This window comes from Coenobita brevimanus, chromosome 44, assembly GCF_032717465.1.
Source record: "Coenobita brevimanus isolate Jiangsu-jjx chromosome 44, ASM3271746v2, whole genome shotgun sequence".
NCBI lineage: Eukaryota > Metazoa > Arthropoda > Malacostraca > Decapoda > Coenobitidae > Coenobita > Coenobita brevimanus.
In genome coordinates this window covers 37,570,927-37,715,105 of record NC_136997.1, presented here as the reverse complement: position 1 = coordinate 37,715,105, position 144,179 = coordinate 37,570,927, and positions in this window count along the sequence as shown.

Genomic DNA, 144,179 nt, shown 5'->3' with positions numbered 1-144,179 from the left:
CATAACTCCAGTTCTCCTTCGCACTTCATCATTTCTCACTCGATCCATACACATCACTCCATACATACTCCTCACACACCTCATCTCCATTACATTCAAACTTTTTCTCTCTGCTGCACCCATATTCCATGTTGTAGCTCCATATAAAGCTGTCGGTACCACAATATCCTCATACAGCCTTCTCTTTACATCCATTCTAAGTGAGCAACATCTAAACACTTTTGTCACTCCTTCCAGCACCTTTCCTATTTCATTCATTCTAAACTTCACTTCTGCATCTATTCTTCCATCCACAGCAACATGTGACCCTAGTTACTTAAAACACTCTACCTCCTCAAGCAACTCATCATTCAAAACAATAATCATCCTTCTACCATCTACCAACCTCGTACACTTCATCACTTTACTCTTATTATCATTTACTCTCAATTTCTTCCTTTCACACACCCTTCCACACTCCTTTGCCAACTGTCTCAGTCTCTCCTCTGAATCAGCCACAAATGCTGTATCATCTGCAAACAGCAGCTGATTCAGATTCCACTCACTACCATCAGCATTAACCAGATTCAAACCTCCATGTAACACTCTTGCATTCACCTCCCTTACACCACCATCCATATAAACCAAGGTGACATCACACATCCCTGCCGCAGCCCCACTCTCAATGAAAACCAGTCACTCACAGATTTCCCATTCCTACACAAGCTCTACTGTGTACATAAAAACTTTTCACTACTTTTAGGAACCTACCATCAAGTCCATACAATCTTAACCATTTGTTAGTCCGGTGGGGTGTTTTAGTACCCCCATTCTTTTTTTTTAAAGCTCATATTTCCTAGCCTAGAATTCGAATATTTCTCTCCATTCCAGTACTTTCCTGATTCAGTGAGGGGAGGAAGCATATGGATTGGATTAGTCCTGCCTCTGCTGTAGTGAGAGAGAAGGGCACTTCCCCCCACCCTCCTGGGGTGTCCTGTCACCCTATCAAACTAACCATTTACATCATAATGTGATATAGATTGTTTTTTATTTTATTTTCCATATTTATCATTATACTGATTTTAAAAATCATAAAATGTATTTTCCTGTGCGTGTTTACCTAACAAATGAGATATGAGTCCATTTGTTATGTTTTTTTACTGATATTCTTATGCAGTGTAGTCTAGCCTCCGACTTCTTGGGTCCAGCAACGGTGCGAGTGGAGGGGGTACACGAGCCTTGGATTCTTTGTTCACGACCGGGTCAGAGTAAACAGACAAGGAGGGAGAATTCCAAACACTGACTGAGCATAGGCACACATACTGTATATTAAAAATAAGATGGGTTACAATATATCACATGCTACAGTCCGTGACCAAACCTATGAATACATAATAAGCTGGGTTACAATATATCACAAGCTACAATCCGTGACCAAACCTATAAATACAAAATAAGCTGGGTTACAATATATCACTCGCTACAGTCCGTGACCAAACCTATGAATACAGAATATTAGCTGACACGGAACAATATGCCTTACACTAAAAGTCTCCACCTAGTTCATACAGAGTACTGACCAATAGAAGTAGTGTATCTTCACTTACAAGGAGTAATCTCACTTTACAATACACATAGATTCATACAGTAGTTCAGGTATATCTTGTCCCTGTATACATATAACATTCCTAATGCAATCTACTCCATTATACACAGTGTGTGACAGGGGTGGAAGCACATTCTCATTCCACAGCCATTCACGTGACATATATGGAACCTTACACTAGCCATGACACATTCGCGTGACATAGACAAGGTCTAGGCTATGTTATGTTTCACTTGCATGACATGACATGAGAGAATATATCACTTATAATCTACTTGCGCAACAGGGACGAAGGACGCTGTTATTACATAGCAGTCTCACTCGGGTCAATCACAGAGAGTAAACACACAGTGTATACAGAATAAGACTGGGAAAAAGGGAGGGTTATATGGCAACACAGTAGCAGCAGTACAACACTTATACTTAGAGGTAGTTCATCGTGTATTTCAAGGAGGGGGAGTCACACTAGGGAAAGCAACCGGGGTCTCGTGCCCGCACTGGCTACCAACGTTAGTTTTCCCTTGGGGTTACATGTTCACTGATCCAAGGAAAGGCAGGGAGGTTTGCAGCACTAGGGGCAGTAGGGAGGGTCTGCTTTTAAACATCAGTGCCACCAACAATGCCACCAGGGAACGGAACCACAACCTTAGAGCTTTCTACTTACGGACACAGGCGGAAAGGGGCACCAGGGCACGTTGCAAGGCCTACTATACAGGAAGTTGTAGATGACGGCCAGGTGTAGGGGATGGGCCGTCAGGAGTGTGCTCCCATGGTAGGTTGCTGTCTGGATTGCCATGGGCCCTAGGGAGCTGATGGGTGATGTAGTGGCGGTCATCTCTTTGTAGGGGCCCTGGGTGACGTGAGGCCCTCGGGGCTGGGGCCGAACAGGGCCAGGAGGCGTGCAGCACAGTGCCTGCCCTTTGTGGTAGTAGGGGTCCTGGGGGTGGACCTAGGCAAGCCCGGGCCAAGAGTCGGCTGTGGGTAGGGAGGTGCCTTTCCAGGGCTGCAGTCCCATCCAGGAGGGGTGGCTGTCAGGGGTTAACTGCAGCTGCTTTCGTCAGGAGGGGCCCAGAGGTTGGGGAGAGTGGTCGAGGTGGCTCGCCTTCTCTGGGGACTGCGGTCTCACCTGGGGGAAGAGGCCGTCAGGGGTGATCTGCAGCCACTCACACTGGGGGAGTCTGCCAACGCCTGCCGGGGGCGAGGGTGGAGTCACAGTGACAGGACACTTGGCCTTGGCTTCGTCTCGCCCCAGCTGATCTCTGGTGGGGTACCTGCAGGGGAGCAGTTCCCACTCTCCGGAGGAGAGGGGCGTCTGTCTTCGCCACAGGAGGGTCAGACTGAGCAATGGGCGTCACCCTCAGTAGGAACCCCGAGGGTCACGGAGGAGAAGCAACCAGCAGCCTGCTCCCCAGCTTGGTGGGCCTGATGGTCCCTGCTGGAACTCCGGACCGGGGCGCAAGAGGGAGACCCGGCGAGAACTCCTTTGGCCAGACAGACCCAGCTGGCACTGCCTAGGTTCCTACTTGGGACAGAGGCGAGAGGAAGTCTGGAGGACACTTCCTCAGGCGCCGCTGAGCCTGAGGACGATGGGAGAGGGAGGCCCGGCAGGCACTCCTGGCATATGCGACAGGTCCAGCAGACTCTGACCCTCTGCTATTGGGGCTGGGGCACCTGTCCCAGGGACGACAGGAGTGGGAGGCTTGGTGGGCTTTCCAGGCTAATGCCACAGGTTCAGTGGACTCTGTCCCTCTGCTGCCATGGCTGGGGCAACTCTCCCGGGGATGCTGGAGGGGAGGCTCAGCAGGCTCTCCTGGCTAATGCCACAGGTCTAGCGGACTATGGCCTCCGGTCATCGGGGCTGGGGCAGCTTGGGAGACAACCGGCTGTCTGTCCCACTTAGGTAGCTCCAGTGGAGTCTACCTCTAGATCTGCCTCCCTCCCAGGGAGAACCAGCGAAGGTCATCTGTGAGACTTGCCGACATGCTGGCTCCAGAAGGTGGGTGGCAAAGGGTGGAGAACCGGTGGTCACCCCACCCACAGTAGGTTTGGTGGACTCTACTGTGCCGCTGCTCCTCTGGGGTATAGCAAGACTGGAGGCTCCAGTGGAGTCCTTTCCTCTTGTCAAGGCCGATCCGGTGGATACAGCATCCGAGGGCTTTTTTTTTTTTTTATGTGTCCGACTCTGGGCAATGGCTTCAGGGCCTATATCTCGGGGGCAGTAGCCTATCCCAAGGCCCAGCAGTCCTCCTACACCTCCACATGTCACCACTTCGGCGCTAACACCCACCGTCCATATTGAATACATGCTAGGGCTGTCTCATACAGGACTGGTGTATTGGTATTAGCGGGGGTACTTTTATGACATGTCGGCGGGTCATCTGGTAGATCAGAAAAGTCTGCTTTTATGAAATTCAAATCCTTAAGCTGTTCCCTGCCCCAGCCGGGATTCGAACCTGGGTCCATCAGGACTGCAGGCCGCCTCTCTACCGATTCAGCCACCGCCTTGATGATTGCAAGTCCCACCCCGAATCTAGTGAGTGCTTCCTCCTCCAGAGTGTAGTGCGCTCAGACTGAGTACTGCCCAATGGTCTGGCTGCAAGGAAGAGGGGTGTTGGTTCGCAGGGGAGATATGTCGCTCCTGCATGGAAGGCTCGGCAGGTGAAAGAGCCTCCCTGTCATCCCTTGTGGGGTGTGGGTCACCTCCTTGTACCCTCCTCCTGGGGTAGTGGTGTCTGGCTCACTCTGCCGAGTAGAGATTTCATCACTGTCTTGGGGGTGGAAGTCATGTTCCCGTGACTGGAGTTGGTAAAGCTCGACTGTGGGGGTGCAGTGCGAGGGACTTGGGTGGTGTAGGAGGGTAGTCCGGTGGAGCATTGGCTGGTTGGGCTGCTGATGTGGGAAGCAGACCACGGTGAGGGTGGATGGTAGGGGTGCGTGCCACAGGACATGGAGAAACTGTGCAGTGTCACTGATGCGGTGATTGCGTCCAATGGTAAGGGCCCAAAAAACGTGTTTTATCTTCATCTTCGGTGGCGGAGGTGGAAGGGCGTGATGGACAGTGTCTGGTTGTAGACTGGAGACAGGTGAGGCCAACTTGCTTTTAAGAGGCCTCCCCTGGTTAAGTGGCTTAGTGGGGGCTGTTGGGATGTCCCACAGGGCATGGTGGAGTTTGAGGGAGAGGGGAGTGGTGCTAGGGGAAGGGGTTGATGGTTGGGAGGGGGTGTGGATGTATCTGGCTGGAGGGTGGGACAAATGGCTGGATCTGGTGTGGGTGATGGTGAGTTTGGGAGAAGGTGGTGATGGAGAGGACGTGGGTGTGTGTGTGGGTGGCATGCTGGTGAGCAGAGTCGGAGGGGGGGCGGGCATGGAGGAGGGGTGCCGGGAGGTTTGGTGTTGGACTCGGCTGCAGTGGTGGTTGTTGTTGGGGCAGGTGTGGTTTGCAGGTGGCTGGACGTGGATGTGGGTGAGGGCGGTGGCAAGGATGCAGTGGATGGGGGGGGGAGCCGGGCATGAGGGAAGTGCATGGGGGCAGAGGAGTTGGGTGGCCATGTGTTGCAGGGCTCGAGGGTGGCAGTGGGTTGGGAGTGGAGCATGGTGATGATGTTACAGATGAGTGAGGTGTGAGAGAGGGGGTGGATGTGTTTGGGGTGGGGGTGGTGGTGGTGGCAGGGGTGCTGGGTGAGGATATGGATGGGGAGAGGTAGCAGGAGTAGGAGTCGTCAGAGTCTGGAGGGTAGGTGGAGAGTGACGTCGGCGGATGGTGTACGTGGCATGTTGGTGTGAGAGGGGCCTGGAAATGGCGTATGTGGCGATTCCTGTAGGTGCGGGTGGTGTTGTGGTACTGAACTGTGACCTGGTATGGGTTGGGAACGTTTATGATCTCGTTGGGGCCTGTGTAACAGGGGAGCTAGTTTATGTGGTGTTGGAAGCATGGCAACCTTGACAAATTCACCCAGTTTGTAGTGGTTGGTAGTCTTGGTGTCTGGGGTCAGGTCTTGTGTAGATTGTAGGTGGTGAAGTTTGCGTTTGAGGTGGTGAAGGGGGTCGGAGGAGGTGGGGTTGGCGGGTGCTTGCAAGTGGTGTTGGAGGGACAGGAGCAGAGGGGCCCCACCGAATACCCGTTCGTGGGGCATAATTCCACCTTTGCGGGGGCAGGTGTTCATGCCCCAGTGCACTATTTTGACATGGGCAGGCCAGTCATCGCTTTGCATGGCTTGAATCCTGGTCCGGGTCCACACTTGGTTAAGTAAGGTGCGGTTGCTCTGCTCACAAATGCCATTTACTTTGGGCCAGTATGGTGAGGAATGTGAGATATTGTACCCAAAGAGGGTGGATACTTTGGCCCAGATTTCTCCTGTGAATTCCGAGGCATTGTTGAAGTGGAGGGCCTGGAGGATGCCGAAATACGGGAACACATGGCACATCAGGGCATCTGCGACGGCAAGGGCGTGATGTTCCTTTGCCGAACACTCGATCAAGAACGTGGAATATGTGTCCATGAATGTGATTATGTATTTGTAGCCTGATTTAGGTGGGAGGGGGCCAATGACATCCACGGATAGTAGTTGCCAGGGCTTGCTGGCTAGGATGTGGCCAGACAGGCCTGGCATTCTAGTGGTATTCTTTTCCAGGGCACACGCTCAGCAAGATTGCACGACTTGCTGCGTGAGTTTGGAGGGGTTTGGGGACCAAAAGATGTCATTAAAAATCTGTAGGAGCTTTTTGACACTGAGGTGGATAACATTATCAGCGTGGAGGTGTGTCAAGGACAGTGTCAGGGTCTAGGGCAATGTGTTCAGAGTGGGTGTATAGGTGATCACCGTGGCACTGTAGTTTCGAGAAAACCTGGGCGGGCATCCAGTCAGGGCGGTCCCAGGTTTGCCAGCACTGCATGAGGGTGGGCACAGTCTGGATGGCGTTGACAGGGAGGCGGGAGAGACAGTCGGCATTAGTGTGGAGCTTGCCGGGGCAGTATGCGATGTCAGAATTAAACTCTTAAAGACTTTCTCTCCAGCAAATCATTTGTGCGTTTTCAGTGTCCGACTGGTGCAACCATTGCAGGGATTGGTGATCTGTGATGATGGTGATGTGGGTCCCTGCTAGGTAGGCTCGGAAACAATCGAGTGCCCATATAATGCCCAAGCACTCTCGTTTGGTAGTGCAGTAGTTTCACTCCACCTGATTCAGGGTGTGGATGGCACAGGCAATGATATGTTCCCAGCAGTCTTGTACTTGGAGCAGGATGGCGCCGACTGCCACTAGCGACACATCCGTATATAAGCAGAAGGGGAGGGAATAGTTGGGAAATGCCACTATAGAGGCCATGATCAACTTGTCTTTGAGGGTGCGGAAGGCCTGGAGGCAGTCTTCAGTCCATGTGAAAGGTTCCCCCTTTTTATAAGCTAGTGCAGTGGCTTGGCGATGGTTGCAAACCCTTTCACAAAGCGCTGGTAGTACTATGCGAGGTCTTTGAAGGCGCGGACCTTGTGCACTTTCCGGGGCGGGGGGAGTTCGGCTATGGCCCTGAGTTTCTCTGGGTCGGGGGCTATGCCTTCCCTAGATATGACATGGCCCAGAAAAGAAACTGAGCACTGTGCCAGGACACATCTGGAGGGGCAGAGTTTGAGCACAGCTTGCCATATCCTGGAAAAAACGTGTCGTAGGCAATGGAGATGGTCGGCCCAGGTCTTGCTAGAAATTCATGACGTCATCTAGGTAGGCAAGGCATATCTCACAAGTGAGGCCACTCAGCACAGACTCCATTAATCGGGAGAACGTAGCGGAGGAATTGCAGAGGCTGACAGGAAGCACATTGAACTCGTAGAGCTTCCCGTTGCTGGTGGAGAATGCTGTTTTCCCTCGGTCTTCAGGGTGGACGGGGACTTGCCAGGCTATGTTATTTGACGCCATTTTTTTTAAATTTTGAAAAGGAAGTCTGGTGTGTACTGTGCATGTAGTTTGGTGTTGATAGTTAGAGAAACTTGTATTGGAGGCATGCTGGCCTACTCTCTGTGTTACTGAGACACTGAAAAACTTCAGCAAAGGGGTATGATTGGGACCTAGTCCCAAGGGCTGATGAAATGGGAGCTCCAGCTCTCCTTGTCATCAGCTTTCCATCCACCTTGTGACTACTGCTCTGCTCGACTGGTGCTACAGTCTACTTCTCTGAAAATGGTAATGCCTCGGGTGAGAGGCCCCTCTCCCCGTGATGACTCAAGATGCCTGGAACCACTGTCTGACTCTCTTCATCTTCATTTCTGCAACATTCATGGCTTTTCCTCTAACTTTTGCCCTGTTGAGCACCACCTCTTCTCTAAACCTCACCTTCTTTTTCTAACTGAGACTCAACTGTCTGAGGCAACTGACAGCAGACCCTTTTCTGTATCCTCCTACTTTCTCTATACTCATTTCAAAGCCAAAGGTGGCTGCTGTGTATATATATGCAACAACTTATCTTCCTCTCGTGTTCCTGAACTCGATTCTTCTGAATTCTCTGCACTCTGGCTTCGGCTTTCCTGTCATTCTCTGACTAAATATATCTGTGCTGTTTGCTTATCTCCTAATTCTACTGACTATCAAAATTTCTTTGACTATCTTACTTCTACGATGGAACACATTCTATCCATTTCTCCTTTCTCTGAAATCTCTATTCTAGGATATTTCAATGTTCACTACCACCTTTGGCTCTCGTCTCCTTTCATTGATCCACCTGGTGAACAAGCCTACACCTTATCTATCCTTAATGACCTAGAGCAGCTTGTACAGCACCCTACCCGTATCCCTGACCGCCTTGGAGAGAGCTCCAACATACTTGACCTCTTCCTTACAACTAATCCTTCTGCTTACACTGTTAATCTGTTCTCTCCATTGGGCTCCTCTGATCACAACTTTATCACATTAACTTGTCCTATCTCTCCAGTATGGCCTGCAGACCCTCCAAAGAAACGTCGTCTGTGACACTTTGGAGCTGCGGATTGAGAGGCCCTCAGGCAGTACCTCTTTGATTTTCCCTGGAATGCTTATTGCTTCCATGGCCGGAAGCCATCTGAGTGTGCCTTGTGCATTACGAAGGTTATTCTCTCGGGGATGGAAGCATACATTCCTTTCTCATATCCTTTGACTAATGCACAAAATCCTTGTTTAATCACGCTTGTTCTAATGCTGTCCGCAACAAAGAAAGGGCCTATAAAAGGTACCAGAGCCAACCCACCCCTGAATCACATCTTTTATACGTTTCTGCCCGGAATCGTGCTAAGTCTGTTCACTCTGCTAAAAATAATTTCATCCGTACTAAATGCTCTCAACTCTCCAATTCGAATTCTTCCCGCTCCTTCTGGCACCTTGCCAAAAACCTTTCTAACAACTTTACCTCATCATCCTTCCCCCCTCTTTTCTACTCTGATGGCTCTGTAGCTATTTTGTCTACTGATAAATTCCACCTTAGACGATTCCGGTGCTGTTCCTCCATCACTTCCCCTCTCTGACTTCCGCATGGCCAACAAAAATTTCTTCAGCTGATGTATTATCTGCCATCACAGGCCTGAATACTAATAAGGCATATGGGCCTGATGGAGTCCCTCCTGTTGTTCTCAAGAACTGTGCTTCTGTGCTTACACCTGCCTAGGCAATCTCTTTTTCCTTCGTCTATCAACTTGTACCTTTCCTTCTTGCTGGAAGTTTGCTCTCATTCAGCCAATCCCAAAGAACGGTGACCATTCCCAACCCTCTAACTATCGTCCAATTGCTTTAACATCCTGTATTTCAAAAGTTTTCAAGTCTATTCTTAATAGAAAAATTTTAAAGTATCTTTCCTATCACAACCTTTCTGATCGTCAGTATGGGTTCTGTCAGGGACACTCCACAGGCAATCTTCTCACCTACCTTTCAGACTCCTGGTCATCCTCCTTTTGGAACTTTGGCGAAAGCTTTGCTATTGCACTTGACATCCCAAAGGCTTTCGATCGAGTCTGGCATAAATCTTTAATTTCCAAAGTGCCCTCTTACGGTTTCTATCCTTCTATCTGTGCCTTCATCTCTAGCTTCCTTTCTGGTTGTTCTATAGCCGCTGTTGTAGACGGCCATCGTTCTTCTCCTAGATCTATTAACAGTGGTGTTCCTCAGGGCTCTGTCCTATCACCAACTCTCTTCCTTTTATTCATCAATGACCTTCTAAACTGTACATCTAACCCTATCCACTCATACGCTGATGACTCCACCCTTCACCTTTCCATTCGATTCCCAGAACGTCCATCTCATCAGTTACTTCAACAAACAAGGGATGAGGCTATGGCACACCTGAAGTCTGACTTGGTTCGTATCTCTGACTGGGGTAAAAATAATCTGGTTGTTTTTAATGCATCAAAGACTCAGTTTTTGCACCTATCAATCCGACATAATCTTCCACAGGTATACCCACTAACGTTTAATAATATTCAGCTCAATCCTGCATCATCGTTGAACATGCTTGGGGTTTCATTTACATGGGACTTATCTTGGAAAGATCATATTACATCTCTTGTAAAATCTGCTTCCAAGAGATTAGGTGTGCTAAGCCGACTCCATTCCTTCTTTACCCCTGCACAATTGTTGACTCTATACAGGGGTTTTATCCGCCCCTGCGTGGAGTACAACTCATGTATGGGGAGGCTTCCCACATATAGCTCTTCTCAATAGGGTGGAGTCAAAAGCTTTTCGTCTCAACTTTCCTCCTCTTACTGACTCCCTTCAACCTCTGTCTCTTCGCCACACTGTTGCATCTTTATCTCTTTTCTATTGCCACTTCAGTGGTCAGTGTTCCTCTGAACTGTCAGCATGCATTCCTCCATCTCTACGACAGGCATGTAGCACCTGTCTAGCAGCAAACTCTCACCCCTTTTTCTGTCCAGCTCTCTAATGCAAGAGTTAACCGTTACTCCCAGTCCTTCATTTATGCAACAGGTCAACTCTGGAACTGTCTCCCTCTGTCTGTATTTTCTGCTTCATATGATCTCCAGTCTTTCAGACGCACTGTGTACAGGCATCTCGAAATGAATGGATCTTGAATTTGGCTCTCTCTTGTATTTTGGTTTTCTCTTGGAAGGAACAGTTTTGCAGGCTTGTTGCCTTTGGTTCCTTCTTCCTCTCATATTACGTTATGTTATGTTATCCTGACTGGAGATCAGGGGTGGAGAACCAGGATGCCTCATAGACAGAGTCAATTTGGTCATCGATTCTGGGCAAGGGGGTGGTGTATCTGATTGTCACATCGTTGAGGCGATGGTAGTCTACACAAAATGCAATGTCCAGTCTTTTTTTATTTTTTACTAGGACAATGGAGGAGGACCATGGGCTGGTAGAGGGTGATATTATGCTGGCATCAAATATGTCCTCGACCTGCCGGTCTTCCTCAGCCCACTGGGTTGGATTCTTCCTACGCGAAGGTTGGCGGATGGGTGGTCCCGTCGTGTGGATCTCATGGGACAGGAATGTGGTACGACCGATGTCCATGGGACCCGACGAGAAGACATCCTGAAAGTCCAGGAGGAGGTGTCTGAGTTTGTCTGATTGTTGGGGGGAGAGGTGGTCAGGGAGGGGGGTAAGGATGGGTGGCTTGGAGGGGGGGGATAGGTGCAGGGCTCAGCCTCCTCCATTTCCCCTACCACCAGTCCCCTAGGGAGGGTGGAGGGCGAGGTGGAGAGATTGGCCACATGGACTGATGTGACATGGGAGGGGAGGAAAGTGGGGGATAGGAGGCATGAGGTGGTGGCGCCCGTTGGAGGGGTCGGGGCAAACACTACGTAGTTCCCGGTGGGTCATTGCAAGGGGAGCCAAGCCTCTTAGTGGGGGGGAATGGTGATGGTGGAGGCAATGGTAGCGCACAAGGTGGGGGCTGGGGTGGAGGGGGATTTCACTGGGGGTAGGGGGAGAGTGGTGACATCCAGTGGAGTTGGTGGTGTCGTGGTGCTGCATGTGCAAAGGGGCTGAAGGGGTGGATCTGGTGGCCTGTTGAACTGTAGCCACTGCTGGTGGCAGTCGATGTTGGCTTGGAGTTTCTGTAGTAGATCCAGCCCAAGGTAGCCATCGTAGGCATGGCAGGTAGAGTCGAATATAATGAACTGATGTGAGGTTGCTTGTTCGTGTGTTTCGACACAAAGGGCCCGTATCTCCCCAGGGATAGGCAGGGGGCCATCCCCCACGTCTATGAGGTGGGCCGAGGTGGGGAGGAGAGGGCCAAAGGCTGTGGAGTGATGGGAGTAGAAGTGGTGGTATAGACATGATCTGGCTGCTCCTGTGTCAACCAGCAGTTGAGCTTTCACTCCGTTCAGCCTTACCTTATTGTAGACTAGGGGGCGGTATTTGTACGAGGTGGTCCCCGCCACCGTTGGGAGGTGCGGGGGTGGTCCTAAAAATCCAGCTGGGGTGGGGCGTCCTCCCCCTCGCCACCTAGATCTGTCTCCTCGGTGTGTGGGTCATTAGTGGGGGGTGTTGTATCACTGGATCGGTCATCGTCGATGGCCGATACTTTGTGATGCCCCTGGTTGGTTGCTTTACATCTAGCGGCTTTCACCTGCTCCCGGATGTCATGTATGGGTCAGCGGTGGCTGCATGCAAAATACTGTCATGGGTTAATGGAGATGAGATTGGTGGTTTCTCTGGGGCCAGGGTGTTTCTTGGTGGGGACAGCCCTTGGTAGGGTGGGAGGATCCAGGGGTGGCGTGCTTCAGGGGTGCATCCGTGGCTTGGTGGAGGGAGGTTCATAAGCGGGGACTCGGCTTACCACCCTGATTTGTTGAGGGGTGATGCAGGCAGCGAGTAGGTGCCCCACCAGTTGGATATCCTTGTCGATGTCCCTAGTTGGGTCGTAGATGGTAAAGTGAACTCTAACTACACTGGGGAGGATCCTTAGAAGAGTGTTGAACACATGTTGGTCCCAGGTATTTATATCTGCCTCCAGGTAGGCAGTGGCAACAAGACATCTCGTTTGGATAAGGTAGTTGTCTAGGTTCCTGCTATATGTCAGGACATCTAGCTGGGAAAAGGCAACGGCTTTCCTGAGTTAGGGTGTGACACCCTGTGTCACAATTTGCTGAAACTGGTCCCATTTCAGCTCCAGAACTGTTTTCATTGCAGTACTTCATATGATTTTTCCTAGATGGGGGAGTGTGACAGCTATTTTTACGTGGTTGTTTTCAAAGCTATGTCCAGTATAGCTCTGATCAGGGACACGTAGGTGTGTATGTCATAAAGTTCAGGGTCGAACTTGGGGAGTTGTACATGTGGTCTGGCAGCCATGTTTGCGATCTTTCCTTCTTCCTTGTTGCTCTAATGCCGGATTGAGAACCACTGCTAGCCACCAGTTTTAAACAGTATAGTCTGGTTCCAACTTCTTGGGTCCAGCTACGGTGTGAACCTTGGGTTCTTTGTTCATGACCAGGTCAGAGTAAACAGACAAGGAAGGAAAAGTCCAAATACTGACTGAGCAGAGGCACACATATATTAACAATAAGCTGGGTTACAATATATCACACGCTACAGTCCGTGACCAAACCTAGTGAATACAGAATAGTAGCTGACATGAAACAATATGCCTTACATCAACCCATTGGAGCCCAGTGTCCAGAATCTTGGAGAGAACTAGGATTTTTCAAATCTTCATAAAGCAGGGAACCCCGGGTAGGGACCTAGGAGCATCGCAACTATGAGCCGATAGGCAGAGAGCAGTATGCTTAGTACCCACCCAGTGCCATGCATTGCCCAGCACCCCTGGGATCCAATGGGTTAATGTCTGACAAACCTATCAGTCCCTTTAACCCTTCGGGGCCCAATGTCCAGAATACTGGACAGAACTGGTTTTTTTCAAGTCTTCATAAACCAGGGAATCACCGGGTAGGGACCTAGGAGCTTCGTAAGTATGAGCCGATAGGCGGAGGCCAGTACGCTTAGTACCCACCCAGTGCCATGCCTCGACCACCACCCCTGAGATCCAATGAGGCAATGACTGGCAAACCTATTACTCCCTTTAACCCATTGCAGCCCAGTGTCCGGAATATTGGACAGAACTGGGATGTTTGAAATCTTCATAAAGCAGGGAACCCCAAGGCAGGGACCTAGGAGCATCGCGACTATGAGCCGATCAGTGGAGGGCAGAACGCTTAGTACCCACCTAGTGCCATGCCTCACCCAGCACCCCTGGGATCCAATGGGTTAATGACTGGCAATCCTATCAGTACCTTTAATGACAGTAAACCTATCACTCCTTTTAACCCATCGGAGCCCAGTGTCTGGAATATTGGACAGAACTGGGATTTTTCAAGTCTTCATAAAGCAGGGAACCCTTGGATAAAGACCTAGGAGCTTTGTGACTATGAGCCGACAGGCGGAGGGCTGTTCGCTTAGTACCCACCTAGAGCCATGCCTTATCCAGCACCCCTTGGATCCAATGCATTAATGACTGGCAAACCTATCAGTCCCTACCCATTGGAGCCCAGTGTCCAGAATATTGGACAGAACTGGGATTTCTCAAGTCTTCATAAAGCAGGGAACCCCCGGGTAGGACACTAGGAGCTTCGCGACTATGAGCCGATAGGCTGATGGCGGTAGGCTTAGTACCCACCCAGTGCCATGCTTCGCCCAGCACACCTGGGATCCAATCTGTTAATGACTGGCAAACCTATGAGTCACTTTAACCCATTGGAGACCAGTGTCTGGAATACTGAACAGATCTTGGATTTTTGAAATCTTCAAAAAGGATGGAACCCTCGGGTAGGGACCTAGGAGCTTTGCGACTGTGAGCCGTTAGGCGGAGGGCAGTACGCTTAGTATCCACCCAGTGCCATGCCTCGCCCAGCACCTCTGGGATCCAGTGGGTTAATGACTGGCAAACCTATCAGTCCCTTTAATGACTGGCAAACCTATCAGTCCTTTTAATGTCTGGCAAACCTATCAGTCCCGTTAACCCATTGGAGCCCAGTGTCCAGAATATTGGAGAGAACTGGGATTTATCAAGTCTTCATAAAGCAGGGATCCCCAAGGTAGGGACCTAGAAGCTTTGTGACTATGAGTTGATAGGCGGAGGGCGGTACACTTAGTACCCACCCAGTACTGTGCCTCGCCAAGCACCCCTGGGATGAAGTGGGTTAATGACTGGCAAACCTATCAGTCCCTTTAACCCATTGGAGCTCAGTGTCCGGAATTTAGGACAAACTAGGATTTTTCAAGTCTTTATAAAGGAGGGAACCCCCGGGTAGGGACCTACAAGCTATACGACTATGAGCCGATAGGCGGAGGGCGGTACACTTAGTATTCACCCCGTGCCATGCCTCACTCAGCACCCCTGCGATCCAATGAGCTAATGACTGGCAAACCTATTATTCTCTTTAACCCATTGCAGCCCAGTGTCCGGAATATTGGGTAGAACTGGGATTTTTCAAGTGCTCATAAAACAGGGAACCCGTGGGTAGGGACCTAGGAGCTTCCCGACTATGAGCTGATAAGTGGAGGGCGGTACGCTTAGTACTCTCCCACTATCTTAGCTCGTCCAGCACCCCTGGGATCCAAAGGGTTAATGACTGGAAAACCTATCAGTCCCTTTAACCCATTGGAGCCCAGGTCCAGAATATTGGACAGAACTGGGATTTTTCAAGTCTTCAAAAAGCAGGGAACCCCTGGGTAGGGGCCTAGGAGCTTCATGACTATGAGCTGACAGGCGGAAGGCTGTAGGCTTAGTACCCACCCAGAGCCATGCCTCGCACAGCACCCTAGGGATCCAATGGGTTAATGACTGGAAAACCTATCAGTCCCATTAATGACTGGCAAACTTATCAGTCCAATTAATGACTGGCAAACCTATCAGTCACTACCCATTGGAGCCAAGTGTCCGGAATATTGGACAGAAATGGGATTTTTTAAGTCTTCATAAAACAGGGAACCCCAGAGTAGGGACATAGGAGCTTCGCGACTATGAGCCGATAAGCGGAGGGCGGTACGCTTAGTACCCTCCCACTGCCATCCCTTGTCCAGCACCCCTGGGATCCAAAGGGTTAATGACTGGAAAACCTATCAGTCCCTTTAGCCCATTTGAGCCCAGTGTCCGGAATATTGGATAGAACTGGGATTATTCAAGTCTTCATAAAGCAGGGAACCCCCGCGGAGGAGCCTAGGAGCTTCGCTACTTAGAGCCGTTAGGCAGAGGGCGGTATGCTTAGTACCCACCCATTGCCAAGCCTCGCCCAGCAGCCCTGGGATCCAATGGGTTAATGACTGGCAATCCTATCAGTCCCTTTAACCCATTTGAGCCCAATGTCCAGAATATTGGACAGAACTGGGATTTTTCAAGTCTTCATAAACCAGGGAACCCCCAGGTAGGAACCTAGGAGCTTAATGACTATGAGCCGTTAGACGGAGGACGATACGCTTCGCTCAGCACCCCTGGGATCCAATGGGTTAATGATTGGCAAATCTATGAGTCCCTTTAATCCACTGGAGCCCAGTGTCCAGAATATTGGACAGAAGTGGGATTTTTCAAGTCTTCATAAAGCAGAGATCCCCCAGGTAGGAATATTGAAGTTTCGTGAGTATCAGCCGATAGGTGGAGGGCGGAAAGGTTAGTACCCACCCAGTGCTATGCCTCACCAAGCACGCCTGGGATCCAGTCGGTTAATTACTGGCAAACATATCAGTCCCTTTAACCCACTGGAGCCCAGTCTCCGGAATATTGGACAGAACTGGGACTTTTCATGTCTTCATAAAGCAGGGGACCCCTGGGAAGGGACCTATTAGCTTTGTGACTATGAGCTGATAGGCGGATGGCGGTACACTTAGTAGCCCCCCAGTGCCATGCCTCACTGAGCACCCCCGGGATTCATTTGGTTAATGGCTGACAAACCTATCATTCTCTTTAACCCATTGGAGCCCAGTGTCTGGAATATTTGACAAAACTTAGATTTTTCAAGTCTCTATAAAGCAGGGAACCCCCGGGTAGGAACCTTGGAACTTTGCAACTTTGAGCCATTAGGTAGAGTGCAATTTGCTTAGTACCCACCCAGTGCCATGCCTCGCCCAGCATCCCTGAGATCCAATGGGTTAATGACTGGAAAACCTTTTAGTCCCTTTAATGACTTGCAAACCCTTCAAACCATTGGATCCCAGTGTCAGGAATATTGGACAGAACTGGGATTTCTCAAGTCTTCATAAAGCAGGGAACCGCTGGGTAGGGAACTAGGAGCTTCGTGACTATGAGCCTATAGGCAGAGGGCGGTACGCTTAGTACCCACCCAGCGCCATGCTTCGCCCAGCACCCCTGGGATCCAATCGGTTAATGACTGGCAAACCTATCTGTCACTTTAACCCATTCGAGCTTAGCGTCCGGAATATTGGACAGATCTGGGATTTTTCAAGTCTTTAAAAAGGAGGGAACCCTCAGGTCGGGACATAGGAGCTTCGCGACTGTAAGCCGTTAGGCTGAGGGCAGTATGCTTAGTACTCCTCCAGTGCCATGCCTCGTGCAGCACCCCTGGAATCCAGTGGGTTAATGACTGGCAAACCTATCAGTCCCTTTAATGACTGGCAAAACTATGAATCTTTTTAATGTCTGGCAAACCTATCAGTCCCTTTAACCCACTCGAGCCCAGTGTCCGGAATATTGGCCAGAGGTGGGATTTTTCAAATCTTCATAAAGCAGGGATCCCCCGGGTAAGGACCTAGAAGCTTCGCGACTATGAGCCAACAGGCAGAGGGCGGTATACTTAGTACCCACCCAGTGCCATGCATTGCCAAGCACCACTGGGATCCATTGGGTTAATTACTGGTAAACCTATCAGTCCATTTAACCCACCAGATCCCAGTATCCGGAATACTGGACACAACTGGGATTTCTCAAGTCTTCATAAAGCAGGGAACCCCTGGGTAGGGACCTAGGAGCTTTGCGACTATAAGCTGATAGGCGGAGGGTGGTACACTTTGTACCCACCCAGGGCCATGCCTCACCCAGCATCCCTGTGATCAATTGGGTTAATGTCTGGGAAACCTATAAGTCTCTTTAACCCATTGAAGCCCAGTGTCCGGAATATTGGACAGAAGTGGGATTTTTCAAGTCTTCATAAAGCAGGGAACCCCCAGGTAGGAACCTAGGAGGTTAACGCCTATGAGCCGTCAGGCAGAGGACGGTACACTTAGTACCCATCCAGTGCCATGCCTCACCCAGCACCCCTGGGATCCAATGGGTTAATGACTGGCAAACCTATCAGTCCCTTTAATGACTTCAAACCCTTCAACCCATTGGATTCCAGTATCCGGAATATTGGACAGAACTGGAATTTCTAGAGTCTTCATAAAGCAGGGAACCCCCGGGTAGGGAACTAGGAGCTTTGCAACTATGAGCTGATAGGCAGAGGGCGGTACGCCTAGTACCCACCCAGTGCCATACCTAGCCTAGCACCCCTGCTATCCAATCAGTTAATGACTGGCAAACCTATCAGTCACTTTAACCCATTGAAGCCTAGTATCCGGAATATTGGACAGATCTGGGATTTGTCAAGTCTTCAAACAGGAGGGAACCCTCGAGTAGAGACCTAGAGGCTTCGCAACTATGAGCTGTTAGGGAGAGGGCGGTACGTTTAGTACCCACCCAGTGCCATGACTCGCCCAGCACCCCTGGGATCCAGTGGGTTAATATTGGAAAACCTATCAATCCCTTTAATGACTGGCAAACCTATGTATCCTTTTAATGTCTGGCAAACCTATCAGTCCCTTTAACCCATTGGAGCCCAGTGTCTGGAATATTGGACAGAACTCGGTTTTTTTAAGGCTTCATAAAGCAGGAATCCCCCGGGGAGGGACATAGAAGCTTCGCAAGTATGAGCCAATAGGCAGAGGGCGGTATGCTTAGTACCCACCCAGTGCCATGCCTTGCGAAGCACCCCTGGGATCCAGTTGGCTAATTACTTGCAAACCTATTAGTCCCTTTAACCCCTACACCGCAGACATGTTTACCAATGTTTTGCATGTCCCGCGGGGTTATTCGGGCTCCGACAGACTCTCAAAAAATATTTGCCAAAAATCAGTTACTAGTCCTAGAATATCAAAATTATATATGCTTATGGCACATACCTTCAGCTTTCTCCTGGAAAGTTTGTTGAGCCTTCGTCTTTACCGTAGGACTTGTGGTTACCTCTGAAGTTGGGTAACGAAGTCTCCACTTTACACTTCCCGACAACCCGTAATATGATTACCACAGCCAGATATTAACACTATAAACACTAGTCTATGATTTTCAAGTAGTATGGGATCCATACTCCACAAAAAAAACACTGTGAAAGCAATGGAAATTACAAGCGCGTCTGACCGTCGCACTTGCGCTAGTTCGCTCTTGGTACTCTGTCATTTATTATTCATAAAACCCCTCACACTTTATATTTCTATTACTATATCACACTTATATATATCTGGAGTCTTTCTCCATAAGTTTCCTTCAGTAGTATTAGTTTATTGTCACTGAAGTCATTCAATTTTTCATTCAGTAAAACACGTAGAGAGCCACGGATTCACTTTCACTGTTATAACATAAATGATTTGTACTCATATTCTTATGTTACTAATTACTTACATTACTATTTACATTTTCTATTCTATTTTCAATATTTACCCCTCTATTTTACTTACACTATGTTATTCACTGTCACTTTCAGTAAGATAAAACTATAATACACTGTTCAATCATATGTACTGAACATCCATTGCTTTCACTTGCTATTTACACATTATTTACACATTATTTCCAAATTATTCTCCTTTCACACTTTCACTGTTAGAACTGCTTCTGGCTGTGGTAATCAAAGAAGCAGGTAACATAGAGGGGAACCTGGCACTCAGCGCACTGCCAAGAGTTGCGTTTGTGCTCAGGTGTGCGGCAGGTGGTATGTGCACACACCTGACACCTGCGAATCGCAGCCTTCCTTTTCCCTGTGGCAGGCATTAGCTCAAGTCTGTGCCAATCCATATACGCCATCTGCTCAAGTCGGTCGGGAAGTGTTATTGGATGGCGCCTTGGATTTGCTGCTGTCACCCTACCATATCTTTCCAGCAGCTGCTGGACACAAGTCCTGGAGAACAACCTCAGGGAGAAGGAGTTGGGTGGCTTGACCTTCATCTTGTACAGGATGGAGGCGTTCAGCATCGTCATATCTATGAGATGCAGAAAAACTTTCCTGTACCACCTAGTATTCTTCCTGAGGCAGTCGATCTCACCAATCATCATGTCGGACTTGTCCACCAGCTGCATGTTGATATTGTAGCCCAACACAGCATCAGGTTTCATCAAAGGTTCGCCTGTCCTACGGTCGACCTTCCCACTGTCTGTCATCTCCCCCTTATGTACGGTGGTGAGCATGTGCACGACCCTCTTGTCATGCCACCGTATTGCCAGCATCTTCTCAGACTTGCGTAGGTGCACATCTCCTCGCTGAGAGGTTCCTGCCTCTGTGAATTTAGGGAAGTGGGCACGATTACTTTTGACAGTGCCGCAGGAGCCAATGCCGTGCTCAGAAAGGTACTTGCCAAGTTTCGGTGCTGTATAGTAGTTGTTTGTATACAGCACATGATTCCCACCAAAATACTTTTCAAGGAGCACTTTCACTACACAGCCTGAGAAGCCAAGGGGGTGTGTTTTATCCAGATGAACAGTGCTGGCTGAATAAATGACGAAGTCAAGGATATACCCAGTCTTACAGTCGCACAGTACAAAGAACTTAATTCCAAAGCAATGGCGTTTGCTTGGAATGTACTGAACTAACCGAAGACGTCCTCTGAACAAAACCAAGGATTCGTCAATGATAACCTTCTGAAAGGGGTGGAAGAATGACATAAACTTATTCTTCATTCTGCTCAGAATCTCCCGGATATTCCAGAGTGGGTCGGATTGGGAAGGTACATCATTGTCGGCAAAGTGCAGGTTTCCCATGATGTTCCGGAAGCGATCTCTGGCCATGTACTTATTGAAGGTGGGTGAGGGTAGTAAGGGGTCCATGGACCAGTATTCTTCCAACTCATGCTTCTTGGAGTGTGGCATGAGAAGCATGAGGGCAAAGAACACATAGAGCTCCTGCACTCCCAGCATGGACCAGTGTTGCATCTTGGCTGCACCTGTACCACTTGCAGCACGTTGTGATTCATACCTGTTGGTCTCATCACATATGTGCTACATGACTTCGTCATCTAGGAAGGCCAAAAGGTAGTCCACACACTCAGCATTATCGTCAATTGTGAAGGCAGGCTGAACTCCTGAGGAGCTCTCATCAAACACTAAATGTTCAGGCACAAAATCGGACCCTTCCGTCCACGTGAAGGCGTTCAGGATTCCCTGTCGAGGCGGTGAAGGGTGGGTGGTGGTGGTGGGTGGCTGTGAGGAAGATTTATCCCGTTCAAGGTCACTCGCACTGACCCTGGGTTGCCGTACAGCACTAGCATCCTTTACCCTACTACCAACTCTACTTTTAGAAGTCCTTGATTTACCTCTTCCTCTACGGCCTGCCTTCACTGTTGATGCTGGTGGTGACTCCGATGACGAAGACTCCGGAGATAACTCAGCCGACGATGAGGAAGAAATGAGTGAAGTGGGACTTGGGGAACGGGGAGGTGAATCAACTCGGGACTCATGGCGGGCTGGGTCACGTGGGGGCATTGTTCTGGGGCTAACACGCCGCCTTTTCACTCCCTTCCCAAATTCCTTGCCTTGCTGCACTAACGGCTCCTTTCCCTTGGAGCTAGGGACTACTTCTGACACTGAAGCACCCGTACTAGCACTTTCTGGCATGATTACCTCACCCGGCTCATCACACGATTCACCCGAATCATCAAAATCACTATCCATCATCACCATGGACAATTCTGCTAGTTCATGTGCCACTGCAGAGTCACTAAGTCCTTTCCTGCTTCCCTCACTACTTTTCTTGGGGGTGGAGATCACGAGGCCCTTTGGAATGGGCACAGAAGAGGCAGAAATGGCATGGCGCGAGTGCAACATTGTTTAACCACAGCGGAGGACAAGGAACTAAATGCCGTGGCTCATCTGAGAAGGCAAGGGTTGACAATGACACTGAGGCTGACTGGTGCTAACTTACATGCTAATTTTTTATAGGTAGAAAATATTGGCAATACATAAAGAAATAGGTAGCTCCAGGTGAATGTAAATGTCACTTAGGCTTCTCCCTTCGTTTCTGATATATATTTTTATTACAGACATCGATTACAAGGCATAATTCAAAGGGGAAATTACCGTGGTAATGTAGCGAACGAATGCACGTGAGGTGTTGACAAGTGATAATTAGCCAATTCCTGGTGTATAACACTATCACTTAAATTATTTTTTTTTGGTATATAATATTTTGTATAAGTATAGGGCATAGGGCTTATTTCAATGGATGAAATCTGTGGAAAAATCCGGGGGAAATTTGCTTAGCACAGCGCGGCGTGGGAGGTGAGAGGACAGGGTAATGGAGGCCAGGTAGGGAGAGGAGTCACGAAGGGGGTAAACTCGCTAAAATGTCAACAATGGATGGGAGTACAAATGAGATTTGGAGTGCTGACTAGTGTTGGACATTGGCAGTACTGATAGATGATACAAACCACAACTTGAGAGCCAGGGATAATTCAAAATAACAGAGAATCACAAAAGTGACGCCCCGCGGCATGATCCATTGTGGCCGAGCATCACGAAAGTGACGCCCCGCGGTTAAGGGGTTAACCCATTGGAGCCCAGTATCCGGAATATTGGACAGAACTGGAATTTTTCAAGTCTTCATAAAGCAGGGAACCCCCAGGTAGGGACCTAGGAGCCTTGCGACTATGAGCCGATAGGCGGAGGGCGGTACACTTAGTCCCCACCCAGTGCTATGCCTCACCCAGCACCCCGTGGATCCAATGGGTTAATGACTGGCAAATGTATCAGTCCCTTTAACCCACTGAAGCCCAGTGTCCGGAATATTGGACAAAACCGGGATTTTTCAAGTTTTCATAAAGCAGGGAACCCCCGGGTATGAACTTTGAAGCTTCACGACAATGAGCCATTAGGCGGAGGGCGGTACACTTAGTATCTACCCAGTGCCATGCCTCGCTCAGCACCCCTGGGATCCAATAGGTTAATGACTTGCAAACCTATCAGTCCCTTTAATGACTTGCAAACCCTTCAACCCATTGGATCCCAGTATCCGGAATATTGGACAGAACTAGGATTTCTCAAGTCTTCATAAAGCAGGGAACCCCCGGGTAGGGAACTAGGGGCTTCGCGACTATGAGCTGATAGGCGTAGGGAGGTATGCTTATTATCCACCCAGTGCCATGCCTCGCCCAGAATCACAGGGATGCAGTGTGTTAATGACTGGCAAAACTATCAGTCCCTTTAATGACTGGCAAACCTATGAATCCCTTCAATGTCTGGCAAACCTATCAGTCCTTTTAACCCACTTGAGTCCAGAGTCCGGAATATTGGCCAGAAGAGAGATTTTTCCAAACTTCAAAAAGCAAGGACCCCCTGGGTAGGGACCTAGAAGCTTCGCGACTATAAGCCAATAGCCGGAGGACAGTACGCTTAGTACCCACCCAGGGCCATGCCTCGCCAAGCACCCCTGGGATCCAGTGGGTTAATTACTGGCAAACCTATCAGACCCTTTAACCCATTGGAGCCCAGTGTCTAGAATATTGGAGAGAACTGGGATTTCTCAAGTCTTCATAAAGCAGGGATCCCCCAGGTAGGGACCTAAGAGCTTTGCGACTATGAGCCGATAAGCAGAGGGAGGTACACTTAGTACCCACCCAGGGCCATGCCTCACTGAGCACCTCAGGGATCCAATGGGTTAATGACTGGCAAACCTATCAGTCCCTTTAACCCATTGATGCCTAGTGTCCGGAATATTGGACAGAACTGGGGTTTCTCAAATCTTCATAATGAGAGGAACCCACCGGTAGGGAACTTGGAGCTTCGCGACTATGAGCCGATAGACGAATGGCAGTACACTTAGGACCCACCCAGTTCCATGCATCGCCCAGCACCCGTGGGATCCAATGGGTTAATGACTGGCAAACCTATCAGTCCGTTTAATGTCTGGCAAACCTATCAGTCCCTTTAGTGACTGGCAAACCTATTTCTCCCTTTAACCCATTCGAGCCCAGTGGCTGGAATGTTTGACAGATCTGGGATTTTTCAAGTCTTCATAAAGCAGGGAACCCCCGGGTACGGACCTAGGAGCTTCACAACTATGAGCCGTTAGGTGGATGGCGGTACACTTAGTACCCACCGAGTGCTATGCCTCGCTCAGCACCCCTTGGATCCAATGGGTTAATGACTGGCAAATCTATGAGTCCCTTTAACCCATTGGAGCCCAATGTCCAGAATATTGGACAGAAGTGGGATTTTTCAAGTCTTCATAAAGCAGGGATCCCCCGGGTAGGGATATTGAAGCTTCGCGAGTATGAGCCGATAGGTGGAGAGCGGTAAGGTTAGTACCCACCCAGTGCCATGCCTCGCCAAGCACCCCTGTGATCCAGGTGGTTAATTACTGGCAAACCTATCAGTCCCTTTAACCCATTGGAGCCCAATGTCCAGAATATTGGACAGAACTGGGATTTTTCAAGTCTTCATAAAGCAGGGGACCCCCGGGAAGGAACCTATTAGCTTTGCGAGTATGAACCGATAGGCGGAGGGCGGTACACATAGTACCCCCTCGGTGTCATGCCTCACCCAGCACCCCTGGGATCCATTTGGTTAATCACTGGCAAACCTATCATTCCCTTTAACCCATTGGAACCCAGTGTCTGGAATATTGGACAGAACTGAGATTTTTCAAGTCTTTATAAAGCAGGGAACCCCCGGGTGGGAACCTTGGAGCTTTGCAACTATGAGCCATTAGGCAGAGTGCGATTCGATTAGTACCCACCCAGTGCCATGCTTCTCGCAGCATCCCTGGGATCCAATGGGTTAATGACTGGAAAACCTATTAGTCCCTTTAATGACTTGCAAACCCTTCAACCCATGGGATCCCAGTGTCTGGAATATTGGACAGAACTGGGATTTCTCAAGTCTTCATAAAGCAGGGAACCCCTGGGTAGGGAAGTAGGAGCTTCATGACTATGAGCCAATAGGCAGAAGGCGATACGCTTACTACCCACCGAGTGCCATGCCTCGCCCAGCACCCCTGGGATCCAATGGGTTAGTGACTGGCAAACCTATCAGTCACTTTAACCCATTGGAGCCTAGTGTCTGGAATATTGGACAGATCTGGGATTTTTCAAGTCTTCAAAAAGGAGAGAACCCTCGAGTAGGGACCTAGCTGGTTCGCGAGAATGAGCCGTCAGACAGAGGGCGGTACACTTAGTACCCACCCAGTGTCATGCCTCATTCAGCATCCCTGAGATCCAGTGGGTTAATGACTGGCAAACCTATTAGTCCCTTCAATGACTGGCAAACCTACCAGTTCCTTTAACCCATTTGAGCCTAGTGTCCGGAATACGGTATTGGACAGAACTGGGATTTCTCAAGTCTTCATAAAGCAGGGAACCGCTGGGTAGGGAAGTAGGAACTTCACGACTATGAGCCGATAGGCAGAGGGCGATACGCTTAGTACCCACCCAGTGCCATGCTTTGCCCAGCACCCCTGGGATCCAATCGGTTAATGACTGGCAAACCTATCTGTCACTTTAAACCATTGGAGCCTAGCGTCCGGAATATTGAACAGATCTGGGATTTTTCAAGTCTTTAAAAAGGAGGGAACCCTTGGGTCGGGACATAGGAGCTTCGCCACTATAAGCCGTTAGGCTCAGCTCAGTATGCTTAGTACTCCCCCAGTCCCATGCCTCGTGCAGCACCCCTGGAATCCAGTGGGTTAATGACTGGCAAACCTATCAGTCCCTTTAACCCACTTGAGCCCAGTGTCCGGAATATTGGCCAGAGGTGGGATTTTTCAAAACTTCATTAAGCAGGGATCCCCCAGGTAAGGACATAGAAGCTTCGCGACTATGAGCCGATAGGCAGAGGGCGGTACGCTTAGTAGCCACCCAGTGCCATGCCTCGCCAAGCACCACTGGGATCCATTGGGTTAATTACTGGTTAACCTATCAGTCCATTTAACCCACTGGATCCCAGTATCCGGAATATTGGACACAACTGGGATTTCTCAAGTCTTCATAAAGCAGGGAACCCCTGGGTAGGGACCTAGGAGCTTTGCGACTATGAGCTGGTAGGCGGAGGGTGGTACACTTTGTACCCACCCAGGGCCATGCCTCACCCAGCACCCCTGGGATCAGTTGGGTTAATGACTGGGAAACCTATCAGTCCCTTTAACCCATTGAAGCCCAGTGTCTGGAATATTGGACAGAAGTGGGATTTTTCAAGTCTTTATAAAACAGGGAACCCTCAGGTAGGAACCTAGGAGGTTAACGACTATGAGCCATCAGGCAGAGGACGGTACACTTAGTACCCATCCAGTGCCATGCCTTACCCAGCACCCCTGGGATCCAATGGGTTAATCCCTTCTTTACCGACCCTTCCCCCCAATGTAAACACTACGTTTACCTCCCATATCGACCTGATAGCTCCCTCTCCCGTAGTGTGAGGGGTTGTGTATATCTTATGCCACGCCGAAACTATTCACTCTTTGTGATTTATTTGTATACTGATGATCACATAAACCCAGTATGATGTTGGTAGTAAAAAAAATTATAAAATAAATCATTACAGTATATAAGTTTACATATCTTATGCTGAAGTACTGTTACTCAGGTAACTACTGTACAAACTGACTTGAAAATAATGTCCTGCACAGATGGATGGCTTATTTATTTACCTTGTAAGCTGAGCATGAAGTATGTGGACACACGTGATGGTAATGGCGACCTTGATCCACTTGTTGCCAAGAGTGCAGCGTCACTAAGCTCGCCACTAATTTCCTCCTCCTCCTCACTCACATCAACCTCAGTATCATTTTCAGGATCACAGTCATCTACTGACACATCAGACACTGCTGCATCATCATCTGATGCTTCTAATTAAGTGTCCTCATGAGGAATAAACTCGTCACTATCTGAATCCATCAGAGACGCCACGAGAGAAAAATATCCTGTACACCCTCTCTCGTGGTCAAGTGCGTGGTAACTGACTTTCTCAGGCAGGCCAAGGGGTGTAAATTTTGCTGTATGTCAGCAGAAAATATAGTATGATATCTGTAGTGGAAATTATAAATAAAATAATGATTGGTCTAAAAGAGGTTACATCACAGATGAGTAAGCAAGCCATTGGTGACACCGCAGCTCAGTCATGACGTATCTTATGATGTCAGAATTCGTCAGAATTTCGTCACAGTATTTGTTGTCAAAACGCAGAGCTGTTGCTAACACGAGGTCCTCAGAAACAGCCTTACCGGGCCACCCTGAGGCCCATCAGCTGCCATTCATTAGAGGGTGTACCAGCGTACAACGGTAGCAGTTCCGGTATCTCACGGGTGTTTACATGCGATGTACGATGGTACATCAAAACTCATTTTCGGTAAAGAAGGGGTTAATGACTGGTAAACCTATCAGTCTTCATAAAGCAGGGAACCCACGGGTAGGGAACCAGGGGCATCGCGACTATGAGCTGATAGGCGTAGGGCGGTACACTTATTACCCACCCAGTGCCATGCCTCGCCCAGCATCCCAGGGATGCAGTGGGTTAATGACTGGCAAACCTATCAGTCCCTTTAATGATTGGCAATCCTATGAATCCCTTTAATGTCTGGCAAACCTATCAGTCCCTTTAACCCACTTGGGTCCAGAGTCCAGAATATTGGTCAGAAGAGGGATTTTTCAAATCTTCATAAAGCAGGGATCCCCTGGGTACGGACCTAGAAGCTTTGCGACTATGAGCCAATAGGCGGAAGGCGGTACGCTTAGTACCCACCCAGGGCCATGCCACGCGAAGCACCCCTGGGATCCAGTGGGTTAATTACTGGCAAACCTATCAGTCCCTTTAACCCATTGGAGCCCAGTGTCTGGAATACTGGAGAGAACTGGGATTTCTTAAGTCCTCATAAAGCAGGGATCCCACGGATAGGGACCTACGAGCTTTGCGACTATGAGCCGATAGGCAGAGAGAGGTACACTTAGTACCCACCCAGGGCCATGCCTCACTGAGGACCTCAGGGATGCAATAGGTTAATGACTGGCAAACCTATTAGTCCCTTTAATCTATTGATGCCCAGTGTCCAGAATATTGGACAGAACTGGGGTTTCTCAAGTCTTCATAATGCAAGGAACCCACCGGTAGGGAACTTGGAGCTTCACGACTATGAGCCGATAGGCGAATGGCAGTACACTTAGGACCCACCCAGTGCCACGTGTCACCCAGCACCCCAGGGATCCAATGGGTTAACCCGCGGCGTCCCGTCGACGTTCTTTAACGTCCACACGTTTTGTCACTGCCAATCCCGTCGACGTACATAAACGCAAAAAAATTGCAAGGTCCCTAATTTGCACAATTTTCAATTTTCGCGAGTCATTTTTGGTACGTATACACGTGACACCTTCCTCAACAAGATGCCAGGCAGGGACGATGCCTTACCCAGCTGACCTCCACCCCCCCCCTGCATGCCATTGTCTCAGCAATTCACCTGTTATCAGTGACCTGGCCAGTATAGCCATGTCAAGCCACGGAACGAAATTCAGGGCCAGAGTGATTCCCCAATCAATGACAATGTGGAGGACAAACTTTACATAGCATTAGAGGAAGAAACAGTTAGAAATGATGATCAGGTAATGTGGCAGAAAAAAGGTCAAGTATTATTGAGTGAAACAATGCTTATAATGCCTATATTACTGCTTGAAAACCAATATACTCTTGTACTGCATATAAATTCGTACCAAGTAAATAAATAAATACCATTTATGAGTGGTGTGAAATAGTTATCCTCCCATAGAACTCGTTTTCTTTGGTGCCAGCCTGATAGAAAACCCAGTAAGGTAAGGAGGTACTCCTACCTGTAATGAGTATTTAAAACCTCAGGTGAGCGATGTCTCTATGAATTTTCGATGTTTCTCACCAAAAGCGAAGGTTTGAGCTAAAAAAAAATTTTTTCCTAAAATGGTCGGGATTGGGGGGAGTCAGTGGTGGAAAAGTGGTCGGGATGGGGCGGGTTAATGACTGGCAAACCTATCAGTCCCTTTAATGTCTGGCAAACCTATCAGTCCCTTTAATGTCTGGCAAACCTATCAGTCCCTTTAATGTCTGGCAAACCTATCAGTCCCTTTAATGTCTGGCAAACCTATCAGTCCCTTTAATGTCTGGCAAACCTATCAGTCCCTTTAATGACTGGCAAACCTATTTGTCCCTTTAACCCATTGGAGCCCAGTGTCTGGAATGTTGGACAGATCTGGGATTTTTCAAGTCTTCATAAAGCAGGGAACCCCTGGGTAGGGACCTAGGAGCTTCACAACTATGAGCCGTTAGGCGGAAGGCGATACGCTTAGTACCCACCGAGTGCTATGCCTCGCTCAGCACCCCTTGGATCCAATGGGTTAATGACTGGCAAATCTATGAATCCCTTTAACCCATTGGAGCCCAGTGTCCGAAATATTGGACAGAAGTGGGATTTTTCAAGTCTTCATAAAGCAAGGATCCCCCGGGTAGGGATATTGAAACTTCGCAAGTATGAGCCGATAGGTGGAGGGCGGTAAGGTTAGTACCCACCCAGTGCCATGCCACGCCAAGCACCCCTGGGATCCAGTTGGTTAATTACTTGCAAACCTATCAGTCCCTTTAACCCATTGGAGCCCAGTGTCCAGAATATTGGACAGAACTGGCATTTTTCAATTCTTCATAAAGCAGGGGACCCCCGGGAAAGAACCTATTAGCTTTGCGAGTATGAACCGATAGGCGGAGGGCGGTACACATAGTACCCCCTCAGTGCCATGCCTCACCCAGCACCCCTGGGATCCATTTGGTTAATCACTGACAAACCTATCATTCCCTTTAACCCATTGGAGCCCAGTGTCTGGAATATTGGACAGAACTGAGATTTTTCAAGTCTTTACAAAGCAGTGAACCCCCGGGTAGGAACCTTGGAGCTTCGCAACTATCAGCCATTAGGCAGAGAGCGATTCGCTTAGTACCCACCCAGAGCCATGCCTCGCCAAGCATCCCTGGGATCCAATGGGTTAATGACTGGAAAAACCTATTAGTCCCTTTAATAACTTGTAAACCCTTCAACCCATTGGATCCCAGTGTCAGGAATATTGGACAGAACTGGGATTTCTCAAGTCTTCATAAAGCAGGGAACCCCCGGGGTTGGGAAGTAGGAGCTTCACGACTATGAGCTAATAGGCAGAAGGCGATACGCTTAGTACCCACCGAGTGCCATGACTCGCTCAGCACCCCTGGGATCCACTGGGTTAGTGACTGGCAAACCTATCTGTCACTTTAACACATTGCAGCCTAGTGTCTGGAATACTGGACAGATCTGGGATTTTTCAAGTCTTCAAAAAGGAGGGAACCCTTGGGATCCAGTGGGTTAATGACTGGCAAACCTATTAGTCCCTTTAATGACTGGCAAACCTATCTATCCCTTTTATGACTGGCAAACCTATCAGTTCCTTTAACCCATTTGAGCCTAGTGTCCGGAATACGGTATTGGAAAGTACTGGGATTTTTCAAGTCTTCATAAAGCAGGGAACCCCCGGATAGGGACCTAGGACCTTCGCGACTATCAGCCGTTAGGCAGAGGGCGGTACGCTTAGTACCCACCCAGTGCCATGCCTCGCCCAGCACTCCTGGGATCCAATGGATTAATTACTGACAAACGTATCAATCCCTTTAATGACTGGCAAACCAATCAGTCCCTTTAACCCATTGGAACCCAGTGTCCGGAACATTGGACAGAACTAGGATTTTTCAAGTCTTCATAAAGCAGGAAACCTCCGGGTAGGAACCTATGAGCTTAGCGAGTATGAGCCGATAGGTGGAGGTTAGCATGGTTAATACCCACGCAGTGCCATGCCGCACCCAGCACCCCAGGGATCCAATGGGTTAAAGACTGGCAAACCTATCAGTCTCCTTAACCCACTGGAGCCCAGTGTCCATAATATTGGACAAACTAGGATTTTTGAAGGCTTCATAAAGTAGGTAACCCCCGGGTAGGGACCTAGGAGCTTCACGACTATGAGCAAATGGGCGGAGGGCAATACGCTTAGTACCCACCCAGTGCCATGCCTCACCCAGCACCCCTGGGATCCAATTGGTTAGTCACTGGCAAACCTATCAGTCCTTTTAACCCATTGGAGCCCAGTGTCTGGAGTATTGGACAGAACTGGGATTTCTCAAGTGTTTATAAAGCAAGGAATCCCCGGGTAGGGACCTAGGAGCTTCGCGACTATAAACCGATAAGCAGAGGGCTACCCTTCCACAGCCATCACTCGTCCAGCACCCTTGAGATCCAAAGGGTTAATGACTGGAAAACCTACCAGTCCCTTTAACCCATTTGAGCCCAGTGTCCCTAAAATTGGACAGAACTGAGATTTTTCAAGTCTCCATGAAGCAGGGAACCCCCAGGTAGGAACCTAGGAGCTTTTCAACTATGAGCCTTTTGGCAGAGTGTGGTTCGCTTAGTACCCACCCAGTTCCATTCATCGCCCAGCATCCCAGGGATCCAATGGGTTAATGACTGGCAAACGTATCAGTCCCTTTAATGACTTGCAAACCTTTCAACCCATTGGAGCCCAGTGTCCGGAATATTGGACAGAACTGGGATTATTCAAGTCTTTATAACGCAGGGAACTCCCGGGTAGGGACCTAACAGATTCGCGACTATGAGCCGATAAGTGGCTGGCGGTACGCTTAGTACCCTCCCACTGCCATCCCTCGTGCAGCACCCCTGGGATCCAAAGGGTTAATGACTGGCAAACCTATCAGTCCCTTTAATGACTGGCAAACCTATCAGTCTCTTTAATGACTGGCAAACCCTTCAACCCATTGGATCCCAGTGTCAGTAATATTGGACAGGACTGGGATTTCTCAAGTCTTCATAAAGCAGGGAACCCCCGGGTAGGGAAGTAGGGGCTTCGCGACTATGAGCCGATAGGCGTAGGGCGGTACGCTTATTACCCACCCAGTGCCATGCCTCGCCCAGCATCCCCAGGATGCATTGGGTTAATGACTGGCAAACCTATCAGTCCCTTTAATGACTGGCAAACCTATGAATCCCTTTAATGTCTGGAAAACCTATCAGTCCCTTTAATCAACTGGAGTCCAGAGTCTGGAATATTGGCCAGAAGAGGGATTTTTCAAATCTACATAAAACAGGGATCTCCTTGGTAGGGACCTAGAAGCTTCGCGACTATGAACCAATAAGCGGAGGGCGGTACTCTTATTACCCACCCAGGGCCATGCCTCGCGAAGCACCCCTGGGATCCAGTGGGTTAATTACTGGCAAACCTATCAGTCCCTTTAACCCATTGGAGCCCAGTGTCTGGAATATTAGAGAGAACTGGGATTTCTCAAGTCTTCATAAAGAAGGGATCCCCTGGGGCAGGGACATAAGAGCTTTGCAACTATGAGCCGATAGGCAGAGGGAGGTACACTTAGTACTCACCCAGGGCCATGCCTCACTGAGCACCTCAGGGATCGAATGGGTTAATGGCTGGCAAACCTATCAGTCCCTTTAACCCATTGATGCCCAGTGTCCAGAATATTGGACAGAACTGGGGTTTCTCAAGTCTTCATAATGCAAGGAACCCACTGGTAAGGAAATTGGAGCTTCGAGACTATGAGACGATATGCGAATGGCAGTACACTTAGGGCCCACCCAGTGCCATGTGTCGCCCAGCACCCCTGCGATCCAATGGGTTAATGACAGGCAAACCTATCAGTCCGTTTGATGTCTGGTAAACCTATCAGTCCCTTTAATGACTGGCAAACCTATTTGTCCCTTTAACCCATTGGAGCCCAGTGTCTGGAATGTTGGACAGATCTGGGATTTTTCAAGTCTTCATAAAGCAGGGAACCCCCGGGTAGGGACCTAGGAGCTTCACAACTATGAGCCATTAGGCGGAGGGCAATAGGCTTAGTACCCACCGAGTGCTATGCCTCACTCAGCACCCCTGGGATCCAGTGGGTTAACGATTAGCAAATCTATGAGTCCCTTTAACCCATTGGAGCTCAGTGTCCAGAATATTGGACAGAATTGGGATTTTTCAAGTCTTCATAAAGCAGAGGACCCCCGGGAAGGGATCTATTAGCTTTGGGACTATGAACCGATAGGCGGAGGGCAGTAACCTTAGTAGCCCACCAGTGCCATGCCTCACCCAGCACCCCTGGGACCCATTTAGTTAATGACTGACAAACCTATCATTCCCTTTATCCCATTCGAGGCCAGTTTTTGGAATATTGGACAGAACTGAGATTTTTCAAGTCTTTATGAAGCAGGGAACCCCCGGGTAGGAACCTTGGAACTTTGCAAATTTGAGCCATTAGGTAGAGTGTGATTTGCTTAGTACCCACCCAGTGCCATGCCTCGCCTAGCATCCCTGGGATCCAATGGGTTAATGACTATAAAACCTTTTAGTCCCTTTAATGACTTGCAAACCCTTCAACCCATTGGATCCCAGTGTCAGGAATATTGGACAGAACTGGGATTTTTCAAGTCTTCATAAAGCAGGGAACCGCTGAGTAGGGAACTAGGAACTTCACGACTATGAGCCGATATGCAAAGGGCGGTACGCTTAGTACCCACCCCGTGCCATGCTTCACCCAGCACCCCTGGGATCCAATCGGTTAATGACTGGCAAACCTATCTGTCACTTTAACCCATTCGAGCTTAGTGTCTGGAATATTAGACAGATCTGGGATTTTTCAAGTCTTTAAAAAGGAGGGAACTCTCGGGTCGGGACATAGGAGCTTCGCGACTATAAGCCGTTAGGCTGAGGGCAGTATGCTTAGTACTCCCCCAGTGCCATGCCTCGTGCAGCACCCCTGGAATCCAGTGGGTTAATGACTGGCAAACCTATCAATCCCTTTAACCCACTCGAGCCCAGTGTCCGGAATATTGGCCAGAGGTGGGATTTTTCAAATCTTCATAAAGCAGGGATCCCCCGGGTAAGGACCTAGAAGCTTCGCGACTATGAGCTGATAGGCAGAGGGCGGTATGCTTAGTACCCACCCAGTGCCATGCCTCGCCAAGCACCACTGGGGTCCATTGTGTTAATTACTGGTAAACCTATCAGTCCATTTAACCCACTGGATCCTAGTATCCGGAATATTGGACACAACTGGGATTTCTCAAGTCTTCATAAAGCAGGGAACCCCTGGGTAGGGACCTAGGAGCTTTGCGACTATAAGCTGATAGGCGGAGGGTGGTACACTTTGTACCCACCCAGGGCCATGCCTCACTCAGCACCCCTGGGATCAGTTGGGTTAATGACTGGCAAACCTATCAGTCCCTTGAACCCATTGAAGCCCAGTGTCCGGAATATTGGACAGAAGTGGGATTTTTCAAGTCTTCATAAAGCCGGGAACCCCCAGGTAGGAACCTAGGAGGTTAACGCCTATGAGCCGTCAGGCAGAGGACAGTACACTTAGTACCCATCCAGTGCCATGCCTTACCCAGCACCCCTGGGATCCAATGGGTTAACCCCTTCTTTACCGACCCCTCCACCCAATGTAAACACTACGTTTACCTCCCATACCGACCTGATAGCTCCCTCTCCCGTAGTGTGAGGGGTTGTGTATATTTTTTGCCCCGTTGAAAATATTCATTCTTTGTGATTTATTTGTATACTGATGATCACATAAACCCAGGATGATGTTGGTAGTAAAAAAAAATATAAAATAAATCATTACGGTATATAAGTTTACATATCTTATGCTGAAGTACTTTTACCCAGGTATCTACTGTACAAACTGACTTGAAATGTCCTGCACAGATGGATGGCTTATTTATTTACCTTGTAAGCTGAGCATGAAGTATGTGGACACACGTGATGGCGATGGCGACCTTGACCCACTTGTTGCCAGGAGTGCAGCGTCACTAAGCTCGCTACTAACTTCCTCCTCCTCCTCACTCACATCAACCTCACTATCATTTTCAGGATCACAGTCATCTACTGACACATCAGACACTGCTGCATCATCATCTGATACATCTAATTAAGTATCCTCATGAGGAAGAAACTCGTCACTATCTGAATCCACCAGAGACGCCACAAGAGAAAAATATCCTGTACACCCTCTCTCGTGGTCAAGTGCGTGGTAACTGACTCTCTCAGGCAGGAAAAGGGGTGTAAATTTTGCTGTATGTCAGCAGAAAATATAGTATGATATCTGTAGTAGAAATTATAAATAAAATAATGATTGGTCTAAAAGAGGTTACATCACAGATGAGTAAGCAAGCCATTGGTGCCACTGCAACTCAGTCATGACATATCTTATGATGTCAGAATTCGTCAGAAATTCGTCACAGTCTTTGTTGTCAAAACACAGAGCTGTTGCTAACACGAGGTCCTCAGAAACAGCCTTACCGGGTAACCCTGAGGCCCATCAGCTGCCATTCATTAGAGGGTGTACCAGCATACAACGGTAGCAGTTCCGGTATCTCACGGGTGTTTACAGGTGATTTGCGATGGTACATCAAAATTCATTTTCGGTAAAGAAGGGGTTAATGACTGGCAAACCTATCAGTCCCTTTAATGACTTCAAACCCTTCAACCCATTGGATTCCAGTCTCTGGAATATTGGACAGAACTGGAATTTCAAGTCTTCATAAAGCAGGGAACCCCCGGGTAGGGAACTAGGGTCTTCGTGACTATGAGCTGATAGGCAGAGGGCGGTACACTTAGTACCCACCCAGTGCCATGCCTAGCCTAGCACCCCTGCTATCCAATCAGTTAATGACTGGCAAACCTATCAGTCACTTTAACCCATTGGAGCCTACTATCCGGAATATTGGACAGATCTGGGATTTTTCAAGTCTTCAAAAAGGAGGGAACCCTCGAGTAGGGACCTAGAGGCTTTGCAACTATGGGCTGTTAGGTGGAGGGCGGTACGCTTAGTACCCACCCAGTGCCATGACTCGCCCAGAACCTCTGGAAGTGGGTTAATACTGGCAAACCTATCAGTCCCTTTAATGACAGGCAAACCTATCTATCCCTTTAATGTCTGGCAAACCTATCAGTCCCTTTAACCAATGGAGCCCAGTGTCTGGAATATTGGACAGAACTCGGATTTTTAAAGTCTTCATAAAGCAGGAATCCCTCGGGAAGGGACATAGAAGCTTTGCGAGTATGAGCCGATAGGTAGAGGGCGGTATGCTTAGAACCCATCCAGTGCCATGCCTTGCTAAGCACCCCTGGGATCCAGTGGGCTAATTACTTGCAAACCTATCAGTCCCTTTAACCCATTGGAGCCCAGTATCCGGAATATTGGACAGAACTGGGATTTTTAAAGTCTTCATAATGCAGGGAACCCCCAGTTAGGGACCTAGGAGCTTCACGACTATGAGCCGATAGACGGAGGGCGGTACACTTAGTCCCCACCCAGTGCCATGCCTCACCCAGCACCCCGTGGATCCAATGGGTTAATGACTGGCAAACGTATTAATCCCTTTAACCCACTGAAGCCCAGTGTCCGGAATATTGGACAGAACTGGGGTTTCTCGAGTCTTCATAATGCAAGGAACCCACCAGTAGGGAACTTGGAGCTTCGCGACTATGAGCCGATAGGCGAATGGCAGTACATTTAGGACCCACCCAGTGCCATGTGTCGCCCAGCATCCCTAGGATCCAATGGGTTAATGACTGGCAAACCTATCAGTCCTTTTAATGTCTGGCAAACCTATCTGTCCCTTTAATGACTGGCAAACCTATTTGTCCCTTTAAGCCATTGAAGCCCAGTGTCTGGAATGTTGGACGGATCTGGGATTTTTCAAGTCTTCATAAAGCAAGGAACCCCCGGGTATGAACCTTGAAGCTTCGCGACAATGAGCCATTAGATGGAGGGCGGTATGCTTAGTATCCATCCAGTGCCATGCCTCGCTCAGCACCCCTGGGATCCAATAGGTTAATGACTGGCAAACCTATCAGTCCCTTTAATGACTTGCAAACCCTTCAACCCATTGGATCCCAGTATCCGGAATATTGGACAGAACTGGGATTTCTCAAGTCTTCATAAAGCAGGGAACCCCCGGGTAGGAAACTAGGGGCTTCGCGACTATGAGCCATTAGGCGTAGGGTGGTACGCTTACTACCCACCCAGTAGCAAGCTTCGCCCAACATCCCAGGGATGCAGTGGGTTAATGACTGCCAAACCTATCAGTCCCTTTAATGACTGGCAAACCTATGAATCCCTTTAATGTCTGGCAAACTTATCAGTCCCTTCAATCCATTGGAGTCCAGAGTCCAGAATATTGGCCAGAAGAGGGATTTTTCAAATCTTCATAAAGCAGGGATCCCCTGGGTAGGGACCTAGAAGCTTCATTACTATGAGCCAGTAGGCGGAGGGCGGTACGCTTAGTACCCACCCAGACCCTTGCTTCTCCAAGCACCCCTGGGATACAGTGGGTTAATTACTGGCAAACCTATCAGTCTCTTTAACCCATTGGAGCCCAGTGTCTGGAATATTGGAGAGAACTGGGATTTCTCAAGTCTTCATAAAGCAGGGATCCCCTGGGTAGGTACCTACGAGCTTTGCGACTATGAGCCGATAGGCAGAGGGAGGTATGCTTAGTACCCACCCAGGGCCATGCCTCACTGAACACCTCAGGGATCCAATGGGTTAATGACTGGCAAACCTATCAGTCCCTTTAACCCATTGATGCCCAGTGTCCGGAATATTGGACAGAACTGGGGTTTCTCGAGTCTTCATAATGCAAGGAACCCACCAGTAGGGAACTTGGAGCTTCGCGACTATGAGCCGATAGGCGAATGGCAGTACACTTAGGACCCACCCAGTGCCATGTGTCGCCCAGCACCCCTAGGATCCAATGGGTTAATGACTGGCAAACCTATCAGTCCTTTTAATGTCTGGCAAACCTATCAGTCCCTTTAATGACTGGCAAACCTATTTGTCCCTTTAACCCATTGGAGCCCAGTGTCTGGAATGTTGGACGGATCTGGGATTTTTCAAGTCTTCATAAAGCAGGGAACCCCAGGGTAGGGACTTATGAGCCTTGTGACTATGAGCCGATAGGCGGAGGGCGGTACACTTAGTACACACCGAGTGCTATGCCTCGCTCAGCACCCCTTGGATCCATTAGGTTAATGATTGGCAAATCTAGGAGTCCCTTTAACCCATTGGAGCCCAATGTCCAGAATATTGGACAGAAGTGGGATTTTTCAAGTCTTCATAAAGCAGGGATCCCCCGGGTAGAGATATTGAAGCTTCGCGAGTATGAGCCGATAGGTGGAGGGCGGTAAGGTTAGTACCCACCCAGTGCCACGCCTCGCCAAGCACCCCTTGGATCCAGTTGGTTAATTACTGGCAAACCTATCAGTCCTTTTAACCCATTGGAGCCCAGTGTCCAGAATATTGGACAGAACTGGCATTTTTCAAGTCTTCATAAAGCAGGGGACCCCCGGGAAGGAACCTATTAGCTTTACAAGTATGAACCAATAGGCGGAGGGCGGTACACATAGTACCCTCTCAGTGTCATACCTCACCCAGCACCCCTGGGATCCATTTGGTTAATCACTGACAAACCTATCATTCCCTTCAACCCATTGGAGCCCAGTGTCTGGAATATTGGACAGAACTGAGATTTTTCAAGTCTTTATAAAGTAGGGAACCACCAGGTAGGAACCTTGGAGCTTTGCAACTATCAGCCATTAGGCAGAGTGCGATTCACTTAGTACCCACCCAGTGCCATGCCTCGCCCAGCATCCCTGGGATCCAATGGGTTAATGACCGGAAAACCTATTAGTCCCTTTAATGACTTGCAAATCCTTCAACCCATTGGATCCCAGTGTCTGGAATATTGGACAGAACTGGGATTTCTCAAGTCTTCATAAAGCAGGGAACCCCCGGGTAGGGAAGTAGGAGCTTCGTCACTATGAGCCAATAGGCAGAAGGCGATACGCTTAGTACCCACCCAGTGCCATGCCTCGCCCAGCACCCCTGGGATCCAATGGGTTAGTGACTGGCAAACCTATCAGTCACTTTAACCCATTGGAGCCTAGTGTCTGGAATATTGGACAGATCTGGGATTTTTCAAGTCTTCAAAAAGGAGAGAACCCTCGAGTAGGGACCTAGCAGGTTCGCGAGTATGAGCTGTTAGGCGGAGGGCAGTAGGCTTAGTACCCACCCAGTGTCATGCCTCGCCCAGCACCCCTGGGATCCAGTGGGTTAATGACTGGCAAACCTATTAGTCCCTTTAATGACTGGCAAACCTATCTATCCCTTTTATGACTGGCAAACCTACCAGTTCCTTTAACCCATTTGAGCCTAGTGTCCGGAATACGGTATTGGAAAGTACTGGGATTTTTCAAGTCTTCATAAAGCAGGGAACCCCCGGGTAGGGACCTAGGACCTTCGCGACTATGAGCTGTAAGGCGGAGGGCGGTACGCTTAGTACCCACCCAGTGCCATGCTTCGCCCAGCACCCGTGGGATCCAGTGGGTTAATTACTGGCAAAACTATCAGTCCCTTTAATGACTTGCAAACCCTTCAACCCAATGGATCCCAGTGTCTGGAATATTGGACAGAGCTGGAATTTCTCAAGTCTTCATAAATCAGGGAACCCCCGGGTAAGGACCTAGGAGCTTCGCGACTATGAGCCGATAAACGGATGGTGGTACACTTACTACCCACTCAGTGCCATGACTCGCCCAGCACCCCTAGGATCCAGTGGGTTAAAACTGGCAAACCTATCAGTCCCTTTAATGACTGGCAAACCTATCTATCCCTTTAATGTCTGGCAAACCTATCAGTCCCTTTAACCATTGGAGCCCAGTGTCTGGAATATTGGACAGAACTCAGATTTTTTAAGTCTTCGTCAAGTAGAAATCCCCCGGGGAGGGACATAGAAGCTTCGTGAGTATGAGCCGATAGGCAGAGGGCGGTATGCTTAGAACCCATCCAGTGCCATGCCTTGCTAAGCACCCCTGGGATCCAGTGAGCTAATTACTTCCAAACCTATCAGACCCTTTAACCCATTGGAGCCCAGTATCCAGAATATTGGACAGAATTTGGATTTTTCAAGTCTTCATAAAGCAGGGAACCCCCGGGTAGGGACCCAGGAGCCTTGCAACTATGAGCCGATAGGCAGAGGGAAGTACACTTAGTCCCCACCCAGTGCCATGCCTCACCCAGCACCCCGTGGAGCCAATGGGTTAATGACTGGCAAACGCATCAGTCCCTTTAACCCATTGAAACCCAGTGTCCGGAATATTGAACAGAACTGGGATTTTTCAAGACTTCATAAAGCAGGGAACCCCCGGGTATGAACCCTGAAGCTTCGCGACTATGAGCCGTTAGGCGGAGGGCGGTACGCTTAGTATCCACCCAGTGCCATGCCTCGCTCAGCACCCCTCGGACCCAATAGGTTAATGACTGGGAAACCTATCAGTCCCTTTAATGACTTGCAAACCATTCAACCCATTGGATCCCAGTATCCGGAATATTGGACAGAACTGGAATTTCTCAAGTCTTCTTAAAGCAGGGAACCCCCGGGTAGGAAACTAGGGGTTTCACGACTATGAGCCATTAGGCGTAGGGCAGTACGCTTACTACCCACCCAGTGGCAATCCTCGCCCAGCATCCCAGGGATGCAGTGGGTTAATGACTGCCAAACCTATCAGTCCCTTTAATGACTGGCAAACCTATGAATCCCATTAATGTCTGGCAAACCTATCAGTCCCTTCAATCCACTTGAGTCCAGAGTCCGGAATATTGGCTAGAAGAAGGATTTTTCAAATCTTCATAAAGCAGGGATCCCCTGGGTAGGGACCTAGAAGCTTCATTACTATGAGCCAGTAGGCGGAGGGCGGTACGCTTAGTACCCACCCAGACCCATGCTTCTCCAAGCACCCCAGGGACACAGTGGGTTAATTACTGGCAAACCTATCAGTCCCTTTAACCCATTGGAGCCCAGTGTCTGGAATATTGGAGAGAACTGGGATTTCTCAAGTCTTCATAAAGCAGGGATCCCCTGGGTAGGGACCTACGAGCTTTGCGACTATAAGCCAATAGGCAGAGGGAGGTATGCTTAGTACCCACCCAGGGCCATGCCTCACTGAACACCTCAGGGACCCAGTGGGTTAATGTCTGGCAAACCTATCAGTCCCTTTAACCCATTGATGCCCAGTGTCCGGAATATTGGACAGAACTGGGGTTTCTCGAGTCTTCATGATGCAAGGAACCCACCAGTAGGGAACTTGGAGTTTCGCGACTATGAGCCGATAGGCGAATGGCAGTACACTTAGGACCCACTCAGTGCCATGCGTCGCCCAGCACCCCTGAGATCCAATGGGTTAATGACTGGCAAACCTATCAGTCCTTTTAATGTCTGGCAAACCTATCAGTCCCTTTAACCCGCCCCATCCCGACCACTTTTTGACCACTGGTACCCCCCAGTCCCGACCATTTTTCGACCCTTTTTTTTTTTTTTGCTAAAACTTTCGCTTTTGGTGAGAAACATCGAAAATTCACAGAGAAATCGCTCACCTGAGGTTTAAAATACTCATTACAGGTAGAAGAGCCTCCTTACCTTACTGGGTTTTCTATCAGGCTGGCACCAAAGAAAACGAGTTCTATGGGAGGATAACTATTTCACACCACTCATAAACGGTATTTATTTATTTACTGTTACGAATTTATATGTAGTACAAGAGTATATTGGTTTTCAAGCAGTAATATAGGCATTATAAGCATTGTTTCACTCACTAATACCTGACCTTTTTTTGCCACATTACCTGATCATCATTTCTAACTGTTTCATCCTCTAATGCTATGTAAAGTTTGTCCTCCACATTGTCATTGATTGGGGAATCACTCTGGCCCTGAATTTTGTACCGTGGCATGACATGGCTATACTGGCCAGGTCACTGATAACAGGTGAATTGCTGAGAAAAGGGCATGCAGGGGGGGGGAGGAGGTCATGCTGGGTAAGGCATTGTCTCTGCCTGGCATCTTGTTGAGGAAGGTGTCCCGTGTATACGTACCAAAAATGACTCGCGAAAATTGAAAATTGTGGAAATTATGAACCTTGCAATTGCAGGACGTTGAAGTACGTCCTTGGGATTAGCTGTGACAAAACGTGAGGACGTGAAAATACGTCCTCGGGACGGTGTGGGTTAATGACTGACAAACCTATTTGTCCCTTTAACCCATTGGAGCCCAGTGTCTGGAATGTTGGACGGATCTTGGATTTTTCAAGTCTTCATAAAGCAGGGAACCCCCGGGTAGGGACTTATGAGCCTTGTGACTATGAGCCGATAGGCGGAGGGCGGTACACTTAGTACCCACCGAGTGCTATGCCTCGCTCAGCACCCCTTGGATCCAATGGGTTAATGATTGGGAAATCTTTGAGTCCCTTTAACCCATTGGAGCCCAGTGTCCGGAATATTGGACAGAAGTGGGATTTTTCATGTCTTCATAAAGCAGGGATTCCCCGGGTAGAGATATTGAAGCTTCGCCAGTATGAGCCGATAGGTGGAGGGCGGTAAGGTTAGTACCCACCAAGTGCCATGCCTCGCCAAGCACCCCTTGGATCCAGTTGGTTAATTACTGGCAAACCTATCAGTCCCTTTAACCCATTGGAGCCCAGTGTCCAGAATATTGGACAGAACTGGAATATTTCAAGTCTTTATAAAGTAGGGAACCCCCAGGTAGGAACCTTGGAGCTTCGCAACTATCAGCCATTAGGCAGAGTGCGATTCGCTTAGTACCCACCCAGTGCCATGCCTCGCCCAGCATCCCTGGGATCCAATGGGTTAATGACTGGAAAACCTATTAGTCCCTTTAATGACTTGCAAACCCTTCAACCCATTGGATCCCAGTGTCAGGAATATTGGACAGAACTGGGATTTCTCAAGTCTTCATAAAGCAGGGAACCCCCGGGTAGGAAACTAGGGGCTTCACGACTATGAGCCATTAGGCGTAGGGCGGTACGCTTAGTACCCACCGAGTGCCATGCCTCGCCCAGCTCCCCTGGGATCCAATGGGTTAGTGACTGGCAAACCTATCTGTTACTTTAACCCATTGGAGCCTAGTGTCTGGAATATTGGACAGATCTGGGATTTTTCAAGTCTTCAAAAAGGAGGGAACCCTCGAGTAGGGACCTAGCAGGTTCGCGAGTATGAGCTGTTAGGCGGAGGGCAGTAGGCTTAGTACCCACCCAGTGTCATGCCTTGCCCAGCACCCCTGGGATCCAGTGGGTTAATGACTGGCAAACCTATTAGTCCCTTTAATGACTGGCAAACCTATCTATCCCTTTTATGACTGGCAAACCTACCAGTTCCTTTAACCCATTTGAGCCTAGTGTCCGGAATATGGTATTGGAAAGTACTGGGATTTTTCAAGTCTTCATAAAGCAGGGAACCCCCGGGTAGGGACCTAGGACCTTCGCAACTATGAGCCGTAAGGCGGAGGGCGGTACGCTTAGTACCCACCCAGTGCCATGCCTCGCCCAGGACCCGTGGGATCCAGTGCGTTAATTACTGGCAAAACTATCAGTCCCTTTAATGACTTGCAAACCCTTCAACCCATTGGATACCAGTGCCTGGAATATTGGACAGAGCTGGGATTTCTCAAGTCTTCAAAAAGCAGGGAACCCCCGGGTAGGGAACTAGGAGCCTTGCAACTATGAGTCGATAGGCAGAGGGCAGTACACTTAGTCCCCACCCAGTGGGCAGAGGGCAGTACACTTAGTCCCCAGCCAGTGGGCAGAGGGCAGTACACTTAGTCCCCACCCAGTGGCATGTCTCACCCAGCACCCCGTGGATCCAATGGGTTAATGACTGGCAAACGCATCAGTCTCTTTAACTCATTGAAACCCAGTGTCCGGAATATTGAACAGAACTGGGATTTTTCAAGTCTTCATAAAGCAGGGAACCCCCGGGTATGAACCCTGAAGCTTCGCGACTATGAGCCATTAGGCGGAGGGCGGTACGCTTAGTATCCACCTAGTGCCATGCCTCGCTCAGCATCCATGGGATCCAATAGGTAAATAACTGGCAAACCTATCAGTCCCTTTAATGACTTGCAAACCCTTCAACCCATTGGATCCCAGTATCCGGAATATTGGACAGAACTGGGATTTCTCAAGTCTTCATAAACCAGGGAACCCCCGGGTAGGGAACTAGGGGCTTCGCGACTATGAGCTGATAGGCGTAGGATGGTACGCTTATTACCCACCCAGTGCCATGCCTCGCCCAGCATCCCAGGGATGCAGTGGGTTAATGACCGGCAAACCTATCAGTCCCTTTAATGACTGACAAACCTATGAATCCCTTTAATGTCTGGCAAACCTATCAGTCCCTTTAACCCACTGGAGTCCAGAGTTCGGATTATTGGGCAGAAGAGGGATTTTTCAAATCTTCATAAAGCAGGGATCCCCTGGGTAGGGACCTAGAAGCTTCGCGACTATGAGCCAATAGGCGGAGGATGGTACTCTTAGTACCCACCTACGGCCATGCCTCGCCAAGCACCCCTGGGATCCAGTGGGTTAATTATTGGCAAACCTATCAGTCTCTTTAACCCATTGGAGCCCAGTGTCCAGAATATTGGGCAGAACTGGGATTTCTCAAGTCTTTATAAAGCAGGGAACCCCCGGGTAGGGAACTAGGAGCTTCACGACTATGAGCCGATAAGCGGATGGCGGTACGCTTAGTACCCACCCAGTCCCATGCTTAGGCCAGCATCCCTGGGATCCAATCGGTTAATGACTGGCAAACCTACCAGTCACTTTAACACATTGGAGCCTAGCGTCACGAATATTGGACAGATTTGGGATTTTTTAAGTCTTCAAAAAAGAGGGAACCTTCTGGTCCTAGGAGCTTCGCGACTATAAGCCGTTAGGCGGAGGGCATTATGCTTAGTACCCACCCAGTGCCATGCCTCGTCCAACTCCCCTGGGATCCAGTGGGTTAGTGACTGGACACTCTATCAGTCCCTTTAATGACTGGTAAACCAATCAATTCCTTTAATGTCTGGCAAACCTGTCAGTCCATTTAAGCCATTGGAACCCAGTGTCCAGAATATTGGAGAGATTTGGGATTATTCAAATCTTCAAAAAGGAGGTTACCGTCGGGTAGGGACCTAGGAGCTTCACAACTATCAGCCGTTAGGCTGAGGGTGGTACGCTTAGCACCCACCCACTGCCATGCCTCGCCCCGCACCTATGGGATTCAATGGGTTAAATATATATATATATATATATATATATATATATATATATATATATATATATATGTGTGTGTGTATATATATATGTGTGAGTATATATATATATAAATATATATATATATATATATATATATATATATATATATATATATATATATATATATATATATATATATATATCAGTCCCTATCAGTCCCTTTAACCCATTGGAGCCCAGTGTCCAGAATATTGGACAGAACTTAGATATTTCAATTCTCCATAAAGCAGGGAACCCCCGGGTAGGGACCTAGGAGCTTCGCGACTATGAGCCAATAGGCGAAGGGCGGCATTCTTAGTAACCACCCAGTGCCATGCCTCGCTCAGCACCCCTGGGATCCAATAGGGTAATGACTGGCAAACCAATCAGTCTCTTTAACCCATTGGAGCCCAGTGTCCGGAATATTGGACAGAACATGGATTTTTCAAGTTTTCATAAAGCAGGGAACGCCAGGATAGGGACCTAGGAGCTTCGTGACTAAAAACACAATTGCGGAGGGCGGTACGCTTAGTACCCACCCACTGCCATGCCTCGCCAGCACCCATGGGATCAAGTGGGTTAAATATATATGTGTGTGTGTGTGTGTGTGTGTGTGTGTATATATATATATATATATATATATATATATATATCTATATATATATATATATATATATATATATATGTGTGTGTGTGTGTGTGTGTGTGTGTTTATATATATATATATATATATATATATATATATATATATATATATATATATATATATATTGAGTATGTACAGTTGGCGACAATGAAAGCGTTACACATTTGTCAAAAGTTGTGGATGGTTGCGACTTACGGCAATTCCCACTTAGTATCTCTCACCAGCTGTTGTATGAGCTTGTAATAGCAGTGACGTATATGAGGGGGGGGGCACTCTGCCATGCCCACCCCCCCTTTTGTCCCAGTAGTCCTACGTATAGGCAGGTCTAAATGCGTATACAAAACATTTGACCATATGGCATATGCTCCATGAATACATAAGCTTCTTTATATTGTTTTACCATTGAATATGATATTAGTGCAATATATCTCTCCTTTAGCCTCAAAATGCCCCTAGAAATGCTTGATAAATATTCCTGGGGGGCTTACAGCGTCCCTCCAGACCCCCCAGCTGTAGAGGCTCGCTTCGCTCCCCCCTCTTAAAGTAATCCTGGATTTATGACCACCCCCCTCTCCATTGACCTATATAAGCCACTGTGTAACAGAGATGGTGACTGGCTGACACACAAGTAGCCGTTTCTGCTATTTATTTCGACATCTGGTATTATGATTACGTCTCCATGCTAAAGTTTACGTCTAATAATCGAAATCGAATTGATTAGTACACAACATAGGATGGATACAGCGAAAAAATTGCATACAATATGTAGCAAACTCCATATTGGAATAAAATATTCGTCGGCACCAACACTGCCTGCCCTGCACTTAAGGATCAGCTGATCGAAAACTGGAGCCTCGAACTCAGTGATGACACTTGATGGAATAAATGGAGAGAGTCTTTGATAAATGTGTTTTTAACATTATCAGCAGATTATCAGTATTACAGCATGACACATTAAAAGAATCACTAACCTTCATAAGCTCATTGAAAACTTTGTTCTTGAGAGTGTTGGGGCATTAAGTGTTCTTATTCACGTCTACAAAGACAGAAGGAAATGGATCTTTAAAATCATACTGGTTTGTACTATATTTAGACTAGTATCGTTCTTTTTAAATAAAAACTTTTCATGGAATACGGCTTTGTGTGTAACTATATCTATGTAACATTGTGTATGTAAAGGATTTGGCTTGAATGACAATCGGTCAAGTGTTGGAAATTATGTCGACCCCATTTGTGTAAACCAATTTGGTCATCACGTGCTCCATCCAATGTTTTTCACCAGTTTCGTCAGACTATTCCTTTCCAATATTCCTCCTACTCTTCCCTCTCTGCATGGCACTCACTAACTCTTATGAAGTCTGTTATCGCTCACTGACCCGTAATTCCATCATCACGATAGTGCATTTGTGGTGTCTTGCTATTTTGTAATGCATTATTCTCGTTGTGGTTAGCTAATCTAACTCGGTATAGGCGGACGCCCAAGTACTTAGGTTATTAACGTTTCCTTCCTGCCGTCTGCTTCCGAAAATGAATGTTTTGATGAGAAAAGAACATTACTCAATATCGTATTTGGCCATGGTTAAAATATGATAAATATTGAAAGATTCATAAATTATTATGACAATGAAAATTAGCACCAGGTCGGAATTGAACCATCTGCACTGAAACACCTTTTTGTCTCGGGGATCATTAGACGGGAGAAAGGAAGGTGGTCGGGGACACTAAATAAAGGGTTAAAGGTGGGTATATTTTATTAACCTATCGTATTACAGTTGCAATGGGTATGCTCATCCCTTTTCGTTTTTTCATCAAAACGATATGCACAATTATATACCGGCTACAGATGTTGCAGTAAATTATTTCACTGATATTCAGTGGTTAATATGGCTCAATCTGCACAGCGTCTTGATCACTCAGACTTATTTATGATCAGCTGTGACGCAGTGTAGTAGGCTATATTTTCCTATTATCTTATAGATGTTCACCAATCGTTTTTCAGTAGCTGAACACGGTCATATGGTATTATTTTACGTAGAAAGTAGGGTAGTAATAATATCCTTTAAAAAAGTATAACGCCTAACTTTATTAAAGATGACCTTGTAAAATGAGGACAAAGATATGCTTTGTAATTTTCGGATTTTATTCGTCAAAATTATATTCCCTGCACCAACAAAAACAATTAGATTACTCCAAGACAAGCAGTAGGCATGAGGGAAACTGAGGGAATCACAGCAAGGGACTCCGAATATATCGTCCTACTGTTTATCACTGATAAAGTGACACATATTAGGTGGAAAGAAACACAGGTGTTACTTTCACCAACGTTGTGGCAGTAAGAGAAGAGCTGCAGCTTGAAGTGTCGGCTGCGACCGTGAGGCGAAGGATGTACGAGATAGGGTATCACCACCAGACACAAGCCAAGTAGCTGATGTTAACCGACCGACATCGCAAGCTTCGCCTTCGGTTTCCCCAGCAACACGTGAACACTGGACTAGACTTCTGGGGCACAGTCATATTCTCTGACCAGTTGCCTAGTATCGTGTCCATCCACCGTCGTTGTCAATGACGTTCTGTAGCCGCTGTGGTAACGAGGCAACATGGTTGTATACTATGGTGGTACCACTCTAAACTGGCGGCTTGGGTGGGGCACGAACCTCTGTACAGTGTTGCCACGTTTTCCATACCCGCGATGCCTCTCTCTCTCTCTCTCTCTCTCTCTCTCTCTCTCTCCTGGGGAGAGATGTGATCACCCTGGGGAATTTTGTTTCTTTTATGTGTCTTCTAATCTTGTGCTTTCATTTCTTTATTTTGTTATTTATTATATTTTTGTTTTACATTGGCGCCAGATGACCTCAGTGTTGCGGCGCCTTGATTTGTTTTCATTGAATCATTCTCGCCCTTCTTCCTTCCCTCCCTTCATCTTTCCCTCAGCTCGACAATGCACTCAACACAGCCCCTGGCCTGCCTTCTCTCTCTCTCTCTCTCTCTCTCTCTCTCTCTCTCTCCTGGGAGGAGATGTGCATCACCCTTGAGAATTTTGTTTCTTTTATGAGTGACTTATAAACTTGTGCTTTCATTTCTTTATTTTGTTTTTATTATATCTGATTATATTAAGAAATATTATTGTTTTACATATGGCGCCAGATGACCTCGCTGTTGTGGCGCCCTGATTTTTCATCCAATCACTCTCTCCCTCCTTCCTTCCCTCCCTTCCTCCATCTCTCATTCAGCTGCACTCAACACTGCCCCTGGTCTCCCTTCTCCCCCCCCCCTCTCTCTCTCGTCTGTGGTATTTTAAGATACATTTTGGTTATTTTCTTTTAAGTTATAATGTACATATTGTAAATTTGACTTTATTTTCACACCACCCAGGAGGTAAAAGCCTTGGCGCATTTTTTTTTTTTTTTTTTTTTTTTAAGAAGTGTCCCCAAACAGGCCCCCAGGTCGGACTGGGTGTGTGTGAGTGTTGCTGCTCACGAGGGTTTAATGTATTTTTTTTTTTTTACTAAGAAATTAGCATACTGTATTTTTACTTATATTCCTGCACATTATCTTATAATCATATTTGTGACATTATTACCAACCCCAGAAATACGGTAACAGCCAGTAAAAGTGACTACTTTTTTTTTTTTTAGCAACACTGTAAAATATTTATGCCACGTTTCTGTATTGCCATATAAATATTTCACGCATAATATGTTTACTGTTCTTTCATATATTATAATACACACGTTATCATTGTATTCTTATGTGTTTATCTTATTTGTGATGCCTTTTACATATATCAGAGCCGTTCACGCGGGTATGGAAAACGTGGCAACACTGTACAGAGGTTCGTGCCCCACCCAAACCGCCAGTTTAGAATGGTACCACCATGGCTGAGGCTTCCTCCTCATCACCTCCCACTCGTTCACCATGTGAAGCACAAGTTGCTGGGATGTTCTCTCCCGTGCTGGCTCCCACACGTTGACGATGTTAGCTCATATATTTTCAATGGGGTTGAGGTTACAGCTGTTACTGGGCCAGTCGAGTAGATCGATGTGTCTGTTCCTCAAACCATCTTCTTGCAGCCCTGCCAGTATGAACTGGGCAGTTGTCTTGCATGAACACTGGGTAGCATCACTTCTTCCAGGATTTCCAAGTACTGGTCCATGTTAAATCTTCCCTCAATCTTAGTCACTTCTCCAACACCATACAGTCCGATCCAATCCCAGATGTTGCATGTAACGTGACCACTCCTCGCTTCCTCGTAGATCAGTGATTCTCAACCTTTTTTTGCCCCATTCATCCCTTCCACCATTTGGCAAAATGTCATTCCCCCCTTTCCAAGACTGTGTTACTCATAAGGTACTCACCTGAATGACATTTTCATTTTATGACATTTGGTAGCAGCGAATCTACGGACATCGTCTCCGAATCAAAAGCAAATTTCTACAAAAGCAGGCGAGACTCTACAAGATTAGCTTCAGTTCTACAGTGATTCCTGCAAAATACTGCCTACAATGCAAATAGCCTACAAGTCTACAAAACAACTCTATAATCTTCACGTAACTTCAAGCAGCAACAAGAAGAATATAAAACAAAGCAAGTAAAGAAGAGGAAAGACCAAAGCAACAAGCACACAAGCCCCCACCACTCTCTCCCGCTATCGCTGACGCAGAGGTCAAGACACGCAGCAAAACACCAAGTCCATATTCACAACTCATCTTACTCACCCGTCTTCACTCAAGTTACTCATCGCTACTCATTCACTCACCACAGCTACCAGTGTGGGAAGCCGATGTCACCATGTGCTGAGATGACATCACAATGCGAGTCTGCCATGCCAAGCAACCTGTGACTGACACCAGGCACTTCTCACCCGCTACTCATTACTCATTATTCACATAGCTCCTACTCCTACTCATTTATTTTCACAGTTAAGTTGGAAATTCGACGTTCTATGCTGAGGTTTGCCTGGGATAGCCGTTAACCACCACAAGCACCAGGCCATGGAATTTCCTGAGTAATATCGTCCATCAACACACCACTAGAATTATCAAGAGATCTTCAATCAAACCTGCATTTTTCTTCCGAGATCGACTTTTGTATCGACACACCTCTACGACCTGTATCAAGTGGGTAAAATTATACTTACTCATTTCTTCTCAGTGCTAAAATTAGCTATATTCAACTTATTTACTCATCTATTTTGCTAGGACATAAATAAACAAGAGGCGTATTTCATAAAACCATATCTTAATGACAGGAATATTTTCGCCACCCCCCACGTTAATACCAGATAACACACAAATTGCCACAACATCAGACTCACAATTAAGAGAGCCTCAAGGCAGCCCACCCCTTGTACAAACCTCACCACACACTAAATATCGAGAAACAAATACGGCAGTTTCAGATGATGAGTGGGAAATCACCTCTGACGTAGGAAGTGCGGACTTTGCCGCTACCTTGCACACGTATGCCAATACACTTAACAGGGTTCACCGGTCCGGTCGTACATATTCCACCATTCCCTCACACAACGATAAACACGTCCAAGTTGAATAAACAGGGCAAACAGTAAAAATGGATCAAGAAACAAATACTGCGGATCTAACAACCACACCTCACGTGTTTCTGTATCACGAGGATAAAACTGCCCCCAAATTCTCTGGCACGGACGAAGATCGCATTGATGTCATTTCATTAGTCAGTCAGTGCGAACAAATGTTCATCAAGCGCCACATACTAGATGAACAAGAGAAAATTGCTATTCTTTCATCTTGCATAAGCCAGGAAAGATGTCCAGCAAGCAATTTATTGCGCTCAGATAAGCTCCATCGTGCTAGGACATATGACGAATTTAAAACTGAATTTCTGAAGAAATTTTCTGGAGGTATGAACTTCTTGCCAGGTATAATTCCAGAATTACATAAAATTGTAGATCTTGTAAGGGAGCACACTACAAACCATGTGCTCAGTGAAATAACTGCTGATGTCTCCACAATCAAGAGAACTTTATTAGCTACATTGGAGAATTCTAATTGGATAACAGATGATGGAAAGATGTCCCCAGACCTCGTCGTGGACATCATTGGTTATGTAGCTGCCTTGTGTAAATTAGCTGATAGGACCCTTAACCCCTTAACCGCGGGGCGTCACTTTCGTGACGCTTGGGAGCAAGGGATCATACCGCGGGGCGTTGCTTTTGTGATTCTGTGTTATTTTGAATTCACCCGGGCTTCCAAGTGGGGGCTTGTATCATCTATCAGTACTGCCAATGTCCAACACTAGTCAGCACTCCTAATCTCATCTGTACTCCCATCCATTGTTGACAGTTTAGCCATTTCTCCCCGTTCTTGACTCCCCTCCCTACCCCCCCTCCATTACCCTATCCTCTCACCTGCCCGGCCGTGCTATGCTAAGTAAATCTTCCCTGGAATTTTTCACTGATTTCATCCATTGAAATAAGCCCTATGTCCTATTCTTATACCAAATAATATATACAAGAAAGAAATAAGGTAAGTGAGAGTGCCAAAAACCTGGAATTGGCTAATTATCACCTGACAACACCTCACGTGCACTCGTTCGCTAATTTTCGCTGTTTTTTTCCCCTTGAAATATGCCCTATAATCTATTTTCGTAATAAATATACATGTAAGGAGGGAAGGGAGAAGCCTAAGTGATATTTACATTCACCTGGAACTACCTAATTTATAATGTATTGTCTAGATTTCCTGCCAATCATATCAGTGCTAAACAAAGATGTTTCAAGATCTAACATTGGTAGCTCTGAAAATATATCTCCTAAGTAGGCCTCTAATCTATTTTCGAAATAAATATACATGTAAGGAGGGAAGGGAGAAGCCTAAGTGATATTTACATTCACCTGGAACTACCAAATTTATAATGTATTGTCTAGATTTCCTGCCAATCATATCAGTGCTAGACTTAGCTGTTTCAAGAAGTAATATTGGTAACCCTGAATAACCCCTTAGCAGGCCTCCATGCTAGCCCTCCGTTATCAGGTTACTCTCAACTTCCGAAGTGAGAGTACGTATGTTTCTTCTTGCTGACTTCAAGGCCTTTTTTCACCCCCATGCAAATGGCCCTGTGACCTTTACCCCCTACTAAAGCTCGTGTGGAAAGAGGTAAAGGGCTGACAATTGATAAAAGAGTGACTACGATCTTTCTATTGAGTAAAACAGTGCAAGCGGAATTGTAAATAATGTGTAAATAATGTGTAAACAGCAAGTGAAAGTAATGAATGTAAATATACGTGAACAATGGAAAACAGTTTTATAAGTTATTTCAAGTGACAGTGCACAACACAGTGTAAATAAAATAGAAATGTAAATAACGTAAATAAAATAGAGAACGTAAATAGAAATGTAAATGAGTAGTATTATAAGAATACGAGTATATACCCTAGGAGTAATGAAAGTGAAAGTTTCACTCTAGCATGTCTGAATGCTATGAGTTATGAGAGTGAAGATGAAAGTGACATTCACTCTCAATGCCAGTATACAGGACGAGAAAGTGAATGCTACGTATTTTACTGAAAGAAATTGAATCCCTACAGTGACAATAAACTAATACTACTGAAGGAAACTTATGAATAAAGACTGTACATATATATAAGTGTTATATAGTAATAGAAATATAAAGTGTGAGGGGTTTTATGAATAATAAATGACAGACTACTAAGAGCGAACTAGTGCCAGTGCGACGATCAGACGCGCTCGTAATTTCCATTGCTTTCACAGTGTTTTTTTTTTTAGTATGGATCCCAAACTACTTGAAAATTGTAGAATAGTGTTTATAGTGTTTGTATCTGGCTGTGGTAATCATATTACGGGTTGTCGGGAAGTGTAAAGTGGAGACTTCGTTACTCTACTTCAGAGGTCTCCACAAGTCCTACGGTAACTGACGAAGGCTCAACAATCATTCCAGGAGAAAGCTGAAGGTATGTGCCATAAGCATATGTAATTTTATTATTCTAGGACTAATAACTGATTTTTGGCAAATATTTTTTGAGAGTCTGTCGGAGCCCAAATAACCCCGCGGCACACGCAAGTCATTGGTAAACAAGCCCGCGGTGTAGGGGTTAAGATCGCCAAGACGATCCCGTACACCCCAGGAATGTGCTTGCTAGACTTAATGAACGAGGTAGAGATGCAGTGCAGTAAAGCATGTGTGGTCGACACACATGCACATTCTGGTAGAATCAGGGTACCTGAGACAGTATCAGCTGTGAAAACATCTACACCGACCCCAAACAGAACAAAATCGATCGCGACCAGAAATCAGGCAGGCCAAACAAACAAAAGCGCCAAGACCTCGTTCCCAGACGCCTTCCTACAGGGAGTTTCATAAGTTTTCGCGCAGCCCGAGCAGGTCTCGCTCCATAAACAACACTTCTTATGGGAAATCACCTCGTAGGTCACAGTCAAGGGATAGGTCCATTCTATGTCATTATTGTGCAAAACCAGGACACACAAGGTATGAATGCTTTATCAAGGCAAAAGAGGACAAACAAAAGACACAAGGATTTGGTCCTTACTGTAGGCATCATAGATACCAAGGGCACTGGACTAGTGATTGCAAAGCAGTAGAAAAAATTGTGTCTATGTTCAAATCGGGGGAAGACCAAGTCATGACAAAAAACGAACAAAAGTAAAGAAGAACAAGGCTAAACTTCACATAGGAGGCATGTTGGCAAATGAGTGTATCTTGATACCAGCTGTATGTGAGGATCAAAACGTTTCCTTATTTTTAGATACAAGCTCTTCAGTTAACTTAATAACACATGAAGAACTAAGTAGAATTCTTAAAAATAAAAAGAAAGTAACTTTTCTGGATGAAGCTGATTTAGATTTATACACAGTAGATGGACAAGAGATTACAGTGAAGGGTATGATAAGATTAATCTCAGTTTCACAGAAACTACAAGACCATTCTCTGCATTTTTCTATATCGTTGAAAACTTAGCAGTTAAAGCTCATGTGTTACTGGGCTTAAGATCCATGAGAGCTGAGAACATAAATATACTCCCACAAATGAATGGAATAGACTTTGATAATGAACTCATAGAGGAAATAACTTCAGAGCCCTCACCGATTGGTAGAAGAGAGCCAAAAAGAATTGGTAATATTAAAGGCTTAAACAAACATACACAAACAGATGAGTGTATAGATCCACTCCCACCACCAACCCCATCCTCCAGAATTAGTGACCCAGACAACAGTACTGATTTATCAATTTTTCCAGCCCATCTCACTAATGATTTAGTTATACCACCTAATTCATACATGAAGGTTACCATAAAGAGCAAAATACGGAATAGTACTGTTCTTGTCTTAGAAGAATTATGTAAAGTAAAGGGATTGTCAGTAGAAAACGCATTATGTCATACGAACGACGAAGGGCAAACTCAGATATTCATAATTAATCACCTGAATGGGGAAGTTCAGTTGAAAAAGGGAACTTGCATAGTTAATATTGAAAAATGTCCCGCCCCTGTGAAGGAAATAGTTATAGCTGGAGTAACAAGTGAGATAAAATCTATGGATAGAGAAAGAATAAAAGAGAATTTAATTCACTCAGGTGAATTTGATGAAGAAAATGATTTGTTAACCCTGCTGGAAACACACAGGGACAACGTAGCATTGCCCGAAGAACAGTTAGGGTGTACTAACTTGATTAATCACATGATTAATGTGCACCCAGAAACACCACCAATTTTCGTACCAGCTTACCGCATACCACACTCCCAACGTACACTTGTAAATCAGTATGTCGATGAAATGTTAAAACTTGGAATTATTGAGCCTTCAGTCTCTCAGTGGAATGCCCTCCTATTCTTCGTGCCCAAACGAAATGGAGAAATGCGTGCGGTAGTAGATTACCGTAAACTAAATAATCACACAATCCCAGACAGATTTCCCATGCCATTGCTAAGCAATGTTCTACAGAATATTGGTCCTGAGAATAATATATTCTCGATCATCAATCTCCTAAACGGCTACTATCAGATTCCGGTATCTAAGGAGTCACGTAAATACACTGCCTTTTCAACAGAGGCCATTATCAATATACAAGAATGCCAATGGGACTGAGGACAGCCCCAGGCACATTCTAGCGTCTTATGAATTACGTATTGTCCGGAATTTTAGGACAAGGAATATTTGTTTATCTTGACGATATTATAATCGCAACGAAGAATATTAAGGATCATCTCAGGAAATTAGACTTACTCTTACAAAAGCTTAGTGATGCTGGATTAAAAATTAAACTTTCTAAATGCAAATTTTGCTTTAAGGAAATAAATTTCTTAGGCCACAAATTAAGTTCTGATGATATTCACACCACTGATGACAAAATACAGGCTCGTACCACAGTTCTCTCATATAGCCTTTCCTCTATTCCAACTACTCAAAAAAGATGCTGTATTCCAATGGGAAGAAGAACAAAAAAGGGCATTTAACAATCTAAAAATTAAACTAACAAATGCACCTTGTTTAACATATCCGGATTACACAAAATCATTTCTTATTTGTACAGACGAATCAGTTAAAGGATTAGGGGCTGTACTGATGCAGGAAGATAAAAGAGGAAAGAATCAACCAATTGCATTTGCCAGCAGACAAACAAGTGGTGCGGAGAAAAATTATTGCACTACAGACTTAGAGGCACTTGCAGTGGTTTTTGCATTACAAAAGTTTCGAGATTTGGTATATGGTTACGAAATCCACTTATTCACCGACCATAAACCACTGGTGGGTATGTTTAAAGAAAAACTCCTTTCTGGGAGGAGAGCAAGATGGAAGTGTACAGTTGAAAACTACAATGTACAAATTCATTATATACAAGGTAAAATGAACATAGTAGCTGACGCATTATCTAGGAACCCGAACACAATTCAGGTCGCGGCGTTAGATCTCAAAGGAAATATCCCAAACCAGGAGGATATCGCAAAGGCACAAAGACTTGACCCAATATGGTCTAAAGTAATATACAAGTTAGAAAGTGGAGATGACATACAATTACCCAAACTGCATGACCCACTTGAACAATTCACAATGGTCAATAATACATTATACAAAATTAACTCTAAACAACCAAAACGCCAAAGAAATACTAACCAGTTGGTAGTACCTAATGACATGATACCCCAAGTATTACGATTGATACACGACAACCCACATGCAGGACATCCTGGAAAGGATAAGACATTCAGCCAAGCCCAGCTATTATATTACTGGCCTTCATTACGAAAAGATATAAACAATCATATAGACAGATGCGAATCATGTGCGAAACACAAAGGATACCCAATCACACCTGCACCGATGGGTAATTACCCTGTACCACATCAACCATGGGACGTTGTCGCTGTTGATTTACTCAAGATGCCATTATCATACAATAATAACCTATACTTATTCGTTGCAACGGATCATTTTTCCCGTTATGTCATTTTAGCTCCAATTAAAGATAAGACAGCAGAGACAGTAGCAAAGGCAATAACAGATAATGTAATATGTCGCTTTACTACCCCAAAGGTATTAATAAGTGATAATGGAGGAGAATTTAATTCTGAGATCTTACAAGAAATATGTAAACAATACAACATCAAAAAGGTTTACGTTTTGGCCTATCACCCAGCATCGAATGGGTTGGTAGAGAGACAAAATAAAAGGGCATTAGATGTGCTACGACACATTCTCAGTGAAAATTATGCAAGCTGGGATGATTGGATTCCCAGAGTAGAGGCCTCAATTAATGGGTCTATAAATAAATCCATCGGTGACACATCACATTTCATTATATATGGCACAGATAAAAAATTACCATATGAGCTCCTAGAAGATGACAGCATGCCTATATACAATTACGATGATTACTCTAAACTCCGTTTACGTGAATTCCAGGACATTCACAAAAGAGTCAAAAAACAATTAACGATGTCCAAGGAAGAAATGACGGAGGGATTTAACAAGAATGCAAAAGATTCACCTATCAGCTTAGGAGACATTGTTTACGGTGTCATTCATACGAGAGACAATAAATTATCCCCAAAATTTGAGGGCCCATACAGAGTAATTAACATAAAAGCAAACAAAGTTTTAATTAAGTCACTTTCAAGTGGCGAGGAGAAACAAATTCATATTGATCATTTAAATCGAGTTTCAAGGGAATTATCACATAATTATTCAGCCTCGGATACAACCGAACAGGTGAACGTACCTCAAGAAACCAAGGAAGAACACAACAATGATTACAAAAAGAAATTAAGGTCATATACCAAACAATCGAACATAGGTGCAACTGTTCCAAACAAATCTACAGTACATCATTTACTAGAATTAAATATCGATTTAAACTCCTTCTTTAAATGAAATAACAATCAACCGTAACGCACATCATCACTATCATCGACCACAGCACTATAGGAAATTAATAGATTTTTTTTTTCGGTAGGTTACGATGAAGGGACTTATGCTATGGATTCTCCTCTACATAGCAAGAGGATATGCGCACTTAGACCCCAAACATATAGTACGACAAGGATGCCTCATAGCTCCAACGGCCACGACTACAATCGTTAAGGACGTCATGAGTACTGAAATAAGTCTAGATTACTTGTATGACTTACCTACTTATCTAGACAGACTTGCGACGCCGATGCGAACTCTGGACTTCATGATAGGAAATTATGTTTCACAAGCACATAACACCAAGGAAGTGAATGAAATGGTAAAGTTAGCGAAATGGAAACTAGAACAGGCAAAGTCAACTACGCTCGTCATGATCCAAGATCTCCCATCTTATGGAACGGAGGTACTGAGCGACAGGAACAACATCACCCGTACTCGCCAAAAGCGCGGTTTGTTCGACCTGGGCGGCGCAGCTCTTGGGAACATCTTTGGATTGGCTACAGAGGATGACCTTAAAGAAATAAACAACAAATTTAATAAGATAGCTCAGGTACTAACATACCAAGATAAATTCATCACAGGACAGAACTCAGCAATGAAGACAATTGTGAAAAATCTGAAACAAGCAGAAAACATAGCTCTCGAGAGTGTAGATAAAATAAATGAATTGGAGGGAAACGTTACCCTTTTCCAGCACTTCTCCATCATCACAGAACATATTGACACGATTCTACTACAATTAGAGAACACTAGAGATCGTTTCAGGGCACTTATGCAAGGAATTTCGAATGCTGGTGATGGCAAGATCACAATTGACTTACTCCCAGTTCATGAGCTACGTCAGATAGTTAGTCAAGGCATACATAAACATAAATTGAAACCGTTGTTCTGCAGTAGGGAATTTATGCAATATTACCCGTATTTAGGAGCAACACTAACACCAACATCAGTGGTAGTTCATGTACCATTCATCACTGAAGACCTGTTCACAGTATACCAAATACACCCCTTCCCCTATAAAAATAACAACACTTTGGTCATCATCAACATCAACACAGACACCGAACTCATCATGGTCTCCAAGAGACGGGACACTGTCACTTTCGCAAGTGAGTCAACAATTGAACGAAAGTGCCGCACATCCTTACATGCTGTTCATCTTTGTCCTGCGTACATTTTCACGTTTCAGCCTACTGATACAGTCCCTTGTGAAATGGCTATCATCAGAAATGACAATATTCATCATCATTGCAACTTCACTTTTGCTCCAGATAAACTTGTACACCATCAACGCATTGGACACTCACAGTTTTTTTATTTCTCTCATAACACATCAGTTTACATAGTCTGTCCAGATATACCACCATCTCATACATCAGCATCAGGATTATACATAGCACCAGACTACTGTGCAGTATTTACACCAGCCATGTCTACTTTATCCACCATCAATCACTACGCCATTCTCAATCATACACACAAACATTTCCACCCACTGCCTGATATGAACTTAAACATGAGCACAAGTATTAAGCTGAGTTCACCTAAGTTTGAAACTATGCAGCTGATCAATGAAACAATGAAACCCTGGGAAGATTTGAGTTTGAGTATGTTCAACCCATATTATGTGTATAGCCCAGCACCTACTGTTTTTATAATCGTCTGCATTGTAGTTGCAGTACTGCTGTTCGCAATGCACAGAATGCATGCAAGAATTGCTAATTTGGAGTCATTATTTAGTGGGGGGAGAGTTAACATCAAAGTTAACCACCCTGAATGAAGTGTATATATTTTGTATATAGTATTAATTATATATATATATATATATATATATATATATATATATATATATATATATATATATATATATATATATATATATATATATATATAATACAAAGAAGAATGACCCATATATGGCAGACCAGTACCATTATCTTTAAATGAAATATTAATAACTCTTACCATAATCTTAATTTTAAACTATTTTTTATTCTTGCATGTATGCATTTCACTATAATAACCCAAGTACATACTGTATTACAGTTAAATAATTTACTTTAATGCATTTATTCAAATATGTATACAACTTGTTTAAAATGTAATGTTACTGAATAATCACTATTTACTATGAATATTATATGTATACAATGTTCATACAATTATGTTACTTTTACAATATTATGTATTTCACTTAATTAGCTTATAAGTTCATTATAATGTGTATATAATATATATTAATATGTTAGGACTATTAACTGTCGATGGTACGCCATTTTCGCGTGACCGAGCAATGTATTATAATTACAAATCATAATAGATAGATAGATAAATAGATAGATAGACAGCCCTATGCGAGCCTGGGAAAAGGAAATGAGCTTGCAAATTACACTGAGGAAAGCTGACGACAGTGGCCAGTAAGGAGATGATGCAGTTAGTTGTCAGCAGTCCACCCGTGAACAAAGCCCTAGTAACCATACACACACATACACACATACTCACACACAGGCTTCTTAAACTTTCCATCCACGAGAAACACACGTGATACGTCTCCTGTTTCACCAGAATTTAGGAAAGAGAGCTCAGAAGGAGAGAAGCCATACAAGAGGCAGGTCGCAGGGAGAAGGGCTTGGCAACTTTGAGAGAGAGACAGAGAGAGCGAGACAGAGAGATAGCTAGCGGGACTGGACTCTATACTCCGCTCTGTGTGAAAGACTTGTTAATATTTCCAAGACAAATAAAAATAGTCCCATACTATTCTTTACCTCTCCTGTCACTACATGACAAATGGGAAAGAAGATTATCTACTACAAGCTACTCCAAGATATAAAAACCGCTCGTCCACAAGTCTAATATATATATAACTCAACCACAAAGGAGCCACAAAGTATTTTATGACATTTTCATTTTATGACATTATGTGTTTATCTAATTTGTGATGCCTTTTACATATATCAGAGCCGTTCACGCGGGTATGGAAAACGTGGCTGTACAGAGGTTCGTGACCCACCCAAACCGCCAGTTTAGAATGGTACCACCATAGCTGAGGCTTCCTCCTCATCACCTCCCACTTGTTCACCATGTGAAGCACAAGTTACTGGGATGTTCTCTCCCGTGCTGGCTCCCACACATTGACGATGTTAGCTCATATATTTTCAATGGGGTTGAGGTTACAGCTGTTACTGGGCCAGTCGAGTAGATCGATGTGTCTGTTCCTCAAACCATCTTCTTGCAGCCCTGCCAGTATGAACTGGGCAGTTGTCTTGCATGAACACTGGGTAGCATCACTTCTTCCAGGATTTCCAAGTACTGGTCCATGTTAAATCTTCCCTCAATCTTAGTCACTTCTCCAACACCATACAGTCCGATCCAACCCCAGATGTTGCATGTAACGTGCCCACTCCTCGTTTCCTCGTAGATCAGTGATTCTCAACCTTTTTTTGCCCCATTCACCCCTTCCACCATATGGCAAAATGCCATTCCCCCCTTTCCAAGACTGTGTTACTCATAAGGTACTCACCTGAATAATACGCATAAAATAATGAAAATTTGCTTTAATATTTCCATATTAGTACATATATATTTACATGGATTATTTAGCAGTGGAGTTTTAAACATACTCAGAACAATCACAGTACGGTACAGACCTGTTTGCATCTGTAAGGCGGACTTGATCTGAGAGTGAGTGACAGAATCTACCGAGGCCTGAGGACCAACAGCGTCACTAGTTTGTACACGTCCAGAACGAAAACCTGACGGTACAGGAATATGACGACTCTCTTTCTCTCTCTCAGGGTTCCAGTTTATAAAATACGTAAAAATAATTGCATTTTTTTTTAGTTGAGATAAAATTCCCCTTGATTTGAGAGGTTTTGGTAGTTCCTTCGTCATTTCCCCAACTTAGGCAAACAAAATAAGCTGCCAGGACGAACACACAGGAATTAGACATGAATGGACAAGCCTCCTCCTCCACCTCGGACCGCACGTACACACATATTTTCTCACTCACAGAAACAACTGAAACGGACCTGAGAGAAAATTTTCTCTTCCGTTATTTCTCACACTATTCCTTTATTATAAAAAATAACAATACACTGGAAAAAACAATTTGGGCCTAACTGATGCAAATTATGTTTTGTTTTCAGAGGCAATAAAAAAGATGAATATAACAACAGTTTGACCTTGCCATTCTATGGTCTCAATTCCCCCGAGACACTTAAATTCACCCCTGGGGGGGAATTTCCCCCTGGTTGAGAACCCCAGTCGTAGATGTTTTCTCTGGCATATCTGAGAGGCGAAATATTACTGAAAATATTAGAAAAACCTTAAATATTATGAATATGTTGACAAATAGAACGAGTCAATAAAATATAGATTTTTACTGGAAAACTCTCTATTGAACCACTTCAACTTACGTGAACGAATGAATCACTCATTTATGGGACATGTAATGAAGACTGAGCACATTTCCACCACAGGTCATTGACATTCTACCGATCATAGGTTGCGAATCTGACTTGTGACTAGTTGACAACGTGCTAAAACTATTGGAGTTAGCAGGCAATGAAATCGGTATTCAGATGAAGACAACCCAACACTTTACCTTTCTGTTACCTGTTGATAGCAGAAAAACAAAGGGTTGCGTTTTCTTCGGAGTACCGCGTTCGCTCCCAACATCTTCAATACAATAATCGCAGGTTGTCATTAGTCAGGATCACGGGTTATGATCGGTACTGAAGGTGTCCATGACTTGTGGTGAAATTGTGCTCAAATGTCACTATACAGCATATGCACAAGAAATTAGCGAATCATCCTCCTTTTATGCTGAAGTGGGCTGATATAAAGATGGGTTTGTGGTAAAAGTATGGTCCTAGATGTTTTTTTTATAGATATATAAAACGGAAGGGCAGGACTATCCACTTGTGGATGTGTGGGGAAAAAAATGAAACATAATATTAAGTGGTTACCCTCCATATAATATCTTTATACACAATTCTTTAGGGAAGTAACGTGTATGAGCCTAAGGGGAGGCCTACAAACGGCAGAAGGTCATGACACAGTTTTGCTGTTGAGAAGATTATATTATATTATATTTCATAACATGCTAGTCTGGGTTTGGAGTAATTCATTTATCTGTGCGTGTTCATTGACAAATTACGCGAATATTACCTTCTGTTGTTCAGTCTCCAGCAATGAACTTTCCCATGTGATGTAAACGAGAAACTTTTCTCGTCGGAGAATATGACTGTGCCCCAGAAGTCAAGTCCAGCATTCACGTGTTGCTGGGCAAACTGAAGAAGCTGGCTATGTCGGTCGGTTAACTTCGGCTTCTTGGCCGGTGTCGAGGTGGTTCTACCCCATCTCGTCCATTCTTCGTCTCACGGTCGCAGCCGACGCTTCAAGCTGCAGCTCCTCTCTTACTGCCACAGCGTTGGTGAAGGGATTGTTGATGATAGCAGTCCTTATCCTCTGATCATCCTCAGCTGTTGTTTTTCTTGCAATCGCTGGTCTTGGCTGATCTTTCAGGTCTCCTTCCTCTTCCCACCTCCTCAACCAGTAATAAACAGTAGGACAAGAGATCCCGAGTTACCTTGCAATGTCGTCGGGTGAGAGACCACTCTCCTTCATCCTTACTATTCTTCCCCGTAAAGCTAATTTGTCGTGTAGATCCATGACGAATATCTTCATGTGTTGTGTCTGTGATGGGGTGAACTGGGCTAGTGAAGCGACCTCCCAGCACCATCCTCCACTATACCTCGCTTCATTCATGTGAATGAATACCAACACTCGGGATCGAATACTGGAGTCTGTGAATACAAATCCCAGCTTTGATGACGTGTCGTATCACAAATATTACACGAGTTGCGTGATAATTGGATTTTCCCACGAATATCGTTGTAAAATCTATATTTATAGCTAATTATTCATAATACCGCAGATGATGCCTAACTGCTGTATGACTACGATGATTCCATGCATTTCATAATTATGAGTTATAGTCACTGTAGATTAGATAAATAATTTGCTAAATTTTAACACCGATACTGTAGATTAGATATATATAATTTGCTAAATTTTAACACCAATATATTACACACACCACAAAGCCAGCCAGGAGACAGGTTGTGTGTGCTGGGCAATCCCCAGGTCCTGTTCTCCCCACTTACTACTTTTTAACCAGCCCATATCCCACTGACCGGGCTAATGTATGGCCCAGCCTGCACAATATATGCAGGAAATCTTTGAACGAACGAACGAACGAACACCAATATAAATGGAAAAAAAAAAAAACATTATTAAGCACAGTTTGGTTTCGTAACGCATCAAGTTATGGGTGTCAGTGACGTGGGGGGGAAGTCTGGCATCTCAAGGATTGACACCACTACCATTCACATGTTTTGGAGGCAATAGTTAACTTCACGCTATCATGGACAATGTTAATATTTTCATTGCTGTGGGCAATAACATAATTGCAATCCATTAACATGCTAATGACAGAAGAGAATACGTGAAGTATTTCTCACTAAATAAGATTGTTAATCCTGTATGAGCTATAAGGTGTGGGATCAGGCGCTGTGGGATGTGTGGAGGGGGGGGGGAGAACTTTATGCTATACACACGAATCGAACCAGAATAATAATCCTCGAAAGATACTTCATATTCTGTAGGAGAGACTCTGTCTAGGTTTTCGTATCAATGACTTTTCCCCTTTATTGAACAAAGTTTTCAATGAGCTTATGAATGTTAGTGATTCTTTTAATGTCTCATGCTGTAATCTTTGATAATGCTAAAAACACGTTTATCAAAGACTTTCTCCATTTATTCCATCAAGTGTCATCACTGAGTTCGAGGCTCCAGTTTTCGATCAGCTGATCCTTAAGTGCAGGGCAGGCAGTGTTGGTGCCGACGAATATTTTATTCCAATATGGAGTTTGCTACATATTGAATGCAATTTTTTCGCTGTATCCATCTTATGTTGTGTACTAATCAATTCGATTTCGATTATTAGACGTAAACTTTAGCATGGAGACGTAATCATAATACCAGATGTCGAAATAAATAGCAGAAACGGCTACTTGTGTGTCAGCCAGTCACCATCTCTGTTACACAGTGGCTTATATAGGTCAATGGAGAGGGGGGTGGCCATAAATCCAGGATTACTTTAAGAGGGGGGAGCGAAGCGGGCCTCTACAGCTGGGGGGTCTGGAGGGACGCTGTAAGCCCCCCAGGAATATTTATCAAGCATTTCTAGGGGCATTTTGAGGCTAAAGGAGAGATATATTGCACTAATATCATATTCAATGGTAAAACAATATAAAGAAGCTTATGTATTCATGGAGCATATGCCATATAGTCAAATGTTTTGTATACGCATTTAGACCTGCCTATACGTAGGACTACTGGGACAAAAGGGGGGTGGGCATGGCAGAGTGCCCCCCCCCCAATATACGTCACTGCTATTACAAGCTCATACAACAGCTGGTGAGAGATACTAAGTGGGAATTGCCACAAGTCGCAACCATCCACAACTTTTGACAAATGTGTAACGCTTTCATTGTCGCCAACTGTATACTACCGTTTTTCAGGACAGGATGCCGCCTTCTAAGAAATTCTCAGAAATACTCGTCTAGCACTTTGTTATTTGCCTCTCTTATTACAGGTGATGCCACTGCAGTTACACTGATCTTTTTCTTCATGACACACACACCGAAAGGCTGCTTATAAGTGTTAGACAATGAGACCAATGATGTTAAGTGAACCTTCTTCATTGTCTGGTTAGAGCAGACTTTTGTTATTGCGTTTTTAGCGTTATTTGAGTTTGAAATTCCTTTATATCACTCCTAGAACTACTGTATTCACAACAGGAAGACTATTCTCTTGCATGGCGTTTGATTCTTATCGCATGTCCTTTTTGGATGTATTAATGTTCCAGCCATTCGTTCATGTGCAAGTTCAGGACACATTTTACAATAAGGTTTCCCAGCTGTATCCTGATGGTCGTGTGCTGATCATCACTTCTATGGAATCTTTCGTTTGCCAGCTTCTCCAGGAACTGTTGAACACCATCACATCTGCTATATCATTTTGCTGGCTAAGAGTAAACTGAAAGACGGTTATCCAGCTCATGTCCGTTCACATCTGTAGCTCCAGTCAAACCCGCCACGAATATGTCTCATAATACTAAGAGGAGAAGATAATCGGCTGCAGCAGAATCCTTTCCTTTAAATGAGGTAGGAGCAGGCTGACTTGGCGGCCCAAATTACGTTTCTGGTATCATTCAGAGGGCCACTTTGTGTGTGTGTGTGTGTGTGTGTGTGTGTGTGTGTGTGTGATTCTAAAACATATTTTTACTCTCGCCCTGCTTAAGAATGCAGAGCGATAATGTCTTCGCCTGCCTCTTTGTGTGTGTGTGTGTGTGTGTGTGTGTGTGTGTGTGTGTGTGTGTGTGTGTGTGTTCCTATTAAATCTCATGAACGGCTTGGGCTATCAACAAGGAACTTTCACAGTATCAAAATATGGCCAAATCTTGGACGAGTTCGAAAATGGGCACTCGTGGTTAAGGTCAAGGTAACCAAAATGGCTGCCACAGGTCAGTTAGCTTTTATCGGCCGCCTTTAGCACCATTATATCTCATGAACGGCTTGAGCTGTCAACATGAAACCTTAAGGGTATGAAGATATGGCCGAAATCTTGGACTTCGCTAACAGCATAACCTGCGATTAGCATTCGGCTACCGAATGGTTTTCTTTCATTTTCAAATATATGCTGTTTGGGTTAATAGCTACCTCAGTCTCTGGGCCCTAAACCCCAAGGAATTCCTTGAATAGTTTCCCGGACACGAGATCCGGAGAATAAAAGTGTTGAGGACCAGTGTCATAAACATAAATAAAAATGAAATATGATGATAGGAAACAAATCTTCGGTAACAGTTGAATTTTATGTTGAAGAATCACGTGTTCAATGCATAAAAGAAATGGAAAATGTAACTGATCCATGTGATATAAATATTAAAGTGAATAAAGAAATAAACTAATATTTCACAATTCAGGAGATAAAGTCTAATTGCAAAAGACGCCTCAAAAACACCAAATTCAATGGGGTAAAAATAAAATATTAAGTGACTATCAATCACAAAGTTCTTCCCTGTTATATTACTGGTGCTTCTGTTTAACCCTTCACTGTATCACATATTCCAGTATTTCTGAAACCACCAGACAATTATATTCAGTTCTGAAGAGGATTTACGGATTAAAAGGTTACATAAACCTTTGTCAATCCTTCTACTACAAAAATATCCCCCAAAGTTGCATTAGTCGTCTGGAAGTAGCGAGAATATCTCAAGAAAATACGTAACCTAATTGACAGGGTCAATGTCAAAACAAATACAGCAGTTATTCCCAGAGACTGACGACAGGCATCATTCTCCCCTCTCTCTCTCTCTCTCTCTCTCTCTCACTGTGATCCTCCGTGGAGCAGCTGCTGCGCCCGCATGGAAGTCAAACCTCCTCATATATTCCTGCTTCTCGCTGTGGGAAGGATCCAGGTCCAACATCGGTGAGGCACTTGTCACGGGGGGATGTGAAATTATGAATTAAGAAATGCTAGAAGTTACTTAAAAACACAGACAAGGAATTAACTTCTGAAACTCTAGCAGTAAGTTTTACTTTATGCCGGCTTACTTCGCCGATTCTCTAAAGACGAGAATTTATAAACTTTCTCAACAGTACACAGCAGAGACTAATTACTCACGAGTGCAGTTTGTAATACTGTTAGCCTCTCGAGAAAGTGACTCCATCCCTGACAATCAATAACTAATGCTAATAATAATAAACAGGTTCTTGCCGATGCTTAACTCCTGGCTGGCACAACGCATTTAAGTTTGATACAAAAGAACTGGCCTAAGTACCAGTTAACCCCTACACCGCGGGCTTGTTTACCAATGACTTGCGTGTCCCGCGGGGTTATTTTGGCTCCAACAGACTCTCAAAAAATATTTGCCAAAAATCAGTTATTAGTCCTAGAATAATAAAATTATATATGCTTATTGCACATACCTTCAGCTTTCTCCTGGAATGATTGTTGAACCTTCGTCAGTTCCCGTAGGACTTGTGGAGACCTCTGAAGTAGGGTAACTAAGTCTCCACTTTACACTTCCCGACAACCCGTTATATGATTACCACAGCCAGATACAAACACTATAAACACTATTCTACCATTTTCAAGTAGTTTGGGATCCATACTAAAAAAAAAACCACTGTGAAAGCAATGGAAATTACGAGCGCATCTGATCGTCGCACTTGCACTAGTTCGCTCTAGGCACTCTGTCATTTATTATTCATAAAACCCCTCACACTTTATATTTCTATTACTATATCACACTTATATATCTGGAGTCTTTCTCCATAAGTTTCCTTCAGTCGTATTATTTTATTGTCACTGAAGTCATTCAATTTTTCAGTCAGTAAAATACGTAGAGAGCCACGGATTCACTCTCACTGTTATAACATAAATTATTTGTACTCATATTCTTATATTACTAATTACTTACAATACTATTTACATTTTCTATTCTATTTTCAATATTTACCCTTCTATTTTACTTACAATATGTTATTCACTGTCACTTTCAGTAAGATAAAACTATAATACACTGTTCAATCATATGAACTGAACTTCCATTGCTTTCACCTGCTATTTACACATTATTTACACATTATTTCCACATTATTTCCAAATAATTCTGCTTCCACACTTGCACTGTTAGAACTGCTTCTGGCTGTGATAATCGAAGAAGCAGGTTACACAGAGGGGAACCTGGCATTCAGCGCACTGCCAAGAGGTGCGTTTATGCTCAGGTGTGCGGCGTGTGGTATGCGCACATACCTGACACCTGCGAATCGCAGCCTTCCTTTTCCCTGTGGCAGGCATTAGCTCAAGTCTGTGCCGATCCATATACGCCCTCTGCTCAAGTCGGTCGGGAAGTGTAACTGGATGGCGCCTTGGAGTTGCTGCTTGCACCCTACCATATTTTTCCAGCAGCTGCTGGACACAAGTCCTGGTGAACAACCTCAAGGAGAAGGACTTGGGTGGCTTTACCTTCATCTTGTACAGGATGAAGGCGTTCAGCATCGTCATATCTATGAGATGCAGAAAAACTTTCCTGTACCACCTAGTATTCTTCCTGAGGCAGTCGATCTCACCAATCATCATGTCGGACTTGTCCACCAGCCGCATGTTTATATTATAGTCCAACACAGCATCAGGTTTCATCACAGGTTCGCCTGTCCTATGGTCGACCTTCCCACTGTCTCTCATCTCCCCCTTATGTACGGTGGTGAGCATGTGCACGACTCTCTTGTCATGCCACCGTATTGCCGGCATCTTCTCAGACTTGCGTAGGTGCACGTCTCCTCGCTGCGAGTTTCCCGCCTCTGGGAATTTGAGGAAGTTGGCACGATTACTTTTCACAGTGCCGCAGGAGCCAATGCCGTGCTCAGAAAGGTATTTGGCAAGTTTCGGTGCTGTATAGTAGTTGTCTGTATACAGCACATGATTCCCACCAAAATACTTTTCTAGGAGCACTTTCACTACACAGCCTGAGAAGCCAAGGGGGTGTGTTTTATCGAGATCGACAGTGCTGGCTGAATATATGACGAAGTCAAGGATGTACCCCGTCTTACAGTCGCACAGTACAAAGAACTTAATTCCAAAGCAATGGCGTTTGCTTGGAATGTACTGAACAAACCGAAGACGTCCTCTGAACAAAACCAAGGACTCATCAATGACAACGTTCTGAAATGGGTGAAAGAATGACATGAACTTATCCTTCATTCTGTTCAGAATCTCCCGGATCTTCCAGAGTGGGTCGGTTTGGGAAGGTACATCATTATCGGCAAAGTGCTTTCCCATGATGTTCCGGAAGCGATCTCTGGCCATGTACTTGTTGAAGGTCGGTGAGGGTAGTAAGGGGTCCATGGACCAGTATTCTTCCAACTCATGCTTCTTGGAGTGTGGCATAAGAAGCATGAGGGCAAAGAACGCATACAGCTCCTGCACTCCCAGCATGGTCCACTGTTGCATCTTGGCTGCACCTGTACTACTAGCAGCACGTTGTTATTCGAACCTGTTGGACTCATCACATATGTGCTGCATGACTTCGTCATCTAGGAAGGCCAAAAGGTAGTCGACACACTCAGCATTTTCGTCCATAGTGAAGGCAGGCTGAACTCCTGACGAGCTCTCATCGAAAACCAGGTTTTCGGGGACAAAATCTGACCCTTCTGTCCACGCGAAGGCGTCCAGGATTCCCTGGCGTGGCGGTGGAGGGCTGGTGGTGGTGGTGGTGGTGGAGGTTGGCTGAGAGGGAGGCTTATCTCTGTCAAGGTCACTCGCACTGACCCTAGGTTGCCGTACAGCACTAGCAGCCCTTACCCTACTAGCTACACTATTTTTCACTCTCTTAGATCTATCTCTACCTCTACGGCCGGCCTTCACTGTTGATGCCGGTGGTGACTCCGACGACGAAGACTCCGGAGATAACTCAGCCGACGATGATTACGAGATGAGTAAAGCGGGGCTTGGGGAACGGGGAGGTGAATGCACTCGTGACCCATGGCGGGCTGGGTCACTTGGGGGCATTGTTCTGGGGCTAACACACCGCCTTTTCACTCCCTTCCCAAATTCTTGTCCTTCCTGCACTAAAGGCTCCTTTCCCTTGGAGCTAGACACTGATTCACTGGTAGGAGCACTTGTTGTCGCTGTTTCTGGCGCGATAACTTCACCCGGCTCATCACACAATTCACCGGAATCGTCAAAATCGCTGTCCATTATTATCATGGACAATTCAGCAAGTTCTCGTGCCACTGCAGAGTCACTGAGGCCTTTCCTGCTTGCCTCAACACTTTTCTTTGGCATAGAGGTCACGGGGCCCTTTGCAATGAGCGCAGAAGCGGCAGGAATGGCGGGGCGCGAGTGCGACATGTTGCCTCTGCAGTGGAGGACAAGGAACTAAATGCCGCGGCTTATCTGAGAAGGGAAGGGTTGACAATGACACTTTAGGCTGACTGCTGCTAACTTACAGGCTAATTTTTTATAAGTAGAAAATCTCGGCAATAAATAAAGAAATAGGTAGTTCCAGGTGAATGTAAATGTCAATTAGGAATCTCCCTTCCTTTCTGATATATATTTTTATTACAGACATCGATTACAAGGCATAAATCAAAGGGGAAATTACCGTGGTAATGTAGCGAATGAATGCACGTGAGATTTTGTCAGGTGATAATTAGGCAATTTCTGGAGTATAACACTATCACTTACCTGTTTTTTTTTTGGTATATATAATTGGGTAAAAATATAGGGCATAGGGCTTATTTCAATGGATGAAATCTGTGGAAAAAGAAGGGTGAAATTTCCGTAGTGCAGCACGGCGTGGGAGGTGAGAGGAGAGGGTAATGGAGGGCAGGTAGGGAGGGGAGTCACGAAGGGGGGAAATTATCTGAGAAGGGAAGGGTTGACAATGACACTTTAGGCTTACTGCTGCTAACTTACATGCTAATTTTTTATAGGTAGAAAATCTCGGCAATAAATAAAGAAATAGGTTGTTCCAGGTGAATGTAAATGTCAATTAGGAATCTCCCTTCCTTTCTGATATATATTTTTATTACAGACATCGATTACAAGGCATAAATCAAAGGGGAAATTACCGTGGTAATGTAGCGAATGAATGCACGTGAGGTGTTGTCAGGTGATAATTAGCCAATTTCTGGAGTATAACACTATCACTTACCTGATTTTTTTTTTGGTATATATTATTGGGTAAAAATATAGGGCATAGGGCTTATTTCAATGGATGAAATCTGTGGAAAGAGAAGGGGGAAATTTCCGTAGTGCAGCGCGGCGTGGGAGGTGAGAGGAGAGGGTAATGGAGGGCAGGTAGGGAGGGGAGTCACAAAGGGGGTAAAATAGCTAAAATGTCAACAATGGATGGGAGTACAGATGAGATTTGGAGTGCTGACTAGTGTTGGACATTGGCAGTACTGATAGATGATACAAGCCACCACTTGAGAGCCCGGGATAATTCAAAATAACACAGAATCACAAAAGTGATGCCCCGCGGTATGATCCATTGTAGCCGAGCGTCACGAAACTGACGCCCCACGGTTAAGGGGTTAAGGATAATGTATAGAGTTTGTGCAAACTAGGAGCGGCAACTAAAATAAGTTTAATGTGGAGAAATAAAACACGAGTTTAATTACATTAAGCTCAAAGAAAAGAACTGTAAATTTACTGATTACACTGAAAATAAGTTTACATTATATGAATCTCAAAGATGAATTCAAAATAACAAGGAGGATACACTCACTCACTCATTCAAAAGCTAAACACACTTAAGCCTAGAAAAACAAAAAGAAATACTGGTCAGTGAAGGGGAGCTGAGCGAAAAGACTGGGTGCCTGTGCTGGACATCAAACGCTGCAATTTGCTAAGCCCGCTTTCCCAATTCACCCTCTAGGTGGAGATTGAGGAACTCGCTGTACAACGGAGATACTGTTCTACGCTGGGCACAAACGGTCCTGCCCTCGCGGTGACTGAAAGCTGACTAACTTCAAACTATGAAAGGGGGCGAGAGATGGCCGTGTTCGAACTTCAACGGTCAACAGAAAGAAAGTGAGCGATATAGGCTCACAATAAATCACCCAGTGAAAGCACTAATGTCGTGGGTAAGAATGGTCACTTGTGAAACAGTGAGATATGTTCTGAAAATCATCCCGATCAAAGTGAATACAAGGACGGTTGAACTGAGTGATGAGCAGTGGGAATTCCACTAGAATTCGTGGTTTTCTCACTGAAGTACAATGTCACGAATATATAAATACGCTCGCTCGAATTCGTGACAGCGCTATCAACCACAAGCGGGCGCTGGTTCCCTACACGACGTATGTACTGTACTGTACCTGAAGGACGGCAACACAGAAGCAGTTGCTTACCTGTGATCGATGGGCCTGCTTCGCCTGACAGACTGATATCAAGCTAAAAAAAAAGTTATATAAAAAATGTTCACAAAGGAGAGGGTATTACCTTAAGCATATGTCAAGGAAAACTGGGTGAACATTCCCAGCCCTCTAACTATCTCTTAATTACTTTGACATCCTGTATTTCAAAAGTTCTCTAATTTATTAACAAAAAAAAAATAATGCATTTTTTCCTATCACAACCTTCTTTCTGATCGTAAGTATGGGTTCCTTCAGGGACCCTCCAATGGCCATCTTCTCATCTCCCTTTCATACTGAGGGTCATCCTCCTTTTGGAACTTTGGCAAAAGCTTTGCCATTGCTCTTGACATCTCAAATGCTTTTCATCGAGTCTGGCATAAATCCTTATTTTCCAAACTGCCCTCTTACAGTTTATATCCGTCTACCTGTGCCTTCATCTCTAGTTTTCTTTCTGGTCGTTCTATAGCTGCTGTTGTAGACGGCCACTGTTCTTCTCCTAGAGCTATCAACAGTGGTGTTCCTCAGGGTTCTGTCCAGTCACCAACTCTCTTCTTTTTATTCATCAATGACCTAAGCTGTACACTCGCACCAAAAAGTATCGGTGCACACTTGACGCAAAACAATTTGAGACATGGACGATGGCTACTGGGAACGGAACAATGATTTTGTGTCCCCATGCTGATAAACTTGCTCTCTCAAGGATACAATATATGGGTTGTTTATGACATTTTATAGTCCGTGGTGTTATTATATGCATAGTAAAGAAGTTACAAACAAACCATACCGAGAATTCATGAGCTATAATGGTCATTTCGGATATCATCGTGCCTTACCTGCACGATACTTTTTGGTGTGACTGTACTGTAGATCTAACCCTATCCACTTATACACTGGTGACTCCACCCTTCGCCTTTCCATTCGCTTCCCGCAGTCCGTTTCAGAAGAAGTTACTTCAATGAACAAGGGATGAGGCTATGGCACACCTAATATCTGACTTGTTTCATACCTCTGATTGGACTAGAAGCAATTGTGTTGTTTAATGCATCAAAAACTCAGTTCATACATCCATCAACCCCGCAAAATCTTTCACAGAAATACCTTCTAATTTTTAATAACATCCAGCTCAGTCCTGCATGATCCGTAAACATATTTGGGGTTTCATTCTCTAGCGATTTATCTTAGAAAGAACATATTACCTCTCTTGTCAAATCTGCTTCCAAGAGATTAAATGTTCTAAACTGACCCCGTGCCCTCTTTACCCCAGCATAAGTTGTTGACTTTATACACGAGTTTCATTTGCACCTGTGTAGAGTACAAGTCTCATGTGTGGGGAGGCTCCCGACATACAGCTCGACTCAGCTAGGTGGAGCCAAAGGCTTTTCGTCTCATTAGCTCTCCTCTTTCTGGCTCCCTTCAACCTCTGTCTCTTCGCCGCACTGCTGCATCTTTATGTCTTTTCTATTGAAACTGTCTGTTTGCATTCGTCCACCACTATGGGGGGTGCGAAGCACCCATCAACCAACAACTCTCATCCCTTTTCTGGCCAGATTTCCAATGCAAGAGATAACTGCTACTCACAGACCTTCATTTATGCAACAGGTCATCTTTAGAACTGTCTCTCTCTGTCTGCTTTACTTACTGCCTAAGATCTTCAGTCTTTCACATGCAATGTGTCCAAGCATCTCGAAATGTACGGATCTTGAATTTAGCTCTCTGAAATCTTGTTTTAGTTATTTCTTGGTGGGGACAATTTGCAAGCTCCTGGCCTTTGGTTCCTTCTTCCTTGCAGAAAAAAAAAAATCATTATTACTGAATTATCGATTGTATGAATATTCATTAGATGCTAAACGAGCAGGGGATGAATGGGCAGAGTTACTGGGGGGAGGGGGATAAGTATTTACTTATCATAATATAACTCATTTCTGTTTCAAATAAAGTTAAAGTTGCTTTGCATTTCGTCGATTAATGAAAGGCTTTTAATTATTTACACAGGACAGATTTATGAATAAAGTAATTAAATATCATCAATCTCAGTCTTTTCTCAGATCCTTAAGTGATAACTGAAATGTTGTCTAGTACACTAAATATTTCCTACTTACTGAATTTGTCGATATTTTTAGGGGACCCTGAACAAATACTGTTGTGTATTTGACCCTGTTCAGTTGGCAAGTATCCTGTGGACAAATTAATGCCATTTTGGAAGCCACATTCCTCCTCTAAATACATAATCGTTAACAATCGTCACTTGTCCAATGCACTGTCTGTATTGCTGGAAACTTCAATTTCTATTGCAGATTGAAGTGACTTTGGATAATGTATAGATACGCCACTTTTACAACTAATTGCATTGTGGAGGAGTGACACGAAAGTTTCCTCATTTGGCATTTGTTTCTAAAGTTAGTCTTTCTTGTTTTTTAAGTAATATATTCATCTTCTCAAACTAGCAAGACACACTGCGACAAGGAAGATATTGCATTCTACCTGACGAGGAGATATTTCGTAACACCTCTTCCTTTGCGATGAATTTTCCAGGTCACACCTAAATAATTTTAATTCTCATGTATGTCACTGACTAAAACTTTGTCGATATTACGACATTCGACATGGCCATTCATTATTCAGTCTTTTATTTTTTCCAGTAGAAGCGTAACTGTCCTGGGGCCAGGCTACTCAATACAGACCTTTAAAGAAAGGCTGACCAGCCTCACCTGTCCCTGAGCGGCATTATGTGAGCAATGAACCCCAACCATCCCTCAGATGGAAAACCTTATAGATTCCATCTGGTGGAGCGCCTTAACACACTGGATCATCCTGTGTCATTTGGTTATATGATTACCACCCAGCGATTTAAATTGTTTCCAAGGTTACCGGAAACCACTTGGCTTGTTACTCAGTGATATATAAAACACACAGGAGAATGGTAAGATGTAACAGAAAAAATAATTTTCTAAGAAGAGGTGCTACGAAGCCTATCATGCCAGCCATAGCACGACCCTGACTGTCTTCTCTCGAGCCAGTATAGTTGGTGGAAGTTACAGGCTTGTCCGCCTCGAATACTGAGGCCTCAGTGCGAATGTCCTTTCTTACTTCACTGCCATAGACTTTCTTTCCACTCACCTTAGCGAATACCATGCATGTTCAGAGGGAGTTTTGCAAGGACGACAACGATAACACTGATGGAAACTTGCTTTTATGTTTTGATAATGACCTGCTGATCTACCTTATGCATAAAAATAGTTAAACACAAGTTAGTAATGTTCATTACCTATATAAAACGCACAACAAAGTAATACATACCTGTGATGAAACTATTAAATAACTGAACTAATAAAAACTTCAGGACCGTAGGCCACATCAATCGGAGAGAAAAGGCTGAGGTTATGTTTTTTTTTTTTTCCCGCTTGGATATTGAATGATTAATTAGCATTTCATATTTTTTTTTCTTGATCTCTAATTCCTTCACTAGTCTGGCTCTTTGTTGGTATAATTGCTCTCATGCTCATATATTTTTTCATTCCATAAAATTTCTTGGCAGTAGCTAGAAAAATAAATGAAAATGGTTGGGCTACTTTATTCTCGTATATAATACAGCTGCTACTACTCAACCTTCACACACACACACACACACACACACACACACACACACACACACACACCAGCTACCAGTTTAATATATCACCCTCCACTCGGCAAAAGCGACCATGCAGTGCTAAATTGCAACTTCAGGATAGCATTTGACATAGTTAACAGCAATGAAAGTTACAAGAAGAGCCTAAACTATCAATCAATCAATCAATCATTTCCTGTGGCACCCCACGGGATGCATAGGGTCTCAATGAACTCTCTCCACCAATATTTGTCTCTTGCCATCTCCTTCAGGTCCCACCAACACTCCTCTCCTGCTTCTTTTTTCATTGTCCTCAACCAGGTTTCCCTCGGCCTACCTCTACCTCTTCTTCCTCTAGCAATCCACTCTGGCACATCCTGTATTAAACAACCTTCTTTTCTGTATATGTGCCCCAGCCACTTCCAGCGAGACAGTCTCACATATTCATTAACTGGTTCCACTCTCGTAATATCCCTTACTCTTTCATTTGTAACTCTGTCTTGCCACTTTACCCCAAGAATCCTTCTCAGTATTTTATTCTCAAATCCTAATACTTTCTGATCTGTTGCAATTGTACTGTACCATGACTCATGCCCGTAAATTAAAATTGGTCTAACCATGGACTTGTAAATTTTCACTTTAGTATGTACCGAAAGTATATTATTATTCCAAACAGATTTCAACATTCCAACAGCTCGCCAAGCCTGTCTAATCCTCTCCTCAATTTCACTGTTTAATGATCCATTAGATGATACAATCGTTCCCAGATATTTAAAGTTTTCTACATTCTTCACCACATTATTCCCAATTACACAATCGATTTGGTTCTCCACGTTCATATTAATAATTTCAGTCTTTCCACAATTTATTACCAATCCCACTTTTTCTCCTTCCTCCACCAGACAATCGAGCACCCTCTGCATCTCGTAAATACTTCCGCAAATCAGTACAATATCATCAGCATAGTCCAAATCCATCAGCTTCTTATTTTCTGTCCAGTTAATTCCTGCACCTGTTCTTACAACCTTTTTCATAACATAATCCATAACCAAAACAAACAACAATGGCGAAAGAACTCCTCCTTGAATCACTCCTGACCTAACATGAAATGGATCACTCAAAGAACCACCCACCATTACCTTACAAAAAGTACCTTCATGCAGGCTTCTAATAATATTTACAAACTTTTCTGGTATACCATAGAATCTCATAATTTTCAACATAGCTCCACGTGAAACACTATCAAACGCCTTTTCAAAATCCACAAAACACATGTTAAGTGGCATTTTCATCTCATTAGCTTGTTGCATTAGATGCCTTACAATAAAAATCTGATCATTACAACCTCGACCCTTTCTAAATCCCACTTGTTCTTCTCTTAAAATTTTATCAATTACTGGCTCTATTCTGTTCAACAAGATTTTGGAAAAGACTTTTGCAACTACAGGTGTCAAAGTTATCCCCTCCAATTGCCACACACACTTAAATCTCCCTTTTTTGGTATTTTTATAATCACTCCATTTTTCCACTCTTCTGGAATTCCACCATTATCCCAAGCCACATTAAAAAGTTTCAAAAGCGCATTCATCAACTCGTCATTTTCCACCTTAAGCATTTCAGGGAATATTCCATCCTCACCTGGAGCCTTAAAATTCTTTAACTCCTTTATAGATTTTGCTACCTCTTCCAAAGTTATATCCCCTGTTTCTATCTGCAAATCTCTCTCGGCTGGCAAAATGTCCTCTTCAGCTGGGATTGGTCTATTTAGAACAGATTCAAAGTGCTCTTTCCACCTTCCTTTTATATCCAAATCTTAGTCATCAAATTACCATTTCTATCTCGTACAGGTATTTCCTTCCTTCTCCTTTCAGTCCCAGTTAACTCCTTTATGGCCTGATACGCTACTCTTGTGCTCTGACCGCCATTTTTACTTAATTTAATTTCTGTCTCTGTCGCCTTTTCATCATATAGTCTCCTCTTATCACGTCTAACGAGTCTTTTTACTTCAGAATGTAAACTCCAGTACTTTGCTCTAAGTACTTCAACTACCTGGCCATCAACGTGTTGTTCTTCACTTCTTAACTTAGCCTCTTTCCTTTTCTGAATTACATTCCATGTTTCATCTGACATCCACTTTTTCCTTCTCGCTTTTCCCTTTTTCTTAATAGTAACCTTAGCACTCTCATGCAAAACCTCTTTTACCTCTCTCCACATTTGATTAATATCATTGTCTTCAGATTCCATCAAAGTCTGCAGGACTAGAAACCTGTTTCTACATTCGCACCGAAACTTTTCCCTCGTGCTCTCATCACTTCTCAGCTCATCAAAATCATAATTATTACCTCCTGTACAATTACCATTAACGTTTCTCTTAAGTTTTATTTTAATCTTTGACACAACAAGTTGATGATCACTACCTATATCTGCCCCCCTCCTTACGCAAACATCTTGCAAATAACTTCTATGCCTTCTGCTAATTGCAATGTGGTCAATCTGGTTACAATATTTACCACATGGTGAAATCCAAGTAGTCTTATGTATTTTTCTATGCTCAAAGATAACCTAAAGAAGTATTTCTTAGAAGTTTATTGGGAAAATGAGCTTAGAGGACATGATTTAAATGCTGTATATAAAAAATTCTATGAATTTTATGAAATAGGAGTCCAGAAGTACATCCCACAGCACAAAGAAGCAGAAAAGAAAATAATGAAATGGTTCAATACAGAATGTAAAAAATCAAAAGAGAGAAGAGATTTGGTGTGGAATAGATACAGAAGACACAATAATGAAAGGGCATATAATAATTACAAACAGGCAAGAAACGATTATACAAGAATAAGGAGGGAAGCCCAAAAACAGTTTGAGGAGGATATCATAAATAAAAGTAGTGATCAACCGAAGCTATTTTACAGCTACATCAGAAGCAAAACCAAAGTAAAAGATAAAATACAATCCATTACGGACGAGGGAATCACCTATACACAAGAGAAAGATATTTGTGAAGCACTAAATAAGAATTTCCAATCAGTTTTTACAAAAGAAAAAATTTTGAGAGGGACTATGTGGAACAAGCATGCCCACACATACTACCAGATATACAAATATCAGAAAAAGTAATACAGGAGGAGTTAAGTAAATTAGACAGAGGAAAAGCAAATGGTCCTGATGAAATTTAATGTTGGGTGCTACGAGAATGTGCAAAGGAGTTAAGTAAACCATTATTTTTAATTTTCAAGAAATCCTTGAGTCAAGGTAAAATACCTGATATTTGGAAGAAAGCAAATATTGTCCCCTTATTCAAGAAAGGGAATAGACAAAATCCACTCAACTACCGACCAGTATCACTGCCCAGTGTTGTAAGCAAGGTATTAGAAAAGCTTATAAGAAAAACTTGGGTAAATCATCTAGAAGAACACAATATGATAACAGAAAGACAGTTTGGTTTCAGAAAAGGAAAATCATGTGTTATTAATCTATTGGGCTACTGTCAGAGTAACAGACACAATACAGGAAAGAGAAGGATGGGTGGACAGTATCTATTTAGATTTCAAGAAAGCATTTGACACAGTACCACACCAAAGACGTATATGGAAACTGTACCATCAAGGAGGAATTCGAGGCAAACTGTCTTGTTGGATGCAAGATTTTCTCATAAAAAGGGAAATGAGAACAGTACTAAGGGGAAACTACTCATCATGGAAAGAAGTAACTAGTGGAGTACCACAGGGCTCAGTGCTGGCACCAATCATGTTTTTAGTGTATATAAATGATATAGACAGTAACAATGGAAATGAAAACTATCTAAATATGTTTGCAGATGATGCAAAAATACAAAGGAGAATTACTAACACAGACTCTTGTAAAGAGCTACAAGAAGAATTAAATAAACTTCATGAATGGAGTAATACATGGCAAATGACAAGTGTCATATAATCAAGTTTGGTAAAAGTGGAAAAAGACCTGATTGGGATTATACGTTAGGAAATAAAACCCTACACACATCAGAAAGAGAGAAGGACCTAGGTATGATTATCAATAACAGACTATCTCCGGCTGACCACATCAGTGAGAAGGTACGGGACATGTATACACTGCTTGCAAATATGAGAATAGCATTCACATACATAAATGAAGACATGCTAAGAAAGATAATATCATTCATCAGACCAACCCTGGAGTATGCATCAGTAGTCTGGAGTCCTCATCTCAAAAAACACATAGACAAGATTGAAAAAGTTCAAAGGGCCGCTACAAGATGGATACCAAGCTTAAGGGATCTAACCTATGAAGAAAGACTAAATAAACTGAATCTACCAACACTACAGGAGAGAAGGAAAAGAGGTGACATGATAATGCTATATAAATGCATATCAGGGAAGGAGAAAATAGACATAAATGATTACTTAACATATGGGGAAGCATCACCAAGAGGACACTGCAAAAAACTGCATAAGAAGAGAGGTGATAAAGACGTAAGGAAATTCAGTTTTCCAAACCAAGCAATTGATCAATGGAATGCACTACCGAATGAAATAGTGTGTGCCAAAACAATTCACAAATTTAAGGATATGTACGAAAATTTGATTTACGACACGGGACAGTACGAGCTTGACTCATTCCTGTAAGGATACAATTTGGTAAGAACAATTAGGTAAGAACAAACTTCCTTTTATATTGTTGTTTAACTGCCTACTGTTCATATCTAAACACCTTGCAGGCTATTTTATTTTTATGTACCAAAGATAATATGAATGTAAACTCCCTTTTTCATGGTCTTAAAAATATTTATAGGACATGTTTGGTTTTATTATCTTGTTTATTATCAGATTTAATAATTCACATATCACACACTGCTTCACTTTCCGTTACGAATAAACAGACATCTATCGCCTGATCGCGAATGTTACTAATGTCAGACTGTTATTCTTCCGACACCACTGATTGCATGCACACTTAATTCAAAAGACCCAACACAGAGAACAGATTGTGTGTTCGATAATGCAGAAAGGACCTGTGTTTTGGTGCGATGATAAAGGTTGTCGTGTTGACTGGTGAAGGTGACATGCGCAGTAGGGGAATAATAAAAAAAATAATAATAATGTTTTGACTTGTAACATGCGTTGTAGGGTTATGATAAAGTTTGAGGTGTTTTTATGAAATGTCTCTAGAGGTCTCGTGCAGTGTGCACGGCGCATGTCATTTGGTAGAGAGATCATAAAGGTTGTGATGTTGGCTTATAATTATGTTACGGCTTATGATTTGCGTTGAAGGGTTGTGAAAATAAATATTAATGTGTTTGCTGAAGTACGGGTTTGGCAGTAGGAACATAAGCAGAAAGACCCTCGTGTTGTATGTGAGGATAATGATTTGACACCGTGGCGTGCAGACCAGGGAGATCGCAAAGGTCGACGTGTTTGTCGAAGCTAGTGTTTTCCCACTGTCATGCGCAGCAAGGACGTGCTAAAGGTTGATGTGTTGATGGTAATGTGTTGAGGTTGGTGGTGTGGCTGTGGCTGCTTCACTCACCATGTCGCTTCCCGCCAGGCAACTCGGCCTCCTCCCTCTGCTGCTGATACCCGTCCCTGCAGTGGTTGGATTCGGCTCCCTAAGGCTGCCCTCCCTCCTCTCAGGTCAGTCACAACTGTCCGTAATCTCATCAGCTTCGGAGCGCTCCCAACAACTTTTCCTTGCCAGTTTATTTCTGTTTATAGCACGATAACACTATCTTGTATGGCAATGTCTTCCAGTCTGTTTGGCCGCTTACTACGGGGAAGAAAGACTCAACCTCATGGTAAATGAATTAAGAAGTGGCTTTTACAATGCTTTATTACCGAGAATGATTTTAGAGTGGCATTTACATATGTGGAGGGAAGTACAGCATTATTTGCTCTCTCCTTTTTTTTTTTTTTTTTTGCGGTTTATTGTTTTTCAAGTCACTGATAGAATTCTGTTTAAGTGTTGTCTCATAATGTTTTGCAGACATAAACTTATATTAAAATGCACAAATAAAGGAAACCGAGAAAAATTGAAATGGAAAACCATGTCTGAAATTGAAATAAATATGCGTATGTGAAGACTCCTTCTATCTTTATTGCACACGAGATAAAATAAGCTAAAGCGAAGACTATAAAACGCCTTTTCCCCCTCGTTATGGTACGTACTTTGTCGATCTTGCAAAGTGTAGTGGGGAGGGTATCAGATTGCTGAGAAGTTTAGGGGATGCTATGCCTGAAAATTGGGAAACCACTGTTATATTGCAGTCATGCAATTTATAGCGATATTTAAAATACAAGGGTCACAGACAAGACAATAATGGGGTGTAGTAGGCAAAATAAATCGCTAAGGCAGAGGCGCATATTACTCGAACCTCTCTTGCAAAGTCTGCTTACAAGAAATTATGTATGCTAAACAGTCTGCGTACTTTCTTTACCCTCGCACAAATGCTGAGTTTATACAGGGTGTTTTATTCGTTCCTGTGTAACAGGGACGATTTTGCTGGCTTCTAACCTTTGATTCATTCTTCCGTGGATTAAAAAAAAAAAAAATCTATGTAGAGGAATATATGATCCAAAACCTTAAATCTAAGGATCGTATTCTTGTCAGCTTACCGGGTACGAGAGCCTTCTGTATAGTGTCCATCCCTTACCAGTTCACCTTTGCCAAAGGCTGAGATGCTGCAAAATTTGGGTCGTGTGTACCCTAATTGTTTCATGAAACTATATTGTTATTTGGACGCTGTTTAAGAGTTAACGGTCTTTTTATCTTGGTTATAATTACCGCTGCCCCTGTGGATGAATTTGAAAAAAAAAAAAATGTGTATAACTTTATAACTTACGAAGAAAGCACCCAAACATTCTCCACGCAGCCAATGATTTATATCCAGGTCCCTATTTACGCTGCTAGGTAACGAACAGACAGGGATAAAGAAGTCTTTGCTCAAAGGTTTTGTTGTGAGTCTGCGAATTGAATCAGGGACTTACTGTTTGCGAGGCGAGCGAGTTTCCAGTTACATCACCATATGAAGTGCACTGAACACCAAGCTGTTCGCTAAGCACACAGTTGTAATGTGCTGCTGTTCACTAAATATCAGCTATTCTTTCATTGATAACAGTAAAACAACGCAATGAAGTAGTGACTCGAGATGACTAGTACCATGGCTCTTGTCATTGTCGCCAGAAAGATCGGTGTTTCAAAGCGTTACTTAGTTTGAACTCTGAATCCCATGACATTGCTTGGCTCCAACATTTTCGCCAAAAATAAAAAAGTAGCGTTTTGCACTATGGTTTCAGTTTGGGATCAAATCTTAACAGACAGAGACGCTTGGAATCAGACACGAGCAAGTTGCATCAAGTATCTGTCTGAATTAACCTACTCATCAAAGGAATGATGGTAACTGGAGAAAACATTATACAGTTTAATTCTCAGCCAGTACTTAGCCTCCCGTACTATCCGCAGGCTATTTTAATCGACAAGTGGGTTTTAGAAAAAAAAAAAAATAATAATATTTGAAATTAGCATACGAGAAATGTCAAATGACCTTTAAGATACCATAAAAGTGTCCATCATATTCAGTTCCAGTAATTACAACACTAGGGACATATTTTTTTTATACCAGATTCCAGTACGTAGACTACAGTACAGTATATGCTTCTTTAATCTTTTCCGTTTTTTTTTTTTTTTTTTTTTTAATGTATGATGCTCCTTCTTTCAGTTTCCTGTCAAAACTGATGATTTGACTGGAGAGCTCTATAGGCAGGCTAAAGCCTTCTAATTGTATTATTCTCCAAACTAGTTACATGCTTTGGCATGGAGTAGGTACACCTTTTTTTTTTTTTTTTTTTTTTTTTTTTTGCCGGCCTATCAACCATCGGGGCCGAAGCCCCTGGTTATTAAGGCCATGTATATATATATATGTATATACATTTAAATATATATACATATATATACAAACATATATATATACATACACACACACACACACACACACACACACACACACACACACACTTCCATGCATACATACAGACACATTTTCATGCAAACGTACATATATATATAATATTTTTAATCTTATTTATTTATTTTTTGTATTTTTTTTTTAATTTTTTCTTGGTTTTATATGTTTTATACCTTATAATATAAAGACAAACTAATCTAAAGACCCTAAAACTAATCACCTAACAGACAAATCGCTAACCTATACTAAATCCTACAGAGACAAATAGCTAGACCTACACTAATGGTAAAAATACCTCGACTAACAGAACACCATCGACTGCAGATATGTAATGACTTTCTACATGACATACCTGCACTCATCACCTGGTGACTGTCAGTCGAGGCACAACCTAATATAGGGGACATCAATATATGAAAGGGAACCAGACGAGTCAGGAACATTTCCATATACGTCAGCTGTCGTCCCTAATTAGAGCAACTTAAGCATGATAATATAATGTATTTACATAATTTGTACAAAAAGTGAAGAACCTCGCCCAGCAGACCACCATCGACTACAAGTGCCCAATACCTTCCTATATTGCACACTTGCACTCATCAGCTGGTGACTGTCAGGCGAGGAACTTGGCTTAATGTAGGGGACATCTATATTAGAAATAGATCGGTGGGAGGAGGAACTATTTAAAATATGTCAACTGTCAACCCTAATTAATATTACAATATATACATATTTACTGTTCATAAAAACCATAACCACGCAGTAATAAAGTCACATCACTCTGATCAGTCCGGTCTCTCTCAAGAAAGCCATCAATTTATCAGTCATAACAATGTCCCCATCACCCAGGATGGTGGAAAGGGTGAAGGGGACGTCTACTGCGCCGCAGTAATTTATAAGTGAAGCACGTTCACGAATAAATCGCCGACAGCGCAGGATAATATGACTAATAGATAACACCGCATTACAGATGTCACAGTGCGGTGGGAAGCGTCTTTCCATATATGGTTTTATGTGGGTTACAATGGTGGCATTCAGCCGTAGCCGTGCCAACACTTTTTCTTCTAGGCGACTGGGACGGTTGGCAGTGTCCCAGTCGCCCAGGTACGGCTTACAAGTTGGAATATTTAGTCTGGTCCACTGACCTTGCCACAGAAGATTTATTGATTTCTTTCCGAGAGAGAGACTCGACCGTAGATCACGAGGAACGTCCCAAGTCTCCTCGAGCTCTACAGCCGACTTTGCAAGTAAGTCAGCCTGCTCATTGCCGTAGATACGACAATGACCAGGCACCCAGATCAGCGTGAATGACTTGTTGCATGAATGCAACTTATTAACGATGCGGCCCTGGATCTCGTGAGAGTCCGTAGTGCAAGATGCAATTGCCTGAAGGGCTGATTTTGAATCTGAAAATATGACAAATGAGTCGTGTCTAGAATTGAGAGCATAGTCTATGGCTTTGTCAATAGCAAAAAGTTCTGAAGTAAACACAGATGTATGAGTCGGCAACCGATACCTGAGGGCACATTCAGTCGACCACACACTTGCACCCACACATTCACTCGACTTGGAGCCGTCGGTGTACAATTGATGGGACCCCAAGTGACGAACAATGATGTTACGAAACAAGTGGTGGACCTCCGCCTCCGGCGCCTTGGCCTTTGGTGCTGGGAGCCACGTAACATCGACTGTAAAGCCGGGTGGCTCCCAAGGCGCTATATTTTTAAGCACCAACTTGTCACAGTCACTGGGGTCCACATCAAGCTCCTGAGTCAGTAAGTGGAGGCGAGTGGCAAGTGGCCGACGCACCCCCCGCAGAAGGTGGTGGTATTGACGCAGGGGGTTACAGGCCACATTGCCGATATTACTTTTTCTTAATGTCCTTATGCCGTAGGACAACGCCAGGTGGTCACGGCGAATACGGAGGGGAGGCACATTCGCCTCCACTTCCATACGAGCAACACGGGTACACCGGACAGCTCCAAGACACATTCGCAAACATTTATTCTGTAACACATCCAATCCTTTCAGAGTGGCATCGGATGCCGAGCCATACACCTGTGCGCCATAGTCTAGCTTCGATCGAATAAGGGACTTATACACCATTAATAAAGATTTTCTGTCGGCACCCCAGGTAGTACCCGCTAGGTACTTGAGGACATTTAACGGTTTATCACAACGAGCAAGCAAAGTATTAACGTGAAGTTTAAAATTCATTCTACGATCAAAATGTATTCCTAAAAATTTTACAGAATTTTGAAAAGGTACCGCCTGATTATCCAAAGTTAAGCACAAATTAGGTACGTTACGATTAGTGAAAACTATAGCGGCACACTTACGGACGGAAAACTTAAATCCCCACTGCAAGGCCCATTGGTGGACGGAGTCAAGGGCTGCTTGAATCCGCCCAGCCGAAAATTGTGCATTACGGGAAGAGTGCCATATTGCACAATCGTCAGCGTAGAGTGAGTATTTAAGATTCCTCGGGATGGGAGCTGATGACAGAATATCATTGATCATAATACTAAATAAAGTAGGACTAAGCACACTTCCCTGTGGCACCCCGTTTTCCTGGATAAATATATCCGATGTTACGTTACGGGGCAATTTGACAGAGAAAGTTCTGTCCCTTAAGAAATTTGAAATAAAAACAGGCAAATTTCCTCTTAAACCATAAGCATAGAGCTTCATTAGTACACCGTGTCGCCAGGTCATGTCATAGGCTTTATGGATGTCCAGGAACACCCCTATCATGAATTCTTTATTGGCAAATGCCTCTGCAATACAATGCTCCAAATTCATTAAATGATCTAGTGAACTTCTGTATTTACGGAAGCCACATTGTTGATCATTTAACAAATTCTTCGACTCTAAAACAAAAAGAAGCCTATTGTTAACCATTCGTTCCATGACCTTACATAGACAAGAAGTCAACACAATAGGACGAAATGAAGTGGGATTCATAAGACGACCAGCCTCTTTGGGTATCGGTATGACGTGCGCAAAGTGCCATGAGTTTGGGAACGTTCGAGACGCCCAAATCTCATTGTACAATGCTAACATCTTAATCAGGTTGTCCTGATTAAGATGCTGGATCATACCGTACGTGATGGTGTCTGGTCCAGGGCTGGTGTCTTTACAGGATTTAAGGGCAAGGAGCAGTTCATCTAGCGTAAACTCTTGGTTGTACGGGGAGTTTACGTCTTCTGTGGCAAAGTCTAATATCTGTAGCTCAGCCGTGCGTTTATGATGTTGGAAACGCGGGTCATAATTGGCTGAGCTACTTACATGAGAAAAACTCCTGGCGAGGATGTTAGCAACGTCCACGGGCTCGTCATAGATGTTATTATTTACTTGCAAGGTGGTAATGGGGAAATATGGGCCTTTATTATTTAATATTCTTATGGTGGACCAGACTTTACGTAATGGTGTTGTACGAGCCACCGTGGACACAAAGGACCGCCAGGAGTCACGTTTGGCCCTTCTTATTATTCTCCTTGCCTCAGCCCGTGCCTCTTTGTATGCAATAAAATTTTTCTCAGTGGGCTGACTATCAAAAATCCTGTATCTCCTATTGCGTTTTCTTAATGCTTGTCGGCAATCCGACGTCCACCAATGTGCTCTATGCTTCGCATGAACTGTAGAAGTCTTGGGAATAGCAGCCTCAGCTGCGTGTAATATGGAAGTAGTTATATTTTCGACCTTAACATCCATGGTCTCCCCAGATATATCTAAATTGGCGATCCTTGAGAAGGATCCCCAATCTGCTTTCTTATAGTTAAATTTTGGAGGTGGAGGGTCCGAAATGATGTCGCGTGTATAAGAAAGACAGATGGGTAAATGATCACTTCCCAAGGAGTCGTCGTAAGGGTCCCATGAGAGATCTTGATGTATACCAGGGGAGGCCAAAGATAAGTCAATGGCCGAAAAGTTACCAGTACGATCATCTACACGAGTCGCTCTACCATCGTTCAGAAGACAGAGGTTGGACTGTAGTATTAGGTCGGCTACTTGCTCCCCACGACCATCAATCCTCAAGCTACCCCATTGATAGTGATGGGCGTTAAAATCGCCCAACACTAACTTATTTCCAGGCAGATGTTCCACTAGTGAATTTAAAGCATCACTATCAATGGGGCCATGTGGAGGACAGTACAGAGAGCAAATAGACAGATACGTGTTATTAAATTTTACTCTGCACGCGACAGCTTCCAGAGTAGAATTTAGAATCACTTCCGTTTGTGGGTGTGATTTGTGTGTGTATATGGCAACTCCGTGACCTTCATATCTTCTGTACGAGTGATAGTGTTTGAACTGTGGAGGATCAGGACGATCTTCCAGGCGTGTCTCCTGTAAACAAACAACGTCTGGCCTGTGTATAGAAAGCAAGATTGCTATATTTTGTAACTTATTCCCAATACTTCTACAATTCCACTGTAATACAGTGAAAGCGACGGTTTAAGATTTTCGTTGGGGGCCAGTGTGCTTTGTCTTTTTTTGTCGCCCGCCGGCAGGCAAGCGACTACCGGGGGACCTATCCCGGTGCTTGTTAATGGAAACCTCCATATTATCATCAATAACTAGGTTCCCAGCCTCCCCCGAGGAAGAGCTAACCTTTCTCTCCCTCGCTGGAGTAGGAACCGGAAGGACATGAGGACGTGACTGTTTCGTGAGGGTGGTCATGTTATTCTTAGTAGGCTTGTCAGGCTTCGTTTTAGGCCGTACTGATGGAGAGGCAGCAGCAGCCTGAGAGTAAGTTGAAGCTTTAGGGATGTCAGTGAGAGAGTTGGAACGGACAGGAGGTCGAGATGGAGATGTACTGTGAGCGGCAGGAGGGAGGAAGACAGGGTCAGTCTGCGTCTCGACAGAGCACATCACAGGACGGGATATTACCGCCGAAGCATAGGACCTATTCGGCGTGGGAGTTGCATGCAACTCCTTCACCTTTTTCCTAGCTTCGTAGTAGGAAATACCCTCAGTTGCCTTCACTGTGCAGACTTCCTTCTCCTCCTTCCACTTGGGACAATCCCTAGAGGAAGTGGAGTGAGTACCCTTGCAGTGAAAGCAACGTACTGTCTCTGATGTGCAACTTTCCGCATCATGACCCTGGCTTGCACACTTGCCACACACTGGCTGGGAAGCCCGACAAGTCTTTGTACCATGCCCATACAGCTGGCATTTCAGGCAACGCAAAGGGTTAGGGATGTACGGCCGAACGTGAATAATTTCGTAACCAACTTTTATTTCATTAGGAAGAGAAGATTTGGCAAACGTCAAGATGATAGTTGCTGTCTTCGTCCTTATGCCTTCCGAGTAGCGAGTTATGAATTTAGCCTCTATGACATCTTGCTGCGCCAATTCACTTACGATCTCGTCCTCGCTCATCACCATGAGATCCCTGCAAGTGACAACACCCTTGCAAGAATTCATGGAGACTGGGATTTTGGCTTCGACATCGTAACAATGGAATTTGCGCAGTTTCAACAAATCCTTTACTTGTGCCGAGTTTACAGTTTTGACCAGGAGATCTCCATTAGCAAGTTTTTTAACTTGTTCGACTTCTCCCGCACAGTGGTCAATCACCTTCTTGATAAGGAAGGGATTGAGACTGGACAGGGGAGTGGAACCGAGCGCATGTATGATGACGTAGGTCGCATTAGCTACTGGGATATCAAGTGGGGCTCGAGTCTGGCGTCCGTCAGTCTGGGGGTGGTCAGTCCGGTCGTTCCTACTGTCAGGTACACCCGAGGAAACTTCCGCCTTATACACCTGCTTGCCATTTCGGACCTTTATGCGTGAGACAACCACCAGTGAAGCAGTAGCTAGACACTCAAATGTCTGGTACCACTGTGTGGGAGGGTAGAGGTTAAGGGAGGAGGAAGGCTGGGGGAGCTGATAGTTCCTACCCCTACCTCTTCCATCCCCATCTTTCTCACACAGTTACCAGAGAGATGAATGTTGGCTACTGCTTCGCTACCACTTGTCTCACATTTACTATTTCGAAGTGGTGAGCGAGTGTATAACGCGGAACTTTTCTCGGGTGTACCTGATATTTACCAATCGGCCTACCCGAGTCATCGTCTTTTTTCCTTTCTGTTCTATATTCGTGGACAATACAGTCCTAAGATTACCCCTGTTATGATTTGGAAAAACATCTGCTGGGATTTTACTTTTTTAATGAAATTATTATCGGTCAGGAAGAATAGAACAGAATGAAGGGAGAAACCTGTACTGTACACAGGAAAAATCATCTGGTAAATTACCAATATGCTGGGAATCGAACCAGGGACTCTCAGATGAGAGCCAGGCAGCATACCACTACACCACGACCAAGTAAAAGTTAACTCACGTTGTCACAATCTTGTAACCAACGTCCCTCCGCCCCCAGTGTGGGCATCAAGAGGATGAGTTAACCCCCTGGCACTCGGGCAAGTAGATGCTTTTAATCTATCCCAAGCACTCGCGGCAAGTCAGAATGTGTACAGTACAGGTTTCTCCCTTCATTCTGACTTGCCGCAAGTGCTTGGGATAGATTAAAAGCATCTACTTGCCCGAGTGCCAGGGGGTTAACTCATCCTCTTGATGCCCACACTGGGGGCGGAGGGACGTTGGTTACAAGATTGTGACAACGTGAGTTAACTTTTACCTGGTCGTGGTGTAGTGGTATGCTGCCTGGCTCTCATCTGAGAGTCCCTGGTTCGATTCCCAGCATATTGGTAATTTATCAGAATAGAACAGAATGTTTAAATAATAATATGGGACCACAGCCACTCAATCAAAATGCAAAATAAAGGAAAATAAAATTAACTCTGCATACTAGACAAAAATCATTATATATTGCATGAAAAATTACTTAAAAAGGCAAAAAAATCGACAACAAAACTATAAAAGGTGGCGAAGGTCCGTCAATCTCAGAAAATTAAAAACGTCACCTTGATAACTAGACGTTCCTCCAAACAAGAAAGACGGAAAGGACCATCTGCCCTGTGCCTATGGCGAAACCTCAGACGCGGGTCCGCCAGATTCGGACACTGAACCAACAAGTGACGGACTGTAAGTGGAAGGTACAGTTTGCCGTGCAATGTTCTATGTGAGTCTCAGGTTGTATTTACCTATTCTCTTATCGGATCCCGTGTGTAAGACTGTTTGTATATACTACACTGTACATCTGCCTTCATTCATGCAGCATTTAAACACTACATTCAAATTACAATTATTATCAACTACCATCTTATGAAAAAAAATAATTTATGACATTAGCTGTAACGGAAACCAATTTTTCGAAAGATGTGGTTAGATCGTACGCATACACCGCCCATACAGTTGTCGTTTTTTCTCCAGTTGAATTCCCGTAACTGACCCGATTGTGGTAAGTAGCGAACACCAACGACCCATGAGAGAAAAGGACCTCTCATAACGGTGATACCAGTTTTATAAAATGCAAAGATGGTTCCATGCATAAAAGTTCAAATTGGTTACTACATAAATTTGTCCCTTCCAAAATATACTGAACTAAAAAAATAGATCTCTATAAAATTTGTCCTCAAAATAGACTGACTTAAAAAAAAATCAAGAGCCATTAACTCTCTCAGTTCGGTAAAGTCTGTTTCAGTACAGTTTTCCTTCTTTCAAATGATTTTATTCAGCTCAGGAGAGGGCTTTTGAACTACAGGGATACATGTTGCATTCAGTAACCTCATCACTGCTAAGACATTATTTTGGAGCTGAATATAAACTGTCTGGAGGCAGCAAGAACAAAATGCAAAAATACGTGGACCAAAGGAGTTAAATACAGAATGTCTGGGAATATTGTGTTGAAAAATCTTAACGTCTTTAAGCCTGGTTTTTAGTGTAATGTTGTCTACGTTTAACCTATCTGTATATTTTATCTACCTTTGACCAGACCAATTAGTCCAGTAAGGGATGGCAACAGACAATTCACCTTCATAACAACCTCTTCTCTGCCATTATGGTACCATCCCACCAATTCACGCCTCCCTCTTATTATATATATATATATATATATATATTATATATATATATATATATATATATATATATATATATATATATATATATATACACGCACACACAAAATCATCCGGACCTCCTTTCCCACACAAGGGCAGGGTGACGAGTAGCGATGTCCAGACAGCCCAAATTTGCCCAATCCAGTGTGACATGCTTCCATTCACTCATCATTCAAGCCTCCCGAGTCCTGGCTCTGTCGGATTCGCCAAAAACATTCACCACGTTCTGTAGCCTCACATAAACGTATCAGATTGAGTCAAACCGGACGCTGCCATGTTAAAAAGGGGTGTCAAATCCCTGATCATGCACTTCTCCTTACAACATTCCTCTAGCCAGCTCAGTCTCTTGTCAGTTTCCTAGCCTCACAGACTTCCAAACCACTCTTCCTGAAACACTCATTCACCATATCTCTCCACCTTCTCCTTGGCCTACCTCGCCTCTTCCCTCTTTCGAATTCGCTCAGATATACCTTTTTCACCACTCTATTGTTAGCTATTCTCTCCACATAACCTTACCATCTCAGTACACTCTCTTTGATTCTGGTGTCCACAGACTTCCTCACTCCACATATTTCACGAATCACGTTATTTCGTATCCTATCCACCCTCTGTACTCCACATTCATTCATCAGCAGTCTCATCTCCATTGCTTTTACTCCTGACTTTTCATTTTCATACCACACCATAGTCCCACATCCATATGTTAAAGTTGGCACTAACACTCCCTTATGTAAGCCTCGTGCAGGTGCAAACCTCAAACTTCCGTTTGTTATCAAGACCGTCATTGCACCAGCCACTTTCTTCCCTGTGTCACTCTACTTTCAACTTCCTTTGCACATTTTCCTCTCTTTTCTATCACTGTACCCAGGTATCTGAACTCTCACCAATTTCAGTCTCTCTCCATTCACTGTAATATCGCACTGGGAGTCACCTTCTCTCTCAGTAACCATCATTTTAATCTTTTCTACATTTAATCTCAAGGCACGACGCTCAAAGACATCAGCAAAACTCTGCACTAGCCTACCAAGTTCTTGTCTGGTACTTGCAAACAGTACTGCATCATTAGCATACAACAAATATAAGATATTCCATCCATCACCATTCATTACCAATGCCATCATCCTCTCCATTACTCGTGTTTTTACTCCTCTCATCACACCATCCATATATATATTGAACAACAATCGGGACTCACACAACCTTGTCGCACGCCCACACTGACTGCGAACCATTCACTTAGATGCCCATAAACCCTTACACATGCTTCACTTTAATCATAAAAACACTTGACGGCACCTAGCAGCTAACCATCTACACCGTACATACGCAAAACTTTCCACAGTTCTCTGTCCACTTTGTCGTATGCTTTTTCCAGATCCATGAATGCCATAAACACCTTATGGTTCTTCTCACAAGCCTTCTCTGCTATCTGTCTTACTGCAAACAATTGATCCACACATCCTCTGCCACTCCTAAAGCCCCCCTGGTCATCACTAACTAGGACTGATGATATCTCTCTTACTTTCTCTATATTATTTCTTCTGTATACCATCCCTACTACAGTCAATAAACTTATGCCAAGATAATTCTTGCACTCACTCCGCTCACATTTATTTTTGTATAGGGATACAATTACTACCGTTTTCCACTCTGCAATGCCTTCTTACATATCTCCAACAAGCACTTCATTCCACCCTTTCTGCTACGCTTAAGCATCTCTGCATACACCTCATCAGCTCCAGCTGCTTTCCCATTTTTCAGCCTCATTACAGCACTCTTCACCTGTACGAGTGTCGCGTCTCCTGGTACTGCATTCCCTTTCTGCACACCCCCAAAACCCATCATATTTACAGCCGCTCTGCGCTCTCTATTCCCATTCATCAGGCTTTCAAAATATTCTTTCCATCAGGTCCTTACTTCATCCCCATGAGTTAAGAATCTACCATCTACACCCTTCACACCATCACAAATCTTTCCGCTTTCAGTTCTACATTCCCACACCCACACCCACACACACATACACAATATATATATATATATATATATATATATATATATATATATATATATATATATATATATATATATATTGTTACATAGCCTATGATTTCATCATCCTTTGTGTAATTTTAACGCACAATTGCTGCATGTTTGATCACGAGCGTGTTCTGCCTCAGTCCCCCCCCTTCTACCGTTATAGTAGAGTAAGTCGTCCTTTCTGTTGTTCAGAGTAGGATTGTCAGCTCTTTGTCCCCTATGGCTTCATTTGCGCGTCCTTCTTACAAGTTGTATCAAGCTCTGCCGGCCCCTATATAATGAGCTCAGTCTCTGCATCATGGCCACTTAGATCTGCTCCTCATTTTGTTCACATCTCTGTCCTCCCCTGTACAGCTATTATTATTGTGAATTTCTCAGGAAGTCTCCAACCATCTAGCAGCTGTGTAATTTGAGTATAAGTGTTACTGCATTTTTTCTTGTATTGTATAGCATAAGTTTAATTTGTAGGTCTAGTGAGGTTTTTGTGATTCATGTAGGGATCTTTATGTCCATCATTTTTAATAATATTTTGTATCTGTAATAATTTATCTTGCATTAACTGAGCATTGCCCGGTGTATTTTCATTTTATCAGGGCTGACTTAGATAAATTTACTCTTGCTAATTTCGTGTTAATAGAGGCTATTGGAGTTAACCATATATTTAACCTGTTTTTTGCCATTACATTATCCTTATGAGTCCTGAATGTTTTGTTGTTAGTTTGAGCATTAAACTTTAACTTGTAATTTTACCTAACTCTTTTGTTTTGAACCTGGAACTTTACGGGACAGTAGTGACTCTTAGTAGTCTCACTTAAAGTGTACATTATCTTTCTCTGTTCCGTAACATAAATTTGGCGAGCTCATATCAGGATATTCAGGATATTATCATAAGGATATTGCTTGATATTTTGTGACTGTTACTTATTCATGATGTCTACTATTACTACACTTGATGAAGCCAAGGATTTTTTGTCAAATGTGCAAACAGTGTGTGATATTGAAAACAGAACAAAGAATGAACTTAAGCTTGTTGCACAACAATTGGGAATTGCTGTTCGCTCTCATCATTCTAAAGATCAAATTGTTGACATGATTAATGAAAGCTTGTTTAATGTAACTCCTCCAAATGAGCAAACGCAGATTGAATTAGCTAAGTTACAGCTAGCCCTGCAGGAGGCCCGTGCTAGGGAGGCTGAGGCACAAGTTGAAATTGCTAGGATTCAGGCAGACCATGAGTATCGCATGAAACAAGGTGGAACCGGATCATCTAGCTCTGATGATTCTGATGTGGCTAAAAATGTTAAACTTGTCCCTCCTTTTAATGAATCTGATTTAACAAAGTATTTTCAGTTGTTTGAGAGGGTAGCTACAGGTTTTATTTGGCCAAAAAGGTATTGGCCAGTACTCCTTCAAACTGTTCTCACCGGTAAAGCTCAAGTAACTTATGCATCTTTGCCTCAGGATCAATCTGATAATTATGATGTAGTTAAGAGCTTGATTCTTAAGGCCTATGAACTTGTTCCTGAAGCCTATAGAGTAAAATTTAGGACAACTTACAAGCAAGATAAGCAATCCCATGTTGAGTATGCAAAAATCAAAGAAGATCTGTTAGACCAGTGGTTAAATTCTAAGAATGTGGGTTCTGATTTTGGTAAATTTAAGCAGATGATTTTGCTGGAGGACTTCAAGAGGTGTATTAGTAAAGATGTAAGCCTATATCTTGATGAGAAAAGAATAGGTAATTTGTCTAATGCTGCAGTTTTACCTGATGAATATGTTCTCACTCACAAGAGATATTCTAAAGAAAAAGGGAAAGCTGAGAGTAAGTACGTTGCCTCTACTCAGAGTACACGTAACAGGAAAGAGAATAAAGATGATGTTTCTCAGGAAGTAAATACCAGCTTCACCTCTAGATTTCAGAAAAGTAAATGTACTTATTGTAGTAAGCTTGGTCATACTACGGAGAAATGTTTCAGGAGACAGCGTGATGTGAACAAAAAGGAGTCTTTAAATATTCAGTCAATTGGTCTAGTGTCCACTCTTGAGAGTTCCCAGAATTCTTTAACTGAGTTAACTGAACCTGCTTTGAGGGGTAACTTAAATTCTCAGGATGGAGCTCCTCTTTTGAGCAGTAACGTGGGTGACACTCTCAAGAGTTCATGTGCTAATTTCCCGTCTGATGGTTTTGTCAGTCCTCTGGACAGTAATGACAGGAAATCAGTTAAAATATATCGTGATACAGGTGCTTGCCAATCCCTTATGTTGACCAGTGTTCTAGGCTCTAATGTTAATTCCTCTGATGAAACTGTAATCTTACAAGGTGTAGGGAATAATTACTTCTCTGTCCCTCTGTGCAGAGTGAATTTAGAGTCTGGTTTTGTTAATGGTTCCGTTATGGTTGGGTTGGTTGAGACACTCCCAATGTCAGGTGTAACTTTCTTACTTGGAAATGATATTGGTGGAAGTCAAGTGTGTCCAGCTCCTCAGTTGTCTGGTGGGCCAGTGGCTGCGACCCATGATTGTGATGTTCCTGATGTGTTCCCTGCATGTGCTGTCACTAGGGCTAAGTCTAAAGTTACTGGTGATTTAGAGGATAATGATGATGATGATGTTATCCTAGCTGACACTTTTCTTTCTAATTTGGACCACTCACCAGATGAGGCAGTACCCCGTAGTGTTGATAATTTGTCTCGTCAAGAGTTGGTTGAGTTGCAGGTTGCTGACCCTGAGTTGAAAGGTCTAGCTAACTCTGCTTACAGTGAAGAAGAGTCAGCCGGTGCTTCTACTTGTTATTATATAAAGTCAGGAGTACTTATGAGGAAGTGGAGACCCCCAACAGCATCAGCCGACTGTGAATGGGAGGTTGTACATCAAGTTATCATCCCTCGTGTTTGTAGGCAGGATATCATTAGAGTGGCTCATGATTCTAGTTTGGCAGGACACCTTGGAGTGAGGAAGACTGTGGTACGCATTTTGAAACACTTCTACTGGCAAGGTATCTTCAGGGATGTTTCCTGGTATTGTAAGTCTTGTCACACCTGTCAAGTTGTGGGGAAGTGTAATCAGACCGAAAAGGTTGCACCTCTAGTTCCCATTCCTCCTTTTGAGGCGCCTTTCACCCGTGTGTTGGTGGATATTGTGGGCCCTCTTCCTAAGACTTCTTCAGGATTTTCTTATGTGTTGACCCTGATTGATATGGCTACTCGTTATCCTGAAGCTATTCCACTTAGAAATATCTCAGCAAAGAACGTGGTTAAGGAAATGCTGGGGTTCTTCACAAAGTTTGGTCTGCCCAAGGAGGTACAGTCAGACCGGGGAAGTAATTTCATGTCAAATGTTTTCAAGCAGTCTCTGAAAGAGTTGGCCATCACCCAGATCACATCTTCAGCTTACCATCCCCAGACCCAAGGAGCGTTGGAGAGATATCATCAAACACTCAAATCGATGCTCAAGAAATACTGTTTGGAACATCAGAAAGACTGGGATAAAGGTCTTCCATTCGTTGTGTTTGCTGCAAGAGAATCTCCAAATGAATCACTGGGCTTCTCACCTTTTGAACTACTGTTTGGCCATGAAGTAAGAGGACCCCTCAAGCTACTCAAGGAATGCTGGCTGTCGGAGGAAGATGACGTCAACCTGCTGGAGTATGTGATGAAGTTCAAAGAACGGCTGTCCACTGCTTTACAGTTGGCGAGAGAGAATTTAGGAGCTGCTCAGGAGAAGATGAAGACTTGGTATGATAAGAAGTCCAGGTTACGCCACTTTCAGCCAGGAGATCAGGTTTTGATTCTGCTACCGGTGCATAGGCAACCTCTTCAAGCCAAGTTTAGTGGTCCTTATTTCGTGGAGAAGAAACTCAGTGATGTCAACTATGTCATCGCCACACTAGATCGTAGAAAGAACAAGCAACTTTGTCACATCAACATGCTAAAGTTATATCACAGGCGGGACGAAAATAATCCAGTCTGCACTGTAGCTGTTCCACCCGAGTCTGCAAGTGAAGCTCTCCCATGCAGCATGAGCCTGAGTGATACTTTGGGGAAGAATCCTGATGTCATGAATGATCTCCAGACTAAGCTTTCTCATCTACCTCCCGAGGAAAGGCAGGAGTTTTCGGCATTACTGCAGGAGTACCCGCAAGTGTTCCGTGCCACTCCAGGAAGAACCACTGTGTTGATGCATGATGTCGATGTTGGAGACGCAAAGCCAATTAAACTGCCTCCTTACCGTGTGAACCCAGTGAAAGTTCCTCTCATCCAGAAGGAGCTTGGCTACCTGTTGGACCACAAGATGATTGAGCCCTGTCAGAGCGAGTGGAGTTCTCCTGTCACTCTAGTCCCTAAGCCAGGTGGGTCACAGCGGCTTTGCATTGACTACAGACGTGTTAATCAGATAACCAAAACAGACACTTACCCTCTCCCTCGCGTGGAAGATTGCATAGACAAGATCAGAAAGGCTAGGTACATAAGTAAGTTTGATTTGTTAAAGGGATACTGGCAAGTACCTATGACTGAACGTGCTAGGGAGATCTCATGTTTTGTAACACTAGGAAAGACTTTTGCATGTTCTGTAATGCCATATGGTATGAAGAATGCACCAGCCACATTTCAGAAGCTCATGAATGTTGTAACAGAGGGTTTGGCAGGGTGTGTTGTTTATATTGATGATGTATTAATCTTCAGTGACAACTGGAAAGATCACCTATGCCATGTCAGTAAATTTCTTGAGCGTTTAGTTCAGGCTAATCTTGTAGCTAATTTATCAAAGTGTGAGTTTGGTCAAGCTAAAGTTCAGTACCTTGGGTACGTAATTGGTGATGGACATGTTGCACCAGCAGCAGCTAAGGTTCAGGTTATAAATGATCTTCCCAGACCTAAAAGTAGGAAAGAGCTACAAAGATTTTTGGGAATGGTAGGTTATTACAGGAGATTTGTTCTTAACTTTTCTATTCTTGTATCATCACTTACAGACCTACAGAAAAAGGGAGTTAAATTTGTCTGGACTGATAACTGTGAATCCTCTTTCAACAAACTTAAAGCTATTCGGTTAAGTCAGCCAGTGCTCGCTACTCCAAATTTTGCTAAGCCTTTTAAGATGGCTGTTGATGCAAGTGATACAGGAGCTGGGGCTGTTTTGCTGCAAGAGGATGATCAGGGTATTGAACACCCTGTATCTTATTATAGTAAGAAGTTCACTCCACCTCAAAAGAACTACTCAACTATTGAGAAAGAGCTTTTGGCCTTGATTTTGGGTTTACAGCATTTTTCATTTTATTTGTGTTCTGGTTTTGACCCCATAGTCATTTATACCGATCATAACCCACTGAAATTCCTTAGTAAGTTTAAAGATAAAAATCAGATATTGACAAGATGGAGTCTACTTCTTCAGGAGTATTCATTAGACATACAACATGTCAAGGGGAAAGAAAATGTTATTGCAGATTGCTTATCTAAACTTTAGACAGATTGTTTTAGAGTAATAAGAAATTTCCTTTGTAAATTTCTTTTTCTTTGTGGGGAGGTGTTACATAGCCTATGATTTCATCATCCTTTGTGTAATTTTAACGCACAATTGCTGCATGTTTGATCACGAGCGTGTTCTGCCTCAGTCCCCCCCTTCTACCGTTATAGTAGAGTAAGTCGTCCTTTCTGTTGTTCAGAGTAGGATTGTCAGCTCTTTGTCCCCTATGGCTTCATTTGCGCGTCCTTCTTACAAGTTGTATCAAGCTCTGCCGGCCCCTATATAATGAGCTCAGTCTCTGCATCATGGCCACTTAGATCTGCTCCTCATTTTGTTCACATCTCTGTCCTCCCCTGTACAGCTATTATTATTGTGAGTTTCTCAGGAAGTCTCCAACCATCTAGCAGCTGTGTAATTTGAGTATAAGTGTTATTGCATTTTTTCTTGTATAGCATAAGTTTAATTTGTAGGTCTAGTGAGGTTTTTGTGATTCATGTAGGGATCATTATGTCCATCATTTTTAATAATATTTTGTATCTGTAATAATTTATCTTGCATTAACTGAGCATTGCCCGGTGTATTTTCATTTTATCAGGGCTGACTTAGATAAATTTACTCTTGCTAATTTCGTGTTAATAGAGGCTATTGCAGTTAACCATATATTTAACCTGTTTTTTGCCATTACATTATCCTTATGAGTCTTGAATGTTTTGTTGTTAGTTTGAGCATTAAACTTTAACTTGTAATTTTACCTCATTCTTTTGTTTTGAACCTGGAACTTTACGGGACAGTAGTGACTCTTAGTAGTCTCACTTAAAGTGTACATTATCTTTCTCTGTTCCGTAACATAAATTTGGCGAGCTCATATCAGGATATTCAGGATATTATCATAAGGATATTGCTCGATATTTTGTGACTGTTACTTATTCATGATGTCTACTATTACTACACTTGATGAAGCCAAGGATTTTTTTGTCAAATGTGCAAACAGTGTGTGATGTTGAAAACATAACAAAGAATGAACTTAAGCTTGTTGCACAACAATTGGGAATTGCTGTTCGCTCTCATCATTCTAAAGAACAAATTGTTGACATGATTAATGAAAGCTTGTTTAATGTAACTCCTCCAAATGAGCAAACGCAGATTGAATTAGCTAAGTTACAGCTAGCCCTGCAGGAGGCCCGTGCTAGGGAGGCTGAGGCACAAGTTGAAATTGCTAGGATTCAGGCAGACCATGAGTATCGCATGAAATAAGGTGGAACCGGATCATCTAGCTCTGATGATTCTGATGTGGCTAAAAATGTTAAACTTGTCCCTCCTTTTAATGAATCTGATTTAACAAAGTATTTTCAGTTGTTTGAGAGGGTAGCTACAGGTTTTATTTGGCCAAAAAGGTATTGGCCAGTACTCCTTCAAACTGTTCTCACCGGTAAAGCTCAAGTAACTTATGCATCTTTGCCTCAGGATCAATCTGATAATTATGATGTAGTTAAGAGCTTGATTCTTAAGGCCTATGAACTTGTTCCTGAAGCCTATAGAGTAAAATTTAGGACAACTTACAAGCAAGATAAGCAATCCCATGTTGAGTATGCAAAAATCAAAGAAGATCTGTTAGACCAGTGGTTAAATTTTAAGAATGTGGGTTCTGATTTTGGTAAATTTAAGCAGATGATTTTGCTGGAGGACTTCAAGAGGTGTATTAGTAAAGATGTAAGTCTATATTTTGATGAGAAAAGAATAGGTAATTTGTCTGATGCTGCAGTTTTACCTGATGAATATGTTCTCACTCACAAGAGATATTCTAAAGAAAAAGGGAAAGCTGAGAGTAAGTACGTTGCCTCTACTCAGAGTACACGTAACAGGAAAGAGAATAAAGATGATGTTTCTCAGGAAGTAAATACCAGCTTCACCTCTAGATTTCAGAAAAGTAAATGTACTTATTGTAGTAAGCTTGGTCATACTACGGAGAAATGTTTCAGGAGACAGCGTGATGTGAACAAAAAAGAGTCTTTAAATATTCAGTCAATTGGTCTAGTGTCCACTCTTGAGAGTTCCCAGAATTCTTTAACTGAGTTAACTGAACCTGCTTTGAGGGGTAACTTAAATTCTCAGGATGGAGCTCCTCTTTTGAGCAGTAACGTGGGTGACACTCTCAAGAGTTCATGTGCTAATTTCCTGTCTGATGGTTTTGTCAGTCCTCTGGACAGTAATGACTGGAAATCAGTTAAAATATATCGTGATACAGGTGCTTGCCAATCCCTTATGTTGACCAGTGTTCTAGGCTCTAATGTTAATTCCTCTGATGAAACTGTAATCTTACAAGGTGTAGGGAATAATTACTTCTCTGTCCCTCTGTGCAGAGTGAATTTAGAGTCTGGTTTTGTTAATGGTTCCGTTATGGTTGGGTTGGTTGAGACACTCCCAATGTCAGGTGTAACTTTCTTACTTGGAAATGATATTGGTGGAAGTCAAGTGTGTCCAGCTCCTCAGTTGTCTGGTGGGCCAGTGGCTGCGACCCATGATTGTGATGTCCCTGATGTGTTCCCTGCATGTGCTGTCACTAGGGCTAAGTCTAAAGTTACTGGTGATTTAGAGGATAATGATGATGATGATGTTATCCTACCTGACACTTTTCTTGCTAATTTGGACCACTCACCAGATTAGGCAGTACCCCGTAGTGTTGATAATTTGTCTCGTCAAGAGTTGGTTGAGTTGCAGGTTGCTGACCCTGAGTTGAAAGGTCTAGCTAACTCTGCTTACAGTGAAGAAGAGTCAGCCGGTGCTTCTACTTGTTATTATATAAAGTCAGGAGTACTTATGAGGAAGTGGAGACCTCCAACAGCATCAGCCGACTGTGAATGGGAGGTTGTACATCAAGTTATCATCCCTCGTGTTTGTAGGCAGGATATCATTACAGTGGCTCATGATTCTAGTTTGGCAGGACACCTTGGGGTGAGGAAGACTGTGGTACGCATTTTGAAACACTTCTACTGGCAAGGTATCTTCAGGGATGTTTCCTGGTATTGTAAGTCTTGTCACACCTGTCAAGTTGTGGGGAAGTGTAATCAGACCGAAAAGGTTGCACCTCTAGTTCCCATTCCTCCTTTTGAGGCGCCTTTCACCCGTGTGTTGGTGGATATTGTGGGCCCTCTTCCTAAGACTTCTTCAGGATTTTCTTATGTGTTGACCCTGATTGATATGGCTACTCGTTATCCTGAAGCTATTCCACTTAGAAATATCTCAGCAAAGAACGTGGTTAAGGAAATGCTGGGGTTCTTCACAAAGTTTGGTCTGCCCAAGGAGGTACAGTCAGACCGGGGAAGTAATTTCATGTCAAATGTTTTCAAACAGTCTCTGAAAGAGTTGGGCATCACCCAGATCACATCTTCAGCTTACCATCCCCAGACCCAAGGAGCGTTGGAGAGATATCATCAAACACTCAAATCGATGCTCAAGAAATACTGTTTGGAACATCAGAAAGACTGGGATAAAGGTCTTCCATTCGTTGTGTTTGCTGCAAGAGAATCTCCAAATGAATCACTGGGCTTCTCACCTTTTGAACTACTGTTTGGCCATGAAGTAAGAGGACCCCTTAAGCTACTCAAGGAATGCTGGCTGTCGGAGGAAGATGACGTCAACCTGCTGGAGTATGTGATGAAGTTCAAAGAACGGCTGTCCACTGCTTTACAGTTGGCGAGAGAGAATTTAGGAGCTGCTCAGGAGAAGATGAAGACTTGGTATGATAAGAAGTCCAGGTTACGCCACTTTCAGCCAGGAGATCAGGTTTTGATTCTGCTACCGGTGCATAGGCAACCTCTTCAAGCCAAGTTTAGTGGTCCTTATTTCGTGGAGAAGAAACTCAGTGATGTCAACTATGTCATCGCCACACCAGATCGTAGAAAGAACAAGCAACTTTGTCACATCAACATGCTAAAGTTATATCACAGGCGGGACGAAAATAATCCAGTCTGCACTGTAGCTGTTCCACCCGAGTTTGCAAGTGAAGCTCTCCCATGCAGCATGAGCCTGAGTGATAGTTTGGGGAAGAATCCTGATGTCATGAATGATCTCCAGACTAAGCTTTCTCATCTACCTCCCAAGGAAAGGCAGGAGTTTTCGGCATTACTGCAGGAGTACCCGCAAGTGTTCCGTACCACTCCAGGAAGAACCACTGTGTTGATGCATGATGTCGATGTTGGAGACGCAAAGCCAATTAAACTGCCTCCTTACCGTGTGAACCCAGTGAAAGTTCCTCTCATCCAGAAGGAGCTTGGCTACCTGTTGGACCACAAGATGATTGAGCCCTGTCAGAGCGAGTGGAGTTCTCCTGTCACTCTAGTCCCTAAGCCAGGTGGGTCACAGCGGCTTTGCATTGACTACAGACGTGTTAATCAGATAACCAAAACAGACACTTACCCTCTCCCTCGCGTGGAAGATTGCATAGACAAGATCGGAAAGGCTAGGTACATAAGTAAGTTTGATTTGTTAAAGGGATACTGGCAAGTACCTATGACTGAACGTGCTAGGGAGATCTCATGTTTTGTAACACTAGGAAAGACTTTTGCATGTTCTGTAATGCCATATGGTATGAAGAATGCACCAGCCACATTTCAGAAGCTCATGAATGTTGTAACAGAGGGTTTGGCAGGGTGTGTTGTTTATATTGATGATGTATTAATCTTCAGTGACAACTGGAAAGATCACCTATGCCATGTCAGTAAATTTCTTGAGCGTTTAGTTCAGGCTAATCTTGTAGCTAATTTATCAAAGTGTGAGTTTGGTCAAGCTAAAGTTCAGTACCTTGGGTACGTAATTGGTGATGGACATGTTGCACCAGCAGCAGCTAAGGTTCAGGTTATAAATGATCTTCCCAGACCTAAAAGTAGGAAAGAGCTACAAAGATTTTTGGGAATGGTAGGTTATTACAGGAGATTTGTTCTTAACTTTTCTATTCTTGTATCATCACTTACAGACCTACAGAAAAAGGGAGTTAAATTTGTCTGGACTGATAACTGTGAATCCTATTTCAACAAACTTAAAGCTATTCGGTTAAGTCAGCCAGTGCTCGCTACTCCAAATTTTGCTAAGCCTTTTAAGATGGCTGTTGATGCAAGTGATACAGGAGCTGGGGCTGTTTTGCTGCAAGAGGATGATCAGGGTATTGAACACCCTGTATCTTATTATAGTAAGAAGTTCACTCCACCTCAAAAGAACTACTCAACTATTGAGAAAGAGCTTTTGGCCTTGATTTTGGGTTTACAGCATTTTTCATTTTATTTGTGTTCTGGTTTTGACCCCATAGTCATTTATACCGATCATAACCCACTGAAATTCCTTAGTAAGTTTAAAGATAAAAATCAGATATTGACAAGATGGAGTCTACTTCTTCAGGAGTATTCATTAGACATACAACATGTCAAGGGGAAAGAAAATGTTATTGCAGATTGCTTATCTAAACTTTAGACAGATTGTTTTAGAGTAATAAGAAATTTCCTTTGTAAATTTCTTTTTCTTTGTGGGGAGGTGTTACATAGCCTATGATTTCATCATCCTTTGTGTAATTTTAACGCACAATTGCTGCATGTTTGATCACGAGCGTGTTCTGCCTCAGTCCCCCCCTTCTACCGTTATAGTAGAGTAAGTCGTCCTTTCTGTTGTTCAGAGTAGGATTGTCAGCTCTTTGTCCCCTATGGCTTCATTTGCGCGTCCTTCTTACAAGTTGTATCAAGCTCTGCCGGCCCCTATATAATGAGCTCAGTCTCTGCATCATGGCCACTTAGATCTGCTCCTCATTTTGTTCACATCTGTGTCCTCCCCTGTACAGCTATTATTATTGTGAGTTTCTCAGGAAGTCTCCAACCATCTAGCAGCTGTGTAATTTGAGTATAAGTGTTATTGCATTTTTTCTTGTATTGTATAGCATAAGTTTAATTTGTAGGTCTAGTGAGGTTTTTGTGATTCATGTAGGGATCTTTATGTCCATCATTTTTAATAATATTTTGTATCTGTAATAATTTATCTTGCATTAACTGAGCATTGCCCGGTGTATTTTCATTTTATCAGGGCTGACTTAGATAAATTTACTCTTGCTAATTTCGTGTTAATAGAGGCTATTGCAGTTAACCATATATTTAACCTGTTTTTTGCCATTACATTACCCTTATGAGTCCTGAATGTTTTGTTGTTAGTTTGAGCATTAAACTTTAACTTGTAATTTTACCTAACTCTTTTGTTTTGAACCTGGAACTTTACGGGACAGTAGTGACTCTTAGTAGTCTCACTTAAAGTCTACATTATCTTTCTCTGTTCCGTAACTATATATATATATATATATATATATATATATATATATATATATATATATATATATATATAATTTCCTGTGCTACCCCACGGGATGGATAGGGCCTCAATGAACTCTCTCCACCAATATTTGTCTCTTGCCATCTCCTTCAGGTCCCAGCAACACTCCTCTCCTGCTTCTCGTTTCATTTTCCTCAACCAGGTTTCCCTCGGCCTACCTCTACCTCTTCTTCCTCTAGCAGTCCACTCTGGTACATCCTGTATTAAACTGCCTTCTTTTCTGTATGTGTGCCCCAGCCACTTCCAGCGAGACAGTCTCAAATATTCATTAACTGGTTCCACTCTCGTAATATCCCTTACTCTTGCATTTGTAACTCTGTCTTGCCACTTTACCCCAAGAATCCTTCTCAGTATTTTATTCTCAAATCCTAATACTTTCTGATCTGTTGCAGTTGTACTGTACCATGACTCATGCCCGTAAATTAAAATTGGTCTAACCATGGACTTGTAAATTTTCACTTTAGTATGTACCGAAAGCATATTATTATTCCAAACAGATTTCAACATTCCAATAGCTTGCCAAGCCTGTCTAATCCACTCCTCAATTTCATTGTTTAATGATCCATTAGATGATACAATCGTTCTCAGATATTTAAAGTTTTCTACATTCTTCACCACATTATTCCCAATTACACAATCGATTTGGTTCTCCACGTTCATATTAATAATTTCAGTCTTTCCACAATTTATTACCAATCCCAGTTTTTCTCTTTCCTCCACCAGACAATCAAGCACCCTCTGCATCTCGTAAATACTTCCGCAAATCAGTACAATATCATCAGCATAGCCCAAATCCATCAGCTTCTTATTTTCTGTCCAGTTAATTCCTACACCTGTTCTCCTTACAACCATTTTCATAACATAATCCATAACCAAAACAAACAACAATGGCGAGAAAACTCCTCCTTGAATCACTCCTGACCTAAATTGAAATGGATCACTCAAAGATCCACCCACCATTACCTTACAAAAAGGACCTTCATGCAGGCGTCTAATAATATTTACAAACTTTTCTGGCATACCATAGAATCTCATAATTTTCAACATAGCTCCACGTGAAATACTATCAAACGCCTTTTCAAAATCCACAAAATACATACTAAGTGGCATTTTCATCTCATTAGCTTGTTGCATTAGATGCCTTACAATAAAAATCTGATCATTACAACCTTGACCCTTTCTAAATCCCACTTGTTCTTCTCTTAAAATTTTATCAATTACTGGTTCTATTCTATTCAACAAGATTTTGGAAAAGACTTTTGCAACGACAGGTGTCAAAGTTATCCCCCTCCAATTGCCACATACACTTAAATCTCCCTTTTTTGGTATTTTTATAATCACTCCATTTTTCCACTCTTCTGGAATTCCACCATTATCCCAAGCCACATTAAAAAGTTTCAAAAGCGCATTCATCAACTCGTCATTTTCCACCTTAAGCATTTCAGGGAATATTCCATCCTCTCCTGGGGCCTTAAAATTCTTTAACTCCTTTATAGATTTTGCTACCTCTTCCAAAGTTATATCCCCTGTTTCTATCTGCAAATCTCTCTCGGCTGGCAAAATGTCCTCTTCAGCTGGGATTGGTCTATTTAGAACAGATTCAAAGTGCTCTTTCCACCTTCCTTTTATATCCAAATCTTTAGTCATCAAATTACCATTTCTGTCTCGTACAGGTATATCCTTCCTTCTGTTTTCAGTCCCAGTTAACTCCTTTATGGCCTGATACGCTGCTCTTGTGCTCTGACCGCCATTATTACTTAATTTAATTTCTGTCTCTGTCGCCTTTTCATCATATAGTCTCCTCTTATCACGTCTAATGAGTAATTTACTTCAGAATGTAAACTCCAGTACTTTGCTCTAAGTGCTTCAACTACCGGGCCATCAACACGTTGTTCTTCACTTTTTAACTTAGCCTCTTTCCTTTTCTGAACTGCATCCCATGTTTTGTCTGACATCCACTTTTTCCTTCTCTCTTTTCCCTTTTTCTTAATAGTAACCTTAGCACTCTCATGCAAAACCTCTTTTACCTCTCTCCACATCTGATTAATATCATTGTCTTCAGATTCCATCAAAGTCTGCAGGACTAGAAACCTGTTTCTACATTCGCACCAAAATTTTTCCCTCGTACTCTCATCACTTCTCAGCTCATCAAAATCATAATTATTACCTCCTGTACAATTACCATTAACGTTTCTCTTAAGTTTTATTTTAATCATTGACACAAGTTGATGATCACTACCTATATCTGCCCCCCTCCTTACGCAAACATCTTGCAAATAACTCCTATGCCTTCTGCTAATTGCAATGTGGTCAATCTGGTTACAATATTTACCACATGGTGAAATCCAAGTAGTCTTATGTATTTTTCTATGCTCAAAGATAGTTCCACCAATTATAAAGTCATTTGCCACACAAAAGCTTCCAAGTCGCACCCCATTTTCGTTTCTTACATCAACACCCTCCTTACCCATACAATCTTCAAAGCCATCCCTACTACTGCCAACAATCGCAATAAAATCACCAATGCAAACTAACACTTCATGTCTTGCCACTCTGTTCACTACATCGTGCAGCTTCTCATAAAAGTCATCCTTCATTTCATCAGCAGCCTCATTTGTCGGAGCATACCCTACAACCATACTGATATTACCTATCCCTTCCTTTCTTTCCCTCGCCACTTTATTTGCATCAATTGTTTTAGTTAACATCTCATTTTCCATCCTCTCCGCATGGACAAACCATCTCAGATGATGCATATTTCATGTAGGTAAATGGCACATTAAGGCAACACTTTGGCTCTGTATTATCGATACAGCCATATTTGGTTTAACATTTTCTAATGACTTCGTCATGTTATACACTGTCTTAAGGAACTTCACTCTAAGAATAACGTACGCCACTTTTTTTTTTTTATTCTATTTAAGTTTGCAAAGGTCAGATTGTTTATTTCCAGTTTTTCTTAAAAAGTTTCTGGTCGACTTAAATTTTTTTCTCCATTCTTGTCCTGGCAAAGTTTCGATTGGTAACCATAAATCTAAGCTTGTTGGCTAGCAACTCAAGGTACAGTGTGTCACGTGGCGTCCCACAATTTCCACCCATTTTGCAGGCTCCGGTCTGTGAATGTGTCAGTTTTATAAAATAAGTATGCGGTGATGCCAATTCTTAATAACGATTGTAATTTGTCTTCATCTAAACCCTAACCTGGACTTGACAGATTAGTTTAATGTGAATAACGAGTTATTCAGGAAACTGTTTACAATGGACTATTCCTGATACCATCCCTCTTTTCCCACACAGATGGTCACAGTACGAGTACCCAGACACTGTCGTCACTGGTTAGTGGTCCACTGAGAGGGTATGACCTCCTGATGGTAAGTGACAAACACAGCCAGCATTTCCTTGACGAGAGTCAGGTGGTGGTGGCGGCAGCTGGAGCCTCCCTCACGCCCGTCTTCCTCGCCACCCAGCACTCACTCCTCCAAACCTCCACTCCCTCACACCACACCAAAGGGTCCCATCTCACCGCCATAATCATCTTCCACCGTGACCCCACCGCCTTCCTCCTCCTCCTGGCGGATAATAAAGACTGGAACCCCAGTTACCTCGTCCTTTTTTGCCTCAACCTGCACCTCAACACCACATCACTAATTGTTCAGCCTGTCGTCCAGCGCTCGGAGTTCATCTTGTTGCTGCAGCCACAAGAACGAGCAGGACGTCAATGCTTCATCGCCTACACCAGTTTACCTACATACACTAGGGCACCTTTGGGAGTGTGGAGCCCCGAGAAATTCGACACCAGACACGCACTCTTCCCTGATCGTTTCAGGAACTTTGGTGGGCGGGTTTTAAAGGTAACAGTCTCCTGCTATGATGAACCGTTCTTGTACTTTGGAAAGGACGGTAAATGCAGTGGTGGAAACTCAGACGCGCTTCAGGCCATTGGCGATAAATACAACTTCACTCATAAAATCACCCTCCTCGACACAAATGACTGGGGAATGAAGGAGAATGGAACCTGGAATGGGATGTTGGGTGATATGATGTATAATAATAAGGACATAGTGATCAGTTCATTCAAGCTTAGCACGGACAGTTTCAGTGACTTCGACTTCGTTTATCCCTACTGGCGATACAGCATTGCAATTCTCCTTCGCATGCCGCCTCCCATACCCAAATGGAGGAGTATCTTGTACCCCTTCTCCGCTATGTTATGGTGCCTCACCCTGGCTTCCACCGTCGCTGCTGCCTCTCTGCTCTCCTGCTTACTCCACTACCTCCACCACCTCAGTGACCCCACTGACATCGTTCTCAAGGTGATAAACATCTTCGATCTGCTACGACAATTCGTGCAGCTGATAATGTTAGCATTTTCTTTACATTAGCTTTGGTATACTGGCTGCCAAAGTTTTGCTTTGACTGTTGTATAGGTTCCACAGCACTGGAAAGGACACTCACTGAAATGTGACAGTGTGATGACTGAAAGTACTGTCATTTTGAAACACTAGTTGCTGAGCAGGATGTCGTCTCTGTGGAATAAATTTTATACTTAAACATAATGTAAGCTTTTAAATTATTTTTCAGTTCTTCAGCATAGCCTCTGTGGAATTATTTTCTCATTCCATCGTATGAATTTATATACGAAGTTAAGAATGACCTTCAATTTATTTGTTTGACAATCTAATATACTAAATATGTGTCCCCAGAATGGCAGAAGTTTTCATGATGCATATTATAATAGTCTTTATTACACACAATAATTTCACATAATTGAGAATAACTTTAAATGGAAAATTAAAATGTATTTATATTATAATTAATTATACTTGAAGACCCAGATGTTTTGTGAAATTATATTAAATCAGTTCATGAATTAGTTTTAACTTAGCAGAGCATAAATGTATAACGTACGGAAATGAAACAAAATCGACTCTGTTCGTACAATTTATTTTTGAAGTTATCAATTCATACAGTTATAATGAAGAATAAACAAATGTTATTGCAAATAATCACAGCACATGTATAATTCCTCCATGCCAGGTCCCTGCTGACCACACTGAATAACAACCTTCAGCCGAATGGATCTCTCCTTAAATTAATAAAACCATTTAACTGTACACCAAAAATCGAAGGAAATATTCTCCAAGCAAAGGCATGAAATATTAGAAGACAGTTACAGTGGCGCAAACTGGCTGCAAATCCCTCTCATTAGTCTCAAGACAAACAGGTGAACGGACAGTTATGATCATCACTCTGTATCGCTTTAGTGTAGAACAAAGAAGAGGCCTAACTTTTACCACTGCAGCCTAGTGATATTAAACTCGTTCCATCACAACAGTCTGGATTCATACACATACGGTCAACTGTCTCTCGGCGTCTACACCGTGGGTCCACCACCCAGAGGCTATCGAAGTGGAGGACAAGGACAGCATGGGGGCCAAACCACCGCAACCCCCTCCCGGCCCCTTACGGGGCCCGAGAACCTGGGAGTGACTTTGGTCGCCCGTGCAAGTACCACATCTCTCAACTCAACACATACAACAACACTTTTTTCAACACCAAACAATGACTCCCCGGCGGTCATTTCTCGAAGACTTCTTCTAGCCGGTGACACTGGGAGGAATCCAGGACCCATCAATAAATACACATGTCCAGCATTCTCAAAACCTATCATTTCGAGCTGACAGACAAAGGGGTTCAGCTCAGTTCAATTCCTGCAAGAACTGGACCCATTACATCTGCACAATACTTGCATCCTGAGAATGTTACACAAACACCTGGACCTGCTTCTTATGCTTCTTCCCCCCATCCACTAACCCCCCCACCAACCCCTCTCCTACTTCCTCCACACCTCCTCAGCCTGACTCACCGATCCATCCCAAGCCGTCCAATTCCCCAACCTCTCCCATTCCACCCCAATCTAATTCACCCCAACCCTTATCTCCATCACAGCCTTCTCCTACCCCTTCCCTTCCACCCACACCCCCACTTTCCCTCCGTGCTGTAGCACCCAACACACATCGTACACGTAACATTAACATTCTTCAATAAACATAGATGGCACAAACAACAAAAAACAAGAACTCACACAATCAAACAACAAAACATAAACATTGCCATCTTACAAGAAACAGTACTATGCAGAACACAAAAAAACACCTACATTTCATAATTTCATCACCATTAGACAAGACCAGGCCGACGGCGGTGGCGGTGGACTAATTACCCTGTTACACCAATACATCAACTTTCAGATACTAGTGCACACACAAAATCACTTCTCCCCACACATGACACCACAACAGAAATAGTCACTTATAATACGCACCGGTAACAAAGCACACATAGCAATAGCCAATACATACATGCCTTCCCAATCGTCCCCCACAGTACCACACAATTACTCTCCTCAAAATAATACACCACATCACTAACATACCCAACATCATCATGGGTGATGATTTCAATGCCAAGCCGTCGGGCTGGCATGTCAACAACCCTGACACAGACAGAGGGCTGGTACTACAATCCCAAACAGATAATCTTTTCATCCTCAGCAATCTCCATGAACAAACCCATATTCCATACCAAGCCCTCTTCTTCCCATCATCCCCAAATCTTGCCCCAACAACATCATGGAGAGTGGTCAGAACCCTTGGATCTGACCACCTCTCAGTCATCACTACCAAATCAGAATTACCCCCGATGGCCACAGACACACATACACAAATTATAAGAGGGCCAACTGGGAGGCATTCACAAATGAAACAGAACAACAGTTTGAAACATTAAACATTACATCCATGACAAACATCAACACCGTTGTGCACACTTTCAATTCAATAAATGAACATGCAGACAAAAGACACATCTCTTGAGGCAACAGAGACACAACCCCAACTTCACACCAGAAATTCAAGGACTCATCAGTCAACGCGACACACTGCAACACTCCCCAACACCACATACACAAGACACCGTACAACGAACACAAGAAGTCAACACTCAAATAAACAATAAAATATCAGAACAGCAAACACAAAATTGAAATAATTATCTCCAAACACTTGATCACAAAACAAACACCAGCAAACTATACAAAACAGCATCACACTCTCCAGCAGTAACACTACACAATCACACGCTACCATCACAACAACAGACGCCATACCTTCACACAAACAACAAGCAAACACTCTCATCAATTACTTTTCACATGTCAGCCATCTAAACCCCCATCGCGGCGATCGACGAGTCATCCAGCTCAAGAGATATTTCCCCACAGACCCAGACTTCGCATCTTTCATTCACAACCAGACGAAGCACATCATAAGGCACTCATCTGCCTATGGACCAGACAACATAAGCAACATACAACTTAAACACCTTGGACCACAAGGCATACAAGCACTCACCAACACATCAAATTACAGCTACTCACACAATGTAATACCCAACATCTGGAAGCATGGCACTATCATCACTATCCCCAAACCCAACAAAGACCACACATTACCTTCCTCACACCGCCCCATAACACTCCTCTGCACTCCCTCCAAAGTCACTGAATGACTGGTATTACAACTAGTTACACCTCACATCCCTCTAGCCTCATCACGACATGGTTTTAGGCCGCTATCATCCACAAACACTCTTCTTACAGACCTTACACAGAAGGTTCTTGGTGGCATCAATTCACCCAGGCCACCACACAGAACACTCCTAGCCACACTAGACATTAGCAAAACTTTTGATGCCATCCCCCGCCACAACCTCACAAACAATATATTCAACACAAAAATGCACAAAAACACTAAAAGATGCCTGGCAAACTATTTAGCAAGGAGATGTTTAAATGTAACTTTTGCCGGCCAGTCATCAAACATCAGAAACTTCACAAACGGCATCCTCCAAGGATTTTTGTCCCCTACTCTCTTTAACATATACATGCACGACATACGCACACTAACACACCATAAATACACATAGCTTCCTATGCGGACGACATAACCCTTACATATATACAGCAAAACGCAAACACAGCCGCACACATCTTCCAACCTTACCACAACACACTACATGAATGGTTCACCACACAGAGACTGAAAATAGCCCCAAAAGTCCCAACGAAATCTACAGTGACCCTTCTCTCAAACTGGACAGCAGAGCACAGTCACATTCCACACCTCACCATAAGCAATACTCCCCTACCAAACACACACACAAACACACACACACATACACACACACACACACACACACACACACACACACACACACACACACACACACACACACACAAAATCCTTGGTGTAACGTACATCATTGTCATTTAAACAACACATCACAAATATTAGAGATAAATTAACACCAAGACTCAACGTCTTAAGGTCAGTTGCCCAGACAACATTTGGACACAACAAAGAAACCACCATCACAGTATACAAACAGTATATACATTCAGTGATGAATTGTGGAAGCACTGCTTGAGCTTCTAACCTGACTAAAATCCACTACAACACTCTACAGACCATACAGGACAAGGCCCTAAAAATAAACACAGGCTGCACAGGTACTACACCCACAGACCACCTACACCAAGAAACCAAAATCCTCAAAGTCAAGGATCATCTAGACATGCGAGGTCACAAATTCTTGCCACAGCCTCCACAACTCACACCGTCCACTACACTACATGGCAGCACATCCACACACACCACGGAACATCAAAACAACACCCAACACACGATATCATATACAAGTACTGTCATCTCTTCCCCCAAGTCCGCCTCAAACCAGCTTCCAGAAGCCAATCCATACTCAAATCAGTCGCCGCTCCATTCAATCACTTAAGAACAACGCACAGCTGCATGCACCGTCTCCTAATATCCACCCTCTTGAATCCTACCCCCCTCGTGAGGACAGGGTCCACCTGGTCAGGCTGAAATGTGGGCATCATCCAGCGCTTTTGAGTTATCAGAAGAGGCTGGATGACTCCGTTGCTGACGCCTGTCCAGGATGCAACACAGCACCCCATACTATTAAGCACATTATGAAAAACTGGGTTGCACACAATCTCCTACGCCAACAACACAACATACACCCCTTGAGAGCTCTGTGGAAAAGCCTGGTCTTGGCCGTGGACTTCCTTAGGGACTCGGGGCTGTTCTGACAGACTTCCTTGGGAACAACTACTGCTACTACTGTCTCTCAGAACAATAGTTTGTTTTTGCATGAAGAAGCAGAAACACAAAAAGATTCTGCGCTTTCCTTTCCTTTTTCCTTCTTGTAAAAACAAATCCTAGTTACGAGAAGGTTTTGATCGGAGAAGTTATTTGGCCATGCACGAAGATCAAAAGACGTGTGAAGATTTTGAACTCTCGTTTCTTTGTATTTCCTGCGTGAACGAATCCATTTTACTACAGAAAATTGGTGATAAGTTTATTAGTAAATCTGGACCCACGAAGACAAATTCAAGGATGTTATACATTAATCTAACCAGTGTGGTTGCCACTCTGAGGTATTAGCTATCTAACTGTTATCTGTAATAAGAAATATATCGTCTGTCTATGTTACACTCTTGTGTGAGGGAAAAAAGCTGTAAGCCTTGATGACCTTTTTGGATTTGAGAACCATAATTCTACCTCTTCTAACCAGAATTACCATTTTAGTGTGTCTCAGCTTACTTTCTAGAACTGTGTCAGGATCAGGTAATATATTGTAGTCTAGAATCCTGCAGAACTCCATAGCCTGTTTCTGATCAAAAGTTACAGCAGAATAGAAAGGGCACAGTTACTTTATAAATCTTTAAAAAGATAATGACATTTCTCTTTTTTTATAGTTCTCTCCAGAAAATTCCATCAATCCATCTCCATAATTCCTTTGCACGGTTTTTCTACTGTAAGTTTAGATTATGTCAGATGGCTGACATAGTCGTATGTGATGCAATATGCAACTCTCGATGAAATCCACCCAGACGCCTATGGTACACAAGCAGTGGTAAGGATCACTGTCTGATGCAACTACCCTTTGACAAATATGAACAGACAATGACGCAAAAGGAAGAACCAAGGGTGTACCTTCGTGGGACTCCAATAAACTGCACAACATTGCCAAACTGCCGAGGCAATTTACTAGGAATTATCACACTATAATTATTAAAGTGTTATACAGATTCTTCAATTTCAATGAACCTGCAGATTTGGTATTCCGGCAACAACTTCCATTAATCATTTCAAAATGATGTCACGTAACCATTATCTCTTTAACTTAAGGGATACCTCTTCTAGTGCAATGTTTATAGGATTTTGTTTCAATCATTGTATGGTACAGACGGTGTTCAGGGTGCTGGATCAGGCAATGGATGTCAAGAGGGTTACAATTCCCATGTTGTAAATTCCCACCAAAGTTCCCTAGATATAAAATTCACCAAAAATTCCCGGCCTCAACTTTCTCTATTCCCTGCTTTAAATTCGCACGTTACTAATTTCCATATAAATTCACAGGTTATGTCGGGTCTACTTGGTCAGTCCATGAATGACAGTAGGGTGCGGGTGTTTTCGTGGGCACGTGTGTGGCTAATTTTTTGGTGGGTGGCTGTGGACATCTTAGCAGCGGCCTACATGAGCAACCTTATGTCAGTGCTTACCGTGCCCGCCTACCCACACCGTATACAGACACTGCAGGAACTGGCTGAATCTGATATCACGTAAGAGTAGCATAATTTCCAGTTTTAGCACTTTAATTTTATTATGTCTTATTATATTAATATTCTTTACGGTACTTTATATCTGTGCTGCATACAGACGCTGGGGGAACTGCCTTACTCAGACATGAACTGAGGATTCATTATTTACTTCCATCTTCATTACCCCTCTTTTGAATTGACTTGGTGCTGCACAGGGATGCCTTCATGTGGTGGCTCCGATATAACAGGATGGCTCCACTGTTTTTTTTTTATAAAAACTTCCCTCATCTACTTTCCTATTCCCCCAAAGAAGCATGGAGGACTGCAGAAGGCAAGTCAAGCTTGCAGTTCACCGGGTTCACGTATTAAATGAGTGTGGGGTTGCAGCTACTACTACACTACTACCAAACAGACTTTGGAGCAATTGCAAGACTCAGATATAGTGCAAGAGTAGAACCATCTCTGCGAATTTACTTTTAATCAAGACTTATGTGAATCAGGTTACTCTTTGTTTCAAATCTTATGTCTCTGTTCACTACCCACCCTGTATACACACGTTGTAATAATTTGTTGAATCTCGGATACTGTGTGGGTTTAAGAAAATTGTGTCGTCATCACCCTACTTCAAAGACTTACGTACATATAAAACCTGAAATCATGAACGGGAAGACAAACACTAAATGAATGATTTCCCTAATAACCCCTGTGCTTTAACTGTTGACAGATCTAACCAGTTTTCTTCTTTTTGGTCCTCTGCCACCCAGACCCAGTGTGCTACGTGTGTTTAGACTATGGTGGTTTTGTTTCCAGTCTCGTCTCATCACCTTGAGGAGAAAAATGGAGCTGAATATTGTAAAATACTAACCTTCTTCTTCTTCCATCTGGTCTTTCCACTTGCAGGCTTTGTATGATGAAGTAAGGAGATTTTGTTCCAAATATCTTTTCTCCATGTTCCAAGCTTCCAAATCCGCATTGGCGACTAAGGACCTGTTCCCACTGGCCAAATTTTGATATACAGGCATTCTGGTGTAAACTCCCTGATCGTCTAGGTTCGAATGGAAAGCTGGAAGAATAGCATGTTCCGCTGAACCAGATTCTGGGCACTTTCTTTCTCACTACCACGTGTTAATATAAGTGACAGTGAGAAGCGGAATGTCCTGAATGTAAACTCAATGAATCTGTTTTATGTTCAGTTTTCACCCTGACTTACACGATTGAACTATATGCGCAGAACATGTCCGATTCCGGCATCGTTGAGGATATATCCTAACATATAACCCACGATCTTATACCTCTGTCTCCCCTCATCCAGACCCTGTAAGGCAGAAAACAGAGACTTTGTAATCCGGGCCGCGTTTCATTCATTACACTTAGTCATCCAGTCATATTGGCATGGTCGACGCGAGTTAACAAGAAATGTTTGGGCAATGTCGCACCTTCGCTTGAGAACAAATAAAACAATTCGGCTAACGAAACCAAACAAAAAAATCATCAGATAAGCCGTGTTTTGATTCTAAACCAATCTATATCTAAACAAGTTAGACCGAACCTAACGTTAACCTACCATAATACCTAAGGGGCCGTTCATACAAGAAGCTGGTTCGAGCGTGTCGGAGCAGGCAGCCTTCTTCAACCCGCTCTCCGGAATCCTTGGACCATTCTTGCCGGTGTAGCGTTATAATCTGTCCCCCTGTCCGCCCCCTACGGCGCATGCGCGGTGGTTGCGAGAGGCCGCCATAAATATGCCATTTGTCCTCTGATCTCAAAGCTTTCTCGGGTAGTTTCCGCCCTTAAATTAAATTAGGTTAGGCGAAAAGCAGTAAAAATTCGAATTTCTAAGGTATGAATAAGTTAGGTTGGATAAACATAGTTATAATTAATCATATGGGGACGAGTTATCTATTCTGTTAGGCGTGAGGATTGCCTTAGCTTTGTATCTTTACAGGAATGAGTCAAGCTCGTACTGTCCCGTGTATTAAACCATTTTTATCATACATATCCTTGAAATTATAAATAGTTTTGGCATACACTACCTCATTCGATTGTGTATTCCACTGATCAATTAGGGAAACTGAATTTCCTTACATCTTTATCACATCTCTTTTTATGCTGTATTTTGCAATGTCCTCTTGCTGATGCTTCACACATATGATATATACTCATTTATGTCTATTTTCTGTTCCCCTGATATGCATTTATATAGCATAATCATGTCTCCTCCTCCTCTCCTGCAGCGTTGGTAAATTCAATCTTTCCAGTCTTTCTCAGTAACTTAAATCCCTTAAGCTTGGTACCCATCTTATAGTGGCCCGTTGTACTTTTTCAATCTTATCTGTTTTTTTGAGATGAGGATTCCAGACTACTGTGATGCATACTCCAGAGTTGGTCTGATGAATATCTTCCTCAGCATATCTTCATTTATATATGTGAATGCTATTCTCATATTAGCAAGCAATGTATACTGTACATGTTTCGTACCTTCTCACTGATGTGGTCATCAGGAGATAGTCTGTTACTGATAATTACTCCTAGGTCCTTCTCCTTTTCTGATATGTGTAGGGTTGATCTTCCTAACTTATAATACCAATCTGGTCTTTTCTCACTTTTACCAAATTTTATTACACGACACTAATCCACATTAAATTCCATTTGCCATTTATTGCTCCATTCATGAAGCTTGTTCAATTCCTCTTGCAGCTCTTTGCAAGAATCTATGTTAGTAATTTTCTTTTGAATTTTTGCATTATCTGCAAACATATTTAGATAGCTTCCATTTCCAATATTACTATCTATGCCATTTATATATACTAAAAACATAATATACTAAAAACGTAACTGAGACCTGTGGAACTCCGCTGGTCACTTCCCTCCATGATGAGTAATTTCCCCTTAATAGTGTTCTCATTTCCCTTTTTCTGAGAAAATCCTGCATCCAACAGTGGAGATTGCCTTGGATACCTCCTTGATAGTACAGCTTCCATAAAAGTCTTTGGTGCGGTACTCTGTCAAATGCTTTCTTAGAATCTAAATAGATACTGTCCACCCATCCTTCTCTTTTCTGTAATGTTTCTCTAACTTTGTCATAATTGCTTAGAAGATTAGTAACACATGACTTTCCCTTCCTAAAAACGAACTGCCTCTCTTTTATCATACCATGTTCTAGATGTTTTACCCAGACTTTCCCTGTCAGCTTTTCTAGTATCTTACAACACTGGTCAGTGATACTGGTCAGTAGCTGAGTAGTTCTCATTGTGTTAAATTTGACTTGTGTACAGGTATTTGTAGACCTCACAGGTGGTTAAGAGGGATGAGTAAAGGACTCATGAATGGAATGGAATGAAATGGAATGGAATAATTAAAAAAAAAAAAAAAAAAAAAAGGAAAGCGAGCACCAAGCTACTCAATGACTAAGTTTCCCCCTGGAGAGGGGGAGGGGAATAGAATACCTCCTCAGTATCCCTGCTTGTCGTAAAAACCGTCTAAAAGAGGCACTTGAATCTTCATCCCTCCTCTTTTCCCCCTCTGCTTCTTGTACTTTATCTGTCCCACCTCTCTGCCTTATATTTTCACTTTAATACCCACCCAACTCCTATTGTAGTGCTATATAGTCATTGAGTGGCTTGGTGCTCGCTTTCCTTTCTTTTCTTTTCTTTTCTTTTTTTTTTCTTTTTTTAAATAATCCATTCCATTCAATGACTAAGTTATCTGGCACTAACTTGGGTGGGTATTGATAATATATGGCAGAGAGGTGGAACAGATAAAATACAAGAAGCAGAGGGGGAAAAGGGGGAGGATTTTTAGTCGGCTTTTACGACAAGCAGGGATACTGAGGAAGTATTCTATCCCCCCCTCCCCGAGGGGAAAGGATTCGTGAGATATCGGTGACTGGGAGTTGGCTTAGTTTCCATTGATAGTATCCCTCTGGGGAGGGGGGACAATACTTCCTCAGTATCCCTGCTTGTGGCAAAAGGGGCACTTTAATCTCCATCCTTCCCCTCTTTCCACTCTGCTCCTGTACTTTATCTGTCTTACCTCTATGCTTTACATTTTTACTTTAATACCCACCAAACCCTCTTCCATTATAGTGCCATGTAGTCATTGTTTTAGCTTGGTACTGGTGCTTATTGTACTCTTGTACTTCATGTGTCTTATATCTCAGCCTTATATTTTCACTTTAATAACCACCCAACCCCCTTCCACCTCAGTGCCATATTTTTGTTGGCTTGGTGCTAACTTTTGCTTTTTTTTTTTTTTATAACTGCATTCAATGCTTTTCCACTGATAGTACAGTATATAAATATATCCTGTGCTACTGGACACGACAGGGTTTATGTTACTGCACATGTGTGCAGATTTAAATAAACGACTGGTATTAAAATATGCCAATCAGTGATGTGTAGTAATGTACCCAATGTGCTGAATAACCTAACTTAGGAATTTTTTTTTTCTTTAATTTCCCATAACAACTAGTATCTGAAGTGATCTCAGTAACGTAACTGATAAAGGTTTTTACTTTATCATTATCCATTGAATCAGTAGAAGTGCTGTAACAGTGTGATCAGAAAACTTCACTAAGCATACCCTACTGGAGTGCATACTGTTTTCATAGTGTCTGGAGTTAAAAATACTTTTCCATAAATGAAATTTAGAGGCTAATTTTTATTTCACATTGACTGAACTTGAACTATACTGGAATAGCCTAACACTCTTATGTGAGATTTCTCAAAACTAAAGGGAGATGTAAGATTTCTCCAACTAAAGGGATTGGATTGGATAATTGGAAAAAAAAAAAAAAGGAAAAGGAAAAGCTAGCACCAAGCCACTTATTGACTCTATGGCACTTAAAAGGGGTTGGGTGGGTATTAAAGTGAATATATAACGCAGAGAGGAAGCTATCTAAATATGTTTGCAGATGATGCAAAAATTCAAAAGAAAATTACTAACATAGATTCTTGCAAAGAGATGCAAGAAGAATTGAACAAGCTTCATGAATGAAGCAATAAATGGCAAATGGAATTTAATGTGGATAAATGTCATGTAATAAAATTTGGTAAAAGTGAGAAAAGACCAGATTGGTATTATAAGTTAGGAAGATCAACCCTACCCATATCAGAAAAGGAGAAGGACCTAGGAGTAATTATCAGTAACAGACTATCTCCTGATGACCACATCAGTGAGAAGGTACGAAACATGTACAGTATACATTGCTTGCTAATATGAGAATAGCATTCACATATATAAATGAAGATATGCTGAGGAAGATATTCATCAGACCAACTCTGGAGTATGCATCACAGTAGTCTGGAATCCTCATCTCAAAAAACACAGATAAGATTGAAAAAGTACAACGGGCCACTACAAGATGGGTACCAAGCTTAAGGGATTTAAGTTACTGAGAAAGACTGGAAAGATTGAATTTACCAACGCTGCAAGAGAGGAGGAGGAGACATGATTATGCTATACAGTATAAATGCACATCAGGGGAACAGAAAATAGACATAAATAAGTATATATCATATGTGTGAAGCATCAGCAAGAGGACATTGCAAAATACAGCATAAAAAGAGATGTGATAAAGATGTAAGGAAATTCAGTTTCCCTAATTGATCAGTGGAATGCACAATCGAATGAGGTAGTGTGTGCCAAAACTATTTATAATTTCAAGGATATGTATGATAAAAATGGTTTAATACACGAGACAGTACGAGCTTGACTCATTGCTCTGAAGATACAAAGCTAAGGCAATCCTCACGCCTAACAGAATAGGTAACTCGTCCCCATATGATTAATTATAACTATGTTTATCCAACTTAACTCATTCATACCTTAGAAATTCGAATTCTTACTGCTTTCCGCCTAACCTAATTTAATTTAAGGGCGGAAACTACCCGAGAAAGCTTTAAGACGAATGATAAGTGAAGCCGGAATGACCATTTGCCGTTTGTAAACAAAGGGCGAGAGGCTCCGATCATGTTACCCCTACAGAGATCAGAGGACAAATGGCATATTTATGGCGGCCTCTGGCAACCACCGCGCATGCGCCCTAGGGGGCGCGGGTAGATGTGTACAGACTGGAGAGCAAGATTAGGCGTTTTTTGTAGCACCTCGGAAAGTCAAAAGGGTTTGGGTTTCCGCTGTTGGAGTTTACAAAACGCTAAGCAATAGCACAGCCAGACGAACGAGCACTGTGAGCCCTGGAAGAACTGTCGTACATAGCCAGTCTCCAAGGAAATGAGATGACACCTTTTTCATAATGACATTTTATGCTCCTAAGATAAACGTAGGAGCATTTCTTACAATTTTCGTTCCATTCCGAAGCAGAAATTGAGGCCAGTAGAAACCATTTACACTCTTACTCTTTTTCAAGTAAGCCCAACCTCGCGGTGGATTTGTAAACTTGTTTCAATGGCTGCAGTTCCTGCGGTAAGACGTATGATAAACTGGAAAATTTTGGGATCCAAGCACATTTCACGTTTTGGAAATGCATCTATATCCCTCAAAAAACACATAACATGAAAATACTTATGACTGACTGAGACGTTACGTAAGAATTTTGTAATTTTGTACTTTCGTTGGAACGAAGCCAAAACCACAGTCAATTCATTGGACGCATCGGCCATTTTGGGGCTGGAGGTGCGAGCTGGTGCGAGACGGAACATTTAAATTGATTGATTTTCGTAATAAAGTACATTGTTAGGATTCCTTATTGTCATATAGTCATTAACATGATTATTTGTTATGCATTATAATATAAAAAATGAATAGTTATCTTCTGATATTGCGAATTAAACACCATGCTAAACTCCCTAACTGGCTACACTCCGCTACACAACACTCTGATTGGTAGTTTGGGTATGCACTACTGCAGAGGCAAACTCCTCGGTGAGGAGTTTGACTTTCCAACAGCGGAATCTCAAACCCCTTTGACTTTCCGCGGTGCTACAAAAAACGCCTATTGTGTATGCCAGTTACACCATGTCTTCATCAGACGATGTTCAACTTTCTTGAGAGTATAGTTGAAAGTTTCTTGGGTCATCCTTGGGTCCTTTTTAAGATCACAAAAAAAAAGATGGTGATATTATCCAAGCTGTTCTCTCTTGCAGTTTATTTCATGTGTTGCTATTTTTTTCCTTTTGATCTTTCGGTGAACACTGTCAAGCAACATGAACTCATCAGACGACGAGCTTGACATCTTCACTGTATCCCTGGTAGATCACAACTGACTACGACCTTGTCCCTTTAATGTCCCTTTAACGTCGCGCGGGTCGGAGCTGGTTACCTGCTTCCTTTGTGAACACCTACCCACGCAGGTAACCAGCGCGGGTCGGCGCAGGAAACCTGCACACAGGTAACCTGCTTTCTCTGTGTACGCAGCCTTAATTTGTTTGGGGGGGATGACGAAGGTGCGACGTGCCGAGTCTTTTCATGAGGCACTCTATCCCACTTTGCCAGTATTCACTATGGCCAATTATACACACACACACACACACACACACACACACACATCCACACACACACACACACATACAAAAGACCTCGGACCCCCAAAGAATCCAGCGACTGTCTGTCTATCGCTCCCTGGGGTGTTGGATGTACTGTTGCAGAATTATTATCGATTCACTGCCTTACGATAAACAGCAAGGCAGTGGACGATGATTTTTGAAGTATAGTGATGTTAATTTCTAAACCTAATCAACTTTTGAGGACTTTGTGCAGTTTCGTAATTCTTTGACCAAAAACTGGAGCGATATTCCTGGCCACAGCTGTTAAAAAAAAAAAAAAAAAAAAAATCCGTGTACATTTCCTGAGAAATACAGAGGCATTATGGACGATGACAATTAAAACTAACAAAGTAACTAATCCATTGTTTGTAAACCTGCTTTGATTAGGACGATGTACAAGGCTTGGGTGTGGCATTACCTAGTATGGATAGTTTTTATATGCACGTTTATGTGATTTTTGTTTTTTTTTTAACCTTACGGGCAGTATTAGTCGCATTGGATACCACAGGACCTCTCCTGGGCGATTCTTCTTTTCCTTCTCTTTTACTCGTCTGTACCTGTCAGACGAATTTATTTTCTGCAACCTCCAAATTACTGTGTTCACTTTGAAGGAGGTTTTTCGAACTATCGAAGTTAAACATATCTTTGAAAATGTAAGCTCGTCCCCCCTAGAAGTCTTCGGTAAGCTCATGCCATATCTCATTTATAAAATTTATACAGAAGATGTGTTTGATATATCTCGACATGGTCCCAATCGACTCAAATCAAATCGTCTTATACTCCACTAACTGCATATAAATTTTCAGAATGACATCAATTTGAACTATGTTCCTGGACAAAACTGGTGCTAAATTATTTCTTACCCCAGTGAAAACTTTAAATTAAATGAAAGAAAAGCATTCGGAAGCTAAATGTTAATCGCCAGCCAGAATATGCTATTTGTCAAGTCCAAGGCCTTGGCCATATCTTGACACCTAAAAGGTTTCATGTTGATAGCTCAAGCCATTCATGAGATATAATGGTGCTAAAGACAGGCGATAAAAACTAGTTGACATTTCTCGGCCATTATGGTGACCTTGACCTTGACCCCTAGTGCTCATTTTCGAACATCGACCAAGATTTTGGCCATATCTTGATACCCTGAAGGTTTCATGTTGATAGCTCAAGCCGTTTATGATTTATAATGGTGTTAATGCAGGCGATAAATACTAATTGACTTTGGCAGCCATTTTGGTGACCTTGACCTTGACTCCGAGTGCCTATTTTTTAACTCGTCCAAGATGTAGGCCATATCTTCATACCCTAAAGGTTTCGCGTTGATAGCTCAAGCTGTTCATGAGAAATAATGGAAACACACACACACACACACACACACACACACACACACACACACACACACACACGAGGCGGGCAATAATATTATCGCTCCGCCCTGTAACGGCGGGAGATAATTATGATAGGACTGGGCGCCAAATGTAATTAATTTCTTTTATATAAAGAGCAATTTCAAAGTTTTGAGAAACTTTAATGACATAATCTAAGCCTCCTTCTTTCAGTTCTTTCACGATAGACTAAAGACGATTAGTTCCCCAGGCCCTAAAAGATTCAAACAGCCCTTCTACTTCACCCTGAGGCATTGGATGTGCACCCACGTGGAAGTGTTCACTGCCAGTCATCTGCCAGGAATGTGTCCTGACTTCCATAATGCTCATTTTTCTGTAGACGATAGAGTATCCTTCCTTCTTATACTCTTCTTTTGTTCGTTTCACATCACACCCGTTAGAGAAGTGTCGTCGATATTTTCCTCTCTCTCTGTACCTGAATCCTCAAAAATTAGTAGTCGAATTAGAAATTTGCTAGACTCCTAAGATGACATCAATGAATTTCAAAAGCCAGTCTTTAGTGTTTAGGGAACGTAATGTGGTGGATAACTAATTATGTCCGCAACACTACTCGACACCCAAAAGGCATTAATATTTCATCTTCCTTTTTTTCTTTTTTTTTCCTCCTCCTCCTTCTCCTCCTCCTCCTCGTCTTCCTCCTCTTCCCCTTCATCATCTTCTTCCAGCCCCGGCATTGTGGCCGGTGGAGGGTTCGTGCACCAAGCCCTCATACAATCAACCAACCAAGTGTACCAAACCCTGGGGCGTCGGCTGTTCCTGCACTTCACCAACTCTGACGACCCTGCGGCCTTCCTCCTGTCGCAGGTTCAGAACGGCACACACGGCTACGTTGATTCCAGTGACTATATTATCTACCAACGGATCAAAAGAGACCTTGTTCATACCACGTATATTATGGATGAGAAGGTAGTTATCTGACTGTGAGTTTATAAGTCTACATAAAAATAACTAACTAACCAAGTAACTAAAATCCCACTTAGGAGGGCTAGGTTGTTAGATCCAGACATTTAAAACGGGGATACCAGTCACTCATTCCTGGGTGGCAATCAATGAGCACTGCATCAACTCTAACATACTCCACGGCTTGAACCTTTATGGGCTAAATCGGGTTGAAGTCCCTCAGCCCACTAGTCCAGCAGACGTCCATTTGTTGAGCTTTTGACCTAAGTAAATTATAATTAAGAATCATCAAAACAAAATGTAATCATGATGACGCTAACTCCGACCTAAAGATGGGATGGGATGGGGAAAAAAAATCTTACATCAGTATTTTCTACATTTATATACCATAAGAGACCTCTGACTTACACACACACACACACACACACACACACACACACACACACATTACATTATGTCTTTCTAACACCTAGTGATTTTGTATTCAGATTTGGAGAGACTCCTGGTGGTGGGAGAGAGAGAGAGAGAGAGAGAGAGAGAGAGAGAGAGAGAGAGAGAGAGAGAGAGAGAGATCACAAAGACGATAGTAACCATGAGGTGATCAATAATAAAGCTCTGCACGTATATGCCTTACCGTTATACCTTTTCCTCAGTAGACATTTTCACTGTTCGGTGATCAAGGTTAGCTGATAAAGCGATCGAGTCAGAAGAATGAAGTCATCAGTTGCTTTTAATTTTTTTTATTTCCTCTCTACACAGTAATCATCCAACTGATTTCCTGTCAGCCAGTAAATCATTCAATACTCTGGGTGGTAACCTAAAAACCAATCAATACATGTTCCCTACGTGTCAACAAGTGAGTTGGCAGAGGATTAGGTGCCCTTCCCGGAAAACAACTACCTAAAAGGACGAACAAGGTGCCTCAGACCAGGACTGACTAAAAGACGACGACCAAGAACTGTACAAAGGACATGGTGTGGATTACGACGTGGGATGTGAGGAGCTTGAATGATAAGGTGAAAGAGACAGACCGTCTTGGTGTTTGAGGATGCAAAGGTGGACACATGTGGATTGACTGAGACCAAATGGCGAGGTGAGAGTGTGAGAGAGTCGGAGTATGGACTGGGTATATGTGCAGGAGTAGGTGAGAATGAGAGGCCAAAGGAGGGTGTATTGTTGTGTGCAAGAGATGGAAGGAGAATGTAAGGGAGTATGACTCAATTGGTTCAAGAAGTGTGTGGGTAAGACTGAAAGTAGGAATACAATTTTAGGCGATTGTGTGTGTATATGAGCCTATGGCAGACTGTGAGAAGAGTTCTGGGCTAATTTGGAAGAGTGCATGGAAAAGCTTAAAAGGAGTGACAGTGTTTTTGATTGATGATATGATTGGAAGAGTAGGGAATGTGAAGGTAGTTGGTGAATGGAGTGTGCTTGGAGAAGTGAATGAGAATGGTAGTGCTCTGGTGGACATCTGTGCAGGTAGGAGGTTGGTGATAGCCAAGACCCTCTTCAGGCACAAAATAATCCACAGGTATATGTGGTGAGGGATGAGAGGGTTAGGTGGTGAACTGAATGAATGGAAGGCAATGACTGATTATCGGTAAGTGTGGATAAGAATGAGAAGGTCTGTATGGATGCAAGAGCGTATAGAGGTTGTGGGAGTAGACTTTCTTACCACCACTAGGTGGTGCTGAAAGTCACAGTACAAACGCATTGCATGAACAGAAAGAGAGAGCTGCTAGAACTGTCCATTGATGTCCTGGGTGGTGTACCACCCCGTGGAAGAAGGTTTCCGCACCCTGGTGCTTGCCACCATGCCATATGGATGGCTAAAGTTATATACAACATCAAAGTCTATCTTTTCCATCATCAGACAAGCATCACACTGAAGCAAGGCCGAGGACTGAAGCGGTTTGTTGTGTTCATCGTGTAGCAATACCTGAAATCATGGTTCATGGCAACAAATGCAGCTCCAGCTCCAGCAAACGATCTGACGCTTCTCCAGGAACTGTCACTTTATCCTGATAAGGACATCTCACAGTCCGCTTGGAAGAATTTTTGTATAATGCAAGAAAGAAGGAACCAAAGGCCAGGAGCCCACAAACCGTTCCCTCCAAGAAAAAAACAACAAAAAAACAAAAGAGTGCCAAATTCAAGATCCGTTCATTTCGAGATGCCTGGACACACTGCGTTTGAAAGACTGGAGATCATAGGAAGTAGGAAATGCAGACAGAGGGAGAGAGTTCCAGAGTTGACCGGTTGCATAAATGAAAGATTGGGAGTAACGATTAACTCTTGCATTAGAGAGCTGGACAGAAAAGGGATGAGAGTTTATTGCTAGATGGGTGCTACGCACACGTTGTAGAGGTGGAGGCATGTAAGCAGACAGTTCAGAGGAACAGTGACCATTGAAGTAGTGATAGAGAAGAGATGAAGATGCAACAGTGTGCCGAAGAGACAGAGGTTGAAGGAAGTCAGTAAGAGGAGGAAAGTTGATGAGACGAAAAGCCTTTGACTCCACCCTATTGAGATGAGCTGTATATGGGAAGCCACCCCATATATGAGAGTTGTACTCCACACAGGGACGAATAAAACCCGTGTATAAAGTCAACAACTGTGCAGGGGTAAAGATGGTACGGAGTCGGCTTAGCACACCTAATCTCTTGGAAGCAGATTTTTCAAGAGATGCAATATGATTTTTCCAGGATAAGTTCCGAGTGAATGAAACCTCAAGCATGTTCAAGGATGATGCAGGATTGAGCTAGATATTATTAAACCTTAGAGGGTACTCCTGTGGAAAATTGTGTCAGGTTGATAGATGTAAAAACTTGAGTTTTTGATGCATTAAAAACAACAAGATTATTTTTACCCATGTCAGAGATACGAGCCAAGTCAGACCTTAGGTGTGCCATAGCCTCATCCCTTGTTTGTTGAAGTAACTGCTGAGACGGACGTTGTGGGAACCGAATAGAGAGGTGAAGAGTGGTTTCATCAGCGTACAAGTGGATAGGGTTAGATGTACAGCTTAGAAAGTCATTGATGAATAAAAGAACGAGAGTTGGTGTTAGGACAGAGCCCTGAGGAACACCACTGTTGATAGACCTAGGAGAAGAACGATGGCCATCTACAACAGCAGCTATAGAACGACCAGAAAGGAAGCTATAGATCAGGGATTACCAGACATTTTCTGTTGTGACCCAATCTGGACTTGTTGCCCTCCCAGTGCGACCCACTCCAGTGCAAACTGCTCTGGGGAGGGGGGGAAGTCACGTGACCTCTTGACCTCCCCGTGGATCTGTCAGATACATACATATATATATATATATATATATATATATATATATATATATATATGTGTGTGTGTGTGTGTGTGTGTGTGTGTGTGTGTGTGTGTGTATGTATGAATTATGAAATAGCTGCTGGGCATACATTTTTGTAGCATATTTTATAATTTGTATGTATTTCTATGTTAATAAAACATACTCTGTAAATATTGATTTAATTCACTGTAAAATAATAAATGAAGTAACTGCAGTAATATTATTGAACATAGTAAAATTACATAGCACAGATTTTTTTATTTTTGGAAAGCAGTAAATAATAAGAAAGAACATTTTTATTAACACGATTGAGAAAAAAAAATATGTTATACTGGTTATCTCAAAACAGTGTACTCCAAGTTAACATAAATTACAGACGTCATAAATTATGAAAATCGAGAAATATAGTAAAACTGTTATTTCAGATAAACAATAGAATACATATTTTTCCTAAGTTATAGCCCTGTCATAGAATGTGTACCAAATTTCGTATATAACAGAATTATATGTTCATTTGATTTTTTTTTTTTTTTCTCCCGTACCCGGTACCTGGGAGCAGGCCTGTGTGACGTTAAGCAACACAGCGTGTAATTTTCTAAGTTCACGTTTGAAATTCTGTTACGGTAATCAGTTTTTTATAAAAAATATTTATGAGGAAGCAGCCTCAGAGACATAGGTTGAACCAAACTGTGCCAGAACTTTGAGAATTCTTTTTCTTTGTTGTTGTTTTTTTTCGCCGAATGCCTCTCTGACAGGGAGATCCAGAATTCTGCCAGGTTATCACAGGCGTCAAAGTTCACCCTTGCCTCGTTGTCAGTCTGTAACTCTGCCATTTCGAGCGCAATATACCCACACTGTTCCACCTTTATCTTGCATGGATACTGAACAAAATAAAAAGACTCGCTAAGAAAACCAGTGAATCTATGATTTATACTTTTCGCCGATTCCTGTAAATATTCCATTACATCTTTTTTCTCCTTCGTGATATCCGCCATGTCATCAAAATCCACATCTATCGCAGCCGTGAATTCCATGTAGTGATGGAAAGGGTTATCAGTTTCAGCCTGACCTTGGAGTAGATTCACCTTGCTAATGAAAGCCTTAATTGTACTCTGAAGATCAAACATCCATTTCCTTGAAGTTCGGTACTGAATTTGTTTACATGTTCAAATACGTCTGTCAGAAGTGCAAGGCAAGCAAGGAAGTGGGGGTCACGGAAATATTCAGCATTCCTGTGGGCGTGATCTTGTTGGAGGGTCGGCAGTTCACCGAGAGAAGGAAAAAACTTTCCAATGTCTTTCCCCTTGAAAGCCATCTGACAGCAATGTGCATTAGCACATAATATCGACTTTTGCAGTCCAGTATTAATTAAGAAAGTGCTAGTTGTTGTAAGGGTGTTGAGCTAATTCTAATTGGTTTAAGACCCTGGGCATGTAGATTTACTTGATCGCATGACCTCCATGCGACCCCATCGACCCCATGATCCATGTGCGACCCTTTCTGAAATATCTTTCGACCCCATTTGGGGTCGCGACCCCGTGTTTGGGAACCCCTGCGTATAGATGAAGGCACAGATAGAAGGATAGAAACCCTAAGAGGGCAGTTTGGAAATTAAAGATTTATGCCAGACTTGATCGAAAGCTTTTGAGATGACAAGTGCAATGGCAAAGCTTTCGCCGAACTCCCGAAAGGACGATGACCAGGAGTCTGAAAGGTAGGTGAGGAGATCGCCAGTGGAGCGCCCCTGACGGAACCCATACTGATGATCAGAAAGAAGGTTATGATAGGAAAGATCATTTAAAATTTTTCTATTAAGAATTGACTTGAAAACTTGTGAGGCACAGGGTGTTAATGCAATTGGACGATAGTTATAGGGTTGGGAATGGTCTCTCTTCTTTGGGACTGGCTGAATAAGAGCAAACTTCCAGCAAGAAGGAAAGGTTCAAGTTGCAGACAAAGGCAAAAGAGTTTTCCTAGGCAGGGTGTAAGAATTGAAGCATAGTTCTTGAGGACAACAGGAGGTATTCCATCAGGCCCATATGCCTTGTTAGTACTGAGGCCAGTGATGACAGAATATACATCAGCTGAAGAAATTTCAATGTCAGCCATGAAGAAGTCTGAGGAGGGAAGTGATGGAGGAACAGCACTAGAATTGTCTAATGTGGAAATGAAGGAGAAAGTCTGAGCGAGGAGATCTGCTTTATCAGTAGAAGAAATAGCTACAGAGCCATCAGAATAGAAAAGAGGAGGGAAGGATCACTAGGAAAAGTTGTTAGAAAGGTTTTTGGCAAGGTGCCAGAAGGAGCAGGAAGCATTCGAGTTGGAGAGTTGAGAGCACTTAGTACAGATGAAATTATTTTTAGCAGTGCAAAGAACAGACTTAGCACGATTCCGGGCAGAAACATAAACAAGATGTGATTCAGGGGTAGGTTGGCTCCGGTACCTTTTATAGGCCCTCTCCTTGTTGCGGACAGCATTAGAACAAGCACGATTAAACCAAGGCTTTCTTGCATTAGTCAGAGGATATGAGAAAGTAATGTATGCTTCCATGCCCTAGAGAATAACCTCTGTAATGCACACTGCACACTCAGATGGCTCCCGACCATGGAAGCAATAATCATTCCAGGGAAAATCAAAGAAGTACTGTCTGAGGGCCTCCCAATCTGCAGCTCCAAAGTGCCACAGACGACGTTTCTTTGGAGGGTCCACAGACCGTACCGGAGCAATAGGACAGGTTAAGGTAATAATGTTTTGATCGGAGGAGCCCAACAGAGAGGAAAGATTAACAGTGTTAGCAGAAGGATTAGTTGTAAGGAAGAGGTCAGGTATGTTGGAGCTCTCTCCAAGGCAGTCAGGGATACGGGTAGGATGCTGTACAAGCTGCTCTAGGTCATTAAGGAGAGAAAAGATGTAGCCTTTTCACCAGGTGTATCAGTGAAAGGAGAGGAGAGCCAAAAATGGATGTGAACATTGAAATCTCCTACAGTAGAATGGAGATTTCGGAAAAAGAAAAAATGGATAGAGTGTGTTCCATTGTTGAAGTAAGATAGTCAAAGACTTTTTCATAGTCAGTAGAATTAGGGGATAAGCAAAACAGTGCAGTAATATTTTGGCAGACAATGGCAAGAAAGCCGAAGCCAGAGAGTAGAGCATTCAGAAGAATCAAGTTCAGGAACACTAGAGCAAGATAAATCGTTGTTTACATATACACAACATCCACCTTTGGCTTTGAAATGAGTATAGAGAAAGTAGGAGGAAACAGAAAAGGGTTTGCTGTCAGTTGCCTCAGACAGCTGAGTCTCTGTCAAAAAGAGAAGGTGAGGTTTAGTGGAAGAGAGGTGGTGTTCGACAAAGAGAAAGTTAGAAGAAAGGCCATGAATGATGCAAAAATGAAGAAGTGAGTCAGACAGTGGTTTCAGGCATCTCTCTGAGTCATCACCGGGAGAGGGGCGGACGGTGGGGGAATTTATGGTCCCCTCCCCTGAGGACTCCGAGGCTTGATTTACAGAAGCCATTTTTCTTTTTGAATTTTGAAAAGAAAGTGTAGTATGTACTGTGCATTAGACGTCACTTATGTTATTTATCAGACAAATTAGTTGCATTGGCCTTTTTTTTTAAATCCATCTTTTGACTTTAAAGACAAGCGAAAAATCGTGATGGCTCAAAATGAGGAAAAACAAAGATCAACTAAAGAGTGCAACAGTTGAACTCGAGGCGACAGTACTGAATCAGGCAACAATTTTAAGTTTTGTGACAAGTAACACGAAGGAGATCTTCACACTGCTTGGCCTTCCTCATTCATTCCTACACTTCGATCCATCCACATGGGAAAGTTGTGACGATTACAAGGAAGATGAGTGTATCGTCCAGGGGTTACAGGTAACAAATGACTGCTGAAAGAGGGGTAGCACTAATTCAAGAGTTTAATCCAGTGTTGCCCAAGAACGAAGATCAACGGCAGTTTCTTCTCCAGGTCGTTGAGCAACACGGGCAAGTGTATCCAGATGCGAAGAAGGCTACAGCTGACAGCAATTACAAACCATAACAGTAGGCAACAGTAAGTGGGAGTTGGGTTTCCATGATACTTACCCTCCCCCCCCAGTGAGGGGCTTATACTCTGCAGAGAGAGGGACATATGTAACCCAATGGCATATTACCACTACGCCATAATAGTATAACTTTGAACATGATGGGGCACCAGTTTAAGTAATCCAATGGCATATTAGCATTACGCCATAAGAGTATAACTTTGAACATGATGCGGCACCAGTTAAAATTATCTAAATGGCATGAAGATTTGCATACACCATTGTTTAACCAATAGGAAGGAAGTCTCGTAGAAGCTGAAGCAAATTTTTCAAGTTAAAAATTAAGGACCACCCTAGTACTTGTCTTCTTAGTGTGAAAGGACAATATAAGGTAGGATACTTACTGATAGAGTCAGGGAGATTCAAAGGAATTTGTTGGAGAAGAACAGGGAGGTTTTAGGAAAGGAAGAGTTTGTGTGGATCAGATATTCATCATAAGGTCTTTAACCCACGGCGTTCCGTCGACGTACTTTAACATCCACACGTTTTGTCACTGCCAATCCCGTTGACGTACATAAATGCGAAAAAATTGTAAGGTCCCTAATTTGCACAATTTTCAATTTTCGCGAGTCATTTTTGGTACGTATACACGTGACACCTTCCTCAACAAGATGCCAGGCAGGGACAATGCCTTACCCAGCATGACCTCCTCCCCCCCCTTTATGCCATTGTCTCAGCAATTCACCTGTTATCAGTGACCTGGCCAGTATAGCCATGTCATGCCATGGTACGAAATTCATGGCCAGAGTGATTCCCCAATCAATGACAATGTGGAGGACAAACTATACATAGCTTTAGAGGAAGAAACAGTTAGAAATGATGATCAGGTAATGTGGCAAAAAAAGGTCAGGTATTAGTGAGTGAAACAATGCTTATAATGCCTATATTACTGCTTGAAAACCAATATACTCTTGTACTACATATAAATTCGTACCAAGTAAATAAATGAATACCGTTTATGAGTGGTGTGAAATAGTTATCCTCCCATAGAACTCGTTTTCTTTGGTGCAAGCCTGATGGAAAACCCAGTAAGGTAAGGAGGTACTCCTACCTGTAATGAGTAGTTTAAACCTCAGGTGAGCAATTTCTCTATGAATTTTCGATGTTTCTCACCAAAAGCGAAGGTTTGAGCCAAAAAAAAAAAATTTCCTTAAATGGTCGGGATTGGGGGGAGTCAGTGGTGCAAAAGTGGTCGGGATGGGGTGGGTTAACAGAAAAGTTTCTAGAGAAGAGAAACAAGTTTTACGGCCTTTGTGGATTTGTAGAAAGCATTTGACAGAGTGGATGGACATGGAATGTGGAAAACATTAAGAATATATGGAGTAAATGGGAGGCTGTTGATTGCTGTGAAGAGTACTGAATATTTGAAGACACTAAGGCTGCAGTGTGTGTGGATGGTGCACTGCCTGACTTATCCTCTCTAAATATTGGACTAAAACAGGGATGTGTCATGTCTTCATGGTTGTTCTGTCTGCATATGGATGGGGTTATGAGAGAGATACAAGGTAGGGCAGTGGATGTCGGAGCAGCCCTAACGGAAGAGGACAGTGATTGTAAACTTCCTCTTCTGTTGTTTCCAGATGATACTGTATTGTTGAGTGAAGATAAAAGGGCACTGCAGGGCATGGCGAATGGGTGTGTGTCAAGGGATGATGTGAATTTATGAATTAAGAATGCTTAGACGTTGCTTGAAAATAGAGACAAGGAATTGACTTGTGAAAATCAAGCAGTAAGTTTTACTTTATGCCAACTTACTTCGCCGATTCTTCAAGGACGAGAATTTATAAACTTTCTCAACAGTACACAGCAGAGACTGCTTCTTGAGAAAGTGACTCCATCCCTGACAATCAATAACTAATGCTATTAATGATGAACAGGTTCTTGCCGGTGCATTAACTCCTGGCTGGCACAACGGATTTAAACTTGTTGCAAAAGAACTGGCCTAAGTACCAGTTATGAATAATGTAAAGTTTTTGTGCAAACTAGGAGCATCAACTAAAACAAGCTTAATGTGGAGAAATTAAACACGAGTTTAACTACATTTAGCCAAAGAAAAGAACTGAATTTTATTAATTACAATGAAATAAATTTACGTTACATGAGTTTCAAAAATGAATTCAAAATAACAAAGAGAATACACTCACTCTCTCATTCAAAAGCTAAACATATTTAAACCTAGAAAAAACGAAAAGAAAAACTGGTCAGTGGAGGGGAGCTGAGCCAGTAGTCAGGGTGCCTGTGCTGAACATCAAGATGCTGCTATTCGCTAAGCCCGCTTCACCAGTTCACTGTCTACGTGGAGAGTCAGGAACTCGCTGTACAACAAAGACGCTCTTCACGCTGGGCACAAACGGTCCTACTCTCGCTACGACTCAAAGCTGACTAACTTCCAACATGAAAGGGGGCGAGGGATGGCCGTGTTCGAACTTCAATGGTCAACGGAAAGAAAGTGAGCGATAAACACTCACAATAAATCACTCAGTGAAGGCACTAATGTCCTGCATAAGAATGATCACTTGTGAAACAGTGAGAAATGTTCTGAAAACCATCCCGATCGGAGTGAATACCAGGACGGTTGAACTGAGTGATGTGCTTTGGGAATTCCACTAGAATTCGTGGTTTTCTCACTGATGTATAGTGTCACGAATTTATAAATACGCTCGCGCGAATTCGTGACAGTGTGGTTGTGTGTCTATCCATCTATCTATTGCCAGACGCCCTAATCCCGTAAGGGGTGGCCACAAACAAATTTCCTCCATGTCGCTGTGTCCCCCGCCATTTCACTGTCCTGCTCCCATCTCACGCCCCCCACTCTCATATACCTCTCCACTCCATCCCTCACTGAATGCACTGTGTGATTGGATGATGAGGAAATGGAAAAAATGAGTGCACTTAAGTACTTGAGTAATGCGATGAGAAAGGATGGAGGTATGGCGGATGAAATGCTTGAAAGGGTAAAAGAGGGAAGAAAGGTTGCTGATGCATTGAAAGCAGTGATAAGAAATAGGGAGGTGAGCATGGATGTAAAATTGTCGTTGCATGATAGAATTGTGATACCAACTCTAACGTATGGAAGTGAAGTTTGGACCTTCTTGGAAGGTCACAAGTCATGATTGAGGGCAGTGGAAATGAATTATTTGAGAGAAGCATGTGAACTTGCATGGAGAGGCAGACTGACAAGAGAGGAAGTGAAGAAGTGTTATTGTGCGGATGAAAGTGTGATAGAAAGTGTTGGGAGAAAAACACTGAGGTGATTTGGCTATGTGGAGACGATGGAGAATGAGAGATTAATGTGGAAAGTGTATATGAACAAGGTTGAGGAAGGGAGAGGGAGGAGGAGACCGAGGATGAGATGGAGTGATGGAGTGGAGATACAGATGACAGTGGAGGGTGTGAGCTGTTGGGAGGGTAGTGAAGTGGCGGAAGACAGGGTGACACTGGGACGATTTGTTTGTGGCCATCCCTTATGGAACTAAGTTTGGTAGTAGAAAGATAAAAACAAATACATCACGGTACGTTTATGTAAATCTTAGAACAATAATAGAGCTGGATAACAAGTTTCAGTCCTAGAGTACAAGAATGTTAGCTAGATAAATGGAGCTGCTATATTTAATGTGTGTGTGTGTGTGTGTGTGTGTGTGTGTGTGTGTGTGTGTGCACGCGAATTTTCTCTCTCTCTCTCTCTCTCTCTCTCTCTCACCAAACCATTATCCACTCTCACAGCTCTTCAAGGACCACATGACGTGGTTTCTGCCCCGCAACACAGCCTTCACCCCTCTAATATCCCACAGCCTTCAGCGCATCGTGGAAACAGGCATACTGGGAAAAATATATGAGATGCACGTTAGGAATATCAACGTACCCACCACACAAGTAAGTTGAGATGCACGGCTCTGTTTTCACCTTCAACTCTACAGATTGAATGATAATTATCATCACCAGTGCAGCACAAATCAGACCATTATTATTATTATTATTATTATTATTATTATTATCCAAGCAGGGCAGATCAGACCATTATTATTATCATCATCATCCAAGCAGGGCAGATCAGACCATTATTATTTTTATTATCATCCAAGCAGCGCAAATCAGACCATTATTATTATTATTATTATTATCATCCAAGCAGGGCAGATCAGACCATTATTGTTATTATCATCCAAGCAGGGCAGATCAGACCATTATCATGATCATCACCGTACCAGTACAGATCAGGATCATTATCAACATTATCATCACTGCAGCAGTGCAAATCAGACATTATTATCATCATCGTCATCGCAGCAGTACAAATCAACACCATTATTAACATCATCGCCGTAACAACACAGATCAGACCATTTTTATCATCACGATCATCACCTTATCAGTATACTGGTAAGTGCCAGGCGTAGTCTTCGTTAGCCGTCGGCCAACTAACTGAAATCATTACCATCAACATCACTTAAGCATAACCTGACCTGAACATGACATGACAAGGATAACAAAGAAAAAGGTCTAAGGTCTGACAACTAGTGCTTCCAGTTTATATCATTAGGACTTGACGAATGCCGACAGGAAAGTGGAGGTTGATCTGAATACAACAGTTGGTCAGTTTTTTAGACATCAACAATACAGTATTAAACTGTCAAGAGGTAATAACATAAAAACGGATATCCAGACTATCCTTGTTTGTAAGACAATAGAAATATTGTTTTAAGTTCTCATGAAGTGACAAACACAAAAATAAATACACTGACAAATCTTGTTCTATACAGGTTCGTGGGACGGGTGTGCTGAACTTGGAGCATCTACAGGGAGCCTTCATAGCACTGGGTCTGGGTGTTGGTCTGGCTGTCTTTACCCTGCTGTTGGAGTGTGTTGTTAAGAGACAGTATGATGCCTACCTTCATCACCACCACCACCACCACCAGTAGCACATACAAGGCGCCTTCATAACACTGGGTCTGGGTGTTGTTCTGACTGCCATTCTCATACAACTAGACTTCAGTGTTAAGAACCAACGAAGTTTTCCCAACGCCACCATTTGACAACACTGACGAACATCACCTACATCCTCTCCACCAACACCACTCAGCTAACACTCAGTGCCAACATCTTGCCGTCACCACTACTATCAATCAATACCACCAGCATTACATAATTAATATCAGGTGCTGGGGAAGAACGCCTTCATGTGGTGGCATCAATCTGGCCGGGTGGCTTCACTGCCTCGTTATACAAACATCACTCAAAACCTTTTGTATCCCCCGAAAGAAGGATGGTAGATTGCAGGGTAGGGTAAAATTCAGCCAACACTCCACTGGGTTTACATTCCACATGGACCTGGGGCTGCTACTACCACTAGTACTACTTCTTAACATCATCATTACTCAACGGTCAACATGACCAGCACACAGTTTCATTAAGATCCAGCCAACACTGCTACCACATACCGAACACCACCTTCATATCGCCACCACCGCCATCACCAACACCAGCAACAACAACAACAACCTCAACAACAACAAGCAAATAAAATAACCTATAGTTAACTGATTTGAGGTAATCTTGAAGAATAACCTTGTACGTACCACTGTGGGAAAGATTTTTTTTTAAATATTTACTTTGTTTTAGAATAAAGTATTATATAGATTCCCTGTTATGATCATTTAATAGAGGCCCTGCACCGCAAAAAAAAAAAAAAAAAAAAAAGTCTCACGGTAAAAAGCCTGTCAGCAAATATGCCAGAGAAATACCGTAAAAATGACGGTCAAACGGTAAATGACTTAAAGACTAAGGATAAATTTCACGGTTAAAATAGTAAAATTTACATTTTGACCGTAATTTCATTTGTGCACGAAAGCCGAAAATTTTACACTCCAACCGTAAAATATTCCTGGCTTCTAGAGTAAAAAAAAAATGCAGTAAAATTTTAACTGGCCTTATTTACTGTACACTATTAGTACCTGTTCCCTATGCATGGTTTATGCAAAGAAAAATTGTTTTGAATTATCATTTTTAATGTTATACATATTAATGCCATAATTCGATAGAATTCAACAAATGAATTGCCTGACTTTTAACTTTACTTCTTTCCAGCAATGAACATGAAGTTGTAATTTAGTGAAAAATTAGTGGAAATATTTCTAAAAACGTTTACTCTTTATATTCAGAAATGAATTTTAACCCCTCTTGGGCCAGGGGTTACCAAGTTATACGGAAGGCCGATGGGGTCCTGGCGGATCCCAAAACTTAATGGTGGATTTTTCGCCATATGCGTAAAGTTATATCTACCAAACTTTGTACATATGGTGCCCAGGATACGGCACGTGGACCCAACCCACCGTGTCCCTTTTGTTTTTTGTTTTGTTTTTTATTATTATATTGACAAAATTATTTCATTTTATGAGATTTTTATTAAAGACTGAGTATGGAAGTGCTAATCCTACACTTATCTAAATGTCTGATTGTCAGTACTCTTGGAACAAGTTCTCAACATAGTAACAGGTTCATGTATAAAGTAAATTAGCATGATCATAAAATAAAACTATCCTTATAATGTTTAAATTTGATACAAAAATTTGTTGTTTTCAATATTATGGAAATATAAACAAAATTTAATTTTATCAGGAGAAAATAACTAAATGATCATTACATATTTTATCAATGTGAAGAAAAGTAACTTCTATGAAGAGAAGACAACAGAAAAAAACTATCCTTATTATGTTCATTATCAGCGTTGGATACAGATAAATCACCGTCTGAATCATTCTCTTCTTCTTGGTCACCTGCCACCGCCATTGAGGAATAAGACTTTGATACTGGTACTGACAATGCTCCTAATGTTTGTAATCTGAAAAAATATATATATATATATATATATATATATATATATATATATATATATATATATATATATATATATATATATATATATATATATATATATATATATATATATATATATATGAAAAAAAATAGTCACACGAAAGGCCAGGTGGGGTCCCAGCAGACCCCACTAACATTTATGGTAATGTCATTCCTAAATCGTGTGAGATGTTTTGCTCTAATTTTACGTGATTACAAAGTAACCATCTACAATAAAAGTCATGGGAGGCCAGGATATGAAAATAAAAAATGGCTAAATGGCAACATTTTAAAAACATGTTGGGGTCTGCAGGGACCCCATCTGCCCACGAAGGATTAAACACTGGCTGATACCATAAGGGAATATTATCCTTTATGCTGATACACATTAAAATATTTTCAAAATTGGTATACTCAGTCTTCATAACTTCATCTTGTTTAATGGAAAAGAAAGTGAATTTTGTTATTAAATGAGTGCTAGAGTGTTGGCTGAAGTTTTAAGCCTGATCAGGGAGCTGGGCCACACAAGGACATTTTGATTGCATGAAGTTCAACCCTTTTTGATGACTAGGAGGGGGCATTTGTTCTTATGGGGTTGATTTTCCTCAAAGTGTGCAGGTAGCAGACATTCATGAAAAGGGATATACTGTGTTGCTGTGTGCTGTGATCTGATATTTGCAGTTAGCCTACCTGGTTAACTCCCACAGCTATTCATCCCTATATAAATGGAGTCTCAGAAAAACAAATGCCCTGTTGGCCATCAAAAAGGTTAAATTTCATTCATGCAAAGTGTCATTCGCCTGGCTCACCTCCTTTCTGGTTAGCGTGGTAAGGGTTAGAACTTTGTAGCCACCCCTTGTAACTTAATGTGTAGGTTGATAATCAATGCCAACAATATGTTTGCACCTTGCACTGTAATATCCTTATGTTTTTATACATTGTCGTCGTGATGTTGTGTATTCTCTAGATCGATTCAGTATTTATTTTTTTTTTATTTTTCAATTAAACGATGGCACTTGAGTCTAATATATTACCAATGATTTCCTATATATCTTGTGATATTTATCGACTTTCCTAAAAGGAAATATCATAGATACCATAATCTAAAAGTCTTATCACAAGGATCCCTAAGGGGAGCTGGAGGGGTTATTCAGCAGGGTTGCCAACTTGGCAGAAAATCCACTAAACCATTTCCCTAGCGGCAACTTTCGCTTGCAGCAGCAAGTGGATTATCTACCGGAATTTTGCTGCGTGTGGCGGATGCTCTAGCGGATTTGCAGCATGAATATGATATTCTAGCAATAAATTAATTTAAAATTTCTTGTGTCCAGTAAAGCGAAACGATCAACTTTTAACACTTTACCAACGCCATTAAAATTTCCCCCCACCCCATGTTCAAACTCGTCATCAACAGACTCCACCAGTCCACATGTCTAGTTTATATTGATTTTTGTAAACCATTCGCAGATGCCGTCGGCAACTGTTCATCATCACTGATTGCAGCTGAAACTTGGAGGAATCTTTTATTTTGAATTCTACCTCAAACCTCTTCTTCATGCATTATTTATCTCACATAAAATACCAATATCTTGCAAACCTTTTCCAGTGACGTCACAGAAATCAAGTGGTTTTGTTTACAACTCGATACTGGACGGCAAACTCCTCGCAGTAGTGGCTGTACAGACAGGGCTGTCAGAGATGGACTTGTCAGATTTATGTAGAAATCTGGATCAGCGCCACGAAGAGATGTACAGGAATGAGATAAAGTGTTTGGGGTTGGGTCCTTTTTTTTTTTTTTTTTTTTTTTTAATGCGAGGAAGAAGGAACCAAAGGCCACGAGCCCGCAATAACTGTTCCTTCCAAGAGAAAAACAAAATACAAGAGAGACCCGAACTCAAGATCCGTTCATTTCGAGATGCCTGGACACACTGCGTTTGAAAGACTGGAGATCATATAAAGTAGGAAATACAGACAGAGGGAGACAGTTCCAGAGTTGGCCTGGTGCGTAAATAAAGGACTGGGAGTTACGGTTAACTCTTGCATTAGAGAGTTGGACAGAAAAGGGATGAGAGTTTGCTGCTAGATGGGTGCTGGACGTGTGTCATAGAGGTGGAGGAATGCATACAGACAGTTAAGAGGAGCAGTGACCATTGAAGTTGCGAGAGAAAAGAGATAAAGATGCAACAGTGTGGCGAAGAGACAGAGGTTGAAGGGAGTCAGTAAAAGGAGGAGAGTTAATGAGATGAAAAAACCTTTGACTCCACCCTAATGAGAAGAGCTGTATGTAGGGAACCTCCCCACACATGAGAGTTGTACTCCACACATGGGAGGATAAAACCCATGTTAACAATTGTGCAGGGGTAAAGAAGGAACGCAGTCGGCTTAGCACACCTAATCTCTTCGATGCAGATTTTACAAGAGATGTAATATGATCTTTCCAAGACAAATCCCAAGTAAATGAAACCCTAAGCATGTTCAAAGGTGATGCAGGATTAAGATGAATATTATTAAACATTAGTGGGTACACCTGTGGAAGATTTTGTTGGGTTGATAGGTGTAAGAGCTGAGTCTTAGATGCATCAAAAACAAGGTTATTTTTACCCCAGTCAGAGATACGAGCCAAGTTAGACATTAGGTGTGACATAGCCTCATGCCTTGTTTGTTGAAGTAACTGCTGAGATGGGTGTTGCAGGAACCGAATAGAAAGGTGAAGGTTAGAGTCATCAGCGTATGAGTGGATATGGTAAGATGTACAGCTTACAAGGTCATTGATGAATAAAAGGAAGAGAGTTGGTGATAGGACAGAGCTGTGAGGAACACCACTAGTGATAGGTCTAGGAGAAGAACGATGGCCGTCTACAACAGTAGCTATAGAACGACCAGAAAGGAAGCTAGAGATGAAGGCACAGATAGAAGGGTAGAAACCGTAAGAGGGCAGTTTGGAAATTAAAGATTTATGCCATATCTACTGAGAAGTTTTCCAGTTTCAAGGA